The sequence below is a fragment of the Canis aureus genome, chromosome 32 (assembly GCF_053574225.1).
Source record: "Canis aureus isolate CA01 chromosome 32, VMU_Caureus_v.1.0, whole genome shotgun sequence".
NCBI classification, from domain to species: Eukaryota; Metazoa; Chordata; class Mammalia; order Carnivora; family Canidae; genus Canis; species Canis aureus.
This window is the reverse complement of record NC_135642.1, coordinates 32,656,826-32,778,721: the sequence shown is the minus strand read 5'-3', so window position 1 is coordinate 32,778,721 and position 121,896 is coordinate 32,656,826. Positions and strand designations below refer to the sequence as shown.

Here is a 121,896-nt window from a genome sequence, read left to right as displayed (position 1 = left end):
GAGAGAATCTCAAGCCGTCTCTGTACTGAGTGCAGAGCCTGATGCAGGGCTTGATCCCAGGTCATGGCCTGAGCTGAAACCAAGAGTCAGTTGCTTAACCACCCCCTGGTGGCTGTTATAATCTGGGGTATATCTTTCTATACTTTGGGATCGCCATCCTTTCTGAGCTCCCGAATAAGGGAAACTTTCAGAAGTGAGTGTAGAGATGTATCTCACGATTATAGAATGCTCTGAACAAAACACCCAGAAGAATCCTTTACTTGAATCAACAGAAAAGTATTTCTCCGGTGTTCAAATCCCACACAGACCATGGGATTTGCATAGAAAGAATGGTGGTGGAGACCATGGGGACTTTGCGGAGGCAGGACACCTGGCCCCAATCTCAGCACTGGGGGCAAGTTTCAATTACAGCTGCCACTAGGTGTCTAACTCTGTGCCTGGGGTTCTACAGAAATGGTTTCTTCCCAGCATGATAATCACCTCCGTTTTGCACACGGGGAAACGTCACAGACAGTTGTATGTAGTTCCCCAGCTTGCGGGGGTCGGAATTAGGGTGCAAACATGGGTGGCCTCAATGACACCAGGTTTCCCTCGCACAGCAGGGAGGCCTGGGGGAGCAAGTGCATGTGAAACACCTGGGACATAAGAGTTGTTCAGAGAACACCAGCTTCCTCTCATTTCTGGGCTACGATGGATAATACAGGCTCCCGGGTTCTGAGAAGTTTCCCCTTCTCCTTCCTTCAATCATTTCATTTTCACCAGCATCAGAGCCACTAAGAAATATCAGCCTTTCATCTAGGAAGCTCCTGTGTCATGGGGCAGATCTGTGGGTCGGGCTTCTGCATCCTTTCCCTCTCGGCAGGGCCGGCCTCCACCTCTCATGCACGGGCCGTGGGGGAGCAGCCTGTATCCGTGAAGCACTTACTACAGGCCAAGCTTCGCATCTAGAGTTTTGGTGCTTTTCCTCACTTCATCCTCAGAATAGACCCATGAGGTAGACATTGTTGATTATCTGTTTCAGAGGTCAAGAAACTGATCATAGAGAAGGCCACTTTCTGAAGGTCACACAACTCAGCAGTCGAACCAGGATAAGAAATCAGGTCTGCCTCACTCCTAAATTCGTCAATGCCCCTTAGAAAATAGACATTTCTTTGGGCAAACCCCAGTTTGTCTTCTTCAGCCTCCCAGCTGTCTTCTCTAGCCTCCCTACCACCAAGTAAAACAAAAACAAGCCCAAAATAGATGATTTCTAAAATGAAGATTCCTAGGCATTTGGGAGAGCCCAGGGCTTTCAGTACACAGCCATTGTCAAAGGGAAAGCTTTATATGTTTCGTGGCAAAATTCCACACAGACAGTCACACCCCCTGACTTAGTAATTGTACCCCTGGGATCCTGCTAAGGTTATATTTAACATAAACAAAAACCTCCATGAGTATATTTATCATAAAGTTATTTCAATATCTAAAATTTAGAAGCAACATAAAATGTTGAAAATAGAGAACTGGTTGAAAGCACTGACTAACACGACTAAACATCATGCAGCCATTAAAAGGATGACTCTTTAGACTAGAAATGGAGCAACATTTATGGACGTATCACATATGATTAAGTGAGGAAAAGAGTATAAAGTACATGTGCAATATGACGGCAACTCACCATATGTATGTGTGCCGGCAAGTCTGGAAAGGGATTAATGGAAATGAAGCTAGTGGTCGTAGAGCTTCTATACAGCAAAGGAAACCCATCAACAAAACAAAAGGGCAACCTACGGAATGGGAAAAGATGTTTCTATATAAAAACATAAAAGATGTGGGCTATATATCCAATAAAGGTTTACTACCCAAAATGTATAAAGAATTTATACAACTCAACACCAAAAAACCCAAATAATCTGATTAAAAAATGGACAGGGGACTGAATAGATATTTCTCCAAAGAAGACATCCAGATGGCCAGCAGACACATGAAAAGATGCTCAACCTCACTCATCATAAGGGAAATGCAAATCAAAACTACAATGAAGTATCACCTCACACTGGTCAGAATGGCTAAAATCAAAAAGACAAGTAGTAACGAGTGCTCATGAGGATGTGGAGAAAGGGGACACTCATGCGCTATTGGTAGGGATGCAAATTGGTGCAGCCACTCTGGGGAACAGTATGGAGGATCTTCAAAAAAATTAAAATTAGGGCAGCCCGGGTGGCTCAGCGGTTTAGGGCCGCCTTCAGCCCAGGGTCTGATTCTGGAGACCCGGGATCGAGTCCCACATTGGGCTCCCTGCGTGGAGCCTGCTTCTCCCTCTGCCTGTGTCTCTGCCTCTCTCTCACTGTTTGTCTCTCATGAATAAATAAAATCTTTTTAAAAAAATTAAAAATAGAAATACTATATCATCTGATAATTCTGCTACTGGTATTTACCCAACGAAGATGAAAACACTAATTTGAAAGGATATAAACACTCCTCTGTTTTTTGCAGCATTATTTACAATAGCCAGGATGTAGAAGCAGCCTAGGTGTCCATTAGTTAATGAATGAATAAAGAAGATGTGGAATACACACACAATGAAATATTATTCAGCCATAAAAAAAATGAGTTTGGGCACCTGAATGGCTCAGTTGGTTAAGCGTCTGCCTTTGGCTCAGTCATGATCTCAGGATTTTGGGATCGAGTGCTGCATTGGGCTCCCCGTGGGAAGCCTGCTTCTCCCTCTATGTCTCTGCCTCTTTTTCTGTCTCTCATGAATAAATAAATAAAATATTTAAAAAAAGAATGAGTTCTTCCCATTTGGGACAACATGGATAGACTTAGAGGGTATTATGCTAAGTGAAATAAGCCAGTCAGTGAAAGACAAATATCATGACTTCATGTACACATGGAGTCTAAAAACAATGAACAAACAAAAGCAGAAACAGACTTAAAAATACAGAGAACAAATTGTGGTTGTCAGAGGGGAAGAGGTGAGGGGAAGGGCAAAATAGGTGAAGGGGAGAGGGAGATACAGGCTTCCAGGTATGGAATGAACAAGTCATGGGAATGAAAGGTATGACATAGGGGATCTAGTCAATGGTATTGTAATAACCTTATATGGTGACACAAGGTAGCTACACTTGTGAGCACAGCATAAAGTACAGCGTTGTTGAATACTGTTATACCCCAGAAACTAATGTAACTGGTGAGTCAATTATACTTCAATTAAAAAAAGAAAGAAAAAAGGGGGCACCTGGGTAGCACAGTTCGTTGAGCATCCAACTCGGCTTTGGCTCAAGTCGTGACCTCAGGGTCATGAGACTGCGCCCCTGCAATGGACTCCTCACTGGGCATGAAGCTTGCTTAAAATTCTCTCTCCCTCTCCCTCTGCACCTCACACTCTTGCTCTCTCTCCAAAGAAAAACAAAAAGAAAAGAAAAAAGAAGAAAAGAAAATAGTGGTGTTAAATTGGTAGAATCATAGGTGCTTCTGTTTTTTTTAAAGCAGGTTCTGATAATGTTAAAAAAAAAAGTTCAAACAGAGAAGGTATGAAGATGGAAATATTTCTACTCTCTAATGACAGTTCTTATTATATTTTCTTGTGCTCTTCTCATGGATGCATTTTTAAATGAAAAAAAAAAATCCTTAATTCTTAAGATCATTTGGATTCTTTCACTAAGATTTTACTTTGGTTATTACTTTTCAATTAAAAAATTTTCAGACATACAAGAAATTTAGAGTATAATGGTCATATGTATACCTACTACCTGGTATAAAACCAAAACACTTAAAATACAGTTTTATTTTAAGGCCTCCCAATGTGTGCCCTCTAATCCCATCCCTCCCTCCCTCCCAGTGGTTATGACTTGCCTGAATTTGCTGTTCATCATATTTTCTACTTTTACTATGAATATATAACTCTCAAAAAATACTTGTTCTTGTTTGGCATGTTTTAAACTTTTCCATAAATGACACAATATGGTATATCTCCTTCTGCAACCTGCTTGTTTCACTGAATATTGTTTTTGTGAAATTTATTCACATTGATAGAAATATTGTATTTACTTTTGCTGCTGTTTACTCTTTTTATGAACTTTAGCAGTCCCTGTGCTGGCCAGGAATCTCGCCTCCCCAGATCCAGCACACAGGCCTGCCTCCACTGCTGGCTCCCTACATTATTGCTGGAGGGTTTCTCTGGCTGCTGGAGCCTGCTCTGCTACCAGGCCAGAGGGCTGGGATTTAAGAGCCTCCAGAGCAGCCCTCGTCCTTGCCTGGGGGAGCTAGTGGACACGTTCTGCAGCGGCCTTGCTCCTCAGCAGAGTAACTCTGAGGCACCTGCCCTGCACTGTCACCTACAGGTCCTCAGAGGTTAAGCTCCATTTAATTGCCCACAATAGTCACTGGCTTGATAATCATCTCAGACTGGCTTCTGGTTTAGCAAGTGCTAAACCAGAGCTTGAGCACAAAGCATTTATTAGAATTAACACCCTCAAAAGGAAGGCAAAGAAACCAGGATTGGGCAGAGGGAGAAGTAGAACTGCTATGCAGGCCTGACAAAGCCCCAGCCAACCAACAGGGAGCTAGGAATGAGTAGTGGCCTTCAGAGTGTCCCACACTGATCCAAAACGTCTGCTTCTCTCAGTCCCTCGCTGAGGGCATGACCTCGGGTGGGGATGCTCTTGGAAGCTGACGCAGACCCCCTGCTAACCCCAACCCCTGCAGTTGGGTAATGACACCTTCCCTAAAGGGGACTTTGGCCACCATGTCCTTATCTGCCACAAGAACACACTTTGGCTTCTTCATCGGTCACACATCTGATCACCTCCCACATAAACTACTTGTACTTGTATCCTTGTCTCAGGGTCTGTTTTGGGGGGGCCTCAAACTAAGACAATGAATTTATGGTGATGCATTTATCCATTCTTGTGTTATGCGACACCCAAATTGTTTCCAATTCTTTGCTACTGCAAACTGTATTGCAATGGATCTTCTTGCACAAGTCTCCTTATGTACACGTTGTGGGAGTTGTTTGCTTGTTTCAAAGAGAAGGGAGGAGAGAGAGAATTTAAGCAGGCTCCACTCTCAGTGCAGAGCCCGATGAGGGGCTCCACCTCAGGACCCTGAGATTATGATGTGAGCGGAAACCGAGTTGGATGCTTAAATGAATGAGCCACCCACGTACCCCATTATGGTAAATATCTAGAGGCAGAGGCCCTATAAGGAATGCATGTCTTTGACTGTACTAGGCGTTGGACGGACAAAGGCCCTGTACTGAGGTCAAGATTGAGGGTATGGATACACTGGGGACACAGCCTCACACTGAAAAGTTTTTGTGCCAGATGGACTTTATCACAGACATACCCTCAGAATCCTTCCTCTAGAACAGACTTTCTCAAACTTTAATCTGCACGTAAATCTTTTCAAGATCTTGTTAACTTGCAGAGTCTCATTTGGTAGGTATGGGTTGGGACTTGAAATTCTGCATTTCTAAGCCATCAGATATACTTCTGCTCCTTTATGGATCTCCTACTGAGTAGCAGACTCTAGAGAATGAGTTTGATTATGAGGCCATCAGAATATCAAAGTAGCCATGATTCTCCATCACCATTGCTAACAAAATAGGGCAAAAAGAGATGGCCTGAGGGTAATGGCCTGTGGGCTAAACCATTAGGTTACTAGATGGGATATTATGCTTTTAGGGGCCTAGTGACTCAGGACCAGTAGAATTTTTGGGGTAGTGTCAATTCCAGGTTACTTCTACTTTTGTCATGGGGAGCAAGACAGACCAAGTGGACTTATAGGAATACAGGTCTGTCTTGTTAACGGATTTTTCAACTCTTTCTTTGTTGTTCCAAACACAATGTTTGGCTGTCAATTTAAGGGTGGTATAGGGCAGCCTGGGTGGCTCAGCGATTTAGCATCTGCCTTCGGCTCAGGTCATAGTCCCGTGGTCCCAGGATTGAGTCTCGCGTCAGGCTACCCACAGGGAGCCTGCTTCTCTCTCTGCCTGTGTCTCTGCCTCTGTGTCTCTCATGAATAAAATCTTTAAAAAAAAAAAAAAAAAGGGTGGTGTAACATTTGCCTCTGAAGAGTGCCCAAGTCAGGTAGATCTGTACATAAGTCCCTAAGGGTGGTGGTGGTGGGATAGACCTGGTGGGCTGCTTTAAGGATTCATAGTCATGGACCAGCCACATGGGAAAGTCCTCTGCCCCATAAGCAGAGAGGGACATTTAATATTAGTTAAAGGACTTCTATTTCTATTTCTACTCAAGATGGAGTAACAAGGATTGAATCTATTGTGCAAAACTACTAAAAAACTGGACAAAATATTTGAAATAATAGCAACAAAGGAGACGAAGAAGTAATGAAGTAGACACTACAATCACCTAGCTCACTGCCTGATGAAAGTTTTCAGGCTGCAGCAAATAGAGGGGAACCCAGGCAGAGACCAGGAGATTCTCCAAGTTGAGTAACAGAGATGGGGTCCAGGGAAGCCAAAGCAACAGAGGTCACATGACAAAGTAGCAGAGAGGAGAGAGAACAATGAAGATCTGCAAAGGGTGCCCTTGGGTACACATTTGAGTACTGGCCAGCCCATGCATGTGAAGAATCTTGCTGAGACAAGAGAAAGGGCCACTCAAAAGGATTTGAGGGAACAGTACTCAGAGGTCATGTAGAGCCCAAAGTAACTCCTGCTCCCAACAGCCAGAGCGGAAAACATCACAAATCAAGAGGCATTGACGAGAGTACTAAAGAAATTTTGCCTTGAGAGAAAAAATTAACTCGAAACTAAATGTAACTCTGATCTAGTCTAACAAAATTCAAAAATAAGCCCTGAAATGATCAAATTATTGCCAACTTAATTGCATTCCAGAACAAAACTCAAGAATATTTATATAAATACAAAAATATTCACATCCAACAAAGTGAAATTCACAATGTTTGGCAACCAAACAAAAAGTACTAGGCATGCGTAAAAGCAGGAAAGTACAATCCAGAATAAGAAAAAAAAAAAATCAGTGAGTTAAAACTGACCCAGAAAGAATGCAGATGATATAACTCCACATATAATATTTTTAAAAAGTTATTAGGACTATATTTTGAGAAGCTAGAGGAAAGAATGACCATGATAGTAGAGACATGGAAGATTAAACTAGGCCCAAATTGAACTTTTAAAGATGAAAACTATGATGTGCAAGATGAAAAATGTAGCTAGGATTAATAGATTATACATTGCAGAGAAAAGAAGAGTGAACTTGGAGATAGCAATAGGAACTATTCAAAATGAAACTTGGGGAAAAAAAAAAACTTGAGAGAAGTTAGCGTATCAGTAAAATGTGGCATAACTTTAGGTGGCCTAAGATATGTGTAATTTAGAAACTAGAGTCTCTGGAATGGGGGCCCAGGCGACCAAAAATAATATTTGAGGAAATAATGGCCAAAAATATTCTAAATTTGGTAAAAACCATAAACCTACAGATCCAGGAAGCTTGACAAATCCTAAGCACAAAAGCATGAAGAAAGCATCATCAAGGCACATCATCATAATCAAATTGCTTAAAGCCAGTGATAAAGAGAGAATAAAAAATAGCTGAGGAAAAAGACATATTACAGAGAAACAAAAATAGATGACAGATTTTTTTTTGGTTTTAATTTTTTTTTTAATTTTTTTTTTATTGGTGTTCAATTTACTAACATACAGAATAACACCCAGTGCCCGTCACCCATTCACTTCCACCCCCCGCCCTCCTCTCCTTCTACCACCCCTAGTTCGTTTCCCAGAGTTAGCAGTCTTTACGTTCTGTCTCCCTTTCTGATATTTCCCACACATTTCTTCTCCCTTCCCTTATTTTCCCTTTCACTATTATTTATATTCCCCAAATGAATGAGAACATATAATGTTTGTCCTTCTCCGACTGACTTACTTCACTCAGCATAATACCCTCCAGTTCCATCCACGTTGAAGCAAATGGTGGGTATTTGTCATTTCTAATAGCTGAGTAATATTCCATTGTATACATAAACCACATCTTCTTTATCCACTCATCTTTCGTTGGACACCGAGGCTCCTTCCACAGTTTGGCTATTGTGGCCATTGCTGCTAGAAACATCGGGGTGCAGGTGTCCCGGCGTTTCATTGCATTTGTATCTTTGGGGTAAATCCCCAACAGTGCAATTGCTGGGTCGTAGGGCAGGTCTATTTTTAACTGTTTGAGGAACCTCCACACAGTTTTCCAGAGTGGCTGCACCAGTTCACAGTCCCACCAACAGTGTAAGAGGGTTCCCTTTTCTCCGCATCCTCTCCAACATTTGTTGTTTCCTGCCTTGTTAATTTTCCCCATTCTCACTGGTGTGAGGTGGTATCTCATTGTAGTTTTCATTTGTATTTCTCTGATGGCAAGTGATGCAGAGCATTTTCTCATATGCATGTTGGCCATGTCTATGTCTTCCTCTGTGAGATTTCTCTTCATGTCTTTTGCCCATTTCATGATTGGATTGTTTGTTTCTTTGGAGTTGAGTTTAATAAGTTCTTTATAGATCTTGGAAACTAGCCCTTTATCTGATATGTCATTTGCAAATATATTCTCCCATTCTGTAGGTTGTCTTTGAGTTTTGTTGACTGTATCCTTTGCTGTGCAAAAGCTTCTTATCTTGATGAAGTCCCAATAGTTCATTTTTGCTTTTGTTTCTTTTGCCTTCGTGGATGTATCTTGCAAGAAGTTACTATGGCCGAGTTCAAAAAGGGTGTTGCCTGTGTTCTTCTCTAGGATTTTGATGGAATCTTGTCTCACATTTAGATCTTTCATCCATTTTGAGTTTATCTTTGTGTATGGTGAAAGAGTGCTCACCACTGCTGTTCAACATAGTACTGGAAGTCCTAACCTCAGCAATCAGACAACAAAAAGACATTAAAGGCATTCAAATTGGCAAAGAAGAAGTCAAACTCTCCCTCTTCGCCGATGACATGATACTCTACATAGAAAACCCAAAAGTCTCCACCCCAAGATTGCTAAAACTCATACAGCAATTCGGTAGCGTGGCAGGATACAAAATCAATGCCCAGAAGTCAGTGGCATTTCTATACACTAACAATGAGACTGAAGAAAGAGAAATTAAGGAGTCAATCCCATTTACAATTGCACCCAAAAGCATAAGATACCTAGGAATAAACCTCACCAAAGATGTAAAGGATCTATACCCTCAAAACTATAGAACACTTCTGAAAGAAATTGAGGAAGACACAAAGAGATGGAAAAATATTCCATGCTCATGGATTGGCAGAATTAATATTGTGAAAATGTCAATGTTACCCAGGGCAATATACACGTTTAATGCAATCCCTATCAAAATACCATGGACTTTCTTCAGAGAGTTAGAACAAATTATTTTAAGATTTGTGTGGAATCAGAAAAGACCCCGAATAGCCAGGGGAATTTTAAAAAAGAAAACCATATCTGGGGGCATCACAATGCCAGATTTCAGGTTGTACTACAAAGCTGTGGTCATCAAGACAGTGTGGTACTGGCACAAAAACAGACACATAGATCAGTGGAACAGAATAGAGAATCCAGAAGTGGACCCTGAACTTTATGGGCAACTAATATTCGATAAAGGAGGAAAGACTATCCATTGGAAGAAAGACAGTCTCTTCAATAAATGGTGCTGGGAAAATTGGACATCCACATGCAGAAGAATGAGACAGATTTTTTTTTGTTAGAAACAAAGCAAGCTAGAAGACAGAGGAATGACGTCTTTAAAGTACTAAAAGAAAAAAAAAAACTACCAAACTTGATTTCTATACTCAATGAAAATATCTTTAAAAATGAAGATAAGAGAATGAGAAGATAAGCCACAAACTAGGAGAAAATATTTGCAAAAGACATAACAGATAAAGGATTGTTATTCAAAATATATGAAGAACTCTTAAAACTCAATGATAAGAAAAAAAGAGATGTAATAAAAAAACTTTAATAGACACCTCACCAAAGAAGATATACAGATGATAAATAAGTATATGAAAAGATACTCCATAAAAAAAAATAAAAAAGAAAAAAAAAAGAAAAGATACTCCATATTATATGTCATCAGGGAAATGCAAATTAAAACAATGAGATGTCACTATATGCCTATTAAAATAGCCAAAATCTGGTACACTGTCAACACTGGCAAATTGCTGGTGGGGATGCGGAACAACAGAACTCTCATTCCTGCTAGTGTGAATGCAAAATGATACAACCACTTGGAAGATAGTTTGAAGGTTTCTTATAAAACTAAACATGGGGATCCCTGGGTGGCGCAGCAGTTTAGGGCCTGCCTTTGGCCCAGGGCGCGATCCTGGAGACCCAGAATCGAATCCCACGTCGGGCTCCCAGTGCATGGAGCCTGCTTCTCCCTCTGCCTATGTCTCTGCCTCTCTCTCTCTCTCTGTGTGTGTGACTATCATAAATAAATAAATAAATTAAAAAAAAATAAAACTAAACATGTTCTTACCATATGATGAAGAATTGCACTCCTTGGTTTATAGCAGCTTTATTCATAATTGCCAGACCTTGGAAGCAACCAAGACGTCCTTCAATAGATGAATGAATAAATAAACTGTGTTACATCCAGATGGAATATTATTCTGTGCTAAAAAAGAATGAACTATCATGCCATGAAAAGACATGCATATTACTAACTGAAAGAAGTCAACCCAAAGAGGCTATATACTGTATGATTTCAACCATATGACATTCTGGAAAAGGCAAAATTATGGAGACAGCAAAAAGATTGCCTGGAGTTAGAGTGAGAGGAATGAATCGGCAGAGCACAGAGGACTTTTAGGACAGTAAAAATACTCCATAAGATACTACCACAGTGGATACATGTCCATACATTTGTCTAAACCCACAGAATGTACAACACAAAGAGAGAACCCTAAGGTAAACTGTGGGCTTTGGATGATTGTCATATGTCAATGTAGGGATAATTACAACAAATGTTCCATTTTGGTGGAGGATGTTAATAATGGGAAAGGTTATGCATGTGCAGAAGAGAATTATAGGAAAAAAAAGAAAGGTAAGATACTTTTTCAGATACTCAAAAGCTGAAAAAATTCATCACTAACAGACTTACTCTACAAGAAATGTTGTTGGAAGTCTTATAAGCAGAAGGAAAACAATACCAGAGGGAAACCTAGATCCTCATAAAAGAAGAGCATCAGAAATGACAACTATGTCAGCAATTTAAAGACTTTTTTCTTCTTAGCTAAATCTCCTTAGAAGAGAGTTAAAAAAAAAAAAAAAGAGTTGAATGTTTAGGGATGCCTGGGTGGCTCAGTGGTTGAATGTCTGCTTTTAGCTCAGGTCGTGATCCCAGGGTCTTGGGATTGAGTCCTGCATCAGGCTCCTGAGAGGGAATCTGCTTCTGTCTCTGCTTCTCTCTGTTTCATGAATAAATAAATAAAATCTTTAAAAAAAGAGAGAGAGAGAGAGAGAGAGTCAGTCGACTGTTTTGAGCAAAAATAGGGGCACCTGGGTGGTTCAATCAGTTAAGTGTCTACCTTCAGCTCAAGTCATGATCCCAGGGTCGTGAGATTGAGCCCCACACGTGGGACTCCTGAGTTTGCTTCTCCTGCTCCCTCTGCTTCTCTCTCAACTTGTGCACATGCTCTCTCTCTTTGTGAAATAATATAACCTTTTAAAAATTAAAATAAAAGTTTTCTTTTAAAAAAAGCAAAAATAATAATGCCATCATTTAGAAGTAAATGTATGACAATACCCAAAGGCCAGAAGGGTATGTTTTATAAGATTTTTATATTATAAAGTTCTTATGTTACACAACAAGTGCTATAATGTCAATTGAAGTTAAACTGTGATAAGTTAAAGATGTATACTATAAGCCCTAAAGCAGTCACTAAAATAGCACAACAAAGAGTTATAGCTAATAAATCAAGAAAAGAGGGATCCCTGGGTGGCTCAGTGGTTGAGCGTCTGCCTTCAGCTCAGGGCATGATCCTGGAGTCCTGGGATCGAGTCCCACATCAGGCCCCCTGTGGGAAGCCTGCTTCTCCCTCTGCCTATGTCCCTGCCTCTCTCTGGGTCTCTCATGAATAAATATTTTTTTAAAAAAGAGAGAGAAATAGAATTATGAAGACTATCTAATTATCCCCCCAAAAAAGCAGAACGAGAGCAAAATGAACAAACAAAAAAAAATCAGAAAAATAGAAAACAAAATGCAAGATGATAGAATTAAAGCTAACCATATCAACATTCACAACAAATGTAAATGGGCTAAATATCCAAATTAAAACAAAGACTGTCATATTGGATAAGAAAATAGACTCAACTATATGCTATCAACAAGAAAAACACTTTATAAAAACACAAATAGGTTAAAAGTCAAAGGATACAAAAAATACACCATGCTAACACTAGTCAAAAGAAAACTGGAGTGGTTATATGAATATCAGACAAAGCAGATTTCAGAGATAGAGTAATAAAATAATGACAAAGGAGTCAATTCAATAATCTTAACCATTTGTACACCTTATAATAGAGCTTCAAAATACATGAGGCAAAAACTGAAAAAAACCGCAAGGAGTTATAAACAAAGGCATAATTATCATTTGAGATTTTTAAAACCTCTTTCCCAATAACTGTTAGAATAAGTAGATCAACAGGAAATGGATTTCATAACTCTGGGGCCTAAGGGAAAGGAAGTGTTGGATAAACATGAAGCTCTCCTATTACTAACCATAATTAGGTCAGAAGATTTCCAGTTTCCATAGTTTCAGGCATCCTTTTTATTTTTATATAAATAATCTATAAGGTTTTGCCACAGGAATATTGTTGCTCTTTGATCACACAGAACCAGTTGGGAGCAGAATCCTTTGAATTTTAAAAAGCCAGACTGAGAAAACAGACTGTGACTGTTCACCATCAAGACACACCCAGATCATCACTGTCTCTTGGGGGACTGGTAATAATAGACATCCTGTTGCTTGAAATGATGGCCCAGTTTGTCAGCTCAAACCTTTGCAAGTCAGGCCCCCCAAATCCTGGATCACCAGGAATTTGGGCTGAGTGGAGACACATCTAAATAAAATTGTGTTGAAAGGAGAAGGAACCAGTTGGACAGGAGGCTCCAGAAAGAGAAACAGAGATGGGTGGGAGTGGGGCTTCATGTCTTTCCCTCTATTTTTCCCTTTCCTCTCCTATTTCGGTCTCTCCTACTCACAACCCAAAAGCATCATTTGGTTAAAAGCCAGCTGGCCTTTTAATTGGCAGATGTGTGAACCTCTCTTGGAAAAATGCTGAAATAAACCCCACTTAACAGAGAATATGGAGTCCTGAAGAGAGCATTAGCTTTGGGATCCAGAGCACCTAGCTTTGACACTAACACTCAGCTCTAACACTTAAATGTTATACAACCTCAATTAAGTCATTTAACTTCTCTAAGTCTTGGTTTTCCCATCTATAAAATGAGGGTGATACCAACCTTGCAGGAGTGGTTGACAGGACTAAGCCAGTTAACACACGTGTGGGTGTTACACTTCCCAGGCTACAACTTTGGATATCCAGAAAAGGAAACCTAATTTTATTTTTCTATAATGTAACTTGCAACACTACCATGAGTTCCCATCTTGCCTTCTAGTGAAATATAACGTACCAACAAGACAACAGGTGATTCCAGGCAAATTCAGACACTTGAGGGTTTTCTGGGTCATTTTAATTTTAAGCTCAGTGAAATCAGTATTTTCTCCTCTCTTTTCCCTAGGGCACCCATCCTCCGTTATCCTGGGGGCTTATGTGTATCACCAGAGTGGAGGGAGACACCTGCCCTTGTTCACTCCCTGCAATGTGATCCACTTTGACTAGGCTTTGGCGCAAAATATGCTGGCTTCTGGGACATCATATCTCTCATCTATTGTCTGGCCATCAAGGTCATTCTACATGAGTTACTCTACACACACTGTGTCCTCCTTAGGGCCTCTGGCCTTCCTATGCTGTCTTTGAAATATTTTAAAATCTACCTTAAAAACCCCAACAAATCCACATTGTTCAACATGCGAAGGGTACAAAAAGAAAAACAGAAAATTCTCTCTCTCATCCTTGTCCTCTGCCACTCCTCCTCTGCAGAGGCAATGATTTTTACCAGTTTCTTATGTGTTCTTTCAAAAATAATTTATGCATTTAAAAAAAGATTTTATTTATTTATTTATGAGAGATACAGAGAGAGAGAGGCAGAGACACAGGCAGAGAGAGAAGCAGGCTCCCTGCAGGGAGCCCAATGAGGGACTTGATCCCAGGATCCCAACCTGAGCCAAAGGCAGATGCCCAACCATTGAGCCACCCAGGGCCCAATTTACACATTTATAAACATATCCCTCCTAAAAATCATCTCCTATAATTTTATATATGTATATATAGAATTAAAGCTAACCATATCAACATTCACAACAAATGTAAATGGGCTAAATATCCAAATTAAAACAAAGACTGTCATATTGGATAAGAAAATAGACTCAACTATATGCTATATGATATATACATATATAAAAAATCATCTCCTACCTTTCATGCATCAAAGTTCACCTCATGTATACATAGGTACACAAATATATGCTTATATATACAAATATATGCTTATATATACAAATGTATATATAATACATATTACCATTATTTATATATACAAAAATATATATAAAATATATTTTAAAAATATATATACTATTTTTAACTGCCTTAGACAACAGAGCCTGAGGCCAAACTTATGTCCTAACACTTTTGGGAGGGACATAATCCCAGGGTACAGCAAGAGCGAAGGAAAAATGGTAGTGAGGCGAGGCAGTGTATAAATTTCTTGGGCGGCTGTAACAAAGTACCACAGACTGGAAAGAGGTAGTGAAAAGCAGGAGCCTGCCTCTGATGACCTCTGGGCCCCAAATCATCTTTCTTCAAAAAGCCTGGACTTTTCATTTTCCCTTAATTTCTGCCAGAAACTCCAGGGAATCATCAGGCATCCATCTGGCACTTAGAAACAGTCTCTGAAAAATTTAACTACCTTCAAGTATATAGGAGCATTAACCCCACGTATTGAGTTGTTCTATCAGATTTGTTATCTTTTTTATTTTGTTTATTTTTAAAGGATATTTATTTATTTAAGGGGGTTGGAGGGACAAAGAGGGAGAGAGAAAATCTCAAGTAGACTCCTGCTGAGCCACCCAGGTGCCCCCAGATTTGTTATCTTTTACAATCCTGAGCAGATTCTCATGGAGCGCCTACTATTTGCCAGCTGCTGCAAGGCAGTAGGAATATAGCAAAGGCAGCCTGCCCTCCAGGAGCTTGTGTACCAGCCAGAGGGAGAAAGACAATCAACAAACTATTAAGTGCAGTTATAATAGGGTTCTGAGCAGAGAAGGACAGGGGTCATAGAATCCAGTTTTGTCTATGCTGTTATTTATGTTTTCCCTCTTTCTAATTTTAAACTATTTGACAAGAAAATTTGGAAAATACAGAAATGTACGGGGGCAGTACTGGATGTTGGATGCTCTTTTATTATCTAGCAGACAAGAGCTACACCATTTTGTTAATGGAGGGGAGGCAGGTCATTGATATTTTGTGGCTAGCCTAAGCCTGGATGGCTTAGAACCTCCTAAATTCAGGGACGGCCAGTCCAGCAGAGAAGGCGCAGACTTTCTTGTGCATTCTCATCTCTTGGAGAGCTTGTAAAATACGATAGATTCCTGGGGTCTACCCCCAGAGATTCTAAGTCGGGGACAGGGCCAAGAATAGACGGTTGGTTCGTAGCAGCTCTCAAAATGCTTCTGTTGAGTGAATGAATTCTAATGCAGGTAATCCAAGGATCCCACTTCAATCTAGAAAGAGCTGCCCACCCCAGAGATGTTACTAGCATGTTGTCTAGGCAAAAGCAGGAGGGAATCCTTTCCTATGTCCCTTAAGAATCCTGTGGCCTCTTCCTCCCAGGACTCAAAGTTCAGGCTAGGAGAAGTATTTATACTCTAGTTTGGCTCTGTTTAGGGTTAAATAGGCATTGGGAGTTGGCCTGGGAACTTAACTATGACTTATAACATCATTTCTTTGGGGAACCCTAAGTGAGGTTCAAAGGCCAACTCAAGACATAAACATTGGATGAGTTGGGAATTGCTGGGTGGAAAAGGAAACGACAACATATAAAACGTTGTAAAAAGTAACTCGAATGTAAAAGATTACATATTATATGACTCCGTTTAGAGGAAATGTCCAGAAAGGACAAATCTAAAGCAACAGAAACCAGATCAATGGTTGCCTCGGGCTTGGGGGGTGCGGGATTGTGAATGTGGCTCTGCAGCAAATGGGCATCAGGGGTCCCTTTAGGGTGATGGAATATTCTAAAACTGGATTATAGCTGAAGTTGCATAACTCTTACTTTACCGGAAAAAATCACCAAGTTGTACACCCCAAATGGGTGAATTTTATGGTATACAAAGTACATCTCGTTAAAATGATTTCTTAAAAGTGACTTGTAAAGATCTCCAAATTACCCAGTAACACTCTTACATCTGTGAAGCACTTTATAGCATAAAATGTTTTCATCTACATTATCTCAACACACACATCATAGCCCTGTGAGATCTATTTTTGTTTTATAGTCAAGAACCCGAGGCTCATAACAAGTTGTTATGTGACTTAAGTGGCGGGTTTCAGGACCAGCTTCCGCACTATTCCTTTCCCACTGAATCCTAGGTCTGTAAGCACCTTCATCCAGGTACTCTAACTCAGGAACAGAAGGAAGGGCTGAGCATCCATTTTTCTCACCTGTTCTCCTGTCTGGTCTTTGAACGGATCTGCCCTCTGATTTCTGCACCTTGTCAGTTCTGCACACTTAATGGGGCCTCATGGGTTAAATCTACTGCAGTAGCCGCTTCAGGCCTAGATCATTTTAGGGAGGGGGCGGGGCGAAGTGTGTGTGTGTGTGGGGGTAGTCCTTAATTGGAAACATGCTGGGAATAAATTGGGAATGCGTGGGCTGAGGCCAGCTTTAAAGAGACATTTTAGGTGGTGAGGGCACAGTCCTTCTGAGTTCCACTCTGGGGCCTTCCATCAGGGCCAGGGATATGCTTATCAGTCCTCTAGAACTAGGACAGCCAATGCTTCTCCCCTTGGCTTCCCAGCTCGGCTGGCATTGGCACACAGTCCTCAATATCGCCCTTGGAGCAGTCAGGGTTCCTTCCCTATACACTCTGCTTTACAGGACCATCTGCTCAGGCCCTCCTCTGCATGGGCTCTTCCCCATGGAGTAAGAAGGAGTCAAGGGGGGGCAGGGATAAGAAGTGCCTTCCAAATGAGACTCTGGGGGCCTGGGGCCCTAGGGCCCTGGGATTCTCTGTTGAAATGATCCCAAGACCTCCTCTAGGGCCTTTGATGAGCTTTTCCTCAGATCTGTCTTCCCAAAGGTGGGCAGTGTGTCTGATGTGCACACTTGGGACCCCAAGAGGTAGCCAAGGGGCGCTCTGTTGGGAGCACAAGAATGAAGTTTGGACGGGATCATCTTTACACAATACAAGCCCTCTGTGGTGAAGAACAGAACACAGTGTGCACAGAGCAGCAGCACGAGCTGCTGTGGGCCACAGAGCTCCCACTTAAATTCTTGTTTTAGCCCCTGCAAATGTAAGCATTGAGCCCACCCAAAGAACAGACGGGAAATTTTCAAAGAACATACAAGAGTCATGCAACCTGGGGGCCCAGGTGGCTCAGCCGGTTAAGCATCTGCCTTTGGCTCAGGTCATGATCCCAGGGTCCTGGGATCGAGTCCCACGTCGGACTCCCTGCTCCACGGGGAGCCTGCTTCTCCCTTTCCCCCTCCCCTGCTTGTGCTCTCTCTCTCTTGCTCTCTCAAATAAATAAAATCTTAAAAAAAAAAAAAAGAATCCTGCAACCAACACATTTACTGGAACTTGTGTTTTGGTACAGGACGAAAAGTATCCCCACTGCTTTACTAAAAGTGGACATAAGGCTTAATTTCTTTTTCATTGAAAAAAAAAAAAAACAGATAAAATATTGATGATTCCAATAGCTGAGACCCATTTGTTTAAAAATGGCAATAACAGGCCCCAACATCTTTGTCACGATCAAGAGAGAATGCAGGCAGTATGTAGGGGAGGGAAGCACTGAATACACCCTCATATGATTGTTCTTTTAAACTCTTCCTCCAGCGGGTCCCTAAGATAACGTTCAAAGCTTTACCTTTTCCTTCATTTGTCTTATACTGTCTGCTGGGATATAGTTAATAAAAAACAGGTATCAAGATGTTTTTGAACGTCAAGTTAAGACGAGTTAATAATTGCTCTCCCGCCATAGGAGAGCCAACTGTAGTCCAGGATCAAAAGCAACTGTTTTTCTCCTTTTTGGAGCTGCCAGATTTCCCTTAGGGGATATGCGCCAGGTAAGTGTGGGGACAAGCTTGGAATGTGAATGATATCATCCACACAGCTTATGCCAGACCCCAGCTGGGGGCATCTCTCCAGTTTGATGAGGATGTGATTTAATCTGTCTTGTCTGAAAAGAAAGGAAGTACTGAAAACCCATGCTGGGGAACCATGCAATCTGCTTAACTATCACAGGCCGCAGCTGCCTCCAGTGGTCAGTGAAGCCGAGGGGCGTAGCTCAGGCCAGAACTCATGGTTGGGATCCCTACGCTCGTGTGGCTCTTTGCTGCTTCCACAGCGCTGCCACAGACATGATTTCACACCTCCCTCCAAGACAAGTGGAGCTTGTCCACACAGAGCACCCAGGGGTAGAGTCCTCAGCCTTCCCCCTCCCATGGGGAGAGCACCAGGAGGGAATGACATTGGCTCTGGGGGTTGAGCAGAGCACCCCGTGCTAAGTAGCCCGTCAGGGGCCTCTGAGACTTGGCTGTGCCATGTGCTGCAAGCCCCCTAACCAGTGTGGAAGCCGTGATGCCTTTGGGGAAAAGCCCCACCTCAGCCCCTGGGTGCAGTCCAGCTAATTGGAAGGTTGTTGTACTTGTGTCCATGGATTTGGTTTTGTCTCCCCTCTGCCTGCCCTGGAGGAACAGTGGCTACTAACATGGGCGGGCACTGGGAGACCCACATTTTGACCCACCCAAGATGTCTGAAAGGAATCTCTGGTCTAGAGACTTGGTTGGAGGCCATGGCCCTGGGTATGTGGTATGAGCTGAGGGCTTGGGGCCAGATGTTCAGCAACTTCATCATGGGTGTTGAACTCAGAATCGGCACAGAGGTAGGCAGCTGACCAAATCAACCCAAATTATTGTGACAACCATTTATGGAATGTCACCAGGCATTAAGTCCTCTATGTACATTATTCCATTTAATCCTTGCAATAGCTCGCATTGGTTTTATTAGTCCCACTTCACGTGGAGACTGAGGTTTAGTGGGGTGAAGAAGTTTCCCAAAGGCATGCAGTTGGAAGCGGTGGAACCAAGGGCTATCAAAAAGTCTGCTTATTGAAAGTCAGAAGTGGAACCCTTGTCTCAGAGGGAGCTCCCAGGCCACTGTCTAGGGAGCCTTATTTCACATCTGGGATTTGCATACTTGCAAACACTACTACCAAAGATTCCACAGAACTCAGGAACCAAGGACTAGGTGCTTTCTCAAAGGACGACACACTCCTCCTCCATAGTTCTGCTTCAGGCTGCCCAGTTTTCCCGGTAGACAAGGAAAGACACCATGGATGCCTCTTTCCCAGTTGGGTGGTTTTTAATCCTCTTGCAGGACAGAGGGAACACATCCTCAAGGGTGCTGGGGTGGGCGCAGGAGGAATGTAAACCTGGTGATCCAATGCCCAGGACTGATGCCGGGTGCTGGGCTGGGTCAGGTGGACAGAGCTCAAATCAAGTAGCATGAGCCATGCCGTGCCCTGTGAGTGAGTGTGGGATGGCCCCTGGGAGGCCAGGGCCCCGGAGGAGGGGAGACAGGTGGGCCGGAGCAAGGGAACCAGCAGGCCCCAGGTCCAAAAGATGGGAGGGGGCAGGAATTTGTTTGACTAGAGGTGACCGGGGCACATGGAGCTGGATGTTCTGGGTGCTGGGGCCATGGATTCATCAGAGTGCAAAGAGAGCATCCCAATTTTTCAGTCCTACGAGGCATTTTGTACAAATTAAACAAACTAAAACCCCCATAGGATTCAAAGCAAACTTTTGCACGTGTTGTCTCACTTTCCCTTCTAGCCTCACCTCCACCAGTCCTCTTTTTGGTCTACCCTACACCTCATTCAAAAAGTCTGTGTCGGGGTACCTGGGTGGCTCAGTCAGTTAAGTATTTGCCTTCAGGTCATGATACCAGGGTTCTGGGATGGGGCCCCACATCAGGCTCCCTGCTCAGTGGGGAGCCTGCTTCTCCCTCTCCCTGCCACTCTTCCTGCTTGTGCTGTCAAATAAATAAATAGAATTCTTAAAAAAAAAAAAAGGTCTTCCTTCTACCTCTGCACCTGCCTGAGCCATTTGTTCTCCCCAAAGGGCCCATTCACCAGCTCTCTGCCTGCAGAATCCTGTTCACCTGACCTGAGCAGGAAGTCACTACAAGGTACAACCAGGAAGGATATGGAAACATAGTTATTACAGAAATGTGAATTAAAACAACAATGAAGCACTGTGGCATAGCTATGAAACGAGCAGATTAAAAAAAAAAAACAAAAATCAAAAACAAAAACAAAAAAATCACCCAGTGGGGATCCCTGGGTGGCGCAGCGGTTTAGCGCCTGCCTTTGGCCCAGGGCGCGATCCTGGAGACCCGGGATCGAATCCCACATTGGGCTCCCGGTGCATGGAGCCTGCTTCTCCCTCTGCCTGTGTCTCTGCGCCTCTCTCTCTCTCTGTGACTATCATAAATAAATAAAAATTTAAAAAAAATCACCCAATGCTGACATATTGGTGAAACAGATTGCTGGTGACATTGTTAATGGGTCCAACTTTTTTGGGGGGTAGAAGGGGACAACAGAGCAATATATTTCAAGAGATAGAAATATTCATGCTCTTTGACCTCCACCAATCCTACTTTGCAAACCTAAGCTAAAGAAAATGATGCTAAAGAAGAAAAAAAGCCACATGCATAAAGATATCCTTTACATCATAAATTGTAACTATGAAAAAACTGGAAATAGCCCAATTATCCTACAGTGGGGGATGGGAAAGGAAATTATATTCACTAACAGATGGAAATTATGATGGAAACTATTTAGCAGAAGAAAATGCTTATAACTTGATGCTCAGGAGAGTACAAAACTGTACTGCGAATATACTGTAAAAATCACAAAAATGTTTGAAGTAAGGATTTATAAGGGAACACAGAAAGGAAAATCACTACTTTTTAGGGCATTATTTTTATTAGAGTGTTGTTGATCTGAAAATCTAGAGAAAATGCTACCCTTCCTTCAAAACCCCTGGTTTACCTTCTTCCTACCTGGTGGTGGTCCTCGAGTGTAACTATATCCTAGATTTAGCTCCTTCTGGACCAGAAACTCTCCAAGAGCAAGAACTGTGTTTTACTTTTCTTTGTCTCACCTGAGTGCTTGTATTTGCCTGGCACATAGTAAATGTGCAATAAATAGGTTTTAAAGTTAATTCAAGGATTATATTATGCTTAAAAGTAAAACTCAACAGATCATTTTCTCTACTCTCCTGTCTCCTGGCAAACGGCACACAACTCAGAGAAATTATATTATTTTTAAAGGCTTTGTGGGAAGGAAAATCCACCATTAAAAGAGTTAGCATATTATATCTGGAGTGACACCAATGCAGAAATGCAGGCAACATTTGGAAATCTGAGGCTCTCAAGAAGTATTTACCTTTGCCTCTTTCTTTAAAAAAAGCTGGGGGGGGGGGAGCGGGTTACGGGGAGGGGAAGGGCAGAGGGAGAGCAAGAATCTCAAGCAGGCTGTATCACCAGCTCCGAGCCTGAGGAGGGGATGGATTTCAAGACCCTGAGATCATGACCTGGCTTAACTGATAGAGCCACCCAGGTGCACCTACCTTTGCCTCTTAAGACAACAAGATGTTTAACAATTGAAGTCATGCTGAGATTTGCACCTCTGGGCCCACTGGATCCCGGCCAGAAGGAAGACTAAGTTATTTATTTATTTATTTTTAAAAGATTTTATTTATTTATTCATGAGACACACACACAGAGAGAGAGAGAGAGAGAGAGAGAGGTAGAGACACAGGCAGAGGGAGAAGCAGGCTCCATGCAGGGAGCCTGACGTGGGATTTGATCCCAGGACCCCGGGACCAGGCCCCGGACTGAAGGCCGCGCCAAACCGCTGAGCCACCGGGGCTGCCCCAGTTTAAGTTATTTATTTATTTATTTTTTATTTATTTTTAATTTTTTTATTTATTTATGATAGTCACAGAGAGAGAGAGAGATAGAGAGGCAGAGACATAGGCAGAGGGAGAAGCAGGCTCCATGCACCGGGAGCCTGATGTGGGATTCGATCCTGGGTCTCCAGGATCGCGCCCTGGGCCAAAGGCAGGCGCCAAACCGCTGCGCCACCCAGGGATCCCAGTTTAAGTTATTTAAACAGGGTTTACTGCATGCCTGGCCCACAATGCACATCACCTTAGGCTCCCATTTTACAGATAAAAACTTGACATTCAGGGACACCTGAGTGGCTCAGTGGTTGAGCGTCTGTCTGCCTTCAGCTCAGGGCGTGATCCCAGGGGCCTGGGATCGAGTCTCGCATCGGGCTCCCCGCAGGGAGGAGTCTGCTTCTCCCTCTGCTTATGTCTCTGCCTCTCTGTGTCCCTCATGAATAAATAAATAAAATCTTTAAAAAATAAAAAAATAAAAACTTGACATTCAGAGGTATTCTATTACTCACCCAAGTTCAAACGGCTAGTGAGGGGCGAGGCAGGACTCCACAGCCACCAACAGGCCTTAACTAACTTCTTTTTTTGGGGTGCCTTGCAACCTGCTCGAAACAGCCCCATCTTGGCTGTTGGTCCTGGTGGGTGATGTCTCAGGGTCTTCCTTTTGCTTCTCTTTCTCTTTTTTCTCATTTTTAGAAGGCCAGCTAATGTTTTGCAGGATCATTGCAGGAAGGAAGCGAGCAGATTCTTGAGGGAGCAGGGCTTGCCCTTTCTGGCGCCTCCAAGTCAGACCATTTGCACCTGCCTTACGCACCTGCCTTACTCTAGCTTGTTTTCAGCCTGGCTCCAGGCCCCTGATTCTGCTCCATACTCTGTGAATTGCTGGGATCATTGGTCATTTCTCCTCAAGAAAATCACCTACTTCCTTCTACCAGTGACTTTTCCTGATGCCTGAGTGTGTCCATCATTTCCAGGACACTTTTTCTTTCACTGAATACAGTCTTACAGACTGAGAAGACGGTTTGGAGATGAAAACAGGAGCCATTCCAGAACGGTTTTTCCCCCAAATTAATTTTCTTTTTCCCCTGGAAGTACCCATGTAACAATCCCATGTAACAAATACTCAGCTGCACTCAGGTGGAGACAGAACCCTTGCACCTGCTGTCCTGCTGGAGCTGTCTTCCCCTTGCTCACACTCCTCTTAGCTTTATTTTGTGCCCTTCAAGTTGTCTTCCTAAAATGCAGATTTCCACAGGAACTAAAAACGAGTGTAGCAAATAGATGGAGCTTGGTAAGTTCCAAACTATGAAATCCCACCCGTTCTCATTGTCTGAGGCTTACGTAGTTAAATATTAAGTGGTAGCAGATGCTCCTGCCAGGGACTCAATTTGCAGGCCTGAATTTCATCATTCTTGCTTAAAAAGACACTCTTTTATTTTTCCATTAAAAAAAAAGAATATTATTTTTTAAAAAATTATCTAGGTTTAAATAGAATTAAAACTTCTTCATTTGGATAGTTCAATGGTAGATGCTTTTTCTTTTAACCAGTTAAGGGAAATGGTGGAAATTCAGATTACACTTTCCAGGTTCGCCTTGTATCATGTGTACTTCAAATGAGCAAATGAATATTTTAATACATGTGTGGTGAATGAAATCCAGCCATAGATTCTTTGCAGCTCCTCCCACCAAGAGGCAGAGTCTATTTTCCTATCTTTTCATGAGGGCAGTGACCTGCTTTGGCCAATATTAGGTGGCTAAGCTGGCATCCCAGGAGTTCAGGGCCTAGACCTCAAAAGGAGTTACAGCTTCTGCCTTTGTCACTCAGAATGCCCTGGGACTGCCACAAAAAGAAGCTAGTCTGCCCTACTGGAGGGTGAGAGGCCACCTGGAGGACAGCCCAGAACTGCTGCCAGACGTCAGTGAGGCTTTTTGGACCTTCCAGTTCAATTGAGCTCCAGCTGGAAGCAGCTGCTTGCATAAGCCCAGGTGAGACCAGTAAAACCCAACCAGCCCACAAAATTAGGAGAAATAAATTATTTTGTTTGAAGTCATTAAGTCCTGGGAGTGGTTTGTTATGTAGCATTTGATAAGTGAAACATTGTGGCATCCCCAAGTCACTGTGAGTGTGTATATATAATCCACATACCTGTATTTTAAAGGAAAAGTAGTTTAAAGGCAATCCTTCCTTTGGAAGTTCCCCATATTAGCAATGGGCTTCTTAGAGAATAAATAGAGGATAACCTAGGAATTTGCACTAACAATATTAAGCAACCAAAACACATATACACCAAAAATACATGCTGCCTCTACCAGCATCTCACTAGTCTGTGAAAAGTATGCATTTTAAGCACTTATATTATGAAATATTTCTGGTCCAGACAAAGGACAGAAAATAAATACCAAACAATGCATAACGCCACCTAGCTAAAGAAAGACTATTAGGGGCACTTCCCAGTCACATTCTCCTTCCGCTCTCCCTAGAGGCGAAAGCATCCCTAATTGGTATTTATCATTCCCATGCATGCCTATATGTAATATATTGCTTTGCAGTTTTACAATTTTATGTACAGCCAATTATCTGTAGGCATCTACAACAATGTCAGGTTCTTGAGCTTTATCCACGTTGGTGCAGGTGGAAAAACACTGGACTCTACTCTTGGGAAAGTATAAGGCGTTCACCCAATGGGAGCCAAGCATGGGAATTGGGACCCCCCTCCCGAAGGGGACAGTGGAATCATTATGTCCTATTTCACACTCCGTGGGACACAAAGTCACCTGCTTTTTTCCCTCTGTCTCCCCTCCTCCCCCTTCCTCTAGGGTAAGTATGTTAAGTGCACGTACACCAAGTGATTCTAACTGAATATCAGATGAATGCAAAGCAGAAGGCAGGGTCTATACTCTTGTCCAACAGATATGTAATGTGAACCAGATGTCATTTTAAATCTTCTAGTAGCCACATTTTAAAAAGTAAAAACACATCCATAAATTTTATTTTTTTCATCCATAAATTTTAGTAGTACACTAAATAATATCTGATATAGCTAAAATGTTATTTCAATATGCAATCAGCATGAAAATTATTAAGTACTTTTTCATACCAACTACAAATTCTGATGTATATTTTACAGTTACAGCACATGTTAATTTATAGTAGCTGCATTTCAAGAGCTCAGTCGCTACATGTGGCTAATTGCTACTTTTATTTTTATTTATTTTAAGATTATTTATTTATTTATTCATAGAGACACACAGAGAGAGGCAGAGACACAGGCAGAGGGAGAGGGAGAAGCAGGCTCCATGCAGGGAGCCCGACATGGGACTCGATCCCGAGTCTCCAGGATCACACCCCGGGGTGCAGGCAGCACTAAACCGCTGAGCCAGCGGGGCTGCCCTAGTTGCTACTTTTATTAGCACAGATGTATATTTAAAATCTGACCCAGGGGCACCTGGGTGGCTCAGCCGGTTGAGCATCTAACTCTTAATTTCAGCTCAGGTCATGAACTCCGGGTCAAGAGATGGAGCTCAGAGCTGGATCCGCACTCAGCCGGGAGTCTGCTTGAGATTCTCTCTCCCTTTCCCTCTGCCCCTCCCCCTGCTCTCACACATGTGCACTCTCTCAAGAAATAAAATCTTTTAAAAAATAATAATAAATAAAATAAAATCTGGCATGAAAACACATGCTTGAGTAATCCTCAGTGTCAATCCTCATATTAATGAATGGATACTGTGAAGGTGTTCACATCTTTCCATGAGGCTAGAGGAAGTCTTTGCACAGGGGGCTTCAGGGATGCTGGGATGGTGCAGGCGAAGCAGCGCCAAGTAGTTTGGGAGGCCTGGTGGGAGGCTGCAGCACTGTACTCCCCTCACATAATCTTAAAGGTGAAGGTGACTTGACCTCCTAACCTTTTGGGGCCTCAGTGTCCTGCTCCATAAAATGGAGGATGGACTGGGAGTGTTTTAAGGCTTTTGCAGCATGATGATCCTGAGTTTTCCAATTCCCACGGCCTGTCTGCCTTGGGATAAGGACCATGATGGTCCTGTGCCAAAGGGATAGGCTATTTGTCTTTCCAACACAGAGCAGCATGAGAAAGGGACTCCTGAGTGTCCCAGGGAGCCAACACATAAACCTCTGTTCCTTTAGGAAGACCATGATTCCGCCCGAGGCCAGGCTGGCACCACAGAAGTCCTCAGTCAGAAAGAACCACAAACCATCCCCTGGGTGGCATGGTCCAGGCGGCACTTTATTTAGAGGAATCCACAGAGATGCTACAGTTTGGTTTGGGCATATGATTATATGGTTTTGATGTGAATTGGCTTATGGGAAGTCAAAAGTACTGGCTGCAAAAGTACTGGCTCACATCACATTTACTGTGCCCTGCCTCAGTTTCCCTTTTTCTCAAATTGGCAGTAGAGCTGTTACTTATATTACAGGCATGCTGGTTCTTTCCTGGTCCCCAAATCCCTCTTTAAAGAAATATAAGTCTTGGGGCACCTGGGTGGCTCAGTCAACTAAGTGCCCGACTCTTGGTTTCTGTTCAGGTCATGATCTCTGGTCATGAGATCCAGCCCCACATGGGGTGCCCTGCTCAGTGGGGAGTCTCCTGGAGATTCTCTCTCTCCCTCTCCCTCTGCTCTTCCAATCCCTTCAACTTGTGCATGTGCACTCTCTCTCTCAATCAATAAGAAATACAAGTCTTTACATAAATCCTACCTAAATTCAAGTTTTGAGTAACTTTGGGCTGAAGCCAGATGTGAAGTCAGGGGAGATCGCAAGCTTCATCCTTTTTTCCTTGAAATCCGGTGGTTCTAAGGAGGACAGGTGGCCATACCGAGCTGGGGGAGTGGAGGAAAAGGAAGAAAGATGGTTACTTTCACTTTGTTCATCAAGCCCTTAGGGACAGTGAAGTGGGAATCCAAGCTGTTAGCATTTTCCAAGGTCCCTTTTGAGGGGGGTGCTAAAGGGACAGACCCTGTCATTCCTCTCTGATTAGGGGTGGGAAGGAAAAGGAAGGCTTCATTTCTAAATTAAATTTAAATTTAATTTAAATGTAAATTTCTATCAACAGTCAAGAGGGCCACTGGTTAGTGCATTCTGATTCTGGGCAAATTGTCATTAGACATAAATCTAAAGTTAATGCGGTGATACCTCTCTCTTCCCCTTCCCTATCTCTTTAAAGAGATGCATCACCACTCAAATGTTGCAGTCTCATTCAGAAATTACCTTCTCTCCAAGAGCTCATTCTTCCTGGAAAGTCTTTGGTTTGATCCTCTCAGGGTTGTGACATTTATTTTCAGATACGATTTTACATTTCAAAAGTAATTTAGAATGTAATTTAAAAAGTTATACATGGAGACAAATACATACACAGATATATACACATGCATAAAAATCTGGTAAAAAAATCTGGTAAAAATATTATAAAAGAGTATTCAACAAAAATTTGTGTATTATTTCAAAGCTGTTCTATGCATAAAAAGTTTTTTTTTTTTAATTTTTTTTCAGGGCACCTGGCTGGCTCAGTTGGTAGAGCGTGAGATCCTTGATCTCAGGATTATGAGTTCAAGCCCCACACTGGGTATAGAGATCACTTAAAACTAAAATCTTGGGACACCTGGGTGGCTCAGTGGTTGAGCACCTGCCTTTGGCCCAGGGTGTGATCCTGGAGTCCCAGGATTGAGTCCCACATCGGGCTCCCTGTGTGGAACCTACTTATCTCTCTACTTCTCTCTCTGTGTGTCTCTCATGAGTAAATAAATAAAATCTTAAAAAAAATAAAATCTTACAAAAATTTTTTTCAGGCATTACAAAAAGATATACTATTTAATTTTAAAGCTACTTTAACTCAAGACAGTAGAAAGGCAGAAACCTGTGGATTTAAAAAGCAGAACAAAAAAAAAAAAAGCTTGGGCTATAATTGTTTTAAATGATGTGTTGATGTGTTGAGTTTAAAAATATTTTGATGTGTTCCAATGCATGGAAAACAAGATGCTGTGAATCATTGACTGTCCTGAATAAACTGTCCAACATGATTATATATTTTTGTGTTCACTTGGCAAGGTCACTTTGATGAGTTTACATAATAATATACAGAAAACAGAAAGCTACCAAATAAACTAGGGAGGGAGGGAGGGGCAGGAGCAGAATCACCACTTAGAGAAGAGGTGGTGACAAGTAAAAAGAGACAAGACAGGTAGATAACGAAGCTCCAGGCTGGGGCTTTCCTGTAGAGTTTTCTGCAATGATGGAGATCACATTCTGCGCTGAATGCAGCGGCCACTAGTGCCACTGAGCACCTGAAATGTGACGTACTCAATTTTTCATTTCATTTAGTTTTAATTCATTTGAATTTATTTTTTTATTATTATTTTTAATTCATTTGAATTTAAATAGTCACATGGGTTGGCTATTTTGGCTACCGACAAATAGAAGCAAAGGAAAGAGATGGGAAGAATAAACACAAATTTTGATACACCACTAGGTGTCACCATTAACCAAAATGAGTTATTTATTATTACTATTATTATTTTTAACCTGCAACATTAGGTCAAAGTTCTTTTTTTCTCTGAATCTCTATCTGATGTACACAATTTATTTGGTCGTTTTCTCACTTTTTCGCACCAAAGCAAAGTGGTTTGTGCTGTGGGACCCCACTAACCAGGGATACTCATTCTAATTTGATTAATTTTTCTTTCCAGTTAAAACTGTGCTAAATGCCACACACACGATGTGTATGTGTGCACACATGCTCACTCACTTGCTTGCTCATTCATTCACTAAACACTCACTATGTGTCAGGCCGGGGCCTCATGTACAGCTGTGTATGTTGTGTACTATGCAACCTGGGGGCACTATTCACATTGACCTCCATGTGAATGGTGCTCCCTCAAGATGTTCAGCTCAGTGGCTCTGCAAGAGTCTGTTTTGTACCATGGGGACAAAAACATGATTCTTGCTTTTTCCTTCCTTAATGTTTTCTCTCTTAGGATAGATTGTTAGTTCTCAGGATAGATTATTAATCTAAAATCTTCTTTGTGTTAAAAATAGACCTGCCCTACGACCCAGCAATTGCACTGTTGGGGATTTACCCCAAAGATTCAGATGCAATGAAACGCCGGGACACCTGCACCCTGATGTTTATAGCAGCAATGTCCACAATAGCCAAACTGTGGAAGGAGCCTCGGTGTCCATCGAAAGATGAATGGATAAAGAAGATGTGGTTTATGTATACAATGGAATATTCCTCAGCCATTAGAAATGACAAATACCCACCATTTGCTTCAACGTGGATAGAACTGGAGGGTATTATGCTGAGTGAAATAAGTCAATCGGAGAAGGACAAACATTATATGTTCTCATTCATTGGGGAATATAAATAATAGTGAAAGGGAATATAAGGGAAGGGAGAAGAAATGTGTGGGAAATATCAGAAAGGGAGACAGAACATGAAGACTCCTAACTCTGGGAAACGAACTAGGGGTGGTGGAAGGGGAGGAGGGCAGGGGGTGGGGGTGAATGGGTGACAGGCACTGAGGGGGGCACTTGTCGGGATGAGCACTGGGTGTTATTCTGTATGTTGGTAAATTGAACACCAATAAAAAATAAATGTATTAAAAATAAATAAATAATAAAAAATAAAAAAATTGGACATAACCAGTAAAAAATAAATAAATAAAAAATAAAATAAATAAAATCTTCTTTGTAACTAGAAATGTCTGTGCCCTATATAAAATTTGAGAGATATACATACCACATGCAGCTTTCACCTTCTATGCTCATAAGAATTAAGCTTTCATTCCCTTTCAGGAAAGTAATACTCTGTACTGAGCATATTATGAATAAAGCGATGTACTAAGCCAACTAGAAAAATAAAGTCATGGCCTTTGCTCTTGAGGAATTCAAGAAGAGGCTTGATCTTACCTAAGATACCTAAGTTTTGCATATCTCAACCTGAGCATTGACTAGAAAAGGAGCAACAGCAATCAAACATGAGCCTGGGGACGGAGACCTCTAGAGTCTAACCTGAATAGGCTTTCTTGGGGAATGTATTAGTTAGGTCTTGCTGTGTCACAAGCCACTGGCTTCAAACAACAAACATTTATTATTTCTCATGATTCTGTGAGTCATTTGGACAATTCTGATCTAGCTGATGTATAGATCTCTGAGGTCAGTAGGTGGCTCCTCCGGGGTTGGCTGGCCTCACTCACCTACCTGGAGATTGATAGGCTTGTTTGTTGAGGAGGACTCTGCTGGGATGGCTTGTCTCTGCTCCATATGCTGTCTCAACCTCAAGCCCAGGCTTTGCACGGCGATCTCATCACGGCGTTCTTGGGGTGCCAAAGGGCATATGGGAGGGCAAGCTTCAACATGCAATCACTTTAAAACTTCTGCTGGGTCATATTTGCTCTTGTCTCTGGCTAAAGCAAGTTACATGGCCACACCTGGAGTCAGTGTGAAAGGTATCACCCAACGGTGTGGATTCAGGGAGGTGTGAACCAATTGAGGGCCACTGCTGCAACAATCTATGAAAGAAAATTAACTTAATTAATTCCTTATCTCAGTTTTTATAGCATAATGATATATTTTATAATATATGTAAATATAATACCAGTATCATAATTTTATATATAAAATATATAATAATGATGTATCTCTCAGCTTTTATATAGAGATAGATAATAATACCTTCTTTATCTGTTGCCCAGACATGCAAAAAGAATAAACACACAGACAAAACTGCTATGTATCACTCAAAGAAAAGCAACAATATAAACGTTACTAATTTTACTTTGGTTTCTTCATTTACCTTTCCCACGTCTCCTCTACAACATGACAAATCTCTCCCATTTACTGGAAATTTCTATTGAAAGCAAAGGAAGTATTTCAAAAGAAATTTCCACTTATCTTACAATCTTTACCTGTAAATAGGTTCACCTCAAGAGCTGTGTGTAGTGTACGAAACAAGTAGGAGTACCATTCAGGAGCAGAGACCCAGGAATGCCTGGCCACATGCTAACTTCCACAATTGCCCCAAATATTAGACTTTACAGGTACAATTTGTTGTTGTTATTTGTCTCTTTGTTTTGTTGTGTTTTGTTTGAGATACAGCATGCACAAGGTAGGGGAGGAGCAGAGGGAGAGGGAGAGAGACAGTCTTCAAGCAGGCTCCATGTTGAGGTTATGCAGGGCTTGATCCCTCAACCCTGAGATCACGACCTGAGCCAAAATAGTCAGACTGAGCCTACCAGGCACCCCAGGTAAATTTGTTCTAAGTAGTTGCTCTGCACCACATAGATTGAACACCTGTTACTACATCACCCAAAGGGTTTATCACATAATAATGAGAATGACAAGGCGTTTACAATGTCTGTTCTTGTTCCTATTTGTATATTGCTGAGTATTACTGCAGATAACAACACCTCTGCAAATCCACACTCGATCCTGCTGGAATGAAGATGAGGCAAGAGCATTACTTCATCTTTCCTTTTTTTTTTTTTTTTTTTATTTTTTATTTTTTTTTTTATTGGTGTTCAATTTACTAACATACAGAATAACACCCAGTGCCCGTCACCCATTCACTCCCACCCCCCGCCCTCCTCCCCTTCTACCACCCCTAGTTCGTTTCCCAGAGTTAGCAGTCTTTATGTTCTGTCTCCCTTTCTGATATTTCCCACACATTTCTTCTCCCTTCCCTTATTTTCCCTTTCACTATTATTTATATTCCCCAAATGAATGAGAACATATAATGTTTGTCCTTCTCCGACTGACTTACTTCACTCAGCATAATACCCTCCAGTTCCATCCACGTTGAAGCAAATGATGGGTATTTGTCATTTCTAATAGCTGAGTAATATTCCATTGTATACATAAACCACATCTTCTTTATCCATTCATCTTTCGATGGACACCGAGGCTCCTTCCACAGTTTGGCTATCGTGGCCATTGCTGCTAGAAACATCGGGGTGCAGGTGTCCCAGCGTTTCATTGCATTTGTATCTTTGGGGTAAATCCCCAACAGTGCAATTGCTGGGTCGTAGGGCAGGTATATTTTTAACTGTTTGAGGAACCTCCACACAGTTTTCCACAGTGGCTGCACCAGTTCACATTCCCACCAACAGTGTAAGAGGGTTCCCTTTTCTCCACATCCTCTCCAACATTTGTTGTTTCCTGCCTTGTTAATTTTTCCCATTCTCACTGGTGTGAGGTGGTATCTCATTGTGGTTTTGATTTGTATTTCCCTGATGGCAAGTGATGCAGAGCATTTTCTCATGTGCATGTTGGCCATGTCTATGTCTTCTTCTGTGAGATTTCTGTTCATGTCTTTTGCCCATTTCATGATTGGATTGTTTGTTTCTTTGGTGTTGAGTTTAATAAGTTCTTTATAGATCTTGGAAACTAGCCCTTTATCTGATATGTCATTTGCAAATATCTTCTCCCATTCTGTAGGTTGTCTTTGAGTTTTGTTGACTGTATCCTTTGCTGTGCAAAAGCTTCTTATCTTGATGAAGTCCCAATAGTTCATTTTTGCTTTTGTTTCTTTTGCCTTCGTGGATGTATCTTGCAAGAAGTTACTATGGCCGAGTTCAAAAAGGGTGTTGCCTGTGTTCTTCTCTAGGATTTTGATGGAATCTTGTCTCACATTTAGATCTTTCATCCATTTTGAGTTTATCTTTGTGTATGGTGAAAGAGAGTGGTCTAGTTTCATTCTTCTGCATGTGGATGTCCAATTTTCCCAGCACCATTTATTGAAGAGACTGTCTTTCTTCCAATGGATAGTCTTTCCTCCTTTATCGAATATTAGTTGCCCATAAAGTTCAGGGTCCACTTCTGGATTCTCTATTCTGTTCCACTGATCTATGTGTCTGTTTTTGTGCCAGTACCACACTGTCTTGATGACCACAGCTTTGTAGTACAACCTGAAATCTGGCATTGTGATGCCCCCAGATATGGTTTTCTTTTTTAAAATTCCCCTGGCTATTCGGGGTCTTTTCTGATTCCACACAAATCTTAAAATAATTTGTTCTAACTCTCTGAAGAAAGTCCATGGTATTTTGATAGGGATTGCATTAAACGTGTATATTGCCCTGGGTAACATTGACATTTTCACAATATTAATTCTGCCAATCCATGAGCATGGAATATTTTTCCATCTCTTTGTGTCTTTCTCAATTTCTTTCAGAAGTGTTCTATAGTTTTGAGGGTATAGATCCTTTACATCTTTGGTGAGGTTTATTCCTAGGTATCTTATGCTTTTGGGTGCAATTGTAAATGGGATTGACTCCTTAATTTCTCTTTCTTCAGTCTCATTGTTAGTGTATAGAAATGCCACTGACTTCTGGGCATTGATTTTGTATCCTGCCACGCTACCGAATTGCTGTATGAGTTCTAGCAATCTTGGGGTGGAGACTTTTGGGTTTTCTATGTAGAGTATCATGTCATCGGCGAAGAGGGAGAGTTTGACTTCTTCTTTGCCAATTTGAATGCCTTTAATGTCTTTTTGTTGTCTGATTGCTGAGGCTAGGACTTCCAGTACTATGTTGAATAGCAGTGGTGAGAGTGGACATCCCTGTCTTGTTCCTGATCTTAGGGGAAAGGCTCCCAGTGCTTCCCCATTGAGAATGATATTTGCTGTGGGCTTTTCATAGATGGCTTTTAAGATGTTGAGGAATGTTCCCTCTATCCCTACACTCTGAAGAGTTTTGATCAGGAATGGATGCTGTATTTTGTCAAATGCTTTCTCTGCATCCAATGAGAGGATCATATGGTTCTTGGTTTTTCTCTTGCTGATATGATGAATCACATTGATTGTTTTACGGGTGTTGAACCAGCCTTGTGTCCCAGGGATAAATCCTACTTGGTCATGGTGAATAATTTTCTTAATGTACTGTTGGATCCTATTGGCCAGTATCTTGTTGAGAATTTTTGCATCCATGTTCATCAGGGATATTGGTCTGTAATTCTCCTTTTTGGCGGGGTCTTTGTCTGGCTTTGGAATTAAGGTGATGCTGGCTTCATAGAACGAATTTGGAAGTACTCCATCTCTTTCTATCTTTCCAAACAGCTTTAGGAGAATAGGTATGATTTCTTCTTTAAACGTTTGATAAAATTCTCCTGGGAAGCCATCTGGCCCTGGACTCTTGTGTCTTGGGAGGTTTTTGATGACTGCTTCAATTTCCTCCCTGGTTATTGGCCTGTTCAGGTTTTCTATTTCTTCCTGTTCCAGTTTTGGTAGTTTGTGGCTTTCCAGGAATGCGTCCATTTCTTCTAGATTGCCTAATTTATTGGCGTATAGCTGTTCATAATATGTTTTTAAAATCGTTTGTATTTCCTTGGTGTTGGTAGTGATCTCTCCTTTCTCATTCATGATTTTATTAATTTGAGTCTTCTCTCTCTTCTTTTTAATAAGGCTGGCTAATGGTTTATCTATCTTATTAATTCTTTCAAAGAACCAACTCCTGGTTCTGTTGATCTGTTCCACAGTTCTTCTGGTCTCGATTTCGTTGAGTTCTGCTCGAATCTTTATTAGCTCCCTTCTTCTCTTGGGTGTAGGATCTATTTGCTGTTTTTTCTCTAGCTCCTTTATGTGTAAGGTTAGCTTTTGTATTTGAGTTCTTTCCAGTTTTTGAATGGATGCTTGTATTGCGATGTATTTCCCCCTTAGGACTGCTTTTGCTGCATCCCAAAGATTTTGAACGGTTGTATCTTCATTCTCATTAGTTTCCATGAATCTTTTTAATTCTTCCTTAATTTCCTGGTTGACCCTTTTATCTTTTAGCAGGATGGTCCTTAACCTCCATGTGTTTGAGGTCCTTCCAAACTTCTTGTTGTGATTTAGTTCTAATTTCAAGGCATTATGGTCCGAGAATATGCAGGGGACAATCCCAATCTTTTGGTATCGGTTCAGACCCGATTTGTGACCCAATATGTGGTCTATTCTGGAGAAAGTTCCATGTGCGCTTGAGAAGAATGTGTATTCAGTTGAGTTTGGATGTAAAGTTCTGTAGATATCTGTGAAATCCATCTGGTCCAGTGTATCATTTAAAGCTCTCGTTTCTTTGGAGATGTTTTGCTTAGAAGACCTATCAAGTATAGAAAGAGCTAGATTGAAGTCACCAAGTATAAGTGTATTATTATCTAAGTATTTCTTCACTTTGGTTAATAATTGATTTATATATTTGGCAGCTCCCACATTCGGAGCATATATATTGAGGATTGTTAAGTCCTCTTGTTGAATAGATCCTTTAAGTATGATATAGTGTCCCTCTTCATCTCTCACTACAGTCTTTGGGGTAAATTTTAGTTTATCTGATATAAGGATGGCTACCCCTGCTTTCTTTTGAGGACCATTCGAATGGTAAATGGTTCTCCAACCTTTTATTTTCAGGCTGTAGGTGTCCTTCTGTCTAAAATGAGTCTCTTGTAGACAGCAAATAGATGGGTCCTGCTTTTTTATCCAGTCTGAAACCCTGCGCCTTTTGATGGGGTCATTAAGCCCGTTCACATTCAGAGTTACTATTGAGAGATATGAGTTTAGTGTCATCATGATATCTATTCAGTCTTTGTTTTTGTGGACTGTTCCACTGAACTTCTTCTTAAAGGGGAATTTTAAGAGGCCCCCTTAAAATTTCTTGCAGAGCTGGTTTGGAGGTCACATATTCTTTTAGTTGCTGCCTGTCTTGGAAGCTCTTTATCTCTCCTTCCATTTTGAATGAGAGCCTTGCTGGATAAAGTATTCTTGGTTGCATGTTCTTTTCATTTAGGACCCTGAATATATCCTGCCAGCCCTTTCTGGCCTGCCAGGTCTCTGTGGAGAGGTCTGCTGTTACCCTAATACTCCTCCCCATAAAAGTCAGGGATTTCTTGTCTCTTGCTGCTTTAAGGATCTTCTCCTTATCTTTGGAATTTGCAAGCTTCACAATTAAATGTCGAGGTGTTGAACGGTTTTTATTGATTTTAGGGGGGGATCTCTCTATTTCCTGGATCTGAATGCCTGTTTCCCTTCCCAGATTAGGAAAGTTTTCAGCTAGAATTTGTTCAAATACATATTCTGGCCCTCTGTCCCTTTCGGCGCCCTCGGGAACCCCAATTAAACGTAGGTTTTTCTTCCTCAGGCTGTCGTTTATTTCCCTTAATCTATCTTCATGGTCTTTTAATTGTTTGTCTCTTTTTTCCTCAGTTTCCCTCTTTGCTGTCAACTTGTCTTCTAGGTCACTCACTCGTTCTTCCACCTCGTTAACCCTCGTCGTTAGGACTTCTAGTTTGGATTGCATCTCATTCAATTGGTTTTTAATTTCTGCCTGATTAGCTCTAAATTCTGCAGTCATGAAGTCTCTTGAGTCCTTTATACTTTTTTCTAGAGCCACCAGTAGCTGTATAATAGTGCTTCTGAATTGGCTTTCTGACATTGAATTGTAATCCAGATTTTGTAACTCTGTGGGAGAGAGGACTGTTTCTGATTCTTTCTTTTGAGGTGAGGTTTTCCTTCTAGTCATTTTGCTCAGTGCAGAGTGGCCAAAAGCAAGTTGTATTGGGAAAAAGAGAAAAAGAGAGGAGAGAAAGAAGGAAAGAAAAGAGAAAGAGAAAAAAAAAGGGAAGAAAAAGAAAAAAAAACGAAAAAAAAAAAAAAAAAAGAAGAAAAAGAGAAAGAAAAAGAAAGGAGAAAAAAAGGGGGTGGGGGAAGGAAACAAATCAAAAAGCAAAACAAAACAAAAACAAAAACAAAAACAAAAACAAACAAACAAAAAAAGAGAACCACCGGGGAGTATCTTCTGATTCTGTGTACTTTAAGTCCCTTGGCTTCTCCTGGAAGTTGTCCGTCTAGCTGGTGTTCTGGGGGAGGGGCCTGTTGTGCTGATTTTCAGGTGTTAGCAGTTGGGGGAGCTGCTGTGCCCCTGCCTGGTGCAGGGCTCGGTGGGGGTTGTTTACCCCGTGAGGCCGCAGGAGGAACAGCCCCAGTGGCGGGGCAGCTCTGGAAACCTGGATTCAGCCCCCGCAGGAACTCCGTCTGCAGGGCCTGGAGGCTCCGGGCGGGGCCGCTGATCTGCTCAGCTGGGGCAGGAGCGTCCTCGCTGTCCTGGGCCCTCCCGGCCTCTGCCTGTCCCGGGGGAGGCGGGATCCTGGGCTGTGTCCCGGCGCCCTGTGCTCCGGGGCCTGCGCTGGTGGATTCGCGCTCCCGGGCCGCGCAACCCCCTCCGCGGAGCTGCCGCCCGAGCCCCTCCGAGCTGCTCCTGGAACCGCGCAGCCCCCTCCGCACGGAGCCTCTTCTTCTGCCCGAGCCCCTCCGAGCTGCTCCCGGGGCCCCGCAGCCCCCTCCGTGGAGCCGCCCCCGAGCCCCTTCAGCTGCTCCGGGTCCCGCCGTGCGCGCTGCAGCCCTTAGGGAGCTCGGCGCACTCTCCTGGGCGCGCAGTTGCTGTTACTGTCCCCGGGAGCCCGAGGGCATCCCCGCCCTCCTGGGTCCTGCTCCAACTCCCCGCGAGCCCCTTTCCGCCCGGGAAGGTCGGTGCAGCTCCTGCTCCTCCGGGACGGGGCTCTCCTGTCCTGGGGACCCTCGCCCCGGCCTCAGCCCGGCTCCTCGCGGGGCCCCTCCCCCTTGGAGGCCTTTGTTCCTTTATTTCTTTTTCCCGTCTTCCTACCTTGATAGAAGCGCGAACTCTTCTCACTGTAGCATTCCAGCTGGTCTCTCTTTGAATCTCAGGCCGAATTCATAGATTTTCAGGATAATTTGAAGGTTTTCTAGGTAGTTTGGTGGAGACAGGTGATTTGGAGACCCTGCTCTTCCGCCATCTTGCTCCTCCCCCCTACTTCATCTTTCCTAATGACTTCTTTTTCCTATAATTTGTGATCCCCATCCTTTAAGTTGATGAATAAGCATTTTTTTTTAAAGATTTTATTTATTTATTCATGATAGACACGGGGTGGGGGGCAGAGGGAGAAGCAGGCTCCATGCCAGGAGCCTGACGTAGGACTCGATCCCGGGACTCCAGGATCACGCCTTGTGCCAAAGGCAGGCGCTGAACCGCTGAGCCACCCAAGGATTCCCCCCGATGAATAAGCATTTATTGAGCATTTACTATGTGGGAAGAATTGCCGCAGAGATAGAGATGAATAAAACACAGTCCTTACTCTCCTGGAGGTTTCTATCTAATGGGACGGTGGGATAACTAACAACAAATTGTAAGGCAAATCTGACAGATGAACCCTCTGGGAAGAATGGGGGAAGGAATGATTTATACCAATGAGATAAACTTGGGAAGACATAAGACTGGTGACTTATGTTCTGAGCCTTGATGAATGTTTAGGCTTTCTCGCTATGGAAAAAGAGAGAAAATTCCATGCCCAGGGAACTGTATGGTAAAAATATAAGGTTTATTTTTTTAAAGATTATTTATTTATTCATGAGGGACACAGAGGCAGAGACACAGGCAGAGGGAGAAGCAGGCTCCCTATGGGGAGCCCAATGCAGACTCGATCCCAGGACACTGGGATCACACCCTGAGTCAAAGGCAGACGCTCAACCACTGAGCCCTCCAGGCATCCTAGAAGATAAGGTTTAATGGACACACATTCAGGAACAGATCACCCAGGATGGTCTGAGTGTGGGGTTTGCTGCGGTAGGTGGAAGAGGAAGTGAGGCCAACTTGTCAAGCCCTTGAATGCTCTTATTAAAGAGTTTATAATGAGGGCCTTCAATGGTCTATGATTAAAGCATTTTCAAGAATGATAATTATTTTAGAAATGTCACTCTGGCTTCTGGATCCTGACAAAATGGCAATCCATTATAGGCTACCGGCTATCTTCCTCAACCCAGCTCTGGAAGTGCCTCAGAGACAGGATGGTTGATGAATCTGAGTTTCTTTTTTTAATTTTTTTTTAATTTTGGGGGCATTTATTGACAAAATAATTTTTTTGCAGGATGGAATGCTTTTTTAATTTAAATTCAATTTGCCAACATATAGTATAGCACCCATAAGTATAGATGCTTATCACATCACATGCCCTCCTTAATGCCCATTTCTAATGTAATAACTGTGAGAAGCTTCTAGAAGACAGCAAATAATTGGATCCCAGGGGATGTGCGTGGGTGACTATAGTCTACAGGGGAAGGGGAAAGGTGCCGCAGGTGGGGAAGCTTTTATCTTCGCCCCTTCCTCTCCTTCATATTTCCGTGGACAAATTATGGTTTATCCCAATTCCACTACAAGACAAAATAGAATCACTAGTCCTACACCAGTAGGAAATAGGGCTTGTGGCTACATGAAGGTAGGCTTAATTCCTGGGGATAGGAAGGAGATAACAGGTGCAGGTAGATCCACCTTCTAAGAACAGGAACTGCTACTTCTCCACAGAGTACTGGAGGTCTTGGCTGACATGTTAAGATGTAAAAAAGAAGTAATCGGTATAAGGATTTAAAAGGAAGTGTTGGGTGTCTGATTGGCTCAGTCGGTAGAGCATGTGACCCTTGATCTTAGGGTCACGGTTTCAAGTCCCATGTTGGGTGTAGAGCATACTTAAAAAAGTAAAGAAAAGAAAGGAAGTGACAAAACTGTCAGTATTTATGGGTGATCTGATTATCTCCATAGAAAACCCCACAGAACTAATGGAATCCTGGCAAGGATGTCAGGAAGAAGATCTTATAAAAATCAGTAGCATTCTTCTATACTAGCAATATTTAGCCAAAAAACATAATAGAAAATAAGATACCTTTTGTGAGAGGAACAAAAGCATAAAGTACCCAAAAATTAACTTAAAAGCTCAAAATGATTTTTGGAGAAAAAACATAAAACTGTTATGGGACATAGTATAAGACTTGAATTAGCAGAGAGGGACGCCATAGTGATGGACAAGACTCCCTAACACGTAAAGATACCAATTCTCCCAAAGTTAGTCTAAAAATTTAAGGCAATTTCAATACATTCCCATAATTTTTTTTGGTGGAATGAAAAGGCCTAATCGGAAATTTATATGGAAGAATAAAATTGAAGTCCATAATTAGTTAATTTTGAGAAAGGAGCAAAGAGAAGGGACTCGCCCCACTACACTTCAGTGCCATGTAATAAACACTTTGGGGCAGAAACATGCTACTAGACCAAGGGCTACAAAGTGCCCAGAAATGGATATATGTGCATTTATGCTCCTGGGATGAGTGTACCTGATGTGTGGGGGGAAAGGCACTACAAATCAATGGGGAAAGGATAAGTTGCTTAGTAGACAGTACAGGGAAACTGACCACTACATGGAGAAAAATGCAGTTGAATCCTTGACAGCCATAAACAAAGGTGAACTTCAGATGCATTAAAGATATGAATGTGAAAGGCAACCATACAAAAAATACATAGAAATATATATAGAAGAATATCCTTATGACTTAAAGTGGGGGCGGAATTCTTTTAAAAACAAGACCTATGGGGCGCCTGAGTGGCTCAGTGGTTGGGCATCTCTGCCTGCAGCTCAGGGTGTGATCCCAGGGTCTGGGATTGAGTCTCACATCAGGCTCCCCGCAGGGAGCCTGCTTCTCCCTCTGCCTGTGTCTCTGCCTCTATGTCTCTCATGAATAAATAAATAAAATCTTAAAAAAACAAAACAACAGGAACCATGCGAAACTCACATAGTGTATTTTATAAGTTCACATACATACCCAAGAACATATTATCAAAAACACAAGAGTGAAGGCCTACGGGAAGGAGGGAAATGGAAGTATCAGGATGAAGAGAGGAAAAAAAGCAAATGAACAAAAGAAAAGAGCAGCTCCAGGGATCCCTGGGTGGCGCAGCGGTTTGGCGCCTGCCTTTGGCCCAGGGCGCGATCCTGGAGACCCGGGATCGAATCCCACATCGGGCTCCCGGTGCATGGAGCCTGCTTCTTCCTCTGCCTGTGTCTCTGCCTCTCTCTCTCTCTGTGACTATCATAAATAAATAAAAAAGAAAAAAGAAAAAAAAAAAGAAAAGAGCAGCTCCTTACACAGCAGGATGGTGAGTGGGATGGTGAGATAAATCACACTGGCTGTGCTGCGGTCAGAAAGGGCAGGGAGAAACAGGAGAAAGGCTGTCGCCTGCAGGGTGGACGGCAAGGAGCTTGGGAGCAACACCGGTGGGGAGGGCAGTGGTCAGGACGAGAACAGGGGCAATGGAAATAAAACCAAACCAACCATTGGTGTTGATAAGGATCTGCTGCGTCCCAGGTGCTGTCAGGTTCTTTCATTCTGTTTGGGATCCTAAAGCTCCCTGAAGGAGGAAACCTGTAGAATGGCTGATGCACTGAATGTGGGGTGGAGTCCAAGGTGACCCCCGAAGCTTCTAACTTGGGCCCTTGGGAAGATGATGGCACCATGAACCAAACTAAGAAATAAGTGAGATGGGAACACACACACATTCCTGGTCTGGGATGTTCCAATCCATCACTTTGACAATCAGGATTCTAAGAAGGCCATCCTACTCAGGTGGAACAGAAGTGACATTCACCGTGCTCCTAATAATGATTGGTATTTTCGTAACAACAACAAAAAATTTGAGCGCTTATTGCATATTGCATATTAGATACCATGCTTGAGCTGTTTGCACCATTAGCTCATTCACAAGCTTCTAAAAACTATTTTTGAAAATTTACTTATTTATTTATTTGAGAGAGAGAGCACGTGTGAGTGCAAGGAGGGAGAGAGGGAGAGAGAGAATCTCAAGGAGACTCCCCACTGTGCTTGGAGCCCATCACAGGGTTTGATCTCATGAACCTGAGATGGTGACCTGAGCCAAAACCAAGAGTCAGATGCTCAACTCACTGAGCCACCCAGATGCCCCTAAAATATTATTATTATTTCCATTTATTGATTTGGAAACTGAAGCCTAGGGAGGTACCTGCCTACGGTCCCAAGGTCACAGGGCTTCTGTGAACCCACGTCTTCTGATTCCTTAGCCCAATCATGTATCAGAGACCATGCCACAGGCTTACTCTTCATGTAATTCTCACAAGTTTCCTATGAGATTAGTCTCTTCATTTTACAAATGAGGCAAGTGAGCCTCAGAGCCCTTCGATGCCCGCTCCAACGTCTGTCTGCTAGAAGCGGCAGGATGTGATTAACACCCAAGGGTTATGCTCTTTTCACATACACAGCTGCACATCTGTCCGTGCAACCACTCAACGTACTCCTCATGCTACTGATTTAAACCCCACCGGAGATCAGAGGAGCCGAGAGAGACGTATTAACCAATTGCATTGCGTGGGCCTTGTTTGGAGTACAAATCAAACAAGCGGTTAGTCCAACCACTGAGAGGACAGCTGGGCAAACATGATATTAAGGAATTACTATACATTTTTGTGAGTGGTAGTAACACTGTGATTATGTTTTAAATAAGGGGGTCCTTTTTGAGAGAGAAATATGTACAGAGGAAATAATACAGTGGTTGGATCTGCACCACCGAAATCATTCAGGAACTTGTCAGAAATGCAGATTCTCAGTCCCGCTTCCAGACCTGCTGAATCAGAAACCCGGGGTGGGGTCCAGCAATCTGTGTTTGAACAAGCCCCCTAGGGGGTTTTGATGCTCAAATTTGAGAACCACTGAAAGAATGTTGTCTTGAATTTGTTTTGAACTAGCCCCTGGGGAAAGGGTGATGAGTTGGTGAGGGTCTAGAATAAGCAAGATTGGTCATGAGTTGCCAGTTGAAGCTGGCTGATGGGTGCACGGGGGTTCATTATAAGTATACTCTCTGTTTTGTTTTTTTAAAAATATATTTTATTTATTTATTCTTGAGAGACACAGAAAGAGAGGCAGAGACACAGGCAGAGGGGGAAGCAGGCTCCCTGTGGAGAGCCCCATGTGGGACTTGATCCCAGGACCCCGGGATCACGCCCTGAGCCAAGCAGTACAAAGTTTTCAAAAATCTGATCCGTTTTGTCTTCAGTGCCCCCCACCCCCAACTGTTCTCTCCTAGTTCCTGTTGGTCCATTTTCTCCAGCTCTCTTCTATCTGGAACCTTCCCTCCTGGCTTCAGAAATGGCAGCTCTTCTGATTCTCCTCATTTGCCTCAAGCTTTCCAAATCTTTGAGGCACCCTCAGCTCTTGCCCTGTCTCCTTGTCTCCCCTGCTGACGTTTCTAAATGACCCATCTCTTATCCGTTGTCATTTCTCTCCTACCAGCATTCTTTCTCTTGGCTCGCTCTGTGTGTTTGCAGAACCGGATTTCTCAGAGGCACGGACCACCTGTCATCCAAGATCTTTTCTCAGCACTTGCCACTTGGGATCCTTCTGCTGCTTTTGTTGGCACTGTTGGCTCTCCTTGGATAGTGTGACAAAGAACCACAGGCTCAACATGGTGTCACTGAGGCCAAGTCTTGAAACAGGGACTTAACACCTAACCTAACTGTAGTCTCAACCCTCCCTAGAAAGGTAGTCTTCACTGGTCAGTCAGGGATATACCGATCAGGACCAATGAGGCGATCCCTCACATCATGTGGGTTCTCTCCATCCGCCCCCAAAGGAAAGTGAAGTACTCTGCAGGATGAGACCCCTACACGGTCCCCTAAGGGAAAGTGCCCTCGCCTGGACCCATCCTTTCCTTTGCTATCATCTCTCTGTCCCATCTTTTTTTCCTATAAAACCTTCTATTTGGTACAACTCCTCTGGGGAGCTCCCTTCCGCCTGCAAGATGGGTTGCTGCCTGAAGCCTGAGTCGCTTAACGAAGCCACTTAGATCCTCCAATGTACTCAGGTGAATTCTTGTTTCCAGCACTAGTCTATTGCTTCTTTTATTCTAAAAAACAAAAATATCTGCCTCTTCAATGTTTTTAAAATTTAACTCCTGTGACTATCAATTTGTAACAGATTTGCTTTAAAAAAAAAAAAAACCCTCAAACAATGCAGAAGTGTGTTAACAAGTGAAACTGCCACCTTGTTTCTTGGGACACCGTCTTCATAGTTTTTACTTCCCCCTGCCCTAGCTGACCCCTCTCCCAGATCTGGGTTCCTCCCTCCCCTAGCCTTGCCTTCGGTTCCCCCAGAGCAATACTTAATCTATGGAATTACAAGACTACAGCCCATTGATTGTTCAGAGTGAAAGATGGAGAAAGTTCAAGGGGGAGGAATAAATGAAATTGAGAAGAGGTAAGTGAAAGCAGGATCTGTGAGTGGGAGGAGGGTGGTTGGCAGCCTAGAAGTGGGACAAGGAATAAAACATCTGTCTTAGATGTCTGACTCTGATGACTCCTCAAACTTTTCCCTTCATTGAGCGTCCTTGGTTGTTAATCTTGGTTCTTGGGCTCTTTTAGGAGCTGGGAGGCCCAGAAGCTTCCTTAAAGGGCCTATAGATGAAACACTGAGCACTACATGAACTTAGAATGAAGACTCATTGTCATGCACTATAGCTGCTCCTGCCCCGGGGCCATGAACTTGGACCTGTCCCAGTGGGCTCACTTCCTGGCCCGTACTTTATATACAGTCACTTCCCCTTGTCCCCAGAGTTATTGAGCCACTGACTTACAATCTTGTCATATTTATCTGAATCCCTCGAATTGTATCTTTATTGCTCTTCTAGGAGTTTCTTGACCTTCCGGAGAAGTCCCTAAAGAAACTGGATTCCGGGATCCCTGGGTGGCGCAGCGGTTTAGCGCCTGCCTTTGGCCCAGGGCGCGATCCTGGAGACCCGGGATCGAATCCCACGTCGGGCTCCCTGCATGGAGCCTGCTTCTCCCTCTGCCTGTGTCTCTGCCTCTCTCTCTCTCTCTCTCTCTGTGTGACTATCATAAATAAATAAAAATTAAAAAAAAAAGAAACTTGATTCCCTGTTTTAAATTGCTAGTCTTCCCAGGTTTCAGGACTTGAAACTTGTTTTAAGATGTTGTCGATGTAGGGACGCCTAGGTGGCTCTGTCAGTTGAGCGTCCGACTCTTGGTTTCAGCTCAGGTCATGATCTTAGGGTCATGAGTTCAAGCCCTGCATTGGGTTCCCCTCTCAGCATAGAGTCCGCTTAAGACTCTCTCCTCCCTCTGCCATCCCCTCCCCCTTGCTCTCTCTCTCTAAAATAAAAAAAATAAATCTTAAAAAAAGATGTCACTGTAAAAATTAAGATTATAAAGAAATGTAGGAAAGTACTTATGACCCAATGCTAGTTTTTAATTAAAAAGCTGTATACAGGGCAGCACGGGTGACTCAGTGGTTTAGTGCCGACTTCGGCCCAGGGTGTGATCCTGGAGACCCCGGATCAAGTCCCACGTCGGGCTTCCTGCATGGAGCCTGCTTCTCCCTCTGCCTGTCTTTGTCTCTCTCTCTCTCTCTCTCTCTCTCATGAATAAATAAATAAAATCTTAAAAGAAAAAAAGCTGTATACACAATATGGTATATTTAATGGATAGTAACTGGATAAATATTTTTTGTTGACATGGACAAGAACAAGAATGGAATGTGCAAGAAATTACTGGCAGCGAGGATGGATTTGTGGGCAATGTTTTTTCCTTTTATGAATTCCCTCTAAATAATTTTTTTTTATAAAAATCATTTGGCCAAGATGTTTCCTCGTTCTAGTTCAATGTTGACAAGTTCTGTTTCCAGTGTTGGCTGGGCCTGCTTTGTCCATCATCAGACTCTGTTGAATCTTCACAAAATCACCATGTTGCTCATCCCCCAGGTGGAAGACCACAGGTAACGGTGACTTCCCTGGGCTTCTCCTTTAGTCTGGACAAGGGCTACAAGTTAGCACTGTTCTTCCATAACTGTTTTCTGCCTTCTTCCCCATTTCCCTTCTGTGGCCAGCTAGTTATAAGACCTATTATGATGCTATTTCTCTTATTCACAATCTCCAGACTGATTTTTTTCCTTTGAATCGTGTTAACATGTTTTTTTCTCTCAGAGGTGTAATGACATCACCTCTGTATACTCAGAGGTGTATTAATATACTCTGTAACTATGGCATGTGGAGTCCTCCTTAAATGTCTCAAAGAACTGTACAAATTCTCACCAGAATTAAATGGTACAGTCCCTGTTATAAAAAATGGAATGACTGAGGTAGCTGAACTATTTCCCTTTCGTGCGCCCCTTCAAGGGAAACAGAATTTGAAGACAGAGCCCAAGTTTCTGGGTTCTAATTTTCTAATTCTCTGACATCCTTTCAGGACTCTGTCTCTTGCTATCATCTCTACCATCCACAACATCCGGTTGAGCAGAGAAAACAGAGATATGTCTATCAAAAATAACTTTTGCAAGGGAGCCTGGGTGGCTCAGTCAGTTCCATGTCTAACACTTGGTTTTAGCTCAGGTCATGATCTCGGGGGTCAGGGGATAGAGCCCCGAGTTGGGTTCCGTGCTCAGCAGGAGTCTGCTTGTCCCTTTCCCTGCTCTCTCTCTTTCTCAAATAAATAAATAAAATATTTGGAAAAAAATAACTTTTGCTTATCAGTGTTAAAAAACTGAAATGTAGATGTAAGTAATCTAGTTATAAATTATTCCACTGCACAGTGAGCCTCAAACCCCTTTATTCTTTTTTTTTTCTAGCTCACAGTTTATTATAAAAGGGTGTAACTCAGGAAGTTGCACAGGGCGAGGTCTGGGGAAGGGGTGCAGAGCTTCTGTGCCTCTCTCTGGGGCTCACTGTCCCTACATCTCCACGTGCTCACCAACTCATACACTCTCCAAAACCCATCCTTTTGGGTTTTTATGGAGGCTTCATTACATGGGCATGCTTGATGATATCATTGGCAATTGGTGATTGATTCAACCTCCAGCCCCTCACCTCTTAATTTCAAGGATGGGGATGGAGCGGGAATAAAGAAGTTAGCTCTATAGGTAAGACCTCTTTCCTCATCTCCATGAGCTCACCATGCAGCCTGTCCTCACCACGGGCTCTATTGTCCTGGGTGAGAGAACTATGAAGCCTTGGCTGCCTATCTGTTCTCCTGGCCACTGGGTATATCTGAGCCCTTTTTCAGGGCTTGAGATGGAGCTGGATCCTTGCCAGGGTCGGCCTCTGGCCAAGCAACTCAACTTCAATGGCCTATGAGGAAGCCCACTGGCCCTCACCTGTCCATGCCACGAAACCAGCAATGTTAACTGCGCTCCTGAGTCTCCTGAGCTCTCTGCCTGGAAGTGGGGCCAAAAGAAGGTGGAGGTTGCTTGCCAGTTTTCTTTGAAAGGAACGGAAATGAGGGATCAGGTTATCGACTCCTTCAATTGTAAAGAATGAGAGTATCCAAGCAAGAGGAAATTACCAGCTTATTCTAAAGGCAGGTGGTATCTCTGAGCTCAGGAATACCTCCCAGCTCTAAGATTCTAGTGATCGGGCATTTCCTGTGATAAAGTAATTCTAAGTCTACTTGATTAAAAGGCATTATCGCTTCAGTAGGAAGACTGGTTTGTTATGACAAAAGTGACATTCTCTGAGAAGCCAAAGTGTAGGATTAGGGGAAAAGAGATGACTGGAAATCTTCATTCATTCTTCTCTTAGGGTTCATGAAAGTTGGTGTTGGTTCCCAAACAAGGGAATTTGGTGGGGTTGCCTAAACTAGGAACTATGGGTAGTACAGTCCCCCTTCAGCCATTTGAGGTCTTCCTACAGCAGGGAACTTTTTTTTTTTTTTTTAAGATTTTATTTATCCATGAGAGACACACAGAGAGAGGCAGAGACACAGGCAGGGGGAGAAGCAGGCTCACGACCTGAGCCAAAGGCAGATGCTCAACCACCGAGCCACCCAGGTGCCCCAAGAACTACCTTTTTTTTTTTTTTTTTTTTTCAAGAACTACCTTTTATATGGGGCTCATTATATGCCACTGGGCCAAGCTCAAGCTCTTCATAGGCCTAGCTTATTATATCATTCCTCCCTATTGCTCTTTGGGGTATACTGACTCTATAGTCCTCATCTCTTTAAAAAGGAAAACTGGAACTGAAACTCAGAGAGGTTAAGTGATTTGCCCCATTTTCCACGAGTAGTGAGCAGTCGAGCTGACTTTCAAAACCCAGGTGCGTGTGATGCCAAACTCTTTCCCCTGTGTCACTGGACCTTCCTAACCCAAGGCGGAAGTTGTCAGAATTGATATTAAGACTCCTGGCTTTAGGTTGGCACCCTGAGCTTGCTTGGATGTGGTCTATGACTGTCCTTGGGTTTGAAAGACAGGGGTGAGAGAGGACAGTGCTTCAGGCTGAGAACAAGCAGAACAGGATCTGGACCAAACCCCTGAGGTCAGAGAGGAGTGGATCCAACCAGCAGGGGTGAAAGGAGACGGATGTGAGAAAACCTAAACTATTATAGTCTAATTATATCTCTTAAGCAGTCTCCTCTCAGCTGACCATGGTTTTCAGAATAGTTTACCTGGAAAGAGGAAACATATTGCATCGATGTTCATTTTCACTGAAAATGCTAACCTAGTCCTTGTGCGTAGAATTATAAATTATTGTCATTTTTTATTAATCATGAAGAAGGTCTTACAAAAATCCTGATGATGAGCGATTATTCCCCGCTGGACAGAAGCAATAGCTAAAGGAGTCAGTGTACAAGTAGTTGGACCAGAATCACAAGTTGCCATGGTAACTGGTGGCAGGGGCCGAATGAGAATTTACAGCCCCTTGCTGGAATCCGGTGTTCGTTCCCTTCAATTGGTAAACCAAGGCTGAGATCAAAACAACCTTTGTTTCAAGCCCTCTCTCAGAGGAACATCTTGTGTACGTCGAGTACTTTTATTTGGCTTTCCAGAGTACTTGCACATCTATGGTCTCACTCGCAACCCTGTGTGGGGTCAGACATTCTTATTCCAGCTTCCAGATCAGAAAGCCGAGGCACATGCTGGACAGGAGATTTGCTATATAGGCCCAGAGCTCGTTCCTGGCAGAGCAGGAGTTCAGCATTCTTGCCTGCGGGTCACTCTGCCCTCCAACTGATCCTGCCTGAAAGCGAGCAGGGTAGCTAGGGTTCACACAGAGGCTATGACTCCAGGCCACAGCCTCACAAGTGAGGAGCTGATGTGAATAAAGCTGCAAAAGTGACTCTATTTTCAAAGACCTGGACATTTGCCCCAGTCAAAGGAAATCCCTTGGCTTTTTCCTTCCTTCCTCCCTCTCCCTTGCTCTCTGCTTTCCTCCAGACCCCCTTTCTGTAGTTAAAGCAGAGCTCACTGATACAGCAAGTAACTATGCAGTCAGGCTCATATTCTCATTTGCTGGAGAACTGTGTCGAATCAAAGCTCGGTGGTCTCAGGTTCCTCGTATCGCATTTCGGCAGATGTGCTATGCATTGATCAGAGTGCAGGGGTTCTCAGTTACCCCACGGGGTTTGGGGAGAAGGACACAGCCATGTCCCATGCTGAGCATCATTTAGCTGCCAGAATTGGCACACTGTACCCCTAATCGACAAATAAATGATCATAGCATCTAGAAAATTGGAGAATCCTCATCTCAGCAGGACCCAGAAATAGAACATCCCCGTCTAAGGTATTTTCTAGGATAGCTGTGAAAAGAGCCTTCCTGGGCCATGGAGACAGAGAATCATCTGGTTGAGGATTCAGTCTCTGCTGCTCAAAAGCCTCACTCAAGGAAAAGATGTAACCTTTCCAAGCCTCAGATTCCTTATCTGTAAAATGGCAAACCTAACAGCATCCCCGTAGATTGTTGTAAAGTGCCATTGTTGTAAAGTGTCTGGCAAACAGTAGGTACTCAATAAATGTTAGTTCTCCTCCTACCAGTCCTTCCTTTAGCCCATAAACAGGTGCATTCCCAGTTGACTGACACTTTTTTTTCTAAGATTTTATTTATTTGAGAAAGAGACAGAGAGAGCACAGAAGGGGAGCAGCAGAGAGAGAGGGAGAAGCAGGCTTCCTACAGAGCAGAGAGCCTGATGCAGGACTCAATCCCAGGACCCCAAGATCATGACCTGAGCCGAAGGCAGATGCTTAACTGACTGAGCTACCCAGGCACCCTGAATGATACTCTTTGAAGGGCTGATTCTTACCCTGAGAAATCAAAATCTCTATACTGGTACTGTTATTCCTGACAGGCCAATGATTATCTTCTGTGGGCAAATGGTTCCAGCTTTGAGAGAGAAGAGTCCAGTATCAGCTATGCACCTCAAAGGTTTTATGAAGTCACAGAATCTAATTCTTACCTGGGCGAGGTCTTCTCTCACTGCCCCAGGACAGAGTGGATCCCTTCTGGGTAAACATCAACCTTCCATCACATGTATTCCAATCTCAATTATATGGTTTTTCATAAGACTATTTTGCATTTACACACTGCCCAAGAGCAAGGACTATGCCTAAGCACAGTGCCTGGCACACAGAGGGTGAATGAATGGACAGAAAAGTTTCCACTCACCTTATTTAATTCCAGCCACATATCGGTTCTGTTAGTGACCCAGGGGCCAGGATGACAACTTGCACTTTACAGAGGAGGAAACCGAAGTTTTGAGAGGCTGAACCACTGTCAAGGCCATTCAGGAAGTAGTGGTGGGGCAGGCGCTTCAGGGCCTCCTGACACCAAATACCAGGTTCCTTTCCTCTATACTCCTCTGCCTTTTGACTCATCAGCCTCGCCCTCTTGTCGATTCCGATGTGACACCGTACAGGAGCTTCTCTCCCTGGAGCCCTCTGTCTGGGCATGTCATTTGGCGGCCAGTTGCCACATTTTGAGCGCAGAAGGTCCGTTTTCCACCTTAACCCATTGAGTAATGGCTTACTTATTGGCTGACGAGCGCTTCATCTGATGATGGCAAAGCAAGCCCATACGAGTCCAGCTGTACGGGCCTCAGGGAGCCTCTGGCAGGGAAGGTTCCCAGAGCTGGGAACTCTAGCTGGTTAGGTGTGTGCTGTTTGTTGGGGGCCGAGGGGGTGCTTGACATTCGGCTTCAGTACTTTATACATACGGCTGGTCATTCTAACCATTCCTGTTTGCTTTTCCATTCCTTTGATGCCCTAAAATTAAAAAAAAAAAAAAATCACTCAAAGCACTTAGGGCAATTGAATCTCAGCTTATATCCTCAATTCTCTTGCAATTGCTATCCATTCTTTACTAATTAACCACATCTCTGATTAGACAAGCAGTAAACATCCCAGCCCTCTCCTTTTTCTTCCCTTTCTTTTTCTTTCTTTCTTCCTTTCTCTCTCTCTCTCTTTCATTCTTTCTTTCTTTCTTTCTTCTTCTTTTTTTTTTGTTCTTAAAGTTTATTTATTCATGAGAGACACACACACACAGAGGCAGAAGGATGCAAGACTTGATCCCAGGACCCCAGGATCACAACCTTTGCCAAAGGCAGATGCTTAACCACTGAGCCATCTAGGTGCCCTCAATCTTCTCCTTTCTCTCCATCAAACCCCGCTCACAGTCTTGCCTTACCGTACTATTAAATCCAGCTCCCCCCCGCCTTTTAAAAAAAAAACAAAAAAACCTCCCCATCTCTGGGAATCCTTGGAGAACACTTAGAGATGCATATTCAAGGACAAATTGAACTTCATGTTTAGCCAGATGTAACGGGAAAACACCTGAACTGAGAGTAACCCACTGTGTATGCGTGGTTCAGTTTCCCTTTAAGTAGCTGGGAGATGTGGGATGTGTAACTTCATCTGCATTGGTTTGGGGTGCCCATCTTCCCTATCTCTGTGTCCTTCAAGTATATTTCATCTTCGAAAGCCCTCGATGACAAATCAGAGACAGGAATGTCTTCATAACCACAAGTGAACTGCTCACTCACTGCTCTGGAGCCTTTTCAAGTCTCTTTATCAAGAGTTGCAGGCAGAAAAGGTCATCCTTAAGCCTACTGTGGTCTGCAAGTGCTGGCAACAAGATGTCTTTGTAGCTACTTCCTTAAAAAGACTTCAGAGCTCTTTATTAATGCAAACAATAGCTGAGCTGATAGGGATGGAACAGTAGCACCCTTTTTACCGTGGGTGGCATGTCCTTCCTGGTGACTCTCAGCACGGAAGCTGCTCTAGCCTTCCAAAACCTGTTTGGACCAGTGCTTTCACTGGTCGCTGAGGCCGGCCTGAGGTCCACATAGGCGAGAGTCAGTGCAGACCTGAGGGATGTGAGACTGGTCAGGCTGCTGTGGCCAGGAGTATAGGGCAGGATGGGCCAAGTCACGTAGCAGGGCTGCGTGGGTCTCCTTCATCAGACGGTGGGGTCTGAGCAATGTCTATAGGCAGCAAGGAGCCAAGAGAACAGGCTTGGTCACAGAGCAGAAAGGAAACCGAGCCCAGCCTGGGGAGCAGCGCAGGCATTGAGAGGCCCGGGGAAGCCAGAAGCACAAATGGCCAGGGCAGCGCGAACAGCAAGCGGCAGTAGCAGGAGGAGGAAGATTTCCCGAGTACTGAGTACTGGAGGCAGCAGGATAATAAAACCTTTGACTTCACAAGTGAACATGGACTAAATACAAGGGAGGATCAGAGCCACACGTATAGGACTAGATGCATGTACACTGATGAGTGAAAAGTGGGCAGAAATGAGCAACAGGTAATGATCATATGCACCGGCAGCCGAATCCACGCACTGATCTAGACCACAATGCAAACGCCCAGGACAGTGCCTGCCCCACAGTAGGTACTCAATAAGGAGGTCTGTTTCTTCTCCTGCTAACCCACAGAAGGGATCCCCCTCCCTGGCTTCCTAGAGAATGCAGCCCTGTCCACTGACACGTTCCTGGGGGAAAGTCTAACTGCTTCGGAAAGCTGTTCGCTGCGTACCCCGCTGTGCTATTTACCTAAATTAATTGCTTCGGGCCCAAATTCAAAAGCAGGACCTTATCAGGCCGTAGTGCACCATCTGCAGAAATTCTGGGCTGGAATGCAGCCTCTGGGCTCTCCTTTCCAGGCGCTAACGTGCTCCTGATCTTGCAAGCACACTGCTGGGAGGGCGGGGAGGGGGCGCCCCGAGGGAGGAGGCACCCGCCCGTCCCTAAGGGGTTCTACTTGGGGGGCTTCTCCGAAAGGGCAGCGACAGAGCGAGGCAGGGCCCGGGGCAGCCGAGGCCCAGACGCACCCCTCCCGGTGGCTCCCACTGCTGCCCCCCCCGCCCCCGCCCCAGGACGCCGGGGCTCCGGGCTGAGCGCTGCCCCAGGAGCGCGGCTGGAGCCGGGCTGCGGCTCACCTCGGGCCGGGGCGCCAGACCTCCCGCGGCAGGGCGTGCTCCCCCGCGCACGATGACATCATGTGTTTGGGGGCCGAGCGGCCCTATATAAGCGGCCCGCGAGGAGCCGGGCGCGCCAAGGGCGGACGCGCTCTCCGGGCGGGCTGCGCGCACGCGGTCCCGGCGCCCAGGCGGAGGGAGGGAGCCCGAGCCCCGCGCCCCGCCGGCCCCGCGATGCCCCGCAGCCTGCACGCCGCCGCCGCCGTGCTCCTGCTGCTGTGCTCGCGCCCCCGGCCCGCGCGCCCAGCCCCGCCCCACGGTAAAGAGTCCGCCTCGGCTCCCCGCGCAGCCCCGAGCGCGCAGCCCCACCTGCACGGGGCACGGCCTGCCGGGCTCTTCGGTGCTAACGCGGCATCCTTGCGGGTGGCGGGGGGTGGGGGCTGGGGGGCGGGAAGCGTCCCCTCGGATGGCGTAGTGTTTAGACCATTTGGAAAATGCGTTGCGGAAAATTCGTTCTCCGTGGAAATGCACGACCTGTTGCGGGTTCGGGGAAGCGCTGTCGTCTCCGGATTAAAATCTGCTCGTGCGCCCTTTGAGCTGCCCCCGGGTCTGGAGGGGTGGCTGGGGAACTCGCTGAAGGGGAGGACGAAGGGAACCAGGATGGCAAATGCTGCGCCCCGATCCACGTGCAGATGCTTAGAGCAGTGAATGTGGCACCCGAGCCGCGCCGCGTGGTTACCAGGAAGGGCGTGCAGCACCCCCAGCCGCAGGACCTTCCCCGACGGGGGGTGGTGCTTTTCTTTGGAGGAGAGGCTCTTCACCATTAAGTTTTACCTCCAGGTCAGAGGGATGGTGCGTCCCGTTCTTAATCACTGTTTTTGCTCCAGAAGGGCTCTACTATCTTGAACGTAAGTGTGCGTGCACCCAGAAGAGCGTGCACACCTCAGCTCCGAGTGTAATTAGGGCGCTTAAGCCCCAAAGGCTGGAGGCTGAGGGTGCCCAGCGGGAGGGGTTGGGAGGAGGTGTGGGGACCTGAACTGGCGGCTCAGGTCAAGGCAGGGAGTTGGGGTGAGCAACCAAGGTCAAGGTTAGTTAATCCTTAGGCACAAGAGGGTGCCAAGCTTTTGCCTGCCTCTCCAACTGCTGGGTGAGCACTTTTCTGGGGGTGGCGACTCTTGGGAAACTGCCTGGGTGCCTGGTGGTAGCTCCTGCCCTTGTCAGAGTTTGTCTCAAGTTGCAGGGACATTTGTAGGTGCTACCATTGCTGGACCGAGCTTAGGCTGAAACATTTATAGGAAGCTGACAGTGACAATGATGGCTGGAAACGGAGCCTCCCCTGTTAGCAGCGTGGGAAACGGATCCTGCTCTGGAGCATGAGCGCTCAGAGACTCCTTCTCCTGGAGGTCACTGGGTCCATTGGGCAGGAGGGAGGTGGGGGAACTGGCCTGTCACAGCTTTGGCATTACTTTTCATTCAACTCAAATCCATTGGCTGGCAAGATACGCTTGACATTATTTCCCTTATCTTGTCCAGAAGAAATAGAAAGTTGGGGGGGGGGGTACCTGGGTGGCTCAGTCCATTAGGCCTTAAAGACTCTTGATCTCAGCTCAGGTCTTGATCTCAGGGCTGTGAGTTCAAGCCCCATGTTGGGCTCCATGCTGGGCATGGAGCCTACTTAAAAAAAAAAAAAAAGGTTGGTGGGAGAAAGGAGTTATATAAAAGAGGAAATTTTTACAATTGCAAACTTTGACTGCAATTGTATTCCCCTTTCAAGAAAGCTGCACTGGAATCTGAAGTTTTGCTAGAAATTTCCCTTGTAGTTGCACACTGCTCCAAGACAGGAGAGAAACAGCAATTCATTGGCTCTCTTTCCAGAAAGCCTGTTGCTCCCCTCACTCTGGGGCAGCTCCTCCTCCCTTTTGTCTCTTCCCCTGCCTTCCCTGCCCTCACCTCCCTCTCTACCTCCCCCTCCTCCTTGCCCCTGACCCTCCCCCTCTTTCCCTTTCCCTTCTTTGCCTTCCTTCCCTCCCAGTTCTGCAAGGTGGGGTGGGGGAGTTTGCAGTAAAAAAGCCACTCTCACCAGACACTGAGTAGCCAGCCTGCCTCCCCCTGGAGTCTAAGAACACAGTTTTTATTCTGTTATTACTCATGCGGATTTCTTGGCTGTTTAACTGCCTCAGGGGACAAGGTCAAAGCAAAAGTCACTGAGATGTAGAGGTGGTATTAACCCAAGGTTGGGAGTGGAGGGGGGTTAAGCTAGGTGATGAGGTCAAAGTGTGGTCTGTCCTCCTCCCGGAATATTTAGACTTCCAGCATTTGGCACTGGTGAATGTCTGAAAAAAATGGAGTCGGGAGGGAAGGAGTATCATAAGGTGAGGTCACGTGTCTTCTGGAGAAAACCTTGGAATTCTTAGTCGTCACGGGGGAACATTTCAGTGAGTTCTGCAGAGCCTGTTCTGCCTGAACCTGGTTTGGAGACCTGGCAGTCTCTGGCTGCCCCAGTGACTGTTACTCAGAGAAGGTTCTAGCACCCAGACCAGGAAGCCGGCAGGGCCCTCAACCCCTGGCCTGGATCCTTGTCAATACACCTCCTCAGTGAGCACTCAGGGCATTCTCCTTGTCTAGTACAGAGTAGGCCTGCAGGTTCCAACAGGCATCGAACTGGGCCTCCCAGGTCTCTCACGTAGGAGAGATTGCCTTCCTGAGAAGGGAAAAATTTCTTCTGGAGAAGCCTGCTCCCTCAGGAATCCTCCAAGGTGTAGCCACAGGGGCCTTGGCCTGGCCTGCCTCCAGAGTATGGTCAGGACTCCTGCCCCTAAACTCTGGGTGGGGAATCAGGAGGTGCCACTTCCAAAAAAAAAAAAAAAAACCAAACAAACACACGTGCACACACGTCCCTGAGAAAGTCTTCCTCGGGTCAGTTCAGGGCCCAAGATGGACTAGGCTGGGCCCTGGCCTTCATCTGAAATTAATTAGACATGAATTTTGTGTGTCCAAGCCTATGAGCATTTTCACAGGGAAGAGGGCCGTAAGTACTTATCAGATATTCTGAGGTTTCTGAATAGCAGCCCCCACTTTACCCTAAAGATTGAGAAGGAGACTCAAAGTAGCAAAGTTTATTGGAGGTACTGATAAATGTGGAGAGACACTTCTTAGCAGGCACTGATCCTCTGCTTCATCTCACTGGTCTTTTATTTCCTTACATATAAAAGAAAGTGATAGGGTCGCCTGAGTGGCTCAGTGGTTGAGTGTCAGCCTTCATCTCCGGTCATGATCCTGGGGTCCTGAGATCGAGTCCTGCATCGGGCTTCCCCAGGGAGCCTGCTTCTCCCTCTGCCTGTGTCTCTGCCTCTCTGTTTGTCTCTCATGAATAAATAAATAAATAAAAATCTTTAAAAAAAAAAAAAAGAAAGAAAAGAAGAAGAAGAAGAAGAAGAAGAAGAAGAAGAAGAAGAAGAAGAAGAAGAAGAAGAAGAAAGCGATAGGCTACAGATGGTTGCCAGAGACCTCACTGCTTCTCTCCCAGGGAGGGAGTCAGTAATGCCTCGACCGAAACAAATCCTAGAGGAGCAATACAGGCTTCTACTGAGGTGTGGAGATACCCACATTGAAAGAGGATTAAAAATCCTCTAGGGACGAGGGAAATAGTTAGGGGTGTCAGGGGAATGATCTGTTTTATAAAAAACCTTGTAGAACCGTAGACACCTTGAACCATGTGTAAGTGTAATTTGATACAATTACCAATTCACTTTGAAAATTAAAAAAAAGAGTTGAAAAGCACCAAGGCAAAGACATGAACCAGAACAACAGAAAAATATGAGATGAAACTAGTTTTTAAAAGGCAGCAAGATCTTTTCTTTTTGCTTTTAAGAATCACCATTGGCTTGAGTAAGAAATGCTTGGTTGTGGTTAAGGGTGCCGATTGCTGGTCAGTTCAGTTTTACTGCAAATCAGTTCCTAGGAGAGGAAGGGGACAGGACAGCCTTCCTCTTCTGACTGTATCCTGTGGGCCAGGATCATGGCATCAAGGGAAGCCAGGAGAGGCACTTAGGATTTGAAGAGTCCCTCTCATTGGATATGTCACCGTGGCACCCTGAATCTCAGGCTCTCTGTGTCTTTCTGGAGGTGAAAAGGGAGGTGTCAAGCAGGATACTAAGTGTGCAGCTTGGCAACATTTTTTCCCCAAAATATGTTTTTTATGTAGGAATGGGGGATTTCTGCGTGTGAAGGGGGTGGAGTGGGAGGTGGTAAGTGACTCTCATGACATTCCCGGCAGAACTTCTCGTACGTGTTCTCTCTACCCCTGGAATTCTAACTTAGGTGAGGGTGGCAGCTTCCTCAAAGAAGGACCTTCCTTTTGAGACAAGTTTTCTCCTCTTTAAGTACTGATGTGAACTGCTCTCCAGGGTGTGTTGGTCAGTGGGAAAAAACAAGATGCATGACAGTGTTTCCAGGATGCTGACATCTGTGTGCAGAAATGGGGAGAAAGAATGTGATTACACATGTATGTGTAGTCACACCACGAAAATGTTCCCAGCAATTCATAAAACTGGCTGTCTCTCTCATGGAAGCAGGGAGACTGGGTGGAAGGAAGAGCTTTTACTGTGCACCCTTTGGGGGCTTTTGGGTTTTGAGCCTTATGAATTTTTTTAATGTATTCAGAAAATAAAATTTGGCTTCCCTAAGATATGGGAGGCTTCTAATCAAAAAGCCCCGTCCCTAATGCACAAGACCCTGCTAGAACTCACTGTCTTGTGCCTCCCTCTGGAACGGAGTGGCTCTGGGAAGCAGTTGTCCTGACACAGCCTCTGACAACATCTTACGTCTGGGCATCCTCCTCCTTTTCAACTGTACCCGTTTCAAAACAAAATCTGTAGTGTTTTCTTCTAACTTGTTCAAGCTCAATTGTACTTACTTTGCTTTGTTTTGTTCTTTGCAGGATCCAAGTGGAGCTATTTTGGTAAGTAAAGATTTTAAATATATTTTGCAAAGACTTATTATTTTAGAGAGAAAGAGGGAGTGGTGGGGGAGGGGCAGAGGAGAAAAAAATCTCAAGCAGATTCCTTGCTGAGCACTGGAGGCCAGTGTGGGGCTCGATCTCACAGCCTTGAGATCACTACCTGAGCTGAGACCAAGAGTTGGACTCAACTGACTGAGCCCCCTAGGTGCCCCTTAAATATTGAGGAGTTGGCTGTATTCATGAGAAAGCCAGAAACTCCATGATCTGTGGAGGTTATTGTGGGGATTGAGAAGAGCGAGTCTGATATCATTAAAAGAAAGTACAAAAGCTTCTCTAAAACACGGTTCCGCATGGTTTGCATGAGGCACTCTCTCCAAGCACAGGGGCCTGCTCTGTGCACTTAAATTGTGACTCCCAGCATTCCAGATTTCCAGATTCCTGCAAAGATTTCTACCAAACCTCCCAGGTGAATGTGCCTAGGTTACCTCCAGACTGCAAGGGCCTTGGGTAGGAGAGAAACCTTCTCTGTAGGACATTTATTCTACAATAAACAAAGAATAAAGGGCTCCTTTCTGGAAGTTTGGCTCAGACCCCAGAATTTAAGCTGTCCGTGTATCTAGAATTAAACGTCTCGTTGCCATGTTTGTAAGCGAGCGCAGTTCAGAAGTGGCAATGGCCAGTCCTTACTGAAAGAGGGATGCCTGCTCCGTGCACAAGGAGAGAGATGGACATCAAGTATGCAGTGGGGTTTCCACGGGTTGGTCAAGGATGACATTAGCCATTCCTGGCAGGCCTGCAAGATAAGCAGCTTGAAATCAGCTCAGCTGGTGTGTGAAATGCACTGGAAATTTGGTCGTCGGCTGGGGTGGGAATGGCAGGCCCAGCGCCAGGTCGGCGGACAAGTACAAGAATGTTGATAATGTCTTGTGAGGGACCATCAGGAGCACTGTGCAAGCTAGATTGTTCTGGTAAGAGGAGGGTGGAACTGGCCTCACTCGCACGGGAGGAGTGGACAGGCAGAGAGTTGATCATAACAGCAGAAGCAGAATCCACAGGAAGCTCTGACTTAGATTTGCAAAAGGTAGCCTTTGGATGTCTGTTAGCCCAGGAGACATAGAAAAGTCACTGGGACAATTCACCAACCACCGACAGGCCACGGTCTCCTTGGCGCCCGCGCTGCATGGCTCCATCGTTACTAACATCCCTTATGTGCTTACTGTGTGCGAGACACGTTGCTAAGTGGGTGGGTAATAAGAAGGGTAGGCTGTGGTCTGTTGCTGGAAATACTTATAGGTCACAATTCGAAGCTGGATAGATCATGGCAGATGATCAATAAATGGTTCAGTGCCCCGAAGTTCAGAGGAAAAAGAGTCCTGGGGCCGGATGGTCAAGAAAGGCTTCCTGGAAGAGGAGGGCTTTCACTTGAGACCTTGGAGGATGGAGAGGATTTGGTGTGGTAGGAAGGAAGTATGTGGGCCAAGATGATGATGGCATCATATGAGCGGACAAGAAACAAAATAGTATTTGAGGGGCATGTACAGAAAGAGTTGCAGGGGAGCGATTAACTCTAAGGTTGGAAAAATAGGTCGGATCGAACAAGGGAGACGGGGAGCCTTCCCATTTTGTCCCATAGATGGAGGGGCACAAACACATTAGTGTTTTAGGGAGAGTAGTGTGGTGCAGGGGCTGGAGAGGGAAGGAGGGTAGGCAGGAAGGTGTCTGGCCTTTGCCGAATTCCCATTTTATGTCTTAACGTCCAGTTTGGGGGTGGCAGTCCGAGGGAAGGAAAGGGCAGGGCAAAAGACTTGCTGCAGGGAGAATCGACAAGACTCAGGGCCCCTCGGGAGGGAGGTTCGCTGTGGGGGTGGTGACAGGAGCAGCCCAGAAGCATTTCTCCTGGCCCACTAGCTCTGGACGGCCCTCTCTGTCCCCCACGCCCTGTGCCACCGGAGCAGCGCTCTGCTGAGGAAGCAGAGGGCAGAGTCTAATGGTGCGTGACATGCAGGGGCTGAGCCCAAAGCCAAGTCTGGCTTTTTATGAATGTGATGAGTACACATGATGTGGAGTCAGCCCCGATGGGGGCCAGTGAAGGAGGACGGGTGAGGGGTGGCTAGTGAGGCAGACAGGTCCAGGCTGGCAGCTGGCACCTGTGCTCAGAGCCACCCAGGTAAACAGAGAGCCTGGCATAGGTGAGAGGGGGAAATGGTTTCCAAGTGGTGAGGGCAGCACTGAATGAGGCAAATCCAACCAAATGCCACGTGCTGGTTTTCCCAGGGTGCAGACCTCAGCCACTTTGCACGTAGATGCTGCTGAGTCATCCTGAACCAGGGGCCTCCCACAGCCTGGAACACAGGGTAGGACTTCTAGAAGCACATGGAAAGAACTCTACCCCCACCCCCCTCCACAAAGTCACCCGGCTGACCTCCCCTGTCTGGAGATAGGAGGACCATGTGATAGCCATGGTGGGGCCAGCCCTGCCCCTGTGCACCCCTCAGCCAGAGGCGTGCTGGGTTTAGAATTGCTGAGCAGGCCCTCGCCACCGGAAACCTGTCCCAGACCAATCCTGCTGAGCCCCAGCAGCTCCCTCAACTCTGAACTGGAGGGCAGTTGCAAGTCAGGTTGTCCTGTGAGCGGATGCTAAACTCCAGCCTGCTGAAGTGAATCTCTGCCGTTAGAAGTCAAGGTAGCAGGTACCCTCATGGGGTGGAGGTGACAGGAAGGAGGCGCCAGGAGGGTGCTGGTCTTGGTGTGGGGGCTGCGTTCAGCTGGCGAGGACTCATCAAGCTGCTCCCTGATGATGCACGCACTGTTCTGTATGTGTAGTATGTTCAGTAAACGAGTTAAAGCCCAGCTGGCTGGGAGAGTCATCCTTGCCGTGGAAGTTTTCTTGGCCCTTCCCCACAAAAACCAAAACTAAAAACAAAAAAACCCAACCACGACAAAAAACCTCTAGCGTGTTGAAAACAACAGAGCAACCAAAAAGAATGACTGTGTTGGAACTAATGACCCGAGAACACATCGTGTGAGCAGAGAATGGGCGCCGAGCTCATCCCTGAGCGTGCCAGGCATTGCTTTAGTGCTCCCCAGATGTGAGCGAGCCCAGAAACAGATACCACTGTCTGCTAGAGATTTGGGAGGAATAAGATAAGCCTTCAAAGGAGATGCGAGGGACAGGGGAACAGGGAAGCCAGGCCCTCCTGTTTGAGGGGGTGGGCATCCCACCTCTCCCAGAGTCCAGGGCCCTGCAGGGCATCTGCCCGGCTGGCCTCTCCATCCCGGTGCAGGGAACTCTGGAATGGTAGTGGCTGGGCCTGGGGGTGCGGGACAGTGGGCTGCAGCCCCTCACAGGCCCTCCTGCCCAGCTTCTCTGCCATGGCTGGAACCCCCCGCCCCGCCCCGCCCCAGCTCTGGCAGGGCTCCCTATGATCCAGGCCCTGCCACTGCATTCCTCAGTGTGCTCTCTCTCCTTTGTCCCAGACAAGAGTCCCAGGCTTAAAGGATTTCCTTGGGGAATCAGGAAGGATCCCCCACGGGGGCACATCTCTGGTGTTCCAGGCTCCAGCTTCATACCTACCTTCTGTCCCGAACCTGCTGGAATATTAAGTTGCCACCAACTTTCCCTGGCACGCGGCATCCTTCCCAAACCCTCCCCAAACTCTAAGAACTAGACACAGGGGCCGCCCCGGTTTAGCACCACCTTCAGCCTGGGGTGTGATCCTGGAGACCTGGGATCGAGTCCCACGTTGGGCTCCCTGCATGGAGCCTGCTTCTCCCTCTGCCTGTGTCTCTGCCTCTCTGTCTCTCTGTCTGTCCCTCATATGCAGGGTGGAGAGCAGACTTAAGAGCTTGAGGGAGAACTCAAAACAGTAGTTAGGGAGCATGTGCAATTAAAAGGCTGATTTAGGGATCCCTCGGTGACTCAGCGGTTTAGCGCCTGCCTTCAGCCCAGGGCCTGATCCTGGAGACCCGGGATCGAGTCCCACATCGGGCTCCCTGCGTGGAGCCTGCTTCTCCAGAACTCTGCCTGTGTCTCTCATGAATAAATAAATAAAATCTTAAAAAAAAAAAAAAAAAAGCTGATTTAATTAAGAATGGGTCCCGTCTTTACCAGAGGTAGAGAGGCTCAGCCAACTCCAAACACCCCGTGACCTCTCCCCCATTCCAGCTGCTGGCCTGAGGGTGAATGGGAAGAGGCATAAAGCCCTCTGAGCACAGAAGCAAGAAAAGGCCAGAAGGCATTTTTCATACCGGGGAACTGAATCCCTAGCCCCATGCGGTGGGGATTGCCCTTGAGGCCAGCAGTCCAGCCCCACTGTCATTGGTGAAATCGGGGCTGTAGTTCCAGTTACTTCTAACTGAAGTTGTGACATCCAGGGTCTGATAGGATGTGGTGTGGTCCACCCACTCAAAATCATTTCTCATCCCTTCCGAGTTGCAGAACTGAGGTTTGTGTGTTCTGGGGGATCTTGGCCTGCATTTCAGTGTTCCCGGCTGGCCTTACCGGCTGGGTAAAACCCTAGGGAAGCTAGGATTCGTTCCAAAAGGCAGGGTGAGGGCATGGGAGTGGGGGGGCGGGGGTGGGGGGAGCGGGGAGGCAGGAGGGGAAAGTGTGCTGCGCCCAGAACCTGGCAGCCCTCCGTGAATATTTGCCAGGCCACTTTCTGGCTGAATGGCCTTAGGCAAGTAACTTAACCTCTCTGAACTTCAGTGTTTACAATGACCAAGTGGGAGTAATAGCATCTACCTCCGTGGTTCTCCAAATGCGGCCCTGGGTTCTTTAGCAGTAACAAAGGCACTATGTTTGGCTTTGTTAGAAATGCATGGAGCCTGCTTCTCCCTCTGCCTGTGTCTCTGCCTCTCTCTCTCTCTCTCTCTCTCTCTGTTTTGCTCATGAATAAATAAAATCTTTAAAAATATATATATATATGAAATGCACATTCCTGGGCCCATCCCAGATCTACCTACAATACCCCAAAACTCTGGGGCTGGGTCCAGCAATCGGTTGGCACAAGCCAACCAGGGGGTTCTGATGCCCACTCAAGCCTGAGAAGCACCTGTCTGCTTCAGGGAGGATTCAGCAAGATGACGATGGAAAGAGGCTGATGGCGCTGGGCACCTGGTGAGCACCTAGCACAGCTTATCACCATTTTCTTTCCCTCCGCCTCCCAGGGTGGGATTATATTAGCTAATATGTGAGAAAATGCCTTGCAGACTCTGTAGCACCAGACGGGTGTGAGCTGGATTAGAAAGGGTTGGCTTCTTCATGCTTTGCTCAATGGCCAGAGTTTTTAATAGCAAGGAGGTTACTCCTCATATATTCTGAACAAACAGAACATGTTGCTTGAGAAAGAAAGGGACTAAGCAAAAAACATCAGCTCCTCACAGGCCAGAATGTTCTTTCTAGCCTTGTCCTTCGGGCCAGGGTGAATCAGCCCTCATCTCCCTGGTGCTCTCCTGGCCCTTAGGGACCAGACACCTGGTTCCATAGTCATCGCCGGGGCCACCTTGGCCACTCAGCTGAAGTCACTTGAGCATCCTTGGCCTCTCGATCCAGCCCCTGGGAAGCCTCAGGGCTGATCCCTGGTTTAGGGCAGCAGGGTGGAGGTCTGAACCTGGAAGAAGTCTGAGGCTGGGCTGTGAGGATCTGGGATCTGGTTCCCAGGCTGGAACCATCACCCACCTGAGGCAGAGTGAAGCCTGGGGACTGCAGGGGAGCAGGTTCTGTCCCTGTCAGGGTTCTGGAGGTGCTCAGACTTGCCCCTGCTGCTTCATTCCCCAGCCCTCCAGGAACCCTTAAAGCCCTTGGCGGCCCATCCCCAGCATGAGAGAGATGGCCCCCCCGGGAGGGTAAACCAGCTCCAAGGGAAGATTTAAGCCAAAAGGGCTGAATTCAAAGCAGGTGTGTGAAGGAGGCTCCAGGAGGGGACTGGAAAGTCTGGTTTTCCATGAGGAAGAGAAGGGATCAGAGATAGTCCCGGGCAACCTTCTGGGAGGGAGCGAGCAAGGGCCCCCTCTCTTGCTCTGTGCTATGCCCCCTGTACAGCAGCATCCACAGGGATGAAGGGTGCAGATGTCCACTGTGGAGGCCAGAAGTACGGCCAAGACTTCCGGGGGCCTCCCTGTGTGGCCAAGGATCATGATGCGTGGATTCTCAGATCCACATTTTTTTCTATATTTTAGCATCTCTGAAATAGAGACATATCACCAGTGGTGTCTGGAAGCAACCCAATATGGTAGTTGTGGAAATATGGTAGTTGTTCCGCAAATGCTCGCGGAGAAGCACCCTGTCACAAGAGGGAAGGAGCTGAGACGATGAATTTCAGCAATTAAATAGTCAAAACAGTGGGAGCAAAGAAGTGGGAGACGAATGGTAGTATGCACACTGTCCAACACTGCATATGGGAATGATGGGCAACCATATTTGATTTTTAACTCTTTTTTCAACTTTCATTTCATGTATGCTTTTTGGTAGAATTTGAGAGTATTACAAGTATTTATAAACAAAGTAATTTAGGTGCACACACACACACACACACACACACACATATATATATATATTTTTAAAAAGTATTTCTTTGAGGAGTGAGCAAACTCCCTAATTCCTTGACAAGCATTTGATTTTATGCCAACCAGGAAGGAACAAATGCTAGGACAGCACCTCCTTCTGTCTATAAAGGTTGACTCAGAGCTGGTCTAGCTCTGCATGGTTTGTTTAGCTCATCTTAACTTTTTAAAGTGTTGCAATCATTAACTTGTGCTTAGATCAGCTCTGTGACTCCTGGGTGAACTGGATGAGACCCCTCCAGATCTCCTAAGGACACACTCAGGGCAAATCGCTCACGCAGCCTCCACCTCCCGGGACAGGTGGCTCAGGAAAGGCTCCTTGGTTATGGTGAAAGTGAGATTTACTTAAATGGGGCAATGCTGACATTGGCCAGTGGTGCCAGGTGCTGTCGTAGAGCAGCCCCTCCTCGGTGCTCCGTCTTCTGGGAAGTGCGCTTTGGGCTTGGAGAAGGCAGGAAAGGTGACTGAAGGTTGTGGAACAAAGCTGTTTTGTAGCAAGTCTGAGGCAGTCATGCAGATGACTGTGTTTCCCTTTTGGTTTGGACCACCAGGAAGCCCAGAGGCAAACTGAGTCACTGTCTATTCTCCTATGACCTGCAAATCTAAAGATTCTAGATGATCCTTCCTATTCCTGAGCCAAAATGTTATAACACGTAGATTTCTGGAATTTTTAGCTAGTCGGGACCTTAGAGGAGTCATACTCTATATTTCCACCACTCCTTTATCCCACACCCCCCTCCATCTTTAAAAGATTTGTTTTAACAAATTAATATGATTTAATGAAATGGTTAATTTTCCCCATCTGCTTTTATTCAAAGATAGACATAAAAACCAATCAAAATTTTCCATTAGCCCAAGATACTTGGTTCACATTCATTCCACCAATATTGAGTGAACTGAGTGTCGAGCATTGGACTAGATGCTAAAGCAATGGTGGCTAAGGCACGGCGTCTACCATTCTGTGACTGTGACTCTGGACGGACACCGTGAATTAGATAGGGCCCTCCACTGCAGACAGAGGAAGCTTGGAAGAGACCTCCCCTAGTGTTTTGGGGAAAGGACTAGAGAAAGCTTCCTGGAGGAGGTGATATCTTTTTTTTTTTTTCTTTTTAAAGATTTTATTTGTTTATTCATGAGAGACACACAGAGAGAGAGAGAGAGGCAGAGACATAGACAGAAGCAGGCTCCCTGCGGGGATCCCAATGTGGGACTCAATCCCAGGACCTCAGGATCATGACCTGAGCCAAAGGCTGACACTCAACCACTGAGCCACCCAGGTGCCCCTGGAGGAGGTGATATCTAAGCTGAGACCTGGAGGACAGATCAAAGCTAGCCAGGCAAAGGGCAAGGGGTGAAAAGGTGCTGGGGGCCTAGGGACAGGTTGTGCCATGACCACGCATTTAAGAAGGATCACCCCTGGCTGCAGGGTGGAGAGTGAAAGGAGTGTAAAACACTAGAGAAAGGGTGGTCAGAGGATTGTGGGAGAGGAGCTTGGGGACTGAACCAAGGGAGGGGTCATGGAGGGTCTTGACTTGTTGGTAGTTCAGCTGGAATTGCAGACATCTAATAGAAATGTAGACACGATGTAGGCACAGTGTAGACACAGTACCACGGATTGTGGATGAATGCCTGTCTCTGTTCAAACTGGCATCCAGACTGCCATATTGCCTACGTGGGATCCTGGGATGGGGAGGGGAGGGGCACTGATACAGCCAAATCCCACCCCACCTACACATGAGGCAAGGGACACTCAGAGTTCTACAGTGGCCCAAGCAGAGCATGAAGCGCCGAGCCAGGACCAGAACTTGGGTCTCCTGATTCCCATCGCATGTGCTTTCCTGGTCATTCAGCAGATGCTTATTTTATACAAGGTGTAGCATGCCCTACACCGCACATCATGAGATTGTGTAAATGCCATTGAGGAAAGGCAGTGATTTTTTTTAAGTAAATAATCTAGATTTGCCAGGAACAAATTATGCCAAGTTAACTTGTTTTTCTTCCCCTCATCAGGACAAAAGCCTGTGGTTAAAGAAAACGCAACAGACTTAATACCTTTTGACACAGATAAACATTTGATACGGTTCCTTGCACCACACTCATGGGAAATGTGAATCAAAGACCGGTGTGGTTGCTAGGAGAAAAAAAATCAGTAGAATCCAGCCATTGTTACTATGGACAACACATGGCTGTTACTCTTGTCGGGGTTCCTCTAGGGGCAACCCTGAATCATTATCCTCAGATTCTTAGGAAGAGGATGGGCAGCTAAAGAAATGTGGTGTTTGGAATCCAAAAGAAGCACAGTGGAAGGGAGAACAGGAAGCAGAGGACGAACATAAGTGAAGGACCGGGTCAGAAATAATGGATCATGGGGCAGCCCCGGTGGCCCAGTGGTTTAGTGCCGCCTTCCGCCCAGGGCGTGATCCTGGAGACCTGGGATCGAGTCCCACGTCGGGCTCCCTGCATGGAGCCTGCTTCTCCCTCTGCCTGTGTCTCTCTCTGCCTCTCTCTCTCTGTGTCTGTCATGAATAAATAAACAAATAAATCTTAAAAAAAAAAAAAAGAAAGAATGGATCAAAGTGAGTGGGCTGGGCAGCAGGGGCAAGTGTCGTGTGAGTGTGGCACGCTGCAGGACTAGGGCCAGCCCGCAAAGACTGAAATGACAAGGAAGGCGGGGCTGCTATGCTCTGTCCCTCTGGCCCCTCAGGAAGGAGGGCGTGTGTATGCACGCATGCACATGCACTTACACAAGCACACACACATGCCTGCATCTGGATTTATGTGTATACGTACATTCTTGGATGCATCTCTACTCACGCACACTCACACTCCCATCTCCTAGGCAGTGAGCTGGAGTCTGCCTCTCAGCTGGTTTCCGAGGGATGGCATGTGCGTTTTTATCTCACTGCTCGGGGAGGCACTCAGGTGAAATCTTAAGGAGCCTCCTCGGTGCTTCCTTCTGGCAGTTTCCCAACAGTCTCCCCGGCTCTTGATAAACCTGTTGGTGTGATGCTCACCGACAGGGATGATGTAGGGAACATCCCATTCCTGAGACTGAGCGTGCAAGTAACAGTGTGCCCAGCTGCCTGGCCAGAAAACTTGTTACACCTGGGAGAAAAATGAACTGTAGGAGCCTAACATCCTCCTTGCACAGAGCTGCCCCATGAATCACAGGGACCTCTTGGGTTCATGGCCAAGTGCTTGCTTCCCAGCGCAGATTATCTTGTCCAGTTGTCACCAGAGAAGTTTTTCCCTCAATGGCTTTTATTTTTTTTTCTTTTGTTTTTTAGCAGAAGCCTGCTGCAAGCAGGGCAGTGTGCCAGGGGCTCTGCAGGGCCCAGGGGGCGAGCAAGGAAACATTTCCAGTCTCAAAGACAGTCATCCAGAAAGAGAATGTAGCCTCACAGGGGCTTCCCAGGCAGATGCACAGACTCCCCAGGGAAGATGCTTGGGAAACATTTGTTGAGTGAATGAGGAAAGAATGATTTCTCTCTCTGCTTATTTTTGGCTCTGGGAGTCCATGAAGGCACCAGGGAGGAGGTAACACTTGATCTGGGATGATAGGATTTCAGAGGTGAAACCAATCTGAAAAGCAATGCCCCATCAGCACGCGTATCTCATTTGAGGTAAAAGGAGACCCACAGGGCACCCTAGATTTGTTTTTCAGTGAGGCGAAGGGGAGAACTTGCTCTAAAACGTTGGCAAACGGCCTGCAAGAGAAAAAGAATTGAGACAACTGAGCTCAGGAGGGCCTGCGGCCCAGCGTGTCTCGGGAGCCTTCTCGCATCCAGACACCGATCTTATGCTACCATATTTGTTCCTCACGATGGGACAGTGGGGTGGGGGCTGTCACTTTCATTTTGTGAGTGAAGCTCAGGGAATCCATGAGATGTGCCCCGGGTCACACGGCTTGTAGGTGGCAGAGCTGGGACTGGCAGCTGGGCTGGCTCCAGAGCCCCCGACCTTCCCACCGCACGTCATGCTCTCGGGAGAGCAGATGGGAAGCAGGAGTCTGGGTGGAGCTCCTCAGCTGTGAGAGACCCATGAGAGAGCAAGTTTTCTCACTTTATAAAGGAAAACTGAGGGAGTAGCTTTGAATCACAGCAAGAGGGCAATAGGTCAGCTATTGGAAAGAACGTCCTCACGGTGAAAGCTGGTAAGTGGAGAATTGAGCTGACGGTCTTTGGAGGCCAATCAGCCTTCACTTTAGTTCACTTTCCACCCTGGGTAGCTGCAGAGAGTTTGTGTCTTTTTACCAGATCCTTCTCTTTATTATTTCTGGACTGCCCAGGGAATGGTTACAAGGTCACAGATGCCTCCACTGCTGCTCCTGTCCTCTAGCTCTGGACAGTCTCCCAGGGCTTACCTGCGGGTCACCTCTCGCCAGCCCATAACCGCTGCCCGGGCTCCGTGCCCGCTAAAGCGCATTGGGAGCTGCCGTGGTGGCCAGTGTGGACAGCTAGGGTCAGAGCCCAGCCTTGCTACCTACTGGCACTGTGACTTTGAGAGATCCAATCTCTGTGTCTGGGTCACCTCCTCTATTAAATGAGAATATAGTACCCACGTCATAGGGCCGTTATACAGCTGAAATTATGTAATATGTGTTAAACATATAGAATGAGGGTGGGCAAACTATGCCCCACAGGCCAGAGGCAGCCTACCCCCTGTTTTTGTAGATAAAGCTTTCTTGGCACGCAGCCGCTCTCATCCCTTAACACAGGCCCTAGGACTCCTTTTGCACCACGGCAGCAGGGCTGGGTCGTGGAGATAGAAACTGTACACCCTGCAAATCCTAAAATACTGGCTATCTGGCCTTTTGCCAGAAAATATTAGCCAACCTCTGATACAGAATGATGCCTGGTGCATAGTAAGTGCTCATTACATGGTAGCTTAAAAAACAAAACAAAAACAAAAAAACAAGGACAACTCATCAGGCCTTGGAATTTAGCAAAAAATTTGGTTCAGGCCCTGGGATGGCAATGACAGTCTAAAAGGAAAATTCTAAGCAGATCTCTCTGTCGACAGTACTCCCTGAGGGCAACGATAGTCCCTCTTCCCTTGGCTCCCCCTCTATCAGGTAGGCACCAGTCTTGCTCTCCTGGCCTGGAGTCCTCCTGACTGTGTCCCCTCTTCCTTGTGGCCAGGCTCTATTCCTCTTTCTGGTCCCAGGATGATTAACGGTGAGAGCACCCAATCCCATCGAGAAAAACCCCTCCACACTGTATGATCTGGCCCTTCTTGCCCATGGCCCCCCGCGAGGCAGTCACAATAGTCCCGGCCAGGCTCTCTCAGCCTCTGTGCTACGAACATTCTGGGCAGGATGATTCTTTGTTGTGGGGGGCTGTCCTGTGCTTTGGAGGATATTTAGCAGCATCTCTGGCTTCTACCCACTAGAGGCCAGTAGCACCTGCCAGCCAAGACTCCAAAATGTTTCTAGACTTGGCCAATGTCCCCTGAAGGCTCAAATCACTCCTGTTGAGAACACTGACTTAAAGTTTGAGATAACATCGCAAGTGGGCCGACAACATTGCCGTCCAGGACACCCAAGTTCATATTGAGAAAAACAGTGTCTTTTTGCAGGGACACAGACCTGTTAAAGATGCATCTAGTTTATACCATCAGATCGCTAAACAGAATGCTTAGCATCTCAGCCCGAAGCACCAGCGTTTGGATCATGCTCCAGCTGGGGCTGCATTTTCACGGAAACCCTGCGTAGTGCCTTGCCTCATGTCCATGTCTCTAAGAAGGCTTCTCAAAGTGCTCCATCCTACAACACGGGGAGGGCCTTCCCACGAACCAATTTCTGGTTCCTCACCCAGGGTGTGGAAGGTGCTTATGAACCCCACACCTGCCCCGGCCCTGTGTCCTATGTCAGTTTTCCTGCTCCATCCGTTTGTACATCTGGTTCTACCACAGGTGACAGGGAGAGACAGCTGGCAGCTTTAAAATGACAGTTTATTCCCTGATTCACTTATTTTTTTGATCCCTTCATGGGCTGGTCCTGGGATTAGAGACAAGTGCGACACAGCCCTTCCCCTCAACGAGTGGACAGCTGAGGGACCAGCAGACATGTAAGCAGGCAATTGCAGCGGAGCAGATTAAGTGCAGGACAATGTGCACCAGTGCTGCAGACACAGGGAGGACAAAAAGCCTCAATTCGGGGGTGAGAGTGGCTGTCAGGCCTGCCTGGGGAGCCAAATCTTGACAGACAAAGGAGCAAAGCAAGGAGAGCGTGTGAATATTCATGCGCGTGGGTGGTGTGCAGGGATGAGGATGGCTTTCCACTGTGGACAACAGAGGTCCAAAAAGCAGGTGAGAGTGTGCGGTGCAGTTAGAATCAGGTGGTGGGGCAGCCCGGGTGGCTCAGCGGTTTAAGTGCCGCCTTCAGCCCAGGGCATGATCCTGGAGACCCAGGATCGAGTCCCACGTCCGGCTCCCTGCGTGGAGCCTGCTTCTCCCTCTGCCTGTGTCTCTGCCTCTCTCTCTCTCTCTGTGTCTGTCATGAATAAATAAATAAAATCTTAAAAAAAAAAAATCAGGTGGTGGCTGCATAGTGTTTGAGGAGTGGTGCGGGGAGACCTCCCTGGGTCGTTGGTGTTTTAGCAAGTCTGTGGGCAGGGGCGCTGATGGCTTTTGTTCCAGATGATCATTTCAAGGATGTTTATGTAGCAAATAGTTTTATAAGCTAGAGATAGTGTCTCCCTCTAGGGCAGAGAGCAGGTTTGTTTGCTATCCAGTAAGATAAAGACAGTGTCTTCCTTGGGGGCAAAGTTGAGCAGGTTTGCCAACTGCCCCTCTAGAAGATTGGGGCTCCTTGGCCGGGATGCCGAGCAGTTGGCAGGCACAGGTGTCACCTGGCCCCCATCGTAGCGCCCTGTGGAAATAGGGCTTGGGAAACAGGCACACATGTCACTCTGTTACTGCTCTGAGTAGCAAATTGTCCTTTGTCTCGGCCTCAGGAGTCTCATGTCCTTGCAATGACGCTGTGGCAGCCTAACTTGTTAGTCTCCGTGAAATTTGCTCCCCCTCTCCCCCAGTGAGCTCAGATTTTTAACAGGTGGCAGTGGGGGAAGCAAAGGCCAGAGAAAGGAGTAGGATCACTAGGGTCTGGAGGGCTGCGCTGAAGACTTTGGGATTAGGGACACCTGGGTGGCTCAGTGGTTGAGCATCTGCCTTTAGAGCTCAGGTTGTGATCCCGGGATCCTGGGATCGAATCTCACATCATGCTCCCCGCAGGGAGGCTGCTTCTCTCTCTACCTCTGCCTCTCTCTCTGTCTCTCTCATGAATAAATAAATAAATAAATCTTAAAAAAAAAAAAAAAAGACCCTGGGATTAATCCGAAAGGCTTGAGGAGCCACCAGAGAACTTTCAGCCAAGGAATATGCGGACGTGGTATGTGTTAGTGTGGAGAGGGCAGGGCTGTGGGGTGAGCCTGGAAGAACAGGGCCCGTGAGGGGCACAGATATGGAGCTATGGGTCTGAACAAAGGCTGTGCCAGTAGGAACACATGAAGGCCAAGTTTAAAAGAAACTTTTTGTGGTCCTCGATTGGACTTTTTCTGGTGCAGGAGTCAATCCAGATACCTCACTGCACGTTTTTGTGGTGTCTCTTTAGATTTTTCATGCCATGACATGTCTGAAGCATATAGATCTTCTAGAAGTTCCCTCAATTAAGGTTTGTCCGAGGGTTTCTTGGTTGTACGTTTTGGCATTAATACTGCAGAAGTAATATCTCCCTGACTTTGCTTTTCATCGAGTGGCATTCGATGTCCTTGTTGGTGATAATTTTGATCACGTAGTTTAGATAATGCCTGATAGCTTTCTCCATTTTCATGTTGCCGTTTTCCCCTTTTATAAATCGTAGGTAATCTGTAGGAGGATCCTTTGAGTCTGGGTGTAAAAAATTTGGATATTGATTGTATACCAGATAACATCTAGTATACAACTGGATAACTAGATTAAATTTTCTGACTTGGATACTTGTACTGTGATTATGTAAGGATATGTCCTTGTTGTCAGGAGACAGACATTTAAGTATTTAAGTACAAGACGGCAGGAGAGCTGAAACTTTCTCTCAAAAGATAGCCCCAACTTACAATGGTTCGACCTACAATTTTTTGACTTTAGGATGGTGTGAAAGGGATACATATTCGGTAGGAGCTGTACTTGGAAATGTGAATTTGGATCTTTTCCTCGGCTGACGATACCTATGGTGATCCTCTCTGGTGACAGTGAGTGGGGGCAGTGGCCACAGCTCCCAGGCAGCCACCCCATCACGACGATAAACAAGCGATACACTTCCAACCATTCTGTACCCAGACAACCACTCTGTTTTTCACTTTCAGCACAGTATTCAACAATTTACATGAGATAGTCAACACTTTCTTATAAAATAGTCTTTGTGTTAGTTGATTTTGCCCAATTGTAGGCTAGCATAAGCATGTTCAAGGTAGGCTAGGCTAAGTGATGATGTCGGTAGGTTAGGTGCATTTTCAGACTACATGATATTTTCAACTTACAGTGGGTTTATTGGGACATAACCCCATCACAGGCTGAGGAAGAACTGTAATAGCAATAATAATGTGTACGCACGTGTATATATAGAGAGAGTAATAAAGCAGGTGTGGCAAAATGTTAATGACTAGTGAGTCTAGCTGAAAAGTATATGGGAATTGATCGTGCTATTCTTATAAATTTTCTGTACATTTAAAATTTTTCAAAATGAAAAGCTTTCAAAAAAAAAAATCCGTAAAAGTAAAATTCTTAATTGCCCTGGGCCTAGAAATGGGACCAAAGAGGAGGACGGGAAGAAGCAGATTGTGATTCTAGGCTCTGGTGCGGTGGGTGGTACCACCAGTGGAGACAGAGAACCTTGAAGGAAGTGAGAGAGGTCAGAGGAAGGAGGAGGGTCAGAAAGTCAGAGAGGAAATGATGGCAAGTTTGGTTATTCCTGTTGAGTTGTTTGGCTGTCTGCCCCGCTCTCCAGCCACGTAGGGTTTCAGGAAGCCATGGGCATGGGGGTGGGGGCGGCCAGTAGGCTGAGCTGGTCTGGAGCTCAGGAGGAAGCTCAGGGCAGGGCAGAGGTGCTGTTGAAACCATTGGAGGGGATTGGCCCAGGGGTGTGTGAGAGAGGGAAGAAAGCGCCAAGGACAAAACCATGGGGCCGGGAGCTACAGATACCAGGAGAGGGGAGGTTTCAGACATGGCAGGAGGGTGGGGGTCACTGGGGCCAAGGGCTGCAAGGAAAATGAGGATTAAAGAGTCTAGGGGATCCCCGGGTGGCGCAGCGGTTTGGCGCCTGCCTTTGGCCCAGGGCCTGATCCTGGAGACCAGGGATCAAGTCCCACGTCGGGCTCCCTGCATGGAGCCTGCTTCTCCCTCTGCCTGTGTCTCTGCCTCTCTCTCTCTCTCTCTCTCTCTCTATCATAAATAAATAAATAAATCTTTAAAAAAAAAAAAAGGAAGGAAGGAAGTACAGGTATGTGCTACATGGCTCAACCATGGAAGCATTGTACTGTGTGAAAGATGCCAGACACAAAAGTCACGTATTGATTCCGCTTATAGGAAGTGTACAGAACAGGCAAATCCATAGAGAGTATATGAGTGGTTACCAGGGGTTGGGGAGAGGAAGGGGGTGGGGATTGAGGATGGGTTTCCCTTTGGGGTGATGAGAATGTTCTGGAGCTCAAGAGTGATGATGGTTGCACACCATTGTGAACGTACCAAGTGTCACTAATAGTAAATTTATATTATATATATTTTACCACAACAAAACATCAATTAATTAAAACAATTTTTTTAAAACAATCTTACCCTGACAAGGGAAGAGTAAAAGCCCTGGCTCCGACGTCAAGGTCTTTGATCTGAGGAGGGTTTTTTATCCGTTCTTCTCAACTTCGGCTGCACATTAGAATCACCTGGGCAGCTGGTGGACCCCCACCCCGGTCCAATTAAACCAGATCTCAGGGGCTGGGGCCAGGAGCAAACTTAAAAGCCCTTGGAGATGCCAGTGTGTGTACAGGGTTAAGAAATACTGCTTTAGACCAGTGGTTCTCGAAGTGTGGTCCCTGGACAAGCAGCGTCAGCATCACCTGGGAACTTATTAGAAATGCAGATTCTTTGGCTCCATGGGTAACCTACTGAACGAGGAGCTGTGGGGTGGGGCTCAGCAATCTGGGCTTTACCAAACCCTCCAGGGGATTCTGGTGCTCACTCACATTTCACAACTGCTGTGAGGTTAGACTCAAGAAGAAATTACAGAGAGCTCTCCTCAGCTAGTATTTACTGAGCATCTACCATAATTTTGGTTCAGTGATAGGTATGAAAATACAGAGACCTACCTCAGCTCTCTTAAACCTCTACTAGGTGGGATTCTGGGAAAAGAAACTGTACATTAAAATGAGAGGAGTCATTTTATGGGTAAAAATATATATACAACGTTTTGTTGTTCATGTGTTGATGAATGGACTTGGGGTATTTGCACCCTTTGGCAACTATGAATAATGCTGCTATGAATATTGGTGTCTAAGTATCTGTTTGAGTCCCTGGTTTCAATTCTTTCGAGTATGTACCAAGGAATAGAATTGCCAATTATATGAGATTTCTAACTTTTTAAGGAGCCACCACATGGTTTTCCATATCGGCTGCATCATTTTACATTCCCACCAGCGACGTACACTTGGCATGATGGAAACAGATTTGGAAATGGATAGTGGTGATGGTTGTACAGCAGTGTGAATGTACCTAATGGCATGAATTCACTAAAACAATAGTTAAAGTGGTAAATTTTATGTTATGTATATTTTACCACAATAAAAATTTTTTAAATGAAATGAACCATAAAAAGAGATTTGGAAAAGGAAGCTATATTCCTAATAGTCAACTCTGAATAATTACCTCAAACACCATAATCATGTTTCCATAATCACACATATAATGGTACATTAAAAAGATGATGTCTGTAGCCTTTTCTATTTAGAGATGCTTGAGCATAGAGAAAGAATATATATTTTTTTGAATTTTTATTTATTTATTCATGAGCGACACAGAGAGAGAGATAGGCAGAGGGAGAAGCAGGCTCCCTGCAGGGAGCCGGATGCAGGACTCGATCCCAGGACCCCGGGATCAAGACCTGAGCTAAAGGCAGATGCTCAACCACTGAGCCATCCAGGTACTCTGAGAAAGAATATTTTTAATATTCTTTTTGAGGGTAGAGCAGGACATCGGGCTTGTATGTGGACCTTGCATTTTTACATCTACCACGATTCGTTTGTGAATGAGTCAAGGAAGATCGAAGGGAAGAACGTGCACTGAACACTGACCAGTGACCGGGGCCTGCCTAGGTTTCAGTATTGGGCTTAGGCTATTCCCACTGTGGCAACTTGTTTAACTCACTGATTTATTGCTCCTGTTGTTCAAGAACCATTTGTTGGACACTTCAGTTTGCCAAGCTCTGGAGTAGGAGTCAGGGACACAAGAGTGAGAGAGGCAAGCTGAAAGCCTAGTACAGTGGTTCTCAGCCTGCAGGATCAGGCTTGTGGACTTGATGATCCCAGGTCCCCGGGATCACAACCTGAGCCAAAGGTAAACACTCAACCACTAAGCCACCCAGGTGTCCCTAAAATACTATTTTGATAAGTATAGGTGTTGCTAGGGAAGGAGAAATGCTAAAAGCTCTACAGGAGCACAGAGGAGGGGGAAACATTTACCTTACCTTAGGGAGTGCGATGGGTGGGGAGACATACCTGCCCCTGTACCTCCCCTCTCCCCCACAATCCCAGTGTTACTGGGTCGGGGGTAGGGTGCCTCTAGATATGGCAAGCGAAGGAGAATAGGGGCTAGCAGAGATCTGAGTTGGCGGCCAGTTGTACAGCTCACCTCTTCTCCCTCACCGCCATGGCTAACCCAGAAATGATGCCCAAGTGTGGTTTCACCCCACTGTCACCCCCTCCTCTTAAGCTGGCCCAAACAGGAATTGAAATATCAGAAAGGGAGACAGAACATGAGAGACTTCTAACTCTGGGAAACAAACAAGGGGTGGTGGAAAGGGAGGGAGGTGGGTGTGGGGTGGGGGTGACTGGGTGATGGGCACTGAGGGGGGCACTTGATGGGATGAGCACTGGGTGTTATGCTATATGTTGGTAAATTGAACTCCAATAAAAAAAAAGGGATCCAACAGCAAAATAAAAATAAAAATAAAAACTAAAAAAAATAAAAACAAAGAGGAGAGTTTGATGTAAAGTATAGATTAAAGCCTCTTTAGAAAACTGGCCCCTTTTTATTGACCTCCTTTGGCGCTCCAGCTTTGTGCTTTGTAACAAGTCACCCTGACTCTTCAGCCCTTGCTCACTGCCCTGTCTCTGACTCACCTGCAGCGTTCACACAGGAAAATGCTGGTTTGATTCCTTGGCCTCCACTTGTTCATAATAAAGTCATGAGACCTCATGGATCAATCATTAACCCACACCCTGCCAGCCTCCCTTCCTCCTGGGCGTCATGGCCATGCCTCTGCCCTTGACCGGCAGGCAAGCATGCAGAATCGGGCCAATGTGGCCTGCACAGGGGCCAGAGCCCAGCCAGGTGCACTCTGGGAACTCCATCCCACCCATAGGCTGAACCCACTGACTTCTGTGAGAAGCTGTGTGTCTTTTAATTAACTTCGGAAGTAAACTGAGAATCCATAAGGCATATATTAAGCACATTTTTAAAATGTGGCCTCCAAATCCCAACAACATCCTGGGGATGTGTGGTTTCAAGGGAGAGGCTTCCCTTCCCCTCTGAATGGGGGCCTGGGGCTTAGACGTGTTTTCTGTGGCTCCAGCCACAGGACCACAGCTGATGGCCCTCAGGGAAAGGTAAGCAGCAGCCCCCCGAAAGGGGGACCTTTCTAACAGAGGAGTATACATGATGCCGAAGGACTCTCAGCCTTGTCGTAGGGCAATGTCCCGCTTGGGAAAGGGGAAGCCAGATGAATCCTAGGTTCTTTCTGAATTGATACATCACCTGCATCGAGAATATATAACTCTCTGCTGCAGCAGGGCCTCTGAACTTGCTGTGCCCTGGCTCTGGAATGCCATTCCTCTGGTTTTGCTCATGGTTGGCGCAGTCTCATTCCTTTTCAGTTTTAATGGCACCTCCTCTGAGAAGCCTTCCTGTAGCACCTGATCCACAGTGATCCCTCCATTTTCTCCACCCTAGTCTTTGCTTATTGCCCTCATAGCACTGATTGCAGACTGGAATTATTTTATTTATGTACTGCTTTGCTTCTTTGCAACTTATTGTCTGATTCTTCCACTGAAATATAAGCTCCATGAGGACAGAGACCAGATCTGTTTTGTTCTCCAGAGCATCTTTGGCACCTAATACAGTGCCTGGCTCATGGTAGGCCCATTTGTTGAAGAGATGAGTGAATTAACTTCCAAATTAAGCAGCATTCTAAGGAAGAGCATTCAGTCAATATTTGAATATGCATTTGTAATGACAAATGTAATCTATTTCATTAAATCTATATTCAAATCTGATACACAATCTATGATCACTTCCATCTAAATACAGATCCCAGGACTCAATCCGTTTAATATAGTCTGATCCCCTTAGAAAACAAACTTTAGGGGACTGACCAAAAGCTTCTATTGTATTGGAACCTTAACTATTGATTGAAAAAAAGGCGTGTCAATAGCCAGCAGATGTAAACCTTGCCATGAGGATTTTATCCACTGGGGCAAGTTTTGATCTGACTTTGAGGAGACATGCCCTACAGCCTGTGGCACCCGGCTGGCTTCCCAGGTAGCTGCCTGCACAGACATTCATACAGACACAGGGAGGAGTCGATATCAGAGAATATGACCACCAAGAAACATCAGGGGCAGCAGGTAGGTCTGAGGACCGACTTAGGCCCAAAAAGACAAACCTCAAAATAGGATAACAATGAATGCGCTTTGTTTTTTTTTTAAATCCAGACTCATTCAGAGTCCAAGTTACATACAATATTTTTATTAAAATGCTTATTATTGGGGGATCCCTGGGTGGCGCAGCGGTTTGGTGCCTGCCTTCGGCCCAGGGCGCGATCCTGGAGACCCGGGATCGAATCCCACGTCGGGCTCCTGGTGCATGGAGCCTGCTTCTCCCTCTGCCTGTGTCTCTGCCTCTCTCTCTCTCTCTCTGTGTGACTATAATAAATAAATAAATAAATAAATAAATAAATAAATAAATAAAATGCATCTTTAAAAAAATGCTTATTATTCTTGAGCACATAGGATATACAGTTAGTGAGAAAGAGTAACCAGTGAGAAACTAGCAGTTATTACATAGTTCTTGTCTTCTAAGGCACTTTCTGTGCTTTTATTATTACAGGGTATGTACCATGTATATAAATATAAGAAATTACTCAACCTATAAAGTTTTTTACGTTCCCCTATGCCATGTCTACAAACAAGTTATAAAATAATAAAATTATCCTTCATTTACTTGCATAAATTATTTGCCCAAGGCAGTAATAAGTCTGTACCTATACATATACAGAGTAAATACACCCATCCTGGGGAGAGATGAAAGCTAGGAGCCATATTAGCCAGTCATAATACGTGGATCTTATCTGGACCCTGATTCAAATAAACTGTTCAATGAGTTTATGAGACAATTGGGGAAACTGGAACACTCACTGGATGTTTGATGACATTAAGACATTAGTGCCAACAGTTTTTAGATGTGAAAATAGTATTGTGGTTATTTTTAAAGCTTTAGCTAAGCATCCATAGATTTTATTTAAAGTAACCCAGTGGTGGAGGGTGGACAAAACTAAACTAATTGTGGATTAGTTTATGGGGGCCATGATAGGATACTCTTTACTTTTTTAATTAATTAATTAATTAATTAATTATTTTTTTCCTAGAGAGAGGGGAGGAGAGGCAGAGGGAGAGGAAGAAAGAGAATCTTACATGGGGACTCGATCTTATCACCATGAGATCATGACTTGAGCTGAAGTCAAGAGTCAGACGCTTAACTGACTGAGCCACCCAGATACCCTGATACTCTTTACTTTTGTACCTACTTTGAAACTTTCTGTAAATTTCAAAACAAGACACAAGATGTATTAAGAAAGTAATGAAATATAAGTTCATTTAAAAAAATCACATTGACTTATTTTAGGCTCATTGGTGCACTTTGGTGGAGAACATTGCAGAATGCAGGAGAGATGGCTTGTCTTCCCATAGCCAATCTTCCCTGATCAGCTGCAGCTGAGTTCCTGATTTCTGACTGGGTTTTTACTCCATGGGCTTCCTTTCCAGGCAGGCTTCAGGGTTCTCCTTCATCCATATGATGAACGCTTCTTGAATGTATGCCTCCTTCAGCCCAGAGTTCATTCCTACCTCTGCTGGCTGGCCCCTCCCCAACCCGCTGTCTTCTCAGGGCCACACTCCATCTATAGGCTCCTCTCTCCCCTGGACCCGACCGTCCTTCTCTACTCCCCTTTCCCTTCCGTATGGAAGTATGCTTAAGTCTATCCATTAAGAACAAGACCCTTCTCATTACCCTCATCTTTTATAACCGTGTGCACCCATGTACACACACACTTCTCTCTTCCCTTTATGGCTAGATTTCTGAAATGAGCTTAAGAAACCCTCCAAGTCAATTTATTAAGTGTTTAGTAAGGGCCACACGTCAGATACGGGGGAGAGGTGTGACAAAATGCTCTAGCCTTCAAAAGGACTTTGACATTTGTAGACAGAGTTCTACTCTGGAGCAGGTTCATGTGCTAGTCTGGAGACAGCAGTCACATATGAGACTTAAATGAGCATTCTTGGGACACCCGGGTTGCTCAGCAGGTTGAGTGTCTACCTTTGGCTCAGGGCATGATCCCAGGGTCTGGGATCGAGTCCCACATTGGGCTCCCTGCAGAGAGCCTGCCTGTGTCTCTGCCTCTCTCTTTGTGTCTCTCATAAATAAATAAAATTTTAAAAAAAATGAGCATTCGCATCACTGTGCCACTGGGGATGCACAGTGATGCATCCCCAGCAGGCTGGCTCAGGAGTCCGGGGCAGGGAGAAAGCACTGAAGTAGCTTTGGCAAGACTTGAGCTGGCCTTTGAAGAATGGACAAGATTTGGAAAGGTGAAGGGGAAGGAAGGCGGCATTTTAAGCACATTTTTAGCGTAAGAATGTGTGAGGGTTGAGTTCATAGCTTGTTCTGAGGATGGGGAAGCCGGCCTGACCATGGGGCTGACTGGGGAGGGTATGAGGGCCACTGAAGGCTTGACAGGCTGAGGTGTTGCTGGCCATGAAAGATGGCCACGGCTTGGCTTTGTTCTGTTGGGTGGGGTGGGCAGGCTATGGAGGAAGGGAGGGGAGGGTTGGGCTGTGCCACAGAAGCAGGGCTAGGTCTGGTTAAACTTGGCTACCACAAGAAAGGAGCCTGGCAGCAGCAGGAAAAAATAGAACACAGAGACTCTGCAGAAAGCCTGTACGGTGTGACATGATGAGGGCCAGTTCCAAGGTGATAGAGGTGGTGGTGGTCACAGGAACGTGGGACTCCATGATTGACTCAGGGCAAAGGATGGACCGAGCCAACCTGGCTCTGAGATTTGGAGCCTTGGAAGGGTGCTGCCATGGTTCTCTGATGAGGCATCACACCATCAAATGGAGATCTAGGCCGGAACACATCAACTAACTGCAGCAGGTGGCCCTTCCTGGAATCCTGAAGCTTACAAAGAAACCGTTAAAAAGTTATGGGATAATTGGAAAACTGAATTCTGACTAGATTCAATAACATTAAGGAATTAATTGTTAGCTTTTTAAGTGTGGTAATGGTGTTGTGGTTTTAAGAGTCCTTATGTTTCAGAGGCACATACTGAAATATGTACAGACGAAATATATTTGGATTTGTTTCAGAATTATCCGTAAAAAATAATAATAAAATTAATCTAAAAAATTTTTTAAAAATAAAATAAAAATGAAAAAATAAAAATAAATTAATTAAAATAAAAGAATTATCCAGGGATAGGGAAGAGTGCAATACAGATGAGGCTGATTTGTTTCTGCAGAGGATTAGTTCTCAAAGCTGGGGAGTACAGGTTCATTTTGCTCTTCTTTCGACTGTTGTAAATATTTGAAATTTTCCATGACAAAAATTCTGGTCCTTGAGTAATGCTGATCCTGTACCCTGGGCCTCATAATTCCCGACCAGAGATCACAAGAGGCATTTTGAGCTGTGCCAGGTTAATCTCCTGTCACATTTCAAAACAGAAATTTGGTCCACTTCTGTTTTGCCTTAAGCAGAAAAACATGAGCTGGAAAGAAATAATGCTTTGGCTTTGTCTGGAAAAACAAACTGGGAGATACACATGATCTCCTTTATCAGGATCACGCGAAGAATCCAACTAACTGAAAAGGCAAAGTCAAAACTCAGAAAAGTTGAATTCTTACAGTAGCTGGAAATAAACACTTCTTTTGGAAAGAGTCAGTCCCGAGTGCGGTTTTCTGGCACCAGGGCACTTGGCATGAGTGTGAAAGTCAAGACCCAGTTGAAAAGCCACGTTTTGGGCTGTGGCTGCCTGCAAAAGGCCAGCGTTACTTGGGCAACAAGTCATACATTATTGAGGTAGAGGCTTGGGGTGGGGGCAGAAGGGAGTCAACTGACACCCCTGATACTGGTTGCCCTGGTGCCCACCCACGCAGCACCTCATACCCTTCTCACTCACAAGCCACGAATATGGGAGGCTGCTCTGACAATGTCCCCAGCTGTGCAAGAAGAGGACACTGGCCACTGGGCGTCACATGCCAGTGGAGGGTCCCATGAACTGCCGTGAAGCCCCACACCTGGCAGGCCATCTCCCAGGCTATGGGGCGGCAACCAGATTTCTTTCTCACTGAGTGGTCCCAAACAGAACAAATCCTCATGCACCTAGACTAGGAAGCTAGGAAGGTACATTTTGAACCTGAGCAAATGACATAATTTTTCTTTTCTTTTAAGATTTTATTTATTTATTTGAGAGAAAGCAAGAGAGCATGAGCACAAGCAAGGGGAAGCAAAGGGAGAAGCAGACTCCCTGCTGAGCAGGGAGCCAGATGTGGGGCTCCATCCCAGGACCCTGAGATTATGACCTGCGCTGAAGGCAGATGCTTAACTGATAGAGCCACCCAGATGCCCCTTCTTTTCTTTTTTTGATGGGAAAAAGAAAATTATATGGGGTAGTAGGGAGACTAGGGGGTTAATATAGGTACATGCTTTCCTGGAGAGAAGCACAAGATTAGGATCAGAATCCAGAACGTGAGAGACTCCTAACTCTGGGAAACGAACAAGGGGTAGTGGAAAGGGAGGTGGGCGGAGGATTGGGGGATTGGGTGACGGGCACTGAGGGGGGCACTTGACCAGATGAGCACTGGGTGATATGCTATATGTCGGCAAATTGAACGCCACTAAAAAAAAAAAAAAAAAAGGATCAGAATCCAGCTCAGTAAACAGATAAGGGCCTGTTCTGCACCAGGTGTTATGGGACAGGCAGGGATGAACATGACCTGCTCCTTTCTTCATGGAGAGCATGGGAGAGGGAGGAGACAGGCATGCCCGAAATCTCCCGGATAAATACTAAAACAGAAGGGCAGGGAGGTTCTGTGACCCAGGCAAGGTAAGTCTGGTACTAAGCCAAGGTCTAATTAGGGTAAATCATTTAATCTCAATTCTTCATCTATAAAATGGTGCAAGTTTTGCCTTGCACCATCCTATAGATCCTATAGAGTTGTAAGGATCAAAGCTACTAAAATAATAGTAATAATAATAATAAAGCAGGAGTATAAAAGGCTTTTTGGACCCTGTTGCCCTTAGGGGATGGCAGCCAGCACCTGTGGCAGGTTCCCGAGGCGGGTGGCTCTCCAGCCAGCCCCAGCCAGCCCCGGGAGCAGCAGTGCCCTGTGCAATCACTCCCACGGCCGCTTCCCCCTGGGCACCCTGTCACACACCTGGGAGCTGCTCTCTCTGACTCGTTCAAACTTGCTTTATACAGAGGGTAGAGGGCTTAGTCTCAGTAATTTCAATCCGTCTCAGAGCTGAGAGCCCGAACAGAACTTCCAGAACATAGTGTTCGATTCTCTCATTTGTATGAAGGGTACAGGAGACTCAGGGAGAGAATGTGACTTGCTCAAGGTCATTCACTGAGGCGGTGGGACAACTGGCGCCAGAATTTTGTTTTCTGGACCCTTCTGGTCCAACATAGCTGCTTCTCTTTCCTTTTTTATTTTTAAAAATATTTTATTTATTTATTTGAGAGTGAGACAGAGCATGAACAGGGGGGTGGGGGCAGAAGGAGAAGGAGAAGCAGACTCCCCGCTGAGCAGGAAGCTGACGTGAGACTCAATCCTGGGACCCCTGGATCCTGACCCAGCCAAAGGCAGGCACTTAACTGACCAACTCACCTCGGCGCCCCCTAACCACTGCTTCTCTTTCCTAAGAAGGTTTTGCCAACATTGGCTCTGTTGCCTTTTAGATCTCTAGCTCTCCTGCCCCCCAATACCTAATTCAGTGTAAGTTCCAATAAAGAGTATCTAGTGCACAGTGAAAAAGAAAAATCCCTCCTGATAACCTTTTACCAAGCTCTCCATTCTTTTGGGGTCCTTTGTTCTTTGGGAAACTGTTTACCAAATGCCTGTTATGCATGTGACCCTAATCACACCATGAGTTCACAGTGATCAAAATGAGCTGCCCCTGTCCCCAAAGAGCTCTTGGTTTAGTTATCACTAGAATGCTCTCTTCATGAAACCTTCTGGAACCTCTGTTCCGGGAAGAGAAAGTTCTCCTAACCCAGTTCCCTTTAGTCATGTGTCCAAGGTGAAGTCATCTCATTGCTATGCCTCTTTCCTCACTGAGTTTTCCCACTGGTGCCTGGCCGGCAGCTTCTGCCTTCCTGGCTGTGGGAAGGCTGGCAGCCTCATTTCTAGAAGGTAGCTGCGCCTCTTCTTGACCTGAGGGTTTGCATGATAGCTCATGATTGCTCCATCTCTGCTTCCCGCTATCCCTAAGGAATTTGGCTTTGTCCTCAGCTGAGTAACAGTCTTTCTTTGGTGTCCTCCAGCCTCCTTCGCCTTCTTGGTGTAGTTGAGTTGCTTTGAGTCCAGGGCTCTGAGGTCTTGAATATTAAAATATAGCTCAGTAAAGACTCCCACTGACATGTGCAAGTGAGAAAACTGGTGTCCAGTGAAGGGCTGGACAGGAAATTTTGCAATCCCTTCAAGCTCTAACATTTCCAAAAAGGTATATCCAGAGGTTGACAGGCTGAAAAGTTAGTAGGGTCCTACTGTGTATGTCCACACCTCGGCTTAACTCCTCACAGCATTTTTTAAAAGATTTTATTTATTCATGAGAGACACAGAGAGAAAGGCAGAGACATAGGCAGAGGGAGAAGCAGGCTCCATGCAGGGAGCCCGAGGTGGGACTCGATCCTGGACCTCCAGGATCATACCCTGGGCCGAAGGCAGATGCTCCACTGCTGAGCCACCCAGGTGTCCCACTCCTCACAGCATTTTAAATGGACCTGGGCACCAGGTTTTTCTTCTGACTCCCTTTACTCCCAGATGGAGTTCCCTAGTTAGAGAACGAGGGATATGGAACCGGGATTCTGTGAGGCCAGTATACACATGTCCACTCTTGGGAAATCGAGCTGCCGTCTATGGACAGGTTCCCGGGAGATGTGGTGCTCCTTTCCCCTCTGCTCCAGTTAACATCAATCCTGGGCCTGAAATACTGATGCATGGACCCCAGATGGCAAAGCCGGGGTCCCACCTCGGAGAGAGCCCACAGGGCACCATGATTCTACCCTGACAGGCCATGACATGCCAGTTATTTGCTTTTCTGGAGAAACCGCCCCCTGAAAATCCATTTAATTACCATGAGAGATAATCTTTTAAACACAGCTTTACATTCTTTAAAGATTTTTCCCTGTGGGAAAAGAAAGTTTATCTGAACATAGGATTGGATTGTTTATTTCCATTTCCAGAGGAAGGACAATTACCTGGTAGCTAGTAAGAAGCTGAGCCCTGAAGGATTTATTTTTTAAGTCTCTTACTGCTCACTGGTAGTTTGGCACTAGTTTGTAGGATTGTCACACTCTCCTAGTATAAACTGCACTGAGCTCCGTGATTCCAGGCATGTGTTTACTTGATACTTTTCAGGCATCTCTATCAGATTGGGTTTTATACTTGCTCTGAATATAAAGAGTCAATGTCCTCAAGGGTTTCCTACTGGAAGATCATACCTGTATATCCACCAGCCCCAGACACCTACCTGGAGCTCTGGTCAGTCCAACACCAACTTTTTCAGCCCAAAGCGTCCCAGAGGATACAAGTTTGGGCAAGCAGGGGCCTTGTTGTTGTTGTGTTCAACCTGGTGGCCCCAGGACTCCGAGTAAATCCTGCTCATAATAGATGTTCCATAAACAGATGCTAAATCGCTGAAAATCAAGAGGTCTTCAGGTGGAGACGATGTGTATTGTGTCAAAATAGGAACAAGGAAAAATGAAAACGGAGTCTGGTGGGCCCTAGTCCTTGGCAATGGGGCTCTTCTAGTTCTTTCCCCACATCCCTTAAAAAAAGAGCAAGCAGGCACTAGGCTGAGATTTCAGGGCCCTGAAGAATGTACTTCTGGGGATTAAGAGGAGAAAAGGAATAATGGTATTGAACACAGAATTAGAAAGTGAGGAAAAAAACTTTAGTGGAAAACTGACTAAATTTTGGGCTTCCAGGTCCCAATGGGGAGAAGAGCTGGTCTGAGAAGTACCCGTCATGTGGGGGTGTGCTGCAGTCCCCAATAGACCTGCACAATGACATCCTCCAGTACGACGCCAGCCTTGTACCCCTTGGGTTCCAGGGCTACAACGTTTCTGCCAATGAGCAGTTTATCCTGACCAACGATGGCCATTCAGGTAAGAGAGATTCCTCTAAGATCTGCAGGGGGATGTGAGCTGCCCTCAGCTTCCTGGCCTGCTCTCTCCCATCTGGCAGGGAGGAGGCTCTCCTGAAGTACCCGGGAGAAGGGTTGGCGGCTGGGGGTTGGGAGAGCCCAGGGATGCCTGGACCACCCATTCAGGGGCTGCTGGAGGCACCTCTTGGAAGAAGCACATCTCTTGGGAAGGGGAAGGGACAGGCCTGAGTCCTTTGGCCCCTTGGCTCAAACACTTCAGGAGCCATGCAATTCATTGTGGGGTCACCCAGGCTTTGGCGTCCGACAAACATGGATTTGAATCCTGGCTTGACTACTTATGAATCATGAGACTCTGGGTAAGAATATTAATCTCTTTGAGCTTCCATCTGGAAAATGCACGTATTGATGGGAACCGTGAAGACTAGAGATTACGTACTTTGGGATCTGGAATACAGTGGATGCTTCTAAATAGCAATTTCTCTTGTTATTGTTATATTATTCTGCAGCTTGGCAGGTACTTCATTAACAGCCCTACCTTCATAGCTGGGTGTGTGATACATGGGCATGTAAAAAACAAAACAAAAAAAATCGTCCACCCACTGGTCTAGTATTAGCGCTCCTGCCATCCTTTTCCCAGGGGACCTGAGAAGGTGCTGGTGCTACCAGAATTGCTTTAGGGAAAGGGGGACATTCTCGGGAGAAGAGACCAGGTTTCTGACCCTCAGGCTGTGTGTCTCCAATTGCCGCATCCACCTGCCTCCTGTCGGGGCCCAGGCCGGTGTGGCCTACCTAGGTGCTCTCAGGCAGCGCTGGGCTGGCCAGGGCTCTGAAGGCTCCCCTCCCCACAGTGAGGCTGAACCTGGTCCCGGACATGCACATCCAGGGCCTCCGGTCCCGCTACACGGCCACCCAGCTGCACCTCCACTGGGGGAACCAGAATGACCCTCACGGCTCCGAGCACACCGTCGCTGGGAAGCACTTTGCTGCTGAGGTGAGTGGGGCAGTCAGGCTGGCAGAGGCTGCCTGGCGGTGGGTGGTCTGGCACCCTTCCACCTGGCTGGGGTACAGGCACGATCGGAGTGCAAGCAAGGGCCGCCTGCACGCTCCACACACCCACCCCTGGCGGTGGGGGCAGCACAGCGAGATCGAGCCACTCCAGCAACCCTGCAGCTCTTTGCAGTGTCCTGGGCCCCGTCCTCTCCTGAACATGCAGAGGATGGGTGGGATGTTGGCACAGCATTGTGTTATGTCGCTCTGCGGCACTAAATGCCAAAAGAAAACAGGAGGGTGCAGCCCGGGAGGCCCAGCGGTTTAGCACTGCTTTCAGCCCAGGACGTGATCCTGGAGACCAGGGATCGAGTCCCACATCGGGCTGCCTGCATGGAGCCTGCTTCTCCCTCTGCCTGTGTCTCTGCCTCTCTCTCTCTCTTTCTCTCTCTCTGTCTCCCATGAATAATAAATAAAATCTTAAAACAAAACAAAACAAAAAAAACAAAACAGAACAAAAGAGGAGTGGAGCCATCGTTCCTGCACTAGTGGTGTGCAAGGGGTACACTGGGGTGCCCCAGGTGCTCCATGGGATAGGACTTGGGGATGTGGTTCTGGATATTTACAGGGCAATAAATACAAGGAGATAAATGCTACTGATCAGCCTGTGGAGCCCAAGGTAAATAATGACATGACCATTCTCCTCTGTTCTTAACTGCTGAACTGCTTAATGTCTCAGGCTGATTATAGGTCGAGTTACAAGTGTGGAGGGGCTGTAAGTCTGGCCCAATAGGATGGCACTCTTGCAGGTGCACGTATATCAAACCAGGCCCATCTCCGAACCTCCAGGACTGCAATTTCTTTCAGGCTAATTGCAATGTGGAGGCTTCTACTCACCCAAGGGGAATAAAGAAGGAGTTAGGGCGTAGGCTGGGAGAATTTGGGCACTTGAAAATATTTCTAGTTACTATATTTTCCGCTATTAAGCCACATCATCACCAAGGGCCTGGTGGAGATGGACCATACACATCTATAATAGAGAAAATACATCAAAGTGACCCAAAAGTGGCAGATTCTCTACGGAGGGTCCTTAAAAGTGTAGCCATTCTTCTGGATTGAGTCCTATAAAGAAGACCCTCTTAATCTCAGCAGGGAATTCTATTTTCTGTCTGTATTACTCTTCATCTCCTCTTGATTTAATCTGAACACAGTAAGAAAAGTGCTGAAACAGACCACGAGCTCAAAAGGCAGCTATAAAAAGAAATAAGGATCTAGGACCTTCAGGGTTTTAGCCATATAGAAGTCTCCATTTCTCAGAGCTGGGCTGAGCTAACATGGTGTGGGGTCGTGTGGCACGCTGCATCCTTCATGGGGAAAGATGGTGAGGGAGGAACCCCTAAGAAATCTTTAATGGGGGATTACTTAAAAGAAGGCACAATTTTGTATGATTTTTAAAAATTAGAAAGGGTCGCTTGAAATGTGGGCAACATTGAGTTGTAGTCAGTAAAATATGCTTGAATTCTATTGACAACCACGTAAAACAGAGAAAAGGAAAAGACAGAGAAAATCTCAATGTGTTATAGTCCCAAGAGGCAAAGAAAGAACAAAAATGTGTATCATATATCTAGGCCTATCTACTAATACAATTTTTTGGAGGACAGTTAACATCACCTTTTTTTTTTTTAATAATAAATTTATTATTTATTTATTTATTTATTTTTTAAATAAATTTATTTTTTATTGGTGTTCAATTTGCCAACATACAGAATAAAACCTCACCTTTTGAATTAAAAATTAGGTTAAACATCGTCAGAATTTGTCATAACAATGTCTTAATACTTACCTAGACTTTTTTAAATCCAAGATTTCTCAGGAAGTTCTTTTTTCCTCACTTTAATAATGACAAGTAATTCCTGCTTTGAAAAAAAATGAGCTTAGCATTTTATTTTATAAAGGTAAAATCTACATTCAGGGATTAAGAACATTGTTGTTTTCTGGTATCTTAAATTATGGCTGATAAAACCTGTATAAGCCATGCTGTGATTTTTTTTTTTTTTCCACCTGAGGGATAAGTGTGGACCCTGCTCTGGATACAGTTACAGTTAAGTTACCACTGGAGGTTTCCTGCCTCAGCCCCTACTACTTCCAGATCAAATGCAGACTGGCCAGGCTGAGCTGGGCAAGTTACGTGGGACCACTTTTCCTTAGACGCCAGAATAGGTAGAAAAAAGACAGAGGGGGCCCCTGGGTGACTCAGTCAGTTAAGCCTCTGACTTTTGATTTCAGCTCAGGGTCATGATCTCAGAGTCGTGAGATTGAGCCCTACATCTGGCTCTGCCCTGGGCATGGAGCCTGCTTAATTTCTTTTTCTCCCTTCCCCACTATCTCTCTCTTGCTCTAAAAAAAAAAAAAAAAAAAAAAGGAAAGAAAGAGAAGAGAGAAGTGCTCCAAAGTATCCAAGCTGTTTCATGGCTAGTATAAACACCCATTCATTCATTCATTCATTCATTCCTTCACGGAGTACCTACTGTATACCTGGTACTTTCCAAGCACCCTATCAGACACTGGAATACAACGATGAATAGGATGGACAGTCTCCCCTGGTAGAGTTTTTGGTCTCCAGGACTGAGGGAAAAGAGAAAACTAGGGAGGCCATGAAGGAAAGGGTCCGAGAGGCCTGGTCTATCTGGGGCAGGGTACAGGGGATTTGTCCTCCCCATTGGATTTGAGTCCCCCACAAAAGCAAAGGTTCCTATGAGTCGCTCATCCCCTGGTGAGCAGCGTTTCTTTCACTGCAGCTGCATATCGTCCATTATAACTCGGACCTGTACCCCAACGCCAGCGCCGCTAGTAACAAGTCAGAGGGCCTCGCCGTCCTAGCTGTTCTCATAGAGGTAAGAGATGTCTATGGGATTTTACCTAATTTGAAGCCAGGGTGGTATTAGACTCGGCATTTGGTCCATGAACACCTGTCTGTTGGACATGGATGGCTCACTCCCGTTTTGTCTGTGTCTTGCCTCTAGGGCTGGAGATAGTCCCCCACTAGGGTACCTTCTCTTGTGACCTGGAGGCAGCACTTTCTGTGGCTGGGCAGCAGAAATGGGCATGTCTTTTGAAACATTGGGGAAAGTGAGCCCTAATGCCTAACCCTATTGTATGAAACAGAATTGCCCAGGTGGATAGGACCCATGTGTGGGGGTTGGGAGGGTGGGGATCATTCAGTGCTGCCTCATCAGGTGCCTGAATCCCTTACACAACCCCTAATATCCAAGTTCTATTCTTTATATGAACCCTAGAATGAGTTCTTTCCTTAATCCCAGAAAATGAGACTGTTCTCTAATTTGCTTGCATGCTCTTCCCTGATAAGACAACATGTACCTTGTTTCTCAACATGCTTACTTGCCTGACCTGGTTTGCGTGAACCCGGGTTCCCTTAAGTTCTGGTTAGAGCACATGCTAGTTGTGGCTTTCAGGCTTCCAGCCTGATAATCAGGAGCACAAGCTGTATTCCTTGCCCGGGGACACGCAAGCCCCAGTGTCTTGAGCACTCAGTGTCACGCATCCTGAGATGCAAGAAGACAAGTTCCTAACGGCCCGGGATTAAAGTGCATTCTTCAGGGAGAACCTTGGTAACAGCGACTGTGTACCCCTAGCCGAGCCCTTCTATCAGCCACTGCCGAACCAGGCTCAGCCTATAGAATTCTGTCCCAGTTCAACCTGCCCTGTCTCTGTTGCAGATGGGCTCCTTCAATCCATCATATGACAAGATCTTCAGGCACCTTCAAGATGTAAGATACAAAGGTGAGGGGGCCTTGGATGCATATTCATCCTCTGTTGGAGAAGGATGTAGTCACTCCCATGTGACCTGGAGAAAACTGAATTCAGAGGGCAGGTGCTAGTCACATTCCTAGGCTGAGTCACATGCCCAGCAGCACCTCTGCCACCATTTCTCCAACATGTCTCTCCAGGCCAAGAAGTGCTCATTCCAGGGTTCAGCATTGAAGAGCTGCTTCCTGAGAGGCCTGAAGAGTACTACCGCTACAAAGGGTCCCTGACCACACCTCCTTGCCACCCCACAGTGCTCTGGACAGTTTTCCGGAACCCTGTGCAAATTTCCCAGGAGCAGGTAACTCTTGTGCCCTTCTGAGTCAGAGACCATGTGGCACCTCGGTCCCTACCCATATCATAATCAACAACTTGGTTTCCTCACTTAAAATTTCATTGACAGCTATGCAGAACCTCTCCAAATATCGCAGGTGCCCGGAAGCACTGCAGAAATGACAAGCTGAGCTTCAGAAGTGGAGTTTTGAGCCAAGCTGGGGAAATGAACCCATCTCCATAGTTCCTTACACATGAGTTGTTCAGCTACACTTCCTAATATATTCCTCAGTGGCTGGATAGTGTTTCCTCTGTGGTGGGAGAGAGCACAGTACCTTCACAGGGCAGAGACAAAGCCATAGCACCGTTCCCCTCCCCAGCAGGTGTCTGGTTGACTGGGTGCCAGGTGATCTGGTCTGTCTCCTCCTCTCAAGGCTTGGAGGGAGGTTAGTGCTGTTAGCTGCTAGGTGGTAGAGGGGCTCCTCAGCCTCCCACAGACACGGCATTCCTCCAATGGGCCCTATTTGGAACCCAGCTCTAAATTAGAGGGGCCTAAGGCTCATTCTGATGGCCTCATCAAAAGGAACAAAAAAGAGGGTGGCAAGAGATTCTCAGGTCCTCTGATGACTAGTTCCATAGAATTTTCATACACCTACACAGATTATATAATTGGTTTCCAAGGCAGTTTCCAGGTCAGGCTGTTACTGCTTCCCCAAACATTTCATCTCCTGATTCATCACATCTTTAGTCCTGTCCGCCTACCTGCTGCCATTTATCTATGTTACTCAGATCAGTAGCTCATAGTGATTCCACTATGAAAGGGGTTCCACTGCTTTCTGGTATGCCTCTTGCCAAGCCCCAGAGGTCTCTTCCTCATTGAGGTCAGGCAAGAGAGCATCACTCTGCCCATGGGGTATGTTTCTGCTTCTCCCCTTACAGCTGCTGGCCTTGGAGACTGCTCTGTACTACACATATGTGGATGACCCATCCCCTAGAGAAATGGTCAACAACTTCCGGCGGGTTCAGAAGTTTGATGAGAGGCAAGTGTACACCTCTTTCCGACAAGGTGAGAAGATGTGGTGTGTCGGGGGAGTGTGGTACCAAGACACCCATTCTATATGAAGTTGGGTGCCCTGTCCTTGGGTGCCCTGTCACGGATGCCCTTAGGAGGTGGTTTAAGAGTACTCTGGCTGCCAAGGAAACCAGGGTGTGTAAGAAACTACTGTGTGTGGGTTTACTGAGGTCTCCCTTCACTGCTCTTGACTTCCCTGAGCCTCTGTGGCTAGTGTTTGCTAGCCAGGGCCTCTTGGCATCTGGAGCAGAGCCTCATTAAATCTGGGAGTCTCCCACAGCTGGGGAAGAGAGGATGTTCTGAGACATCCCCTCTGGAGAACCACTCTTCTCTTAAGACAGACAGTAGGACTGTTCATGAGATCAAGCTCCTAACTTCTTACCCTAGGCTTTCTTGGCATCAAGGCCCATCTTCAGCCCTGCCAGGTGATTCACGGTACCATGAGCATCACCAACGTCCACAGAAGGTCCTCTGTAAGGCTTTAGAGTGGGCATAATGCACATCTGTAGCCACAGCAGCTCATGGTTAATATAGCAGGACCCATCAGGCAAGAAAGCCTCTGCATTCACTGCCCTTTTGTCTCATCTCCTTAAGCTTACTGAAGTACAGGCCCACAGGAGCTATACTGAATGATGCTTAAAGTTTGGTTTATTCCTAATGCTATGAAAGCTTAGTTCTTCCTTTTAAATCTGTAACTCCCCAGGAGGACATTTAACATCTTTATCTGTTCAATACCTGTGTCAATACTGTCGGAAGCTGGGGGTCCATGGAAACACGTGAGGGAGAACTCTTGGGGCCTACACCCTTCTTCAAACCTCCAAGTTCACCTTCTCACTGTAGATTCTTGAGCCACTCCCAATATGGGAATCGCAAGTGGTTAGAAGCAAGGTAGGTCTGTGGGAGTTCCACATGATCCCCTCTCATCACTTGTGGCTGAGCTGGGCCAGGTGATCATATCTAAAGATGACCCCGTTAACCCATGTGCTGGAGAATCAGATCTTCTTATCTCACCTGGTGTACTTTTGTGGTTGTCATCGTTCCTTTCTTACTGTGTGAGATTATAACTACCACTGACTAAGCCTAGTTACACACAGGAAGATTGTATTTCAAGGCCCTTGCCAGAAAGCTTTAGAAACATGCCCTTCTGGACTCTCCCATACGTATGGTTGGAATTATGTCCTTCTGTCAGTTACTGAATCAAGAACTGCCCAAGAATTTATCTTTTGTGCTCTCCTCTCCAAATACCACTGGTGAAGGTTATGTCCCTCTTTTTCCTCAATTTTCTGGTCTGAAAACTGCATCTGTGACCAATGACCCTTCCTAAACATTGAGAATGTATTTGATGATGACTGTCAACTTCTTTTCTAGGAAATGCCTCAAATGTACAGAATTATCCCTTTATGATCTCTTTTGGATATAACTTTCTCTTTTTCCTATTCTTCTGAATGAAGTATGTAGTACACAAGTATTAAAGGGAAAATACTTCAACTCTTCAATAAAATAAAAAACATAAAAACTCTACCTGGAGGCAAAGGGCTGGGCCCATGTAGATAAGGTAGTATTTTGTTTGTGATTCAAGGATAATAATCAGATCTCTTCTCTGGGCTGGTCTATACAAGTCACAAGGGATTATGGTATAAATATTCCCCCTATAGTCAGAAGACCTGGGTTCAAAGCCTGAATTTGTTTCCTCCTGGTTGTATGTTGTAAGCAAATCATGTCCCCTCTTTGGCCTTGGTTTCTTCAGCCACAGAATGTTAGGTTGGGCTAGGTGAGCTGACATCCTTTCAGTGCTAACATGTGATGTGATTCTAAGCAGACACTAACAACTGCCCATCCTCACTTTACGTTGCAGGGTCAGTGTTTGAGGACAGTTACAAAGGATCAGAAGAAACCATGCAGGAACTTGAGTGTGACTTCCCAAAGTAACCTCCACTTGTAACAATGGGCTGTGGCATTGGGAATAATTAGCCATCTTCTTAGACCGGCTCAGGTCTAAGTTGGTGCTCATGGAGTGGGTAATGGAGTCAGGCCTGTAGCAGAACGCTTCAGTAGACTCTCCTAGTCTAGCTGGGGAGCTTGAGGGGCCTCTCAGCAGAAGCCTGGAGACAGGATCAAAGCCCAAATGCAGCTTTGCCACTGTCTTTCCTGCATAGTTCACCCAGAACTGTTATTTCTAAGAGCCCAGGCTGGGCCTAGCTCTCCCCTTAGAGTCAGAAACCATGGCAGTCCAAGGCAAACCTGTTCATTTGGAGGCTGATTATAGAAACTTGGCCAGAATTGTCCCTTCTCGCTCACTTCTGGGAGATGCAGGGAGATAATGGGGCTGCTTCCCAAGGAGCAGTGGGGAGGGCGGCCCCAAAAGAGTGAAGCCCCAAATCTCATCCCTCAGGGGCACCTGCATTCATGAGGTCCCTCTAACACCAACCTGAAGGGGCCTCAGACTGTAACAGGCCGTTTCAGGGTGAGCCTGTTTGTCAGTGTGAACCTTAAACAATTCAGACTCAATTATTTGTACATTCTTCCATTGAGGCAGGCTTGTAATTAGGGTCTGATTTATTCAGGGTTTTCTCTGGAAGTTAATAGGAACTATCGACTTGGAGTATTTTGCCAGGAGAAAAGTAATGTTAAGGAAATCCTCTAGGAGAGAAAGTGCAAGGATTTTGAGGGTAGGCTCTGAGGTTTAGCCAAATTGGAATAATTGGGACTCAATCATTTAACTTGAGCATGCTTTTTCCTCAACTGTGCTTAGAAAAGGAATAAAGAACTTGGTTTCTGTCCTTAAGAGGTACCAACCTGTCCTTCAGCCACCAGAAAGAATAAAATCTTGCCACTTGCGATGATATGGATGGAACTAGAGGGTATTTTGCTAAGAGAAATGTCAGTCAGAGAAAGACAAATACCATATGATTTCACTCCTATATAGAATTTAACAAACTAAACAGATGAACATAGGGGAAGGGAAAGAAAAATAAAATAAGATAAAAACAGAGAGGGAGGCAAACTATAAGAGATTCTTAACTATAGGGAACAAACAGCTGGAGAAGAGGTAGGTGGGTGATAGGGTAATTGGATGACGGGCATTAAGGAGGGCATGTGATATAATGAGCACTGAGTGTTATATGCAACTGATGAATCATTAAATTCTACTCCTGAAAAAAAAAATTCTACCCCTAAAACTAATAATACATTCACTATATGTTAACTAAATTGAATTTAAAAAAAACTTTAAAAAATAATAAAATGCTGAAAAAAAGAAAAAGAAGTAGCAGTCTGTCCTTAAAGACAGACTTAGGTAGTCTAACTATGATTTAGCCCTAGGACAAGGTTTCTCAATCTTAGTGTTATTGACATTTTGGGCTGGATAATACTTACTGGGGGCTGTCCTCTGCACTGTAGCACTTGCAGCATCCCTAGCCTCTCCCCACTAGAAGCCCGTAATATCCTTCCAGTTCTGATTGCCAAAAAATGTCTCCAGACATTTCCAAATGTCTCCAAGGCCGGAGAGGCAGGGTTGAGGACCAGGAATTGCACAAAGACTCTGTCTAGGGTCAGACTGATTTTTTTTTTCATTCATATCTCAGGATTCTGGAGTTTTCAAATGCCCTGGTCTTTATTCTATTACAGCATATTTTCTTTTTAAATTTAACTTGAAAAAAATTTTTTTATTTACTTATTTGAGAGAGAGAGTGTGTGTGCAAATGGGAGAGGAGCAGGAGGAGAGGGACAAGCAGACTCCACACTGAGCATGGAGCCTGACATGGGGCTCAATTCCAAGACCCTGAGATCATGACCTGAGCCAAAATTAAGAGTCAGGATGCCAAACAGACTGAGCTGCCCAGGTACCCCAACAATGTGATATTTTCAGTCTGGTGATGGTTACTCCTAAAACCAAAAGGTTGTTGGGTTACTAAGGTAGAACAACCAAATTCAAGAAACCATTCTATCTTTTTAGAATTTGAATATACCTTCTTTTTAAATAACTGGGTACATCCAAGGCTAGGAGAAGTGGATGAGAGAGAACTATCCACTCTAAAGAGAAGTATACAAACCACTTTATCAGGGGTCCAGATGCCTCTGAGGCAGCAACTTGCTTCAGAATCTCATTTTTCTCCTTGCTTTTGTACCCTTTTTTTCTCGTGTGTGTTGGGTTTCTTGGGTTTCTTGTTGCCTTTCTCCACTCTTTGTGGAGAGGTGAAATAAACACGAGGCACCTTTTTTTTAGCTCTTAGAAAGTGCCTCTTCCAAGTGGCACAAATAGAAGACTTGAGCTGAAGAGAGGAGATAAGATTCATTGTCCTCAAGGAGGGATCCCAGAGAGGAGAACGCACCCTGTGAGCAGCCCACACTCACAGAAGTCAGATGCCCTCTGTGAGGAAGGAGAAAGATGGCAGAGGAATATTTGCAGTCCAGGGGCCTCATTCTTGGTTTCTTCAACATGACCTCTTCCTAGCTAAACATACCAGCACTGGGTCCTGATGCTGATGGGTAATAAAGGAAGAGCCTATCAGACCGAAATGTTAACCTTATCTAGCCCTGTTTTTAATATGCCAGGGCAAGGACATTTTTAGGGACAATGAGAAGCCAAATTTTTAGGGACAATGGGAAGCCAAAGAGTTTCTATAATCATGTCTGTAGTGGGCTTGCTCTGAGCAACTGCATGTCACCCACCGCAGAGCCTGGAGCCAGCTGACGTATACCTAGACAAGAGCGCTAGACAGTAGAGGGTTTGGGCTTTCACCCCTGGTACGTATGTGGAGTAGCGCAATTAGAAGCTGCTTGACCCTGAGAGACCTGGGCAGTTTTATAAAACCTTTAAAAAAGAGGGAAAAAAAATCTTACAAAGCTAAGATGGCTAATTATCTACTTTTTGAGACCAGAATGTATGTTTTGTTGTTACTGACCTTGTGTTTCTAAAAGTTCCTATTTTTAAATAAAATCTCTTAGATGGAAAGTATCATCAAGTCTACGAAGGTATCCAAATAAAAGACCAGAAGAGTTCCCACCTTCAAATGCCCCTGGGTAAAGGGGGCTGAATAGTTGGGAGTAATTGTCAAATGTGCTAAGAAGTCCCTAGTCCCTTGATCTAGGGCAATTTAATATGCCACGTCTCCAGAGCACACCCCAAGTCAGGCACGATGGGGGAACAGAAAACCCCAGTGTGGATATTCTCTTGCTCCTAACAGCAAGCCTCTGGCACAGAGCAGACCAGGTGGAAAGTCAGAAAGCTGGGCCCACCCTTGGTGAGGTGCCCCTAGCTGTCTTTCCAGCATTTCTCCCCCTGGCACCCATCCACACCCTGCAGGGCCTCCCTTAGCATGGCACTGCTTGGAGGTGTGCACATTATTAACTTCGGCACACACGATTCCCTTTGCCTGGGATGGCCCTCACTTCTCTCACCTGAAAAACCCTTTCAAAACTCAACTCTAATCCTATGATCCCAGAAATCTTCCCCGTTCCCCGGAAGGTGACTTGTAGTTTCCTTCAGTGCAGCTAGAACAGCCCATCAATCTCTGTTACGGTTCTTAGCATACCACAGGGGGATGGCTTACAGCCATACAGAAACAGGGAATCAGCAAGTCTAGATTATGCCCCCCACACTCCAAGCCCCCTAGGGACACGGACGACTGGCACCTTACCTTTGTGGCAGGCACTGTGCCAGGTGTTCACTACCAAAGAGTATAACTGACCATCTCCCTACCCCTCCCCTCTCCAGGGTCCCCTCTGCAGAACGATTTTAGGTTTAGTTTCCAGTCTTATGTTGCTTTGTTTTCAGTTTGCCAGCAGCATTCACATCAATCCATTTGTTTAAGAAACATTAAAGATCAGAATTTGGCTTTCAAGTTTCGAAGTCTTGGGGGAGAGAGTAGCCTAGAGCTGTTGTCGTCAGGCTTTTTCTATTGCTCCGGCCTGAAAGGAATAAAAGGCTCCAGTCCCACCACCTACCATTCCCTCAGCCACAGACAGCCTGAGCCTGGCCTTTGAAGGGAGCTGAGAGTACTAAGTATTAGTACTAAGCTCAGTAACCCAAGCCTACTGCTCCAGAATCTGGGCCCCTCAGAGCAATGGGGCTCTCTGTCCTGGGCCTGCAGTCCTGCCACTGGAAGGCAAAGCCCCCAATCCCTATCATGGCTGTAGCAATCCAGCTCCCTCATGTAACCTGGTGGTAGCTTTTCCCCTGATTTATTTGTAGAAATTATTTCTTTTTTGGGTTGCTTGGTATCAATAAGAAAAGCTCCCCAGTTAAGTATGTTCTCCAAAGATAGTTGTGTTCTGTGGCCACTGAGGGCAGCTTCCTTGCTTTTCTTACCAAAGCCTCATCCAAAGAAGGGACTAGCATCTCTGTTATTTCAGTCCAGGACTTGTAGTAAGCATAATAATAAGAGCTTTTATCATCCAAAAGGGGATTTTATGTATTTAAATGATCAAATCCTTGCTAAACCAAAACTTCTCATCTCTTTTAATTAATGCTGGAGGCAGCTAAAGGCATGTATACACACACATGCATAAGACATGTACATATGTACAGACAGACACAGGTACGACTATGTAAGACGTCACCGAAGCAGCCCGTACTTTAATATTTTGAAAGGAAAAGGGTTGTATTCTGTTTGAATAAACAGACCTGCAAGCAGACCTAAAAAATGCTAGAGGTGTTCCTGGAACTGCAAGCTGTGTAAATGGGGTGCTTGTTCCTTCCGCTGGGCTTTCCTGCGTGTGCACTTGAGGCTTCAGTAGACCTCGAAGGCAGCTAAGCGCATCCCTCGGCCCTGCAAGGTAGCCGCGGACGCTGCAGCTCCTGAGGCAGCCTGGACTGTAGCAATGTCCTGGGGCCAGCAGCTCGTCTGTCTGTCTGTCTTCTCCGGGGATCTGTACCTCCCGGGAGAGGCATGTGCGCATCAAGGTCCGCACCTGTGATTTCCTTCTCTCCTGGCTCCCCCTGACCCGAACCAGAGCACTTTATGGACAGCAGGTAGCTCTCCCCCTCTGTGGGGCCTGCACCCTCTTAGCAAGCGGCTCAGAAGCCGCTTCCCTGTGTTCTCGCGGGTGGCTCTTGGGGGCCCTCTCTGCCGACCAGCCTGTCTCTGTGTCTCCCGTCTCGATCTTCAGTGGGAACTGCCCGTCTTACCTGCTGTTTAGAAACAAGCCATTTCTTTGTTTAATCTGTAAATGAGTTTCTCTGGCTGTGCCCCTCCTTCCATCATCTGTGTCCCCGGTTCTCCACGACATCCCGGAGGCTCTGCTGTCACGCAGGCTATGGCTTCTCTCTCTGGGCTCTACTTCTCCAGTTGCCCCAACACCTACCCCTGTGCCCCCCAAAGTCTTACTGACTTTCCCTCTTCTGTGAGGTAGCGGAATGGGACCCAAGCCCTGTGGGCTCCTTCCCTCTCTACAGGGAAGTCCTGCCTCCTTGATGGCTGGTGCCGTCTCAGCAGGCAGGGAGCAGAGTCCCAACATCCTCCCTCCCTGGGCTTCCTTAGGGGTAGAATTTTCATGAGGGGACACCCTTCCTGCCACTCCTCTTTCATAGTGGCCTAAGCTCTTAGCTTGCCCGGTCAGGCTACTTTGTTTTTGCTGCATCAGAGTCTTGGCTGACAGTCACCTGTCCCAGGCTCTGGGGCTTTCCTTGTCTCGGTGGCTGCTTGCTCATTTCATTATTCCCACGGAAAGGCAATGTAGGCCCTCACTAGGAGCCAGGAATCTGGTTAGAGCCCTGGATTAAATAAGGCTTTGTTTATAGGACCTAATACAGCCAAGGGCAGCCAGATTTCCCTCCAGGTAAGCCACCAACCTGGGCCATGGGCTCTTGGGAAAAGTCTCATCCCTGGGGGCCTTGCTTCTGTAGACTTGGCTCTGCTCCCTAAGCTCCCTGGGGGCTCCTCATCCAAACTGCAATAGGGTTACTCAGCTGTCTGGGGGCCTGTGTGGCTCTCAGAATGTTTGAGGTGACTGTGAAAGTGATGACTTTAGAAACCGTCCAGTTTGGATGGCTTAGCCAGGTGGTTAGGCTTACTAGTGGTCTTATGTGGAAAGAACTGGCTCGGTACCACAAGCATCTGGAGCTTCAGGAACAAAGAACAACAGTATATTTCATCAAAAGGCTTGGAAAAGTAACCATGACTAGTTGGGAGTTTCGGGTTGTTGTTTTTAAGATCTTAGAAGCCTTGGTTGCCTCTAGGTACCTTAAAAAAAAAAAAAAAAGCCCCAATACCAAATTACAGTGTGTAGAGGCCACAGGCTGTGCAGAGAACACAGCACATGCTATACAGACACCGACACTCTCCCCAGGGGAGACTCATAGCCTGAGTTATGAGCCACAGACTGGTCCTTGTGTTCAGGTTTTAAGAAGAGGCCTGGGGCAGGGAATGAGGCCATGAGAGCCACTCTCTGCCACTTGGGAGGGCATGGGCTACTGACGGTGGCAAGAGCCAGACAACAGCCAGCCTGTACTTTGTGGACAGCTCCTCCCCATAGCTGCTCTGCTTATCCTTCCAACAGCTTGGGGCCACCTGGGGAAGCCAGACCAGAGACTCCTAGGGGCCAGCCTCAGACCGGGGAGGCTGCATGCTCAATAGGAGATTGTAGAAGAGGACAGTAGGGAAAGGACACAGGGCTGATGGCTCCAGAGGAATCCACTAGACTCTGGTCACACACAGGAAAAGGGTGTGAGCAAACCTCATCCTGCAGTCTTAGGTCTGGCTCCTCAGGGTGTCAAATGCTCCCAGATGTAAGTCCCTGGCCCTCTGCTGGCATCTCATAACTGGCCAGGGCTCTCCCAGGGTCTGAGTCATCATGGTGGGCTCAGCACAGGCTCTCCTGAGTGTCAGGCTGGGTGGCCACTATCTGCACAATTCTGGCTTCCAATGTGAACTGGAACAAGCACCCACACTACACACACATATGTGCTAGAGGTTTCTACTGAGGTCAGAAACCCACCAGACAAGATGGTATGTATAACAGAGACTTTCTGTAGATGGAGGACCTGATTGGGAGATTGGGGAGGAGTTCTAAGAAGCTGGAAGAAGCATGCTGGGGTAACCCAGGGGGATTTCATGACTGGGCTCTTCTGTCTTACTCAAGAAAGATGGGTTCACCCATGACCCTACCCCAAGGAGGTCCCTAGGGGGCTATGAGAGTTTTACCTCAGATAGTGGGCACTATGTCAGCCCCACTGAGGACTCCTAACTCACCCCAATAGTAACTTCCTGAGAGAAGCCACAATCTCCCATAGCAAAGAAAGGAGGCTAGTATCAGGAGAGGTTTCCCCAGTTTGCCCAGTGGGACCAAAGCAAAAACAACCAAATCATGACAACGAGACTGGATGGGGATGGAGCAGAAGTCTAATGACAGGCTTCAGACTAAGCCCTGCCAGCCCCAAACAGCTAGAACCTGACAGATTCCTTACCAATGAAGAAGGGTAGGTATCTGAGAAGCAGATAATAGCCTGCCCAAGTGGACTCTGATCCTTACCCTTCCTCATCTTCCACTTTAGCCATGTTGTACTAAAAACTGAAGTCTTGCCCTAGCTAAGAGACTGCTGTGATAAAGGAGAACTGGAGAGGGAGACAGTGTGAATTCCCGAGGTGCACAATTGCCTCTAAACCATCAGGCACCTGAGTCAAGAGTGAATACTCCCAGAAAGTCTGCATTAGCCCTGTACTTGCAGCCAAACAAAAGGTAGGGCTTGGCCCAACACACTAGTCAAATCTGCCATAGTTTGACGTGGTTAATTTTCAACCTTTTCCTCTCCCCTTTGAAGTGCAAGACCTAACGTACGCAGGACTGAGTCTGGGTATGTGGCCTGCTGGCCTTGCATGCTGCAGCTGGGTGATTGCTGTGATTCTTGGTGCGATCTGGGCCCGTGATTACTTCCAAGCCCATTTTCCCCTGCTTCTCTGTGCTGTCGCTCTAGCTCCTGGTCCTCTCCTTGCTGTGGGTCCTACCTTCAGGTCACTCTATGATTCAAAGTGAAATGCCAATCAAATGCTTCTGTAATGAAAGACCTAATCACTCTACAGCATGCGTACATTCAGTGAGCCTGACCAAGACCTTCTGTTGGCCATGCTGGGAAGCTGTTGCCTAAGAACAGACCTCAGTCCAGTGCGGGGGCTGGGTGATTAGCTCAGTGATCTAAGCAAAGGGCTCCTGGTTGTTTTGGAATGTTTAGGACTGTGCAATGGAGCATGGGAGCTAAGTCAATAGAGGCTTCCCAGTGGGCCTTAAATCCAGCAAGCCAAGATAGAGCACATTCTTATTCTGTAGCCCAGAGCTGCTCCAAGTATGGTTCATGAACCATGTACATTAACCTCAGCTAGAGCTATTTGTAAAAATGCAGATTCCTGGGCCCCACTCTATACTGAATCTCTCTCTGATGCTCGGGCTCAAAAACAGTCTATATCCTAAACAAGTTCTTCAGATGATCCTGGTGCAACTCTGCAAACCTTGGCTGGAGAATCACTACAGTTTGCAAATGGCCCCCTCTAAGTAATCTGGCCAGTTCTACTAAGCCAAAGACCAGAACCTGAGAACAGAAATGGGGAAATTATAGCTTTCTATGGCAGATTACACTGCTGTCACTTGACTTCACATCCATGTGCCATGGGATGAGATGCAGGGGAAGGAGGGAATGTAATGCATGTTCACTGCCTCTTGACCAGGCATCATCCTCTCCGTGGTCCTGGCTGGCGTTCTTGGCATCTGTGTTGTCCTGGCAGTGTCCATTTGGCTTTTCAGAAGAAAGAAGAGGTAAGCTGGTTTTAGTTCAGAATGAGAGTTAAGTAGCTTATTTGTCCATGAGGCTTGATCTGTCTGGGAAGGTGGTCTGCAGAATGAAGAGCCGCCGTCATCTGTACCGACACTTATCCTAGGAGTGCTGTTTCTCAAACACCGTTGCCCCCAGTCTCCTCTGCATGAGACACTGGATCATTATACTCAGAGGTGGAAGTGTGTCTGCCGGCCCTACTGCCGTGGCTTACACCTTAAGACAAGTCTCTTGATTTGGGGGGACGGGCATTTGCCTAAACACAAGCAGTAAGGCTGTCTTCTTTCTAACATATTTACATCTGGGTTTTTTGCTTTGTTTGTTTCTGAATCCAAAAAGAGGAATGAAGGAAAACTTGACCAATAACTCACATTAGCTATTAATGCCCTTTGCTAATGTTTTTATTGTCATGTTTGATTTTTCTAAAACCAAATTTATTTTTTTCTGGTATATAAAAAAACAATTTTCCAGGAATATTGTGGAATCAAAGGTTGGAAGTTGGGGTTGTAAGGAGATCTTGTTTAAAATGGAAGTCTAGTACTATCAGCTGTTATAAGAAAACAGTTGGAAAATGACGAAGTTCCTTCTTGGTTAGTGCTTTATTTGGGGGGCATTCCTCCTAAGACCAACAGAACAGGGGAAAAGTCCCCATGAGAGGAATCTGACCGCTAAAATTCATCCCATTCCATAGTTGAATTAGGCTGCTCTCTGTTTGCCTCTTCTTTTTAACTGAGACTCATGTGTTCTTCTTGTTCCAGTAGCAAAAAAGGTGACAACAAAGGAGTCATTTACAAGCCAGCCATCAAGAAGGAGACTGAAGCCCATGCCTGAGGCCTCAGAACTCCCAGGCACATCCAAGCAAGAACTTTGCTTTGCACACTACACACTGTGGCTCCCTAGACATTTGAAATACCTGAGGGTTGCCTGAAGGTCAACCCACAAATGCTCCAGACCCATGCAGGACCTCTAGGTGGATACCCTGCCATCCTGATGCCACAGTCACTGCCAGGATAATGTGTGGATGGGAAGAACTCACCAATGAGGCAGGAACTCTAAGCTGTCTGCTTCATCTGTGTGAGACCATTAAGTTGTCTGGATTCTAGGGGCACAAATTCAAGTCATCCACTGGGGGCTGTTACAGGTCAGAAAACATTTTCATCCAGGGATTCGCTTTAGTGTGGTTCAAGGATCCTGGAAATTCTGCTTCTTGTCCAACAAGCTTTCAGACCAGAACGTGCACTCTCTGTTTAGGTTTTACCTTTGAGGCTCAGTTTCTTTCCTCAGGGAAGGGGTTGTTGTCTTCCTCTGAGTTCATTCTGCTATGACAAAACTTTTGGTCTGATCTTACAACTGGGAGGAAGAATGATTCAGAAAGGGTCAAGGTGTAAGAGACCTAAAGAAAACAAAAGACAGTCTTTGAAACACAGTAGAGGCGTCTCCCAAGTCCTGTCCTTTAGATCAAATGCACTGAATGGACCTGAGAGGGAGAGAAGAAGACACAGAAGGGCTGGAGGAAATCACTCTGAAGTCAGAACTGGAGTCAGAAGTGTGAGGACAGAATATTAAACCCAAAGCCAACCTCCTGTCATGGGGCAGTTATGCTTTGTACTTCACAGACTTTATAATTAGGCTATTCCTAGAAAAGCATTGTTGTTTTCTCTCTCCTAGAGTAGACATGGCTTCTGAGATGACCCAAACTGCGTTTGAACCTAGAGGAAATAGGCAGAAGCAAAATGACCGAAGAGCTTGGTCTCTTGCCCAAAGCTCATGTCTGACACTTCTGTGGGATCCCTCCTGCCAATCTGGAATTGGGATTACCTACTTCCCTGACCTTGAGGATGTTCAGGCATGGCTTGGTTATAATCTATTTTCAAGCTATGGAAGCAGGAAGCTATCTGTGCAGGGTGAGGGCATCCTGGTATTTAGGGAGCAATAATAATGGAATGTTAACAAAAATTTTTCATGGTTTTCCACCCAAGTCACAGTTTCTGAGAAGACTTAACCCTTTCATGGGTGTAAAAGCCCCATGGAGGCCAGTTAGTTCCATGATTGGGAAGGGGCCTCCACCACTGACCTCATCCCGTACCTTGCAGTTCACGGAGAACTTCCTGATTCCTCATCTCATTCGGACATGAGATGGTTTCTCATTCTCATTCGGAAACCATCAAAGCATGGTTTCTTTATAGCATATTTTTCCTTCTACTCCTCCCTTTGACTCTGAGAAGTCTTCCCCCTTCTCTACCATCAAGACTTTTTGTAGAGATGGCAAGCCCCATGGCTTTGTGGCTATAGTTTGCTCAACAGAGTTACAAAAGACCTAATGAACACTCAGATGTGTGTACACAAAATCTCTGACAGCCCTGGAGCCTGGGGTGACATTCCTAGCCTAGCCATTAGCATGCCTGATGCTGATCAAACGACAACAGGGACAACCCTCATGACAGAGCAACGTGAATAAGGTGATGCTTCCTTGGCCTTGGCCCAAAGTTTCCCATCAGAAGCCAACCTAAATCACTCCAGAGCCCTGGGACTGTCCACCTTTTATGGACAAATTTTGCAAGAGAACAATGAGATCATTGTACCTGGCACAGCAGCCGTTCATAAAAAGTGAGATTTACTGGGCCATGAAAACAGTGGCATTTCTCCTACCCTGTGGCTGAGATAACGCAAAGCTAGGGAGGCAAGCAGAAGACCAACAATCAACAGTCAACTTCCTTGCTAATCGGTATTGGACTCCTGAGGACCCTGCTTTGGAATAGGAAGCCTCTGGTCAGGTTCTCATTCATTCCACTGACACAGCTGCCACTAAAGGAAATCAGCACTGTGGCACGTGTGTACCCCCCGGAGGGCCTGGGTGCTGTGCTGGGTGCACAAGTAGAGATCACAAAAACAAGGCCCAGGTGTGGAAAGGACACAGGAAAGGCCCTGGCTTCTTTGCTTCTCACTAATGGGAGAGAGCTTGAGTGTCTTTCTTCTGTTTCTTTAGTATCATCTGGTACAAATAGTAAAAACTTATACCTGTTTCCTTAATAGACACTCTAGAATTTCGTTGCATTGGCTATTAATCCCATTTCAAGTTCAGATTTTAAATTCTTCTCCCCTTCACTAAACTCTCTGGAGGCCTCCTGAGCACCACTGGGAAGCACCGGGATCTGCAGCACCCCTCTGTCCCTGTGCCTCGGAGGGACCATAGGCCACTGTGACGATGGTCTGCTTAGCACTTCTGTATTTATTATAAGAATGATTGTAATGAAGACATAAACTATAAATATGAGAAATTATAAATAAAATGTTTTTCACATCAGACTGAATTTTTGGAAAGGTTAAAACTTTACTGTTGGCAAAGCACTTTGTAGTTCCCAGTCTATGGTGACAGGTAACTGATCAGAACAAATGTCACTTGGCTATAGTGTTTTACACCTGGCTCAAGGGGATCCCTGGGTGGCTCAGTGGTTTAGTGCCTCCCTTCAGCCCAGGGTGTGATCCTGGAGACCGGGGATCAAGTCCCACACTGGGCTCCCTGCATGGAGCCTGCTTCTCCCTCTGCCTGTCTCTCTGCCTCCTTCTCTCTGTCTCTCATGAATAAATAAATAAAATTTTTAAAAAAATAACCTGGCTCCAAAGGAAAACGCACTGGTGTACTTAATCATTTTACTGAGGATGGAGGCCTGTGATGTGTATGGCCCTGGGATCACACAGTGGAGCTGAGAAGTCCAGAATAATCAGGCAAAGGCTCAGAGAGAAGATGTTATCTAAGCTGGGCCTTAAAAAATAAGTCAAATTTGAACAGAAGGATGGAAAGAGGGAGGCATTCCCAATCAAAATGACATGAATATAGAGAATGGGTCTTATGCCTCTTTACTTCACTAGGCATTGCACTGAGTAGATTGGTAGCCTCTCTTGGTTGCCTGGTACCTATTTTGGATTTTTTTTCCAAGCATGCTGTCATCTTTCATGTAATTTTTTATCTAAATGCAGATTTCACCTCTGGTTTGCTGAAAGAGGCATCCTGTCAAGGTTATAAACAGGCACCATCATTGTTTGTTTATTTAGAAAAGCTTCCAAATCCAAACAAATTTTCACTTCAGTTGCCCAAGGATGGAAAGAGATGAACTGTCCAAGGGTAATCTTGCTCCAGTAGGTGATAAAGCAGCAGGCTCAGCTTTGAAATAGAAACATTATAAACCTCCAGGTTTTGATGGTCTCTTCAGTCAGAACACAGGTGTTCTTCAGTTCACCCTCTCAGATGCTAAATCCTTCTGAGGTGAGGACAGGTGGAACAAGGCACTCACAAAGTACCCGTGCAACTCTCATTCCTTTGCACTTGCTCCCATGCTAATAGGGCTGGGACTGCAGGGGAGGGGGGAGACTAACATGAGCAACAGAAGTCATCTCCCTCCCTCCTCCCTCCATAGCTTTTCTCCCCTTTCCCTGAACTCAAGATTCATTGGGGTTGATGATCAGGGGCATGTGGTGGCAAGAGCCATGGGTTGGCTGAGGAGACTCCAGTCTTTCTTCAGGTTGGCCATTACCTCCTTGTGTAAATCCAGGTATATGGACAATCTAGAGCACACAGTCCAATAGACTATAAAACAATATGATGTGAGACACATGAAAATTTAAAGTTATAGTAGCCACACACCCCAAAAAGGAAGTAGTGACATCAATTTTAGTAATATATTTTATAAAAACCCAATGGATCTAAAATACTATAATTTCAATATGTAATCAACATTTTGATGAGATATTTTCATTCTTCCTTTCCATAGTAAGTCTCTGAAATCTAGTGTGTATTTTACATTTACAGCACATCATGATTCAGACGCTAGATTTTCATTGAAAATATTTGATCTGTATTTAGAGTTCACAAAATTACAGTTGAAGAAGCAGATTCACATGCCCGAGTTGCTCCAAACACACTTAGAAGATTTCCAAAAACTGAACTAATTATCAGCTTATAAATTGATTAAAGTAAAATAAGTTTTTCTTACTCTCATTAGACACATCCTAAGTGCTAAGTAGCCACATGTGGCCAGAGGCCAGCCCAGCCGCTGTGCAGATATGGACGAACCTTCTTCTTTGGCATACCCTTTGGCAAGGTTAAACCTAGAGAACTTTCATGCAAAATCAAACTGAGAAGAAAGTTTTGTGAGCGTGAGGGAATGGGGGGATCCAGGTAGGTAGATATGGAGGATGGAAGAAAAGAAAGCAGATGGAAAATCAGGCTAAGGGGAACAGACCAGCAGACCTTAGGCACAACTCTCTCCTCTTTGTACCTCTTCTTGTAGCTCCACAGGGAATCTCCAGTCTTTCCTGCCCTGGCAATGTCCTTTGGCCAGGACCTGGGGTCCAGGTGCTCAGTAGTGGCTCAACCTAGAGCACTCTGGTGCCTTTGCAGGAGGAGCTTGAGCTACAGGCATGAAGGCGCCTAGTCAACTTGTTGGGGGAACTCACTGCAGGACCCTGGCCCAGTGCCAGGAACTAACTGTCCCCCAAACACCCCCCTCCTGATCTCCTCAGAGTCTGACCATTCCTGTTTTGTCTCTGCTATTCCAGAGCTGGCCAGCCTGAAGGGAGCAAACACCCGAAACCTGAGTCACTTGAACTGTCAGCTGGCCCAGTTCCTCAATTGGGAAGGAGTTGCAAGTTGCCTTCTTCCAAGGTGTGGGGAGAAGTTATGAAACAAGAGGAAAGGAGACCTCTGCAGCTGCCTGCTGGGAAGCAGAGGTGCCATCTGTGCAGTGGGCATTTTGGAGTTGCCTCTATGCCCACACTGTGCACACCCCAGCAGGGTGCATGACCCTCTGTGGTCCTCTGGCTCAGGCTCCATTATGACAGGGTAGGGGGGAAGGAGGGAGGCCCAGACAGAGCTGGAGAGGAGGGGCCCCATGCTCCACCTGTGCCCTTTCATTGGCAGGAGTAAGGGCCAAAGTGCTTTATGATACAGAATTATTCACCATAAAAAATTATTACAACAAAGTCAGTATATCATTATGACTGCAGGTCAATCAGGGATTCAGTAAGCCTCTCATTTGTGTATTCTAGACTGCACCTTCACTCCATTATCCCACAGCCCAGGCAGAGAGGAAAGAGGAAACATTGCCCTCAAAAGTGGAGAGCCAAAACAGGGCTCTGGCTCTGGGCTAAGTTAAAGTCACACAGCTCCTGCAGCTCTCTGATCTTCAGTGACAGTATGGGGTCTGCCCTTTGCAGCTCCAGGGACATGGAAACATCTTGTAATAGAATTTACCATGCTTCTTTCAATCATGCCACAACCTCATGAAGCCCCAAAGGCTAAAGGCACTAAAGGCATTTGTGCCAATATTTCTGGAAAGTCAACAACCTCCTGCTCCAATCTGCTTGGTAATATTAAACCCTGGCCTCTGTTCAGCAAAAGTCTGACCAAGACTGCCAGCTGCTAGCAGACAAAGGAGTCAGCTCAAGCTCCGGCAATGTTACCCTCACCTCTTCAGCAAACCTGATATGTCCCAAGGATGTATTCATTGAACTTTCTCTATTCCTAAGGCTGAACTGGAGAGAAGGAATAAATAACACACACACATACTCTATTATCGCATTTGTATAAAATTCCAAAAAGTACAAAATAAACTACAGTGATAGAAAGCAGATTGATGGTCACCCAGGGATGAGGTGACGGTGGAGGGTGGGGGATGAAGGGATTCCCAAAGGGCACCAGAAATTGGTGAAGTGTTGGATATGTCCTTTATCTTAATTGTGGTGATGGTTTCTCCACATAGGTCAAGACTGTTCAAATTTTACACTTTAAATATGTGTCATTTGTCTTACACCAATTATCCTTCAATAAAACTTAAAAAAAAAAAGAAGAAGAAGAAGAAAAAGAAAACACAGCCAAATGACACCCTGCCCTGTCCTGGCATTTCCATTGAGAGCTTATCCTCATCCATCTAGAAGGAGAAGGCTGGCCAGAACTGGCACCTTCCTTGAGACCCACCCTGTGGGTGGTAGCCTAGGAAGGAGTGTGACCTCTATTCCCACATCCAGCTCTGACCTCTTGATACTGTAAGTCAAAGTCATTATTTCTGCTTGAGCTCACTGGTTTCAAATATTAACTTTTAATTACCTGCAATGAAGACAACAAACACAGGACTATGGGTTCAAGGACAAACTCAGACCTCTGTAAGAACTCTGTGTCAATGATGACAGAGTCTACTGGCTTCTCTGCAAGAAAAAAAGACTCTTCTGGTGAGGCAGGTAACATAACCACTCAATTCATCTGCTGAAACTGGTTTCCCAAGCTACCTAGACATCCAACAGCAGACCTCAAGCATCTTATTCTTTCCTTCCCAATCCCCCAACAAACAACCATTTGAAAAGTTTTCCTAAATGAAGTACAATCTTCCCATGGAGAACAAGCATGGTCAGGAGCTTATCACTTCCCCTTAGCCACTGGGTAAAACCTAAATTTATCTCCTGTGATACTGAATATAATAAGAAATATGTATTTGGTACTTGTCCCCAGTTCCTGGCTCAGAGCTCCCAAATGTTATCCATAATAAGCTCCTTTAAGCCATACCTAAGTTTATGCTAAAGAAGTGATGCTTGGAGGATAGGGGATTGGTTGCCAGAGGAACCAGAGGCTGGAACTTTCAGCCCTACCTCCTCTGACCTCCAGGGGAAGACTGGGAATTGAGTTCAAACACCAATAGCCATTGATGTAATCAATCATGCCTACATAGTAGGACCTCCACAGAAACCCTAAACAATGGAGTTCAGAGAGCTTCCAATACCTGGAGGTACCCAGAGAGGGCATGGAAGCTTTGTGCCCCTTTCCCATACTTTGACCTCTATATCTCCCATCTGACTGCTCATCTGTATTCTTTATAATATCCTTTATAACAAATAAGTAAATATAAGTAAAGGTTTTGTGAGCTGTTCTAGCAAATTATCAGACATGCAGAGTGATTCATAGGAACCCACAGTTTATACCCAGTTGGTCAGAATTACAGGTGACAACCTGCAACTGGCAATTAGTATCCAAAGTGGGGGGCAGTCTTGTGGGATTGAGCCCTTAATCTGTGGGGTTTGTACTAACACTGGGCAGTTGGTGTCAGAAATGAGTTAAATTGTAGAACACCTACTTGGGTGTCCACAGAGAACTGAATTGTTTAGTGTGGAAAAACTCACACATCTGGTGTCAGAACAGCATTTTCCTTTATCTCTCTTCTGTTATTCAAAGTAATTTTCAACTGACTTACTTTCTCATACCTCCTTATTCAAAAGCAAAAATTTAATGAATAACTACTATCTGTTAAGCACATATTAAGTGATGGGGATTCAAACATGATTCAGAGAGAGTTCCTATATTCAATGATAATTGGTATAACAATCGCATTTGGGAAAGCAAGCAGAAACCACTAACCATAGTATATAGAAGAATAGTCCGAAAAGAATACTATGTACCTATTAACAAAAGAACAGCTAAACAAATTGAATATCTAAAAGATGGAATGCTATTCAGCAAAAAGTTATAAATTACCAATAGGCAAAAAATATGGATGAATCTCAGAAAATTATGTTGGATGAAAGAATTCAGACATAAAAGAGTAATTTAGTGTTGTTCCATTCATATAAAGTTCAAGACAAATGAAATTAATCTATGGTGACAGAAGTTGGAAGTGGCGATTACCTGTGTTAGGCGGGGTCCATTGACTAGAAAAGAGTGCAAGGAAACCAGCTGGAGAAAGGCAGTGTTCTCTATCTTGGAAGGAGCAGTGGTTACATAGATGTAAATATTTGTCAAAACTCATCCAATTGTATACTTTAAATCTGTCCATTTTATTGTTTGGAAATTATTCCTTGATTTAAAAAAAAATCTGCTAAGGGGTAACTGGACAATGACACTTGCTTTGAGTCTCATCAGGAATGATTTCACAAAAGGTAACATTTTTTTAAAATTTTTATTTATTTATGATAGTCTCACAGAGAGAGAGAGAGGCAGAGACACAGGCAGAGGGAGAAGCAGGCTCCATGCAGGGAGCCCGATGTGGGATTCGATCCCGGGTCTCCAGGATCGCGCCCTGGGCCAAAGGCAGGCGCCAAACCGCTGCGCCACCCAGGGATCCCCAAAAGGTAACATTTGAGCAGGACCTAAAAGGAGGAATAAGATAAGATGCTTTCTTTCTGGTTGGAATTGAAAACAAGAGCAAGTATGTGGAGATATGAAAGTCCAGTGTGTCGTAATAGAGATCTTATGGGTGAGCTTGATAATAATGTCTGTGAAGAAAAGAGGGGGGAATGGTGGGGGGCAGGAAAAAGTGGTTGGGATCAGACTGTGAAAGCCCTTGAATGATACGTACTTTCTAACAAGGACAACAAGAAATCATGGAAGTGCTTAGAGTATAGTTTTAGCTGATTACATAAACAATGTATGCTCATTAAAAAAATACAAATAATATATGTATAAAGCCAAAGGTCCCCCATAATCCCAAATCCCCAAATAGGCATTGCTAAGAATTGTTTCATCTTTCTAGCCTTTATGTACATGTGTGCATATTTTAGTGCTCATTTTTAATAAAATGGACGGATAAGATATATATTGTATGCTCTATAAGAGCTAGGACCATGCCTGTTTACTTTCACTTTCACATTCCCAGTATCTAGCACAATGTCTGGGCTAAGAAATATTTGGTGAATGAAAGAATATCTATACCTTGCTTTTGTTTTCTAACACGTTCCAGATATCCTCATTATTTATTTATTCATGAGAGACAGAGAGAGAGAGGCAGAGACATAGGCAGATGGAGAAGCAGGTTCCCCACAGGGAGCCTGATGTGGGACTCGATCCCAGGATCCTGGGATCACGACCTGAGCCACCCAGGTGCCCCACATCCTCATTTTTTTTTTTTAATGGCTGTTAAGTATTTAGCTCTTTGAGGCAAAGCTCTACGGACAGATAGTGCTGCAAATTCCTTACCTTTACAATACTACCACAAGATCCTTTTGCACTTGAGTATATTTCAATAGGATAAATTCCTAGAAAAGGAAATGCTGGTTCAAAATATTTACATCTCAAAATTTTATAATGAATTTTGCTAAATCACCAAAGGATTGTACTAATTTGCTTTCTCACAACATGCTGCTTCCACCATATGTTCAACAATCCTTGATATTATCAATCTTTTTCATCTTTGACAATCTGATAATCTAAAAATTGCTTGTTTTATATTTCATTAATTAATAGTCTAGCATTCTATCTTATCTTTACTGGTTATTATATTTTATCTGTGAATTATATGTTTATGTCCTTTGATTACTTCACTAAATCAATCATCTTTTTTTATTCACAGAAGCTCCTTCTCTATAATAGGAGGCAACTCTTTGTAATATAAGCCAAAGATATTTCCAGTCTTTTTTGTTTAGAGTATCTTTTGCTGTTTTAAATTTTATGCAGTCAAATCTGTCCATTTTTTTCCCTTTGTGATTTATAGTACAGTGCTAAGAAAAACTCTATTCACCTTAGGATTATGAAACTACAGTGACCCCTGAACGAATTTGAACTGAACTGGTCCACTAATAGGCAGACTTTTTTCAATAAGTATATTAAAAAATTTTCGGAGACTTGCAACAATTTGAAAAATGCTGTAGACAAACTATATAGTCGAAAAATATCAAAAAAATTAAGAAAGTGTTAGATATCTCATGCAGAAAATAGATGCAGATACCAGTCTACTTTATCATTTACTTCCATAAAATATACACACATCTATTATAAAAAGTTAAAATTTATCAAAATTTATGTACATAGAGATTGTACATGGCACCATTCAGCCAAAAGAAATGCAAACAAACACAAAAATGCAGTATTCAATCTTAAGGGCATCCCTGGTGGTGCAGTGGTTTAGTGCTGCCTGCAGCCTGGGGTGTGATCCTGGAGACCTGGGATCAAGTCCCATGTCGGGCTCCCGGCTTGGAGCCTGCTTCTCCCTCTGCCTGTGTCTCTGCCTCTCTCTCTCTGTATCTCTCATGAATAAATAAATAAAATCTTTTTAAAAAAACTTAAATGCATAAAATTAACTACAGTATATACTGCACTACTGTAATAATTTCATAGCCACCTCCTATAGCTATTGAGGTGAACTCAAGTGTTGCAAGTATCTGCTTAAAATGCTGTGTGATGGTAATCATCTCTGCATGACCAATTCACCTCCCCAGTAAAACTGCATATCACAATAAAAAGTGATCTCTCCCATTCTCACATATTTTTCATAATGTTCAGTGCAATACTGTAAACCTTGGATAACATTATGAGACCCTTCTAGAAGTGCTCCCAAGAAACAGAAAAAAATCATGACATTAAAAGAAAAGTTGAATTGCTTGATATGTACCATAGTTTGAGGTCTGCAGCTGTGACCGTCTGCCATTTCAAGGTAAATTAATCCAGCGCAAGGACCATTGTGAGGGTGGGGGGAAGGAAATTCATGAAGCTGTCACTGCGGCTATGCCAGCAGGCACAAAAACCTTGTACTTTTTTGCAAAATACCTTTATCTTGTATTGAAAATGCAGCTTTTGAGTGCAGCACTGCTATAAGAAAGGCTTTCTTATAGACTCTAATATGATTTGAGAAAAAGCAGTCATTATATGATAACTTAAAGCAAAAGGAAAGTGAAGGATCTAAAGCTAGAGAATTTAACACCAGCAAAGAGTGGTTTGATAATTTTAGAAAGACGTTTGGCTTAAAAAGTGTCAAGATAACAAGAGAAGCAGCTTCTGCCAACCACGAGGCAACAGGCAAGCTCCTAGTCACTTATTAAGAAAATCATTGTTGAGAAAGAATATCTGCCTGAAAAGGTTTCTAATGCAGACAAAAGTGCCCCATTGTAGAAAAAAAAAATGCCCCAAAGGACATTTTTTTAAGGCAAGAAGGAATAGGGTAACTCTACTGTTGAGCAAATGCAGTCAGATTTATGATGAGGACTGTCCTTATCTATAATGCTACTAAGCCTCAGCCTTGAAAAGAAAAAGATAAATACCAGCTGCCAGTCTTTTGGTTTGTAAGAAGGCCTAGATGAAGAGAACTCTTTCTGGATTGGTTGAATCAATGTCCCTAAGGTCAAGAAGTACCTTCCCAAGTAAGTGATTGCCTTTAAGTTTATTTTTTTGGATTCTCTTCACCCAACTTGGGGCTTGAACTCCTGACCCCATGATCAAGATCTGCATGCCCTTCTGACTGAGCCAGCCATGTGCCCCAGTAAGTGACTGCCTTTTAAAGTTGTTGTTTTGAGGTGGGGAGGAGCAGAGAGAGAGAGAGAGAATCTTAAGAGAGAATCTTAAGCAGGATCCATGCCCAGGACAGAACCTGATGTGGGGCTCAATCTGAAGACCCTGATATCATGACCTTAGCCAAAATCAAGAGTTGGATGCTTAACCAGCTGAGCCATCCAGGCATTCCTAAAGTTCTTTTGATAGTGGACAACTTTCCTGGCCACCCAGAACCCCATGAGTTCAACATAGAAGGCGTCAAAGTGGTTTACTTACCCCCAAACACAAACAACATCTCTAATTCAGTCTCTAGATTAGGGGGTCATAAAACCTTTAAGGTCATGACATATGGTATCCTATGGGAAGTATTGTTAACACTATGGAAAAGAACCCTGATAGGGAAAATATCATGAAAGTCTGGAAGGATCACACCATCCAATATGCCACCATTGTTACAGGAAAAGCCATGAAAGTATCAAGACAGGAACAATAAATTCCTGCTGGAGAAAACTGCCCAGATGTTGTGCATGACTTCACATGATTTATGACAGAGTCAATCAAGGAAATCATAAAGGAGATTGTGGATATGGCAATAAAGGTGAGAATTCCAAGACATGGATCTTAAGAAATTCAAGAGCTAATACACATCACCTCAGAAGAGTGAAGAGAAGATGATTTGATGGAGATGAGTGCCTCGGAACCAGTGCCAGATAATGGGGAAGGAGACCGAGAATAAGCAATGCCAGAAAACAAGTTGACGTTAGACTATCTGGCAGAAGGGTTCTGATTGTTTAAGACTGCTTTGGTTTTCTACAACATGGATCCTTTTGTGAAACAGGCACTGAAACTAAAGCAAATGTTCGAAAAAGTATTGGTACCATAGAGAAACAGTTTTAAAGAAATGAAAAAAAAGTCACACAGAAATTATGATGTAATTCCATAAAGTCACATCAAGTGTGCCTGCCTCTCCTCTGCCTCCCCTCCTATCTCCTCTCCTCTTCCACCTCTGCCACTCCTGAGACAGCAAGACCAACCCTTCTTCTTCCTCCTCTGAGCTCAGCAGCCTACTCATTGTGAAGATGATAAGGATGAAGACCTTTATGATGTCACTTTCACTTAATGAATAGTAATAACCATCATGCTGTACAGTCAATAAATTATGTACATGTCTTCATATGAAATCCCAAGAACTGCAGGACAAGAACTGTGAGAGGTCTTTCTGTGTCACCATTACCAGCATCACTCAAGTGCTCACCATGGAGAACACTGCATAGGAGACTGGTATGGAGGTGGACAGCCCACCCTCACATAGGCATAAGGTGAGTGAGAGTTAATATAAAATTAACAATGTATTCGTTTTGTTTTAATTTTTTAATATTTTATTTATTTATGAGAGACAGAGAGAGAGAGGCAGAGACACAGGCAGAGGGAGAAGCAGGCTCCATGCAGAGCTCGACATGGGACTCGATCTCGGGTCTCCAGGATCAGGCCCTGGGCCAAAGGCAGGCACTAAACCACTGAGCCACCAGGGCTGCCCTTGTTTTCTGTTTTAGAACTTTGCTTTCAAGAATTACAGTATGCCTCTCATGATTGGAGAAACTGCCTATCAGCCTATCATCACAAGTGTTTTTTAAAAAAATGTAACAATGTTGGGCAGCCCGGGTGGCTCAGCAGTTTAGTGTCGCCTTCAGCCCAGGGCCTGATCCTGGAGATCTGGGATCAAGTCCCACGTCGGGCTCCCTGCATGGAGCCTGCTTCTCCCTCTGCCTGTGTCTCTGCCTCTCTCTCTCTCTGTGTCTCTCATGAATAAATAAATAAAATATTTTTTTAAAAATAAAAATAAATTAAAAAATACAAAATTAACAATGTTTCTAATAGCATATTATGAATATGATTATAATACCCTATGCCATAAAAATTTTATGACCATTCATTAGTATGTAGGCTAGGCTACTATGAAGCAATTTTATTGATTACATAAAAATATGATTACCATAAAGCAATCACAGTGTTGCTTCCTCATTATCAATGCATGAGTTGTTATACATGTAAATACAAATTTTTTATCTTTTCATTTTTAATGTCTAGTGTTAGTAATACATATAATGTCTACAGTGTTTTGTATAAGAAAATATTGATACAGGTACTGGAAGACTATTCATCTTGCAAACACACATCATAAACTACAGTGTTAATAAATAGAGTACAGTACTGTAAATGTATTTTCCCTTATGAGTTTTTAAAAGATTTTTTATTTTTTTAAAAGATTTATTTATTTATTTATTCATGAGAGACACCGAGAGAGAGGCAGAGACACAGGCAGAGGGAGAAGCAGGCTCCACGCAGGGAGCCCGATGTGGGACTCGATCCCAGGTCTCCAGGATCACGCCCCAGGTGGAAGGCAGGTGCCAAACCACTGAGCCACCCAGGCATCTCAAGATTTTTTTTTTTTTTTTTAATTTGAGAGAGAGAGCATAAGGGAGGAGGAGAGGCAGAGGGAGAGGGAGAAGCAGACTCCCCGCTAAGCAGGGAGCCTGATGAGAGGCTTGATTCCAGGACCCTGAGATCATGACCTGAGCTGAAGGCAGATACTTAACCAACTGAGCCACCCAGGCACCCCTCTTATGGTTTTTTTAAATAACATTTTCTCTAGCTTACTTTAAGAAAGCATTATATAATACATATAACATAAAATATGTGATAATCATCTATTTATATCACTAAGGCTTCCAGTCAACGGGAGGCTAATAATGGTAGTTGAGTTTTTAGAGAGTCAAAAGTTATGCATAGATTTTCAACTACCTGCGGAGTGGATGGGAGGGTCAACACCACTAACTCCTGTGTTGTTCAAGGATCAATTGTATTCTGATTTTCTTCTAGTTCTTTTATAGTTTTACTTCTTGCATTTCAATTTTTTTTAAAGATTTCTATTTATTCATGAGTGAGGCAGAGACATAAAGGGAGAAGCAGGTTGCCTACAGGGAGCCTGATGCGGGACTCGATCTCAGGACCTCAGGATCACAACCTAAGCCAAAGGCAGATGCTCAACCACTGAGCCACCCAGGTGCCCCTGCATTTCAATTTTAATCTTTACATTTTGTTTTATAGTAAAAGTGAAATAAGGGGGCAGCCTCGGTGGCTCAGCGGTTTAGTGCCGCCTTCAGCCCAGGGCGTGATCCTGGAGACCCGGAATTGAGTCCCACATCGGGCTCCCTGCATGGAACCTGTTTCTCCCTCTGCCTGTGTCTCTGCCTCTCTCTCTCTCTCTCATGAATAAATAAATAAAATATTTTTTTTTGAAGTGAAATAAGGACCTGGCTTTCCTTTTCCCCCCAAATATAATCAAATAAATAATCAAACAGCCCATTTATTGAATAGCTAATTCTTCCTCTGTTAATTTAAAATGCCAATTATATTATATACTAGATTTTCATATATACATAGGCCTGCTCTGGAATTTCTATCCATATCCATTACTGTAAATTTATGGTATATTTTGGTATCTAGTAGAATAAACACAGAAAGGTTTTATTCTCTAAAAGTGGCATTGTTATCAACCCATTCTAGACTAGGTAAATTAACAAGATATAAGTTTATTTATCACACTAAAAAGTTTCAAATATTGATATACTGGGTAATCTTTCATAGTGTGTTAAATAGGCATTTAATATGGAGAGTTGTCTTTTCATTCATGAGATTTTGTTCAGTTATACTGATTCTACATCAATTCCTATTAAGCATATTGTCAATAAACATACATCTGCAACTCTTTTTTTTCCTGTTTATTTATTGAATATAATTTTGTAACTGTTGACTCTAGTAACAATTTTGGGTTTGTAATTTGAATGCTTTATCATATTTTTATAATTAATTTTTTTGTATTTTACAAAAGTATTGATCTGTAATGGACTAGGAAGGTTTTTTTTTTTTTTTTTTTTTTTTTTTTTTTAATGGCCCTTCAATCAAAGAAAGTATGTGATGTGATGAGCACTGGGTATTATACTATATGCTGGCAAATTGAATTTAAACTTAAAAATCAATAAATAAATAGCCCTTCACTACAGAGTTTGAGAGGCAAACTAGTTCTAGAAAGCCAACCAATTTCAATTTCCAGTTGTCTGCCATTTGTATAGAGAAATATGATTGATTTTTGTATGTCAGTTTTGAATCTCATAACCTGCTAAATTCACTAAGCACTTCCAGTCACCTTTTGGTAGCTTCCTTAGGACTTTCTACACTACTAATTCATATTATCTGAAAATAGAGAATTTTATTTCTTCTTTTCCAATCTCATGATTTATTTCCTTTTCTTGTCTTTTGGTACAGACTAGGATCTCCAGTACAATGTTGAATCAAAGTGCTGAGAGTGGACATCCTTGTATTGTTTTTAATCTTAGTGGAGAAAGCATTTAGTTCTTTATCATTAGGTATGGCCTTAGATATAGGTTTTATGTAGATTGTCTTCTTTTCATGTTAGAGAAATTCCCTTCTAGTCCTAGTTTGCCAAGAGTTGTTAATTCAAAAAAATGGAGGTTAGATTCTGTCAGGAGCTTTTTTTGTATCTATTGATATGATATGTTTGTTTGTTTTAGTCTGTTAACATACTAAACTGAATGATATTTATATGTTAAACTAATCTTGTATTATTGGGAAAACTCAGTTTGGTCACATGTATTATCGAATTCAATTTTCCAAAATATTGTTGAGGGTTTTTACATATATATATACAACATGAGCGATACTGGTCTGTAGCTTTATTTTTATTTTTGTTTTCTTTTTAATACCTTTGTCTGGTTTTGCTATTAAAGTATTGCTTGGTAATGCTCATAGAATGAATTGGAAAGTGTGCCATCTCTTCTGTTTTCTAGAACAGTTTGTGTAGAATTGGTATCGTTTCTTTCTCTTTGGTAGAATTCTCCAATGAAGACTTCTAGGAGTTTCCTTCATGACTACAAATTCAGTTTCTTTAATAGATATAGGTGATTTCGGGTTAGCTCCGACATGTAAAGAGCTTGGAAGCTGTCACTCCCATCCTTACAAGAAAACGCTAAACAAACTAAAAATCAATAATGTCTTTGTACCTGTTAAAGAACTGATGTCTCAGGATGAGCCATCACCCTGAAATCTGAAGACAGAGGTGAATCCAAAGATTGCTGGAGTCTGAGTATGGAATCGTAGAACAGTGAGAAATTCCTAAGACTAACACACAATCTTAGGAGGCTCATGATTTGTAGGTTTTATCTCCAGGAACACTACCAGAATCTCATGGTCAGTCTTCCATGGCTCTGGCAGGGAAAGGGTAAGAGCAATCATTGTAAAATATGTCCAGTATTCTCCATAACAAAGACCTAAAAAGACCTTAAAACAGACTTATCCTACTTAGGGAAAAGGGCATTTCTCCTACTCTAACTCACTTTGTTTTTCATGTCTTACCTATGGGGGCAAAAAAGCTAAGAGACACTTAGTCTAAGGATGCAGGCCCACTAAAAAAAAAATGAAAAAAATTGTTTTAGAGAGAGCAAGCATCAGAGTTCAGGGACCAGAGAGGGGAATGTGACACAGAGGGAGAGGGAGAGGGAGAATCCCAAGCAGGCTTCACGCTCAGCACAGAGCCCAACATGGGGCTCAATCTCATGACCCTAAGATCATGACCTGAGCTAAAATCAAGATTTGGACTCCCAAAGTAATGAGCCATCTAGGCATCCCTAAAAAATTAAAATTTAATCTTGAGATTATAGGTCACATTCTTTCTCTTCCATCTTACTGCCACACCAAAAGGTTTCCAATATAATAGCAGTGGATTATAGCTGAGAGAGCTGTAAGACATAGACTTTCTTCAATGAAGAGCATACAGGGAAGCTCAATGTCAAGGGGACAGACAAAAACAAGAACACAAGGAAATTTGAAGCCTCTGCAACAAACCCCAATTACAGTCCAACTCTTGCCCAGATCAACATAAAACACTAGATCCTATTACTCAATATATGATGCCC

The 121,896-nt window shown here is 44.9% G+C and overlaps 1 protein-coding gene and 2 long non-coding RNA genes across 7 annotated transcripts; 2 read left to right on the top strand and 1 right to left on the bottom strand.

The window, feature by feature from the left end:
• The first annotated feature begins 18,310 nt into the window (after positions 1 to 18,310).
• Positions 18,311 to 28,301, top strand: LOC144303347 (uncharacterized). Its single transcript, XR_013370424.1, has 3 exons — positions 18,311 to 18,396; positions 24,122 to 24,282; positions 27,800 to 28,301. It is a non-coding gene; the product is annotated as an uncharacterized LOC144303347 (long non-coding RNA).
• Positions 24,873 to 54,344, bottom strand: LOC144303346 (uncharacterized). 4 transcript variants are annotated; one of them, XR_013370423.1, is made up of 4 exons: positions 52,138 to 52,394; positions 50,575 to 51,170; positions 30,506 to 30,816; positions 24,873 to 27,129 (listed from the first exon to the last, which is right to left on the bottom strand). It is a non-coding gene; the product is annotated as an uncharacterized LOC144303346 (long non-coding RNA). The 4 variants fall into 4 exon arrangements; XR_013370420.1 differs by lacking the exon at positions 52,138 to 52,394 and adding an exon at positions 53,686 to 54,344 and having other exon boundaries at positions 24,874 to 27,129; XR_013370422.1 differs by lacking the exon at positions 52,138 to 52,394 and adding an exon at positions 53,338 to 53,595 and having other exon boundaries at positions 24,874 to 27,129.
• CA12 (carbonic anhydrase 12) lies at positions 53,504 to 106,966 on the top strand. 2 transcript variants are annotated; one of them, XM_077881375.1, is made up of 11 exons: positions 53,505 to 53,635; positions 58,256 to 58,276; positions 86,565 to 86,744; positions 87,592 to 87,734; positions 90,529 to 90,624; positions 91,468 to 91,531; positions 91,699 to 91,856; positions 92,768 to 92,894; positions 102,661 to 102,693; positions 103,559 to 103,646; positions 104,421 to 106,966. In XM_077881375.1, the coding sequence occupies exons 1-11, from the start codon at positions 53,551 to 53,553 to the stop codon at positions 104,491 to 104,493; spliced, it is 1,068 nt and encodes a 355-aa protein (XP_077737501.1). In that variant the 5' UTR covers positions 53,505 to 53,550; the 3' UTR covers positions 104,494 to 106,966. The 2 variants fall into 2 exon arrangements, with proteins under 2 accessions (XP_077737502.1, XP_077737501.1); XM_077881376.1 differs by lacking the exon at positions 102,661 to 102,693 and having other exon boundaries at positions 53,504 to 53,635.
• Positions 106,967 to 121,896: the final 14,930 nt, after the last annotated feature.

Coding starts and splice junctions, on each gene's coding strand:
- CA12 (XM_077881375.1), top strand. CDS start 53,551: ATGCCCCGCAGCCTGCACGCCGCCGCCGCCGTGCTCCTGCTGCTGTGC. Junction 53,636..58,255: donor GCGCCCAGCCCCGCCCCACG/GTAAAGAGTCCG, acceptor TGTTCTTTGCAG/GATCCAAGTGGAGCTATTTT. Junction 103,647..104,420: donor CTTTTCAGAAGAAAGAAGAG/GTAAGCTGGTTT, acceptor TTCTTGTTCCAG/TAGCAAAAAAGGTGACAACA.